Source organism: Macaca thibetana, chromosome 14 (genome assembly GCF_024542745.1).
Source record: "Macaca thibetana thibetana isolate TM-01 chromosome 14, ASM2454274v1, whole genome shotgun sequence".
Classification (NCBI taxonomy): Eukaryota; Metazoa; Chordata; class Mammalia; order Primates; family Cercopithecidae; genus Macaca; species Macaca thibetana.
Window position 1 is genome coordinate 105099885 of NC_065591.1, and position 143095 is coordinate 105242979.

General features: G+C 46.4%; 4 protein-coding genes across 11 annotated transcripts in view; 3 read left to right on the forward strand and 1 right to left on the reverse strand.

The window, feature by feature from the left end:
- The first annotated feature begins 23426 nt into the window (after positions 1–23426).
- Positions 23427–92937, forward strand: TTC12 (tetratricopeptide repeat domain 12). 8 transcript variants are annotated; one of them, XM_050755509.1, is made up of 23 exons: positions 23475–23517; positions 23972–24080; positions 25126–25198; positions 32203–32366; positions 32918–32939; positions 33537–33614; positions 34455–34576; positions 38832–38891; positions 43844–43915; positions 47703–47763; positions 48217–48405; positions 49586–49655; positions 50755–50843; positions 53188–53356; positions 58940–59032; positions 60116–60176; positions 60947–61084; positions 68265–68363; positions 68838–68906; positions 71274–71375; positions 72917–73016; positions 73924–74149; positions 75317–75484. In XM_050755509.1, the coding sequence occupies exons 3-23, from the start codon at positions 25141–25143 to the stop codon at positions 75390–75392; spliced, it is 2118 nt and encodes a 705-aa protein (XP_050611466.1). In that variant the 5' UTR covers positions 23475–23517; positions 23972–24080; positions 25126–25140; the 3' UTR covers positions 75393–75484. The 8 variants fall into 8 exon arrangements, with proteins under 8 accessions (XP_050611465.1, XP_050611468.1, XP_050611466.1 ...); XM_050755508.1 differs by lacking the exon at positions 23972–24080 and having other exon boundaries at positions 23427–23517; XM_050755510.1 differs by lacking the exons at positions 23475–23517; positions 73924–74149; positions 75317–75484 and adding exons at positions 77516–77668; positions 92717–92937 and having other exon boundaries at positions 23528–24080.
- Positions 92938–102246: 9309 nt separating this feature from the next.
- On the forward strand, positions 102247–110003 carry ANKK1 (ankyrin repeat and kinase domain containing 1). Its single transcript, XM_050757452.1, is given in 10 exon segments — positions 102247–103126; positions 104293–104323; positions 104326–104379; positions 104382–104442; positions 104877–104926; positions 105578–105733; positions 106767–106885; positions 107522–107558; positions 108485–108952; positions 108955–110003. Coding segments are annotated over 10 exon segments (2145 nt in total). The 5' UTR covers positions 102247–102790; the 3' UTR covers positions 109788–110003.
- Positions 110004–118920: 8917 nt separating this feature from the next.
- DRD2 (dopamine receptor D2) overlaps positions 118921–143095 on the reverse strand; it is a 67273-nt gene continuing 43098 nt past the window's right edge. The window contains exons 2-8 of the mRNA XM_050758088.1: positions 134050–134365; positions 127347–127456; positions 126190–126326; positions 124750–124940; positions 123705–123791; positions 121885–122212; positions 118921–120250 (exon numbers count right to left, since the gene is read on the reverse strand). Of these exons, the coding sequence (XP_050614045.1) occupies positions 120057–120250; positions 121885–122212; positions 123705–123791; positions 124750–124940; positions 126190–126326; positions 127347–127456; positions 134050–134334 (1332 nt within the window). The 5' untranslated portion in view covers positions 134335–134365 and the 3' untranslated portion in view covers positions 118921–120056. The remainder of the gene's footprint in view (positions 120251–121884; positions 122213–123704; positions 123792–124749; positions 124941–126189; positions 126327–127346; positions 127457–134049; positions 134366–143095) is intronic.
- REXO2 (RNA exonuclease 2) overlaps positions 139452–143095 on the forward strand; it is a 1032599-nt gene continuing 1028955 nt past the window's right edge. Inside the window, exon 1 of the mRNA XM_050758095.1 lies at positions 139452–139455. The gene's annotated coding sequence lies outside the window, so the exon portion shown is untranslated. The remainder of the gene's footprint in view (positions 139456–143095) is intronic.

Consider the following 143095-nt stretch of genomic DNA (forward strand, 5'->3'; position numbering starts at 1 on the left):
AATGCACAGGCAGCTCCATCTCAAGGAGAATTGTCAGAAATTCCTACTACACCACTCACAGCCTCACCTTGGAGGACAAGGTCAGGAGAGGCAGTGACTCGATGTCTCCTTTCCAGGTGGCCCGCTCTTCCCAGTCCCTTAAGAGAACTTGCATCTACCTGTCCTGTTGCCTGGAAAGCATGGGTATACTCTGGAGTTTAGAAAATAAATTTATCTTGTAGCTAGAAAAAGATTTCCTGGGATCCTTGTTGCCCTGGGTGTTTCCATGATCACCACGACACTGGCTAGTGTCCCCCATTGCTTTCCAGACCCTCATACCCCCTTCACCTGATTTAACCCTGATGCTACTGGGGCAGGCAGAGTAGGGCCTCTGAATGTTGGGGTGGAGAGTCACCCTAACATTACCAGTGAAAGCAAGGCACCTATGCATCCCTCCAGGTGAAGGTCTCATATAAGCTGAGCTTGGATGGTAGAATTAGACGAAGGGAGGCTGCATTAGCTTGCACCTGGTGGCCTCCAATCCACTGTCCTCACTCTGGACAGAATGACTTGTGCAGAATGGGCATCTCATCCCATCTCTGGCTGCCCCCAACAAGATCTTCAATGGCTCCTAACGACCCTCAGGAGAGAATGCAAGCTTTTTAACAAGACTAACACAACCCATCTTGGTCAGGTCTTGCTTACTGCTCCAGCCCCAGTTCTAGCACTCCTAAAACTTGTACCTATGCTCCAGCCCTGCTGAACTACTTGTGGGTCCTAAAATGATCCACATTCTCTCCCACCCCCCTGAGCTTACACAAATTATGTTTCATTTTGCTTCAATGCCTGGAATTGTTAAACACGTTTGACTATATTTTAAAGATGAACACCGTTTACGGTAGCTTTAATGGCATTTCCTAAGCACAGCTCGGTTGCCTGGGTCCAGGCTAGATTGTGGTAAAGGAAGCACAGGCATTTCCTCTGACCAGAGACCCAGGGAGGGATGGGGCCTCTCATGTTCCTGAGCCATTTCTGTGGAGCTAGATGTGCTGTCATCTCAGAGGGTAAGTCAGGGGTTGCTGGCTGAGCACTGGAACTCTTGGGAATGGGGTCACTTGGTCTTGAGAGGAGCAGGATGATGGTCGTGGATGTGGGACCAGTAGTCGTGGCAGCAGAGATTCTTAGGGAGACCAGGCTAGAGCTTGGCCTGCTATTCAGGAAAATATTCTCCCAGGCAGGGCAACACGTGTCCAGTACTTTGCATGATGCTCTTGATTCACTGCATATTCCTGGAAGCTTGTAGAAGCTCTGTGGAGTGTGGCAGCATGCACCTCTGTGCTAGGGCAATCACCGTGGAGTAGCTTGTATGCAGAACTAAGTATTAGGGTTTGTTTATTTTTGCCATTTCCCTGCCTATCTGACTTGTTCTCAAATAATGCTAAGGAAAGAAAGGTAGGGTGATAACATGGCTGCTTTCCCTATTAGATGTGGTCATGTAATAAAAGATTCTGAAGGATGGAAAACTGGTAGAGGTACATCCGGGCAGAGAAAACTCAGTTCCATTCCTCTCCTCCCTCCTAAATTATTCTGCCAGGTTCTGGGATTCCCATAAGACAATCAACAAACTTCCCTATGCTTTCACCTTCCCTGTCAATGTGTTTGCATCACCTTTCCTTACTTGTTTCTCCTCTTCTCCAGACACTGATTCCTGGATGCTGCTACTTATTCTGCACCCTGAGTGCCCCAGGATCTGAGCACAGGGGCTGTGTCTTACTCGCCCCTTATCGTGACCTCCAGACTATCATTCCCTCACTTTGTTTTCAGGCTGATGTTCCACCAAGGCTCAGGCCACTGAGTCCTCCAGGCTGCCACTCTCAAGTGCAGAATCCTGAACATGCAGTTACTTGTGAAGATTTTAATCTTTAACTCATGATCTTCCTCTCTCCTGAAGGTCCACCATCATCCTCAGTGACTTCAATACATTATATGGGCAATTCCTCCAATACACAGGCCCCTCAGTTTGATCTCCTCATCTCCAATGACTTTCCTCTTCATTCCACTTAAGCCACTTTTTCTCTTGGCCAAACTCTGGGCTGATCATGCCATTCACCTGAGTCAGAGTCCAGAGTCCCCACTCTCCCACACTCCCTTGGATCCATCTAGCTGACTCACCCAACTAGTCTCATACATCAGTTCTTTGTCCTTGCTCAGACTCCTAGTCATTGACTCCTAGGTTTTCCTCTATTAGCCACATCCTCCCTTCACCTCCGTCCATATTCAGCCTCAATTCTCTGGTTTAGCACAGCAGCCACACAGTCAATGATATCAGAAACTTCCTTGCGTCGATGCTCTCATGTTGCATCTGTCTTGTAGAACTCTAGCCCTGGCAAATATCCTGGCTGCCACCTCTTTACTTACACCTGGACAGCTGGGTGCTATTTGAAAAAAACCACATGACTAGGCTCATTAGTAGCAATATTGAAGGTCACTCTCAACAAGGTCCTCAGCACTGCCTGGCAGTTCTATTGACATTTGTCAGCAACTCATTCAGTTCTCCTCTACAAAAATGTCTTCACTTTCCCAAACCAGTTTGTCCCTCAGCCACCTCTTTCACCTCAGCTACCAGTCTTGCTTCCTTCCCGTAAAAGGAAAGAGAAGCCATCAGAAAGAAACGGCCTCCATTCCCGACACCAAATCTACACACCTACCTGCATTCCAGTCGCCCCTTCCTCGTCTGCCCCTGTTATAACAGAAGCAGCATCTCCCCCTTTCTAAAGCCAATCCCTTTCCCTCGGCCCTGGCCTTTGTGTTCTACTTCAGTGGGGTCTTTCTCATCCATTCAATATCCTTTCCAAGGTTTATTGAGCACCTGCCAAGACCAGGAGCTGTTCTAGGTGCTGAGGAAACAAAGCCTACGTTCTAAATAACTATATACAATAAGCCAATTATGACAAGTGCTGCAAAGAGACAGATACATATGAGGCAAAGAGGTAACTCATGAGGAGGAGCTGCCATTTTACATGGAACAATTAGGGAAGACTTCTCTGAGGAGGTGGCATTTAAGCAAAGACCTAAAATCAGGAGGGAGCTTGTGTTCCAAGTGTTCTTAGAGATCTTCTCTGCTGGCTCCTTCAAACATGTGTGGTAGGTAAGACTCTCAATGAATATGAAGTGCATGCTTTTTCTACTATTGAACTTAACTTCTCCTTCAATCTGCCATTATATGCAGTGGTAGAAATTTAATCTCCATCAAATTAGGGTCTGTCTCATCCTCAACCCTCTTAATGTTGCAGATGAGATGCCTCAATGACCTCTCCAAGCCCATCTCACACAATTCTCCCTTCACACTCTACATGCCATAAAAAGTGAAATGATGGTATTTCCTGGGTTATGCCATGCACTTTCTCATCTCTGTGTTTACACAGGTGCAAACACTTCTTGTTTTCTCTGGAAGTCTCTCCAGCACCCGCCAATGCCTGCACCAATCCTTGACTCCATCGTTAGGTCTTAGTTCAGATATCTGAGTTCAAAGGCTCAGGTAAGCCTTTCCCGACACCTGATCCAGCTTGCATTCTGCTGTTTTATGCTCTGTTGAGGGCCAATATACAGCTGGCCTGTGCCAGTTTGGTCGTATCAGGTTATTAAAATATTGAAATGCTTCTTTGCTGTTATAAGTAGCTGCTGTCACCCCAGCCCCTCGTGAAAGAATTTCCAGGTGGCTCTACCTGGCCCAGAGAGGATCTCCAGGGCTTTGCTCCAACACTCCGGCTGGTGTTCACAGAATACAGTCTGTAAATATTTTTAACATACCCTAAGACCTCATGCTTTGTTTAATCTCTGATTTGTTTCTCTTTCTTACTGATCTCTGAACTCCTCTAGGGCAAGTTCCGTGTCTGTCTTCATTACTACTTTATCCCGACACCACATCCAGCACCTACCACAAAGCCAGGACTTGATATTTGTCAGTCTTATGAATGACAAAGTGAATGAGTACATGAGTGAAATGATTACACATGCATACCAGCCATGGTTACCTGCCCATGTTCATCTGTGTGTGTGCAAATAGGGCCTACAGCTGGCCAAGAAGATGCCTTTGACAGCCACACAGCAGTGTCTACTGCCCAGTACCCTGGAGGAAGTCCACACCTCCACCCAAAAGGCTCACATGTGCCTAGAGAGGTTCTCTGCTCTGCCTGCCCAGCCCCTGGCCATGGGTCACCACCTCCTCCTTCCTCCAGGCTGGTGGCAATGTCCAGTCAGTGAGCAGCACCTTCACGATGGGGAAGAGCTGGAAAGACTTGAGTTAGAGGACCCTGAAAGGCAGGAGCATTACTATTGGGTCTACCTGTGTCTGTCGCAAAGCTGTGTTATCTGAGCCCCAAGGCTGACCATGCAAAGACTTGGAGCCTGCTTGCTTGGAGTCTCCTCTCTAAGGGGGCAAACCTCTGGGTTGAGAGACCGAGAAAGAGCAAAGAGGAGGCCAAGTGTGATCTGGGAAGGGTCTACTCATCCCCAGGTCTAGGTGCCGGTGACCAGGGAGAGCACTGTGCTGTTTCTCCTTCCTGAAACTGAGCTTCCAACCCCAGCTGAGAACATGATAACCCACAGGGGTCTGTTTAGAGTGCTTCCCATGGGGATGGTCATCCACAGGCTGTTGGAAAGCTGGCTGTGAGCGTGAGGAACCAGGCTTGGAAGATCGCTCCCAACAACAGGTGAGGAATCTTCCCCAGGGAGCCTCAGTTTGGAGTGTAGGAATCTAGCCCAGAAGCCATGCTGTAGTCCATGTCCTGATGCTGAAGGAGGAAAGAAAGCCCATCCTCTGACACATGGAGAGGGTCTGTCATGGGCAGGCCCAGGCTGGGACACAGCAGCAGCTCTCCTCCCCACCACACTTGGCCAAGCTCCTCCATCATCCCCTACATCACCCTTCTGAGTCTCCCGAGGGACTGTTTAAACTGCACATTCATGGACTCCAGCCTCAGAGATCTGCACCTTGGCTATGGCATGGGACCTGGAAGCCATACTACAAGTGTGATGACTTGGGTCTGGGACAGGAAGATTCCATTGCATGTGGTCCTTAGACCGCACATGGAGAAACACTGGCAGGTGTGCGGCTGGGGAACGTCTCCACCATGAAACGCCTGGTCTGAGGTCCTAGCACCATCCAAGTGCTAGGGGAAGGCTGGGGAAAGTCTTTCCGGAGACTTTCGTTCCATGTAGACAGACAGGAAATGCTGGAGACACAGCCGTGTGTCTGGATGTCAGCAAGACACTTCCCAAAACTCAGTACACTTCACCACACACAGGCTGGACGGCAGTTAGCACCCCAAAGGAGCTCGGCTGAGCTGTGTGGGGAAACAGCAGCTGAGATGATGTAATGCCACAGAGACAGATGGAAACTCTTGCACGCTCTCAAAAAATCCAACCACGAAAGTGCACGCTGACAGCAGTGGGGCTCAGCAGCAGAGAATATTTGAAATAGAAAAATAAAAGGCTCTGGGGTCTAACTGGACTATAAACTCAATATGAGAGATGATGCATTGCAGATGGTCAAAAATACTTGTGATATTGAAACTGACAGTTTGATTTATTTATGTTTAATGCTTCTATAACACTATATCTGGCCATGCTGTGAGCCCTCTACAAATATTTATTCATTTAGCACTTAGGACAATTCTGAGGTAGGTACTATTATTAACCCCATCTTATAGATAAAGAAACCGTGGCAATGTTTGATCATTTGCTGAGAGTCACACAGCTAGGAAGAAGCAGAGACAGGATTTGAACCCAGTCATGAAGTCTCCATAGGAAACAATGTGTAAGCCAGCACTCTGCCCTGCTGTGGTGTAGTCTCCCAGTCCCATGCTATACCCAAGGAGAAGTGCTGGCCAGGGATCCCATCCAGGGCAGAAGCACTGGAGGCTGAAGGAACTCACAGCCATGTCTGACGAGGAGCATGTGGAGGAGTTGAGTATGTTGAGCTTGGGGAAGAAACCGTGAAAGCAGGTGGGAGGGTGGGAGGAAAAACGTATACTTCGAACAGCTGTCTTCACGTATGGAGAAGCTGTTGTTTAGAAAAGAGGGTGGACTTAATATTTAATACTCCTGAGAGCTCAAGTAGAACAAACATTGTAGGGAAGTCTGTTTTATACACAAGAAAAACAGACCATTCTGTCTCTTGGAGTGACCCTAAAAGTGGACAGTCAGTGCCCTTAAGCAGAGACCAGGCAGCCACTCTTCAGGCCTGGGGAGAGGAGACTGACGCATGGATGCACAGACGACCCTGTTCAGATTCCAGATGCCTTTGATAGCAACAGCCCTGATCTCCCACCAAGGCCTGGAGCACTGAAGGCAGAGGAAGCAAACGGTCAACACAATCACAGCCATTGTTCCAGGTCACCTTCCAAGCACAGGCAGTGAGCTGAGTTGGCAAAGGTCAGAATGCACAGAGGGACTGGAGCATGCAGGACATGGTGTGCCGAGGAGCAGTCGGGGCCTAAAGAGGGAAAGGGGACTTTCCAGTGGCAAATTCTACCTGCCCTTTACCCCCATTTTGCCCCCAGGGAAGACCCAAGTCCAAACACACTCCAAGATAAGAGAATGTGACATTTCAATTACTCATTAGTTCAGCATCTATTAAGGTGAAATGTTTACTGAGCACCTACTATGTCAGCACATATGTGTTGAGTAACGGGGGTGCAGCGATGAATACGATAGACAATGTCCTTGTCCTGATGGAACTCAAGGTCCAGCACATTGGAAAGATTATAGGCTCCAAAAAGCAACATATCTTGCATTGGAATCTAAGCTCTGGTGCTTCCAAGTTGTGTGACCATGGGCAAAGTGCTTAAACTTTCTGAGTATGCTTACTTCAGCTCGGAAACGAGAATTCCTACCTCACAGAAGTGTTTGAATTTTAAAGAGGCCCTGTCCTTGGCATGTGAAACATCAGCATTAGTATTCATGTTAGCCCGGGTTTCTTAGCTGCAAGCATCCCAAGCGATTCTGGCTGATTAAACAAAACACGGAGTAAATTGAAAGGATATTGAGTGATTCACACTGTTGTGGGAGGCCGGGAGAACAAGCGTTCAGACCAAGCTTTCAAAAGTCATGTCCGTTACAGTGCTGAGCAATCAGTCTTATTGGAACACCACTGCCATCCATGGCTTCAATACCACCTCTGGATCGAGAGCTTGACCTTCCAACTGCTACAACCCACTTCCCCTCCCCACCCCTACCCCACTAGAGAAAGCCACACGCCTCCGCAACCATCTTTGCCAGCAAAATGGGTACAGGAAAGAGCTTCTCTCCTCCTTCGGTCTCACCTCCAGACGAAGACTCACATCGGTAAGTCTGCTGCAGAGCCTGGGTCTCACCGATGCCGGTGATGTAAAGAAGCCTGGGGAATGGAGGTCTCAGCATCAACTATGGGGAGGTGGGAACCCAAAAGCCAGAACATCCTCCAGTACAGCAACGATGTTGGACAAGTGCTAGGCAACATGACAAATGTTTACTGGAGTCCCTGGCTTCGTCTGCTCACCAAATACACACCCAACCTCTTGCCAGTCCTGCAAACTCTTGGAGGAGATGCCTAGACTGGCCAAAAGCTTCCCTTCCTCCTCCTTGTGACCCTGGCACAGCACTGAAATCCTTTATACGCATCTACCCACACGTGAGTGCCCCCGTCCCTAACATAAAGGACAAAACTGAGGTGGGCAGAGGGCTAGGGTCCCTGAGGCTCTCAGGGGAAACCCAGATGAGCGGCTGGGCCTGGCTGGGAAGGGCACAGTGGGCTAAGGCTGCCACCAAGTGGCCGTGCTGAGAACCGCAAGAATCCAGGTTTTTCCCCCAACCTGGCCACCCAAACAGAAAGCCGCTGCCTGCCCCTGGGGCCTGAAAATGAAGGCTGCTCCTCCTCTCTGCTCCTGAATTGAGCTGTCCACATCTGCTGAACTCCAAAGGAGATAATGAAATCTAGCATTGATTTGCTGTCCTACAGCTTATAAAATGCTTCATAGGGTAAGAATAATTACATGATAATATTAAGTATTGTTGCAGCAACTTGCATTAATTGTGGGCTTGCTACATGCCAGAAACTTTAAAACATCATCTCTTAATCCTTACAACAAATCTGTAGCAAACAAATGCATGTATCCAGCGGACATCCATTTTCCTTCCTTCTCTTAACAGCACTTTGATTTTTCTTCGAGAATGTTCCTTCCACTCCTAGGACTTTTGTGGAAATGACTAGCAAGAAAGAAGCTCTGTTGGAACTCATAGGAAGAGAAGTGCTTCCAGGTGCCACCCCGAGGGAAAGGCTGCCCGAGACTGAAACCAACACACAGGAAGCAGAACAGATCTCAGCGGCACTGGAGTCCCATGGACCAGCCGTGACTGAAAAATGCCTGGGCTTTTCAATTCCCTGAACCAATGTATCTCCCTTTACTGAAGTCAATTTGCTTTTGATTTTTTTTTAACTTAAAATAAAAAAATACTATTAATTGCTATGTAATTTTAAAAATTAGCATGTGGAAGTAAGCTGTTGTAAGTAGTAGATCTAAAAATAGAGAACTGTATGTCAAGGTCGGGGGCATTTATTCATTACCATGTGCCACTCCCTGTTTTCTATAACTGAATGTTGTTATTTACAATTCATTTGTCAAACTCCTAATCGCCAATCTTAACCCCTAAGGGACTTTGGGAGGTGATTAGGTCGTGAGGGTGGAGCCCTTGTTTAATGCCCTTATGAAAGAGAGCCCAGAGGGCTCCCTCGCCCATTCCACCATGTGAGGACACGGTGAGAGGAAGGTTTATGACCCAGGAAGTGGGCCCTCACCAGACACCATTCACTAGTGCCTTGATCTTGGACTTCCAGCCTTCCCAACTGTAAGAAATACATTTCTGTTGTTTATAAGCCATCCAGTCTATGGATTTTAGGCTGAATGGACTAAGGCACTGCTCTAGTGCTAGAGATTCAGTGGGCACCAAAATGGATGTGATCCATGCTCCCAAGCCACCTTCCTGATGGAGAATGCCACCATAAACCACTGAGAACGCAGCAGCTCTGCAGAGTACTGAGCAGAGTGATGGGATGGAGTGAGGCCACATGGCTTCTTGAGGCTGCATGGGCAGAGGTTGATGCAATATGAATGTGCTCGTCGACATGTTTGCTGTCAGTCACGTTTCCTAGACGCCCTTGTTTGTATGATTCCAGTTAGAATTAGACAAAGAAAGGACTCATGGGTGATTTGAAGGCAGAAGGATGTGGTGTCCATCATGCTCTTAAGGACTTACCATAGTCTCCTGCAATGACAGAGAAATGTGGAGGTTCTCATAAGTCCTGCACACCTTTGCTCTCCTCCACTCAAGTTCAGCTGACCGTCAGTGTCCTTCTGACCAAGCTCAACCTAGGTCCACTGCCAGACATGTGGCCACGGAACACACAGAGATCACAGCCTCCTGTGGACCTCTTCATGAAATTCCCCTTCACACACACATGGGGTGGCTCATGTGAGGGAGGAAGCAGCAGCCATGGAAAGAGAACAAGTTCAAGATCTGTGTTGGAAGTAGGTTTGGCAGGACTTGCTGGTAGGTTGGATGGAAGACGTGGCTTAAAAGAGGGTCAGGATGTCTCCTAGGCTTTGTCTTAAGCAAGAAAGTGAATGTTTGAGGCCATTTATTGAGATAAGAAGGAGCCTATCTAGGATTGGAAACAAGAGTTCTTCTTTGGCCATTGTGGTAGGTTGAAAAAAAAGACCATATTGTGGTAGATTGGGGAAAAACTGGTCACACACACACATACACAAATGTCTTCAGCAACTCCCAATCATAATCATAAACTTACATAAAAAATGCAAATGCAATGCAAAGATGTTTCTTTTTCCTGAACATTTGAAAGTAAATTTCTGACCAGATGCTCCAGCACCTGTGAATATTGTACTACTTCTTATAAGCAAGGACCTTCTCTCCCCTACATAATCAAGATCAAAATCAATGTCAAGAAATTAACATGGGGCCAGGTGCGGTGGCTCATGCCTGTAATCCCAGCACTTTGGGAGGCCGAGGCGGGCCAATCATGAGGTCAGGAGATCGAGACCATCCTGGCTAATGGTGAAACCCCATCTCTACTAAAAATACAAAAAAGTAGCCAGGCGTGGTGGTGGGCGCCTGTAGTCCCAGCTACTTGGAAGGCTGAGGCAGGAGAATGGCGTGAACCCGGAAGGTGGAGCTTGCAGTGAGCTGAGATTGCGCCACTGGACTCCAGCCTGGGCCACAGAGCAAGACTCCATCTCAAAAAAAATAATAATAATTAACATGGATACAATACTATTATTTAACCTGTAGCCCTTATTCCAATTTCTCCAGTTGTTCCTCTGATGATCCTTAAAGCAAAACAAAAATAATCTTTGTGTGTTCAACATTCACCCCAGGAACACACCTTTTGTTTTTTTAAGTTTCTTGCCTCTCTAGTCTCCATCGATCTGGAAGATGAGTTCAGTTTTGTTTGTCATGATCTTGACATTTTCGACGAGTGCAAGCCATTTGTTTTGTAGAATGACCCTCAATTTTAGCTTGTCCGAAATTTTCTCACAATGAAATTCAGATGCTGCTCTTTCACAGGAATGCCATGGAGCTGGTACTCTTACTCTGGCCGCATCTTACAAAGTGGCACGTGATTTCCATCCTTCTGTGTCTGACAAGGCCCTCTTGGATCATTTGATTAAGGTGGTGTCTGCCAGGCTTTTTTGCTGTGAAGTCACTCTTTTCTCCTCTTTGTAGTTAAAAAGCATTTATTCATTGTTGTAGTATTAACATTAATTGAGGACATGCTACGTGTGGAGGGACTTTAAAACTTTGTAGATATCCTGTGCCCCATCAAACTTTCAATCGATTGTTTATCTGTATCAGTATAGACTAGACTAGTGGTTTACTAGTTTTCAGTGAATTCTGTTAGCTTCATTATTTATTTTTATGTTTAGATTGTCCCTGATCCGGTCACTCAGCGGAAGCCCATTCAATCTGGTTTCTGTATCTTTTTTACATGACCTTATCATTCTTTGAGCTCTTCATTCTTCCTGACACAACAGGATGTTACATTCTCATCTTGTCCTTTCTCTACTTCAGCCCTGGAAGCAGCCATTTCCTCATGAAACCTAAGTTTCAAGAGGCGCTGGTGTAGTGTACTCATTGCTCCCAGGACTCCTCCATGGACACACACACACACATTTGCTTTGGTGCATGCACAAGAACATGCATGTACCTTCCTCTTCCTCTCTTTTCTCCATTGCCAACTATCCTTTCCAGTCCACCTCACCATATGGACACCCTCCTCACCCTGCTTGGAGTTTAATGCCCCATGCCAGGCCAGGCCACTCCTCTATGGGAACACCCTTCTCCCGAAGTGGGGCTACTTCCCGCCATACCCTCGTCACTCTGCAGAAGCTCTGATATCCTGCACAGGGCCATCTTTCTACCTAGATATCTTTCGCCTCGCTTAGGCTCTGGTGGCCCACACCAACCCTTCCCCCAACCCCATGCTGCATGGGTACTCTTCAGCCTCCTTCTGCCCTGGCACTCTGTGCCAGGCCACCCCACGCCTTGAATGGGTGCTCTTGCATGCCACTTGTGCTGCGATTTCTATGGACAGGTTTTCCTCCTCCATCTCACCCCCATCCTCCACCCACACTTTCCTCCCTGGGGCACTGATTCACTCTTCCCAGCTGCCTCTCTCTGGGAATGCCTTCTCACCCTATTTGGCCTCAGACACCCTGCTTTGGCTGCAGCAGTCTGCCTACCTCTAATGGCTTTAGCACTGAATTATTCAGGAAGAGAGGTGATGGGTAAAAGTCATTTTGAAGTTTTAAGAAAGCTGTTTTACTAGAGAAACTTCAAGTCTAAAAAATAAAAATAAAAATGGCTTGTGATTGCTGAAGCCCTAGGCCAGTGTAGATTCCCTCATTCCAGCGCCATGGTTGCCCCACCCATACCAATAGGAAATGAGCTGCTAATGCGGGGCACAGACCCCAGGAGGGAGAAGTCCCCCAATGCCTTTCTCAGAAGAGGGCAAGGAGCAGAAGTGACAAGGGCTGGCATTCCAGAGAGTGTGACAGGGCATCTGAATATCTGGAACTTTGTTGCATAGAAAGAACATCCATGAGAATGAAGTCAGCAGACAATAGCAGGGCTCAGCAGTGGTGGCATAAGCTCAGCCCTGATGACACCGTTCAACACCAAGAATCTGACCACAACCAAAGCCAGATATAATTCCAGGATTTTCATTTCATCAACAAGCCAATAAGTTCCTTTCTTGTCTGTTTTTTTAAGAGATAAGGTATTGCTATGTTCCCTAGGCTGGACTCCAACTCCTGGGCTCAAGCAATCCTCCTGCTTCAGCCTCCCAAGTAGCTGGGATTACAAGTGTGTGTCACCATGCCCAGCTAATTCCTTTTTTAGGTTTAAGTGAGTTTGCAATGGATCTGTTACTTTCATTAAAAGAGATCTAATACTAATTCCTTCGTGAGCAAATTTTCACCATTTTACAGATGAGGAAACTAAGACTCAAAGAGGTTGAGTGACTTGCCTAACATCACATGAATGTTGCGATGGTTAGTTTTATGGGTCAATTTGGCTAGGCTCTAGTATCCAGTTATTTAATCAAACACTAACCTAGGCGTTTCTGTGAAGGTATTTTGTAGATAGGGTTAACATCTGTCACCAATTGGCTGTAGGTAAAGGAGATTATCCTCATCCAATCAGTTGAAAGGCATTAAGAACAAAAACTAAGGTTTCCTGAAGAAGAAAAAAATTCAGCCTAAAGACTGCCTCAACCTCTACCTGAGTTTCCAGCCTGCTGACCTGCCCTGTGGATTTTGGACTTGCCAGCACCCACAACTGTGTGAGCTAGTTCCATAAAACACACCTTTTATAGATAGATAGATAGATACATGGTATATTACTAGTCTGTTTTTACATTGCTGACAAAGACTGGGTAATTTATAAAGAAAAAGAGGTTTAATGGACTCACAGTTCCACGTGGCTGGGGAGGCCTCACAATCCTGGCAAAAGGCAAAAGGCATGTCTTACATGGCGGCAGGCAAGAGAGAATGAGAACCAAGTGAAAGGGGAAACCCCTGATAAAACCATGAGATCTTGTGAGACTTATTCACTACCATGAGAACAGCATGATGAAAACCACCCCCTGATTCAATTATCTCCCACCAGGGCCCTCCCACAACACATGGGAATTATGGGAGCTACAATTCAAGATGAGATTTGGGTGGGGACACAGACATACCATATCACATAGATAGATAGAGAGAGAAAGAGAGATAGAGGGAGAGAGAGAGAGATGATAGATGATTGATAGATAGATAGATAGATAGACAGATAGATAGATAGATAGATTCTCTTCTATTGGTTTTCTCTGGAGAGCCCTGACACAAATGGGACATGGCAGAACTAGAACTTGAATCCAGACTTATCTTACTCTATACCCAGAACTCTTTATTTTTCTCAGTGAAAACTGGCTTAAGAGGAAGATACACATATGTGTACAGATACATATGTGTATCTTATTGTCACAGGATTCTAGAAATATGCTGATAATTTCACATCTTTATCCTCATCCTAAATGGTTCTTTCAAAGTCTGGATAGACAGCTTTCCCCAGCACAGTGAATTCAACCCACCAAAGCTCCTCATTATCCCTTTCTTCATCCCTCCTCCTCCTCCAACTCCTCCCCCTCCTCTTCCTCCGTTGTCTATCATAAAGAAGGGCAGAGCCATCCACTTGCTTCAGTAAGCTCAATAGCCAGCATCATCATCAGAATCCTTCCTTTCTCTCTCCCAATTTCCAATTTGTCAATGTTTTCTATTGATATTCTCTACTGAACATCTCTTGTATTCATCTCCTCCTCTCCAACCCTGTAGCTGCTGACTTCGTCTCTCAGCACCTCCCATCTGTGCTTTGCAATTGTACACACTTCCTTGCCCATAGGCAAAGGCCTGGTGGCTGAGCACTGGCCACAACACTAAGAAGTCAGCAAGCGAGAGCTGAGTAAAGGACATGTGTGTATAGTCTGTGGAGCTGTCTCAACAAGGAACTGCACAATCCGAGGCTACATCGATGCTCTGAGGCAGGGAGGCAGAGAAAAAGGATGGGGGTGTGCAGGCAGTGAGGACTAGTGCTTTGCTTTGCTTTCCTTTCCTTTCCTTTCCTTTCCTTTCCTTTCCTTTCCTTTCCTTCCCCTTTTTCCTCCTTCCCTCCCTCCTTCCCTCCCTCCCTCCCTCCTTTCCTTCCTTCCTTCCTTCCTTCCTTCCTTCCTTCTGAGATGGGGTCTCAATCTGTCGTCCAGGCAGAAGTGCAGTAACATGATCTTGGCTCACTGAAGCCTCAAACTCCTGGGCACAAGTGATCCTCTTGATTAGCTGAAACTACAGGCACATGTCACCATGCCTGGCTATTTTTTTTTTCTTTTTTTACTCTTTCAGAGATGGAATCTTGCTATGTTGCCCAGGCTGGTCTTGACCTCCTGGCTTCAAGCGATCCTCCTGCCTCCGCCTCCCAAAATTCTGGGATTACAAGCATGATCCACTGCGCCTGGCTCTGTCTTTATAATTTCTGAGTGGTACGAATCACCCCTAAATGAATGACCAAGAACCCTAAATAAATGATGAATAAGTGTTAAACATTCTCTGGAGCCTAAATTGTTGACATCATTTAATTCACTATCCAGAGAAGCAATCACAGCAGCAGTAGCAGTCAGAGGCGGCTAGCCAAGTACGGGACACATAGTAGGTGCTCAGCAAACATTAAATAAATGCATGAACGGCTGACTGCTCATGGGTCCCAGCCTTTCTCTGCCACGATGGTTGTCCAGGAGCAGCCAGTGTGCCACACGGTGGCAGTGCTGTTCCACACTAGGCAGGGTTCGTGGCACTGGTTCCCCCTGGCACTAAATGCTCAATGCTTTTCCTTTTCAGGCAGAGAAGTCCTACGATCCCCAGAAAGGATCCAAGGACGACATTGGTGGAGACACACTGCCTTTCTTAATGGAGTGGGGGGCACGCCCCTCTGGCTGTAGTTAAGATGCATCCTTCACCTTTGCAGGGGTGGGCCAGCCTGTGAAGTGGAGGGAGCAGTCTGTAAGGAGGCTTCTACATTCACGAGGCCCAGCGAGGCCCAGAGGCTCCTGCAGTAGTCACTGATGTCAGGAGTCTAAAACAGGGCTCTCTCAAGAAAGTACATCTGAGGCAGTGTGGTGCGGTGGGGTAGCCTGAGCTCCGGTGGGACACAGACCAGAGCTCATATCTTGGCTCAGCCTCTGACAAGTCACTTCACCTCTCTCACTGCATTTTCTGGTCTTTGAAATAGGAATAAGACCTTGCACAGCTATCAAGAGCTTTAAAATAAATAATGCATATGAAGGACTGAGCACAATGCATGGAACATAGCAGCTCATTGAGGGCTAGTTACTATCATTACTGTTGTTGTTGTTTATAATTGTAGTGTCATTCATTAAGTATAGAAATCTCAAGGAAGACTCTTGGCCCCTGTGGTCACACGGACTAAGTCTAGCTGGATCCTGAAATTATTTCTACGTCTATGGTAGAATGCTGGTTTTTTGTTTGTTCGTTTTTGTTTTTGTTTTTCAAAAGGACATAGGTTTGGGAAAAAAAATCAAATGTGACTTTTGAATTCTCTTTAGGGAGGAAAGAGACAGTGTCAAATTCCTTCGGCTTCCTCCTTCTCTAAATCTTGAAGCCGAACTTATCAAATCAATTGCAGCTCCAGCATCCATGGTGAGGGGTCTTTGTCTGATGGGCCATGTTTGTAGTTTGGATCCTGGATTCAGGGACTTTGTCTACACCAACCACTCTCACCAGACAAAGGTGAGATCTCTTTATTCCTCATGTCCTCAGAAGAAAAAAATATTATTTTTCCTAAACTTTTTTTTTTTTTTTGGAGGTGGAGTCTTGCTCTGTTGCCCAGGCTAGAATGCTCACTGCAACCTCCGCCTCCTGGGTTCAAGCAATTCTCCTGCCTCAGCCTCCCAAGTAGCTGGGACTACAGGTGGACGCTGCCACGCCTGGCCAATTTTCTGTATTTTAGTAGAGACAGGGTTTCACTGTGTTGCCCAGGCTGGTCTCGAACTCCTGAGCTCAGGCAGTGCACCCGCCTTGGTCTCCCAAAGCGCTGGGATTACAGGCGTGAGCCACAGCACCCAGCCACACCTAAGTTTTTAAAGTATGGTTGATGAGAAAAGACAAAGAGAGACAAAGACAATTGTTTACACTAAAGAGAGAGCAGAGTAAAAGAGAGGGGAGACAGCTTATACAATCTCCAAGTCTCAGATTTACTGTACAACCTCCAAGTCTCAGACTCACTGTGAGCAAATGTTCTCCCACTTTTACTGAGGACATAAAGCAAAAGTAAAACTGAAGTACCACACAAGGGATTTAGATCAGTTGGAAGTAGTCATTGTGAAATATGATTCATAAAGGTTCTCTAGGAGAAATATATTTGAAATGCAAGTCAGCAACAATTTAAAAGTCTGTTTCTCTCTGTGTGTTTGAATATATATGAAAATGCATAGACATTGACACTTAAAATGTAAATCACAACCATTGTTATTTACACATACTCATATGCCGGGTCCCTAGACTTTGTCATTGTAACAAGTGAAGAACAAGTGGTCTGAGTGGCTGTATTAGACATGATGGGCTACGTTATGCTGCATTAACAAACAAGCCCCAAAGTTTTATGGATTATAACAAGAAAGATTTATTGCTTACTCATTCTACATACCCATCAAAGGTGGACAGATATCTGTCCTCCATGTCCTCACTCAGGGACACTATCTGGTTGCTGGGTTGGGGAAAAGGACATGTATGGGGAGTCAAACTGGCTGTTAAAGCCTTCTGCACATTTGACTTCTCCCAGCACTGCACTGACCAAAGCAAATCACCAGGCCATAGAGAAGTGAGATCCTATGATGCACCTGGAAGGGGGAAATTGGAATCTTCGTGGACAGCCCAGTGGCTATGCGGAGTTTACTAGGACTTCTGATATGTTAAAGTGATCAGTCTGTCAAGTGCTAGATTTATCCTGAAAAGTATTTTGTGACTGTAACAGTGCTTGTCCTCCAGGATGGACCTCTCTGGGAAGGCTGAGGCAGAGAAACTATAAACACCTTTATTCCTTTTCCATCTAGAATAACATATTTGAACCTTCCTCTAAGTAGAGCAAGAGATTAACTCACTTATTCAACAAATCTTTATTTAGCTCCAGCTAAGCACCAGGGACTGGGGATACAAAGATAAATAAAGCAAAATCCCTACTCCCAGGAAAGGCATTGTCTAGTTACCCTGTTGGATTTAGAGTGTTGAGACTTGGAGTAAAGTTTGGGTTCACAGAGATGTATGTGGGAGTCATCAAGATGGAAGTGACTTCTGAAGAAGCCACAAATGTCTGTGGCTTCCAGCTCAACCAGGAGCAAACACGCTGCCCCCATCTTTTGTATCCCTCCTGCCCAAGGAACTCTCATCATTCCATCCCTGGTCTCTTGCTGTGTCCCTGTTCCATACCCTTCCTATGGTTTCCCTCCTGGATATAGCTGCCCCTACCCACATCTCTGGGCTCATCTTGCACCACTCTTGCCTTTCACAATATTCCTTGCCTCTAAACTTTTACCAGTCCTGTGCCCTCTGCCTAGAGTCATCAACACACTCCCCGCCTGCACATTAACCAGGGAAATCCCTATTTTTGTCGGGACTTGCCTGACAGCATTTCCTCCTCCCTCACTCTTCCTTAGGCACTAGACCTTCACTGCCCTTATCATACTGTTCTATTAATATAATAATCTGTTGATGCATCTGTCTTCCTCATTGGACTATGGGATTCCTGAGGACAGAGGCTGTGCCCCTGGCTCATAGTATGATATTTGGTCACAGCAAACACTCCAACAACTTTTGTTGATATTTCTGTGGCAGAGAAGTATGATGAGATTAAAAGTAAAAGAGATGCAAGCATGAAAATATATCCCATAAGGTTGGGCACAGTGGCTCACATCTGTAATCCCAGCACTCTGGGAGGCTGAGGCAGGTGGATCACCTGAGGTCAGGAGTCCAAGACCAGCCTGGCCAACCATGACCAACATGATGAAACCCAGTCTCTACTAAAAATGCAAAAATTAGCTGGACGCAGTGGCAGATGTCTGTAATCCCAGCTACTTAGGAGGCTGAGGCAGGAGAATTGCTTGAACCCAGGAGGTGGAGGTTGCAGCAAGCCAAGACCATGCCACTGCACTTCGGCCTGGGTGACAGAATTAGACGCCATCTCAAAAAAAAAAAAAAAAATTCCATAGTAGGATAGTATTCCAAGTGTGTATGGGGAGATATAAAATGGAAAAATGACTTCAAGGAGAAAAAATAATAACATAACCTTCTTAATTTCATGATCTCAGTAACAAATTGCTCCAATGTTTAAAGTTTATTGGATGAGATGCATTTAAAAATTAACATGTGTTTCATTTTAAAATAGCAACATTTCTATTATGCTAGTATAACAATATTATTTGGACTTATGATGAAAAAATTAGATATAAACATTAACAGAGTGTTAGTTGAATGAATGAATGAATGAATGAATGAATGAATGAAGAGTGCTTTCCATATCAGTTAACATTAGGTTTGACTGGGAGTGACAGAAAACCCAAGATAGCAGAATCTTCAATAAAAGTCTTTATATTTCCAGCAACGGAAGTATCTCTTGTTGGTATTCAATGTCTCGCTCACATAGAAATAAGAAGTTGGGCAGTCCAAAGCTCGTGAGGCAGCTCCATGATCTCAGGATCCAGTCTCCTTCTAGATCCTCAACACAATGCTTCTGTATCATGGTCCAAAATGGCTGACCCAGCTCCAGCCATTGGGTCCCCATTCCAATCAGCAAGGAAAAGGAAAGGCAAGGAAAAGAACATCCTTCTGGGGACACTTCCCAGAAGCAGCACCACCACCTCTGCTTATATGTAATTGGTTAGAACTCGGTCGTGTATTACACAAGGAAAGCTGGGAAACACAGTCTATTCTATGTGTCTTGGGCCTTGCTAAAAATTGGTACATCTGAAGAACAGGAGAATAAATATTAAGGGACAATCATCAATTTACTCCACATCTACACTTGGATAACTCATGGGCATTTTGGACTGGATATCACAAATCTGAACTCATCTTTTCTCCAAATGTGATTCTCTAATATTCTCTGGCTCAGCCAATGGAGAACCTTAATCTGGATCAAGCTGGAAACCTAACGTCATTATTGATACTTTCCTGCTGTCAATCCTTCCTCCAAAATACATCTCAAATTCATCTCTATTCCTACTGCCAATACCCACTATCAACCTCCTAACTTGGCTCCCAGTGTCCCTCTCACCTCTTTTCAGATCATTCTCTGCATTGCAGCCAGAATAACTTTCTAAGAAAATATAAAAATCTGAGCATGTCACTCTTCTGCTAAAACCCCTGGAAGGCTGCCTATGGTGCTTAGGATAAAGACCAAAAACCTTTACATGGCTTTCAAAGGCCTAATGTGATCTGGCCCTTGCTTCATCTTGTACTGCTTACCTTTTGCTCTCCATGCAGCAGACAAACTTGGCGTTCTGCTGGTTCCTCCTCCATACCAGGCTCCTTCCTGACTGCCCATGCCATTTGCTGTTTCTCCACCTCCCTCTTTAACTGTCCAATGCCCACTGACTCCCCCAAGTCTCTTCTTGAACACCACATCATCAGGAAAGACTTCCAGTGTTTGAGACTAGACTTTCACGGCACCCTGTGCTACCTTTGCTTTTCACCCTTTACTTTTTATAGCATTTATCACAATGAGAATTTACATGATGATTTTGTTTATTGACCCTTATTCCCCCTGGGCGATAAGCAAGCTCCTTGAGTCTGGTGACCAGGTACCACTGGTGCTCTGCTGCATCCCAGCATTTAATGAAGTATCTGCACTTTGCTACTCAGTGTGGCCACAGTCCATAGAGGGGTGTCACTGCAGACCTCAGCCCCTATGCCTGTTTAAACAAGATCCGCAGGCAATTTCTACATACAATCAAGGTTCGGAGGAGCTGGTCTAACATATACTAATCATAGTTGTAGTAATAGTTAATAATACTTACCAGTTATTGATAATGCTCCAGGCATTGTTCTAAGCACATTGCCTGTATTAACTTATGTACCTCTCACAGAAACCCTATGGGATAGAGCATCATTTAACAACTCTGTTTTACAGATGAGGAAACTAAGGCCCACAGGGATTAAGTAACTTGCTTAAGGTCACACATCTAACAGTAGCAGTAGCAGATGCATATTGTACGCCCACTGTGTATAACAGACCAGTTACATTGAGACAACAGGATATGCAGCACAGAAAGAATCAGATCACAGGGCACCAAGTGAGGGCGCGGAGAGCTGGAGTGAGGAGGAGCCCCTCAGATCTATCTCCCGGTGGAGTGATGGGCTGGGGTTTTTAAGGAGATCATGGAGGTCGAGGGGCTAGAAAACTGGGGTTGTCCATTGGTGGGATACGGGGGATGAAAGTATCAGAATTTGGAAACTGCATTCTTTGGTGAGTCAGCTTCCGATCAGCTACAGTAGGAGACCTGGACGGGGGCCAGCAGGACAGGGTCACAGTGGGGCCCTCAGACCTGTTGGTGTCAATGGGTCCTTCAGAACAGCTGACATTAGTAATTTCACTGGTTTGTGGGACCTGAAAGAATATTCCAAGTGGAAAACGTAATGTTTTATGTTCAAGTTGTTATCTATAGAGCAGTTAAGGGGAACTACAATCTTGTAACAGGTCTATGTGATGCTGAGATAACAGACACCAAACAATTGTGAAGAAGCAGGCCAGAGAACAAGCTGACCTCGTGGTTCATGCTGAATGTGCTGCAAGCTGGGCTTATTTTATTTCTCCCCTTCCCTGCTTCACTGATTAATTTTATAAAGTTTGTAAGGATGGTTTCAGTAGTGTTAGCAATAAAAGAGGAGGAATATGATCCCCAGTACCTAGCACAATAGTGCATGGTAGGTGCTTAAAGACATTTTAATGAATGCTAATAGGTGGAGATGTGAGATTTGAACCCAGCAAAATGGCTCCAGAGCCCCAGCTCTTAACCACTTAGCGTGTAATGAATATATGTCAAGTGCACACCAGGGGCCTTCCATTGCATCTAGCACACTATAGACCACTCACATTTGCTGAACGAATATGTGAGTGAATGGTTATGTGGTACAGTCAGTTGTGAGCAGATACCTCTGGAACATAGGAAAGGAGTTTAGTGAAGAGAGCAGTAGGATAGGAAGTAAGTGATTTGGAACAATTGGCCTCAAAGTGATAAGAAACATCCTGAGTTTGGGGACCATAGGCATATAGCCTTCATGTGTTCAAGGCCTCACAAGCAAGAGGGAAATGGGATGATACTAATGGTGATAACCAAAACATCACTGGTTCTTGTCTCCATCAATTCCCATAGGCTGGAAGGTCACTGTAAAATACCCTATATCTTTCTGAGGATCCCTGGCCTGTGCTCATCAACGTCCTTGCTCCTGCCAGGCACCTACACTCCCTGCTACTTCTCCTGAGGCACCTCAGTCCCTTGGGATAGCCACTGTGACCATGTCCTGCTGGGACCCCCAGGTCTCCTGTTGCAGCTGATGAGCGAAAAGGCTCACTCTGCTGATGCTGTACCTGTTCAGCTGCCAAGAGGAGCAGAACATCCCTGGCCCCTTTGTGTTATGCTGCATTGGGGGGTACCCAAGCAGGATGGCATGTGGACCAATACATCATAGAGACTTCAGTCAAACAGCTCTTCTGTTCTCTACAGGACACAAGCATGCATCCTATGGGGCCTAGGCCACAAGAGAGTCAACATGCTATACTTGGAATCAACATTAGAGCTAGCTGGCCATGCCTGGATCCCTCTCCCCTCTGACGAATTCCATGTCTAGGGGCCCCTTGTTCCCTACCAAACAGGTTTCCATAAAGCACTCATTTGCCAAGAAGTTCCAGGTGTTTCTGACCATGAACTTAAGCTCAAGTTTCCTCAAAACCTGCTTTTTTTCCATTGGTAACCCTGCACATAATACTCTGAGATTTTGTTTAGAAAAACAGACTGAAATTTCTTTAGGGCTGTGTGCACGTATTTGGGGCGTGAATGAATGTGCCCATTAGCTCATTCTGCTCTAAACCCTACTACGATTCTCTGGATGTTGTCTGCCACCCGTTCCTACTGACTAGGTACCAGGCACTGAAACCGCCATTGCAAAATTATAACTGAGATAGTGAAAGGGATCTGACCTAACTGACTCCATCTTGCTTCTCATCTCCAAGCTGTCTTTGTTCATTCCCAGGCATAGGCCAAACTAACTTTGGGAGAAACTTAGTTTACAGTTTAGCTTTGAAACAAAGACAATACCAGCTCTTTCCCAAGCAAACCCGCTTCTTGCCTGGGGATTAGACTGCCTTTTCGGGACTAACAAATGAGCCACAAAATTATAAATTATGGTTTAGGAGTTATGCAGCTAGAGGCTGCTAGATTCTAAACCTCCTCAAATTGCTCCTGGGGATAACATAAACTATTGTAAAACCTAAGATCATTGCTTAAGATATTTGACAGACACTGCACTCGATGGATCAGCTGGCACCACCCAGATGGATAAAATGGCTCATCTGGTCTTATGGCCCCCACCTAGGAACTGATTCAGCACAAGAGGACAGCTTTGACTCCCTGTGATTTCATCTCCTATCCTACCAGTCAGCACTCCTGACTCACTGACCCCTACCCACCAAATTATCCTTTAAAACTCTGATCCCTGAAAGCTGGAAAGACTGATTTGAGTAATAAGACTCCAGTATCCCTCACAGCCAGCCGTGTGTGAATTACTCTTTCTTTATTGCAATCCCTCTGTCTTGATAAATCAACTCTGTTTAGGCAGTGAGCAAGGTGAATCTGTTGGGCCATTACAGAACTTTAACCATGAACCGTATGAGAAAGTGCCATTTCTCCATTTCATAGATGAGAAAACTGAGGATTAAAAAGGTTACTCAAATAATTCTCCTAAGGATAAATGTGTAAATCTTCTAACTCACACATTTATCAATGAACAAAACCGGATTCACAACTACACTGGAGACTTTACATTTTGGGCAAGGATATTAAGCTAATGGGAGTGAGACACCCCCTCTTCAGGAGAAAAAAGGCGAGCAGCAGGCGCTGCTTTAGAGACCAGCACTTTGCTTCCTCCGTCTCCCCGCGCCAGGCATCGGGCATCCCAACCTCGACTTTGGCCTTGAACTTGGCGCGCTCCGGAGCTAGAGCTCTAGGGTGGTGATCGCGGGCCCACGCCCGTCCCCGGTTCCGCCCCCGGTCCCGCCCCCCGGCCTTTGACCCCGCCCTTGGTCCCGCCCCGGGGCCCCTGGCTCCTGGCCCCGCCCCGGCCTAAGCCAGTCGCTGCGCCATTTCCTGTCCAAAGCTGAGCGAGTCAGGTTGGTGCTGCGGGGTATCCCGAATACCCCGTGGGAGCTGGTCTGGACTGGCCTTCAGAGCCGAGCAGAGGACGCTGCTTTGGGCCCCAGAGCATGGGAAGGTCTCGGCTGCGGTCTGGGACCTGCTTGGAGGGCCCCGGGCCTGCGGACGCCGGGGAGCGGTTGCCGGGCAACAGTGCGGGCGGCCTGGCCTCTTTGCGCCCGGCGGGCAGCGCGCGTCTGGGGCGGGCTCGGCGCGGGGCTCGGGCACAGGCCTCCGCTGCCGCAGCCCTACCCAGTGAAACACCGAGGGCGGTGTCGCTTCGCCGTCACCTGGCTCTGGCCCTCTCACTCTAGCGTGGGGGTGACACTGGCCAGGCAGTGAGGACCCTGAGATCCATGCCCTGGGAGACAGGGGTTGTCTCCTGTCCCTGCACCCGCGTGCCTGCCTTCTAACCCTCATACCATTGGGCAGGTTAATTCACTGGACTGGGCCTCTGTTCCTTGGGAGTTGAAAAGATTTGACCTGGAAGAAACCCTACCGATCATTCAGTTAAGCCGCAACCCCACCCCGTTTTATATAGGTAAGGGTGCTTCACAGTGAGCGCTCGTCGCGTGCCTGGTGCTTTACATCAGTCCCCAAAGTGTCCTCGTGGTTTCTCTCTAACCTTCCCATAGTATGGGTGAGGACTCTGAGGGTCGGAGAGGTTGTGACTTTAGCCAGAATCACACAGCTTGTAACTGGTGGAGATAAGGACACCCAGACTCAGATTAAATCACTCGCAGTTTGTTCGTGGCAGATTACGTGTTAGAATCATGTTACACTACTATGAAACCTGGCCGTAAATCAGAATCACCTGGAACGGGTTTAAAATCTACATTCGTGGCTGGGCACTGTCCCGGGTTTACTGACTCGAAATCTCGGGCTACGGCTGAGGAAGCTGTGTATTTAACAAGCTTTCTGATAATTTTTATGATCTGTGTATGAAGCACTAAGTACCGCTGGGTAGACCACGGAGCCTTCTCACACAAAAGAACTATAAAATAATGTCTAAGGTACCTAGAGCAGAAGAGACGCTGGTGAGCATGGTAACATCATGTTCTAATCCCTTCAGCCAATTTGTACCCTTTCTTCACTCTTCAGAAACAAGCCAAAGGCGTATTTTAAACAGGTATGGACATTTGGATGCAAATTGCCCCAAGTTTGTTACCTGTCACACATCCACATTTAAGTTTCTGACTAGACCGGCCTGTCATGATCAAAGTCAGGAGTTAGTGTATTTCTCTATCCTTGGCAACCTGTCATCTGCTCTCTCCTCATCTCCATGCCGGGTCCCTAAATCGCCGGGATTGATGTTAGCTTTGGAAGAACTATTTGCAGAGCGTTTTCTGCACTGAAAGGAAGGCTGGAAGCTTTGTGGAAGCATTGCCGCACATAAATGAGTGCCTCTTGGCCTTAAATAGCAGTTGGAATGAAACGGATCACCCTACTGTTATTCATTGACATTTATAAACAAAACTGTCATAAAAATAATCACTTGGCTCTTAGTTTTAGAATGCTAATAAGCCTGACCATTCTGTTTAGTGCTTTATTATTATTAATTTCATCATTTATGCTGCATCCCTTAGGGATTCCGGTTCACAATGGATGCTGATCAAGAGAAAGATCTGCAGAAATTTCTTAAAAATGTGGATGAAATCAGTAAGTACTAGTAAATCATAAATTAATTTTTGCTTGAGAGAGGTGGAGTAGATAAAGGGAAGTGATTACTCTAAGTTCCTGGGTGGCTTGACAGGTTTGTAACTCTCAGGGAAAGAATGTAATTGAAATTAAACAGAAGGGTATTGAGAGGCAAGTTACAGCCTCGGGGCCATATTTTCTGGCTGTTAATTGGTATCAGAGAAACTGTTAACATTCTGATAGGAATTCAGACTGATGGTTTTCCTCCATATTTTGTATCCTTCTTTGTGGAATCTGGTCAAAACGAGCTGCTGTTTCCTCACTGACAATGAACCTAGCTGTTCCCTTCAAGGGTCTAGAGCCTCATTGATCAGTGTGAGATTCCTCCCGTTTTAGAGTAGAGCCATTTCTGTTTTAGAGCTGCAGAGGCAAAATCAAATGGCTTTCCTTTAGAATCCATCATATTACATGGATGGCTTATGATCGTCATTCCCTTCTCTCCCTCAAGATGAGAAAGTCCTTTCCCAAGCTCAGACAGGTTGGATCTCAAAGAATATGTACTGTGATCCCACAGGTCACTTTCAGGAATTTCCAAACCTGTCAGTCCCTGTTCAGGGAGCTCGTTTGAGTCTAGAAACAAACCAACCAACAGGCAAACAGACCTTCCATAGTAAATACAAGAAATATGTTGAAATTGCTGCTTCTAGCAGATTGTCTGGGTTTATAGAATCAACTGGTCTTAAAGCTAGTTTGGGTGGCATCATAAATGATACATGTATAATGCCTTGTGTGCCTCATGGGCCTGCTCATCCCTGAGTGCTGTTCCGTGGAGCTCTGGCCTTGGCCCACTGCTGCCTTTCTCTTCAGCTGGTCTAAACATGTAGCTTTACCTGCCACCAGTATGCTCATGACCCCCACATCTACGTGGACACTTAGCCTTCTTTTCTGAGCCTCTGCCTCTATGATCACTGTCGTACCTACTGTATCCCACAAATAACTCAAACTTAAATGTGTCCAAAATTGAGGCATCATCTCTTTCCCTCCCCTTTGCTCTCCCCCTCCCAAATAAAACCTGCTTCTCGTACCCTCCCCTTCATCCTGGTCTCAGTTGGTGACACCACCATCTAGAAATTTACAAGTATCTGGGACTCCTCCCACCTCATAACCCTGCATCCAATTAGCCATCTAGTTTGGTTGGAGAGCCATCCTCTCCAACCCTCCCTTTGTTCTGGTTCCTCTCACCCAGACTATTTCAACAACCCCCTGATTGTTTTTCCTATCTCCAGGTTTATACTCCCCACAGAGTAATGTATCTAAAATGCAAATCTGACCCAGACACTTCTCTGCTTGGATTCCTTTTGTAGTCACAATAAATCCCAAGCTCTCATCAGGACTTACGTCCTCCCATGACCTTGTCCTTACCTCTCTCATATCTCCCTACCTCACGCTTGAGCAGCAATAAACTGCTGATAGTTTCCCCCACACATACTCTGTGTTTCACACTCTGCACTGGGTCTTTGCCATTCCCACTGCCTCTTCATCTTTTTTTTTTTTAACCTGGCTAACTTTTATGGATACTCACAGTTCATTCAGCTATCATTTATACCAGTGCTGTACAATAGAGCTTTCTGTGATGATGAAAATTTGCCATAATCCTCACTGTCCACTATGGTAGCCACTAGCCACATGATTATTGAGTATTTGAAATGTGGCTTATAGCTCCACTCTGTGTGGTTAGGATTCTGTGTGTTTATGGCTGCAGCCCAGGTTTGAAATGTGGCTTGTTTCAATTAATTTAAATTTATGTAGCCACATGTATATAGATTCTGTACATTTACTTCTTGGGCTCTTGCTATGTGTTGAGTGTTGGTAGGCCCTAGAGAATATAGTCAAAGAATTACCTCTTTTCATGGTTTCAATAGTCTGGTGAAGAAAACAGATATTAAACAGTAATTTCAAGTGTGCAATATGAGACACAGAGAGAATTATAAAGTGTAGGGATCTAACCCAGCTTTGGAAGGTTGTATTAGTCTGCTAGGGCTGCTGTAACAAAATAGGCTGGCTGGCTTAAATGACAAAACTTTATTTTCTTAGAGTTCTGGAGTTTAGAAATCTAAGACCAGGGTGTGAGCAAGTTTGGTTTCTTCTGAGGCCTCTCTCCTTAGCTTGCGGATGGGCACCTTCCCGCTGCGCCCTCACGTGGTCATCTCTCTGTGCGTGGATGTATTTGGTGTTTCTCTTCTTATAAGGACACTAGTCATATTGGATTAGGGCAATAATTAATTACTTCTTTAAAGGCCCTGTCTACAAATACAGTCATACCAGGAGTTATAGCTTCAACATGTGAATTTGGCAGGGGGGATGCAATTTAGTCTATAACAGAAATCAAATTAAGTTTTCCTGAAGAAGTGAGATTTAGGCAAAATGTGAAGAGTGAGTAGGAGTTGGTCACTGAGGAGATGACAGGGGACTATTCTGGGTGGGAAGTAAGGAGGCAGGAAAGCGAAGAGTGAAGAAAGAGTGTGGTGCTTTTGAGGAAGTGAAAGAATAAAAAGCCCCATATAGCTGGAAAGAAGAGATCAAGGAGAGAAGAGTCCAATCTGAATATGGAGGGGCCATATTAGGAAAGACCTTGGAAACCATGGTAAGGAATTTGTGTTTACCCTGAAAGCAGTAAATCCATTCCAACTAATTTATGTAGTGACTCTTCCCTCAAGGAGATGGAGCATCTCTACCCCTTAAATGTGAGATACATTTAGTGACTTGCTTCCGAAGAGTACAGTATGGAAAGAGAGGGAAGAAAGTAACTTTACAGTGGAAAAGGTTGACAAACACAATTTCAGACAGATGATCAAGGTTAACCTCCTGATAAATCACGCTGATTGCATGCATCCTTGATATGCCATAATGTGCCATGGTCTTTTTCCCCAAATCCTGTAACCCAGTCTAACCATGAGAAAAATACCAGATAAACCCAAATTGCAACGTATTCTATGAAATACCTGATCAGTACTACTCAAAACTATCATGGTCATCAAAATAAGGAAAGGGTGAGAAATGGTCACAGCCTAGAGAAGCCTAAGGAGACATGACTAAATGTCATATAGTGTTCTGGAGGGGATCCTGGAATAGAAAAAGGACATTAGGGAGAAAAACAATGAAATTAGAATAACGTGTGGAGTTGAGTCAATAAAAAAAGTTAATTAAAAGACATGAAAGAAGAGCTAAATAAATGGAGACATATTTAATCATAGGACGACTTATTTGTTAAAGATGTCGATTTTTAAAATATTCTATACAGTAAATGCAATTTAAATCAAAACCCCCAAAGTAGTATATACTAAAATTCAGCAAGCTGATTCCAAAGTTTACATGGAAGAGCAAAGGACCAGCAAGAGCCAAGAAAACTCTGCAGGAAAAACAAAAACAAAAACAAAACAAAAACAGGACAACTCTCCCTAGCTGATGTTGAAGATTTATTATAAAGCCATAGTAATCGATGCATGGAGGTTTTGGTGCTGGAAAAGACAATCGGGAAAGGAATGCAGAGCCTGGAGCAGACATATTACAGGGCTGATGAGACACATTGCTGGCAGGGACTTCTCAACAAATAATGCTCCTGCCCTACATGAAAGTCAACTCCAGGTGAATTACATACCTTAATGAGAAAAAAACTTTAAAACTTTTATAAAATACCATAAAATAGTATATTTATAACCTTACTGACACAAAAGACCTAAATTGTAAAGGAAACGATTGGTATATTTAACACATTAAGATTAAAAAGAAAATCTCTTCAACAAAATATTCCATAAAAACAAATGAAAAGACAAAGCATACCCAAGGGGAAGATGCTTGGAAATACATGTAACCAGTCCAGAATATACAACTGATAAGGATAGGAGACGGGAATAGTGGGTAGGAGAGGGTGGTTCCCTGGCAAAGACCCCACCTTCAGGCCTGGAGTTCTGCAGCCCTAAGTGGGAACAGGCATTTCTGTTTTTGTGCCTAAAAAGTTGCCTTTTGGCCTGCCATGCTCCCCTATCCTGTGCCCATATAAACCCTGAACTGCAGGCTCCAGAAGCAGGCAAGCAGGTGAGGAGATGAGGACACAAGCAGACAAATGGCAGAATGACACAGCAGAGCAGAGAGGAGGAATGTCTGAATGCTGAGAGGAGTTTGGCTGGGAGCAGTCAGAGGGCAGTTTGGCCCCTGGATGGCCAAGCTCCAGGGGAAGATCATCTTTCCATTCCATTCCCCCTTCCAGTTCCCCATCCATCCCACTGAAAGCCACCTCCACCACTCAATAAAACCCCACATTCATCCTTTAAGCCTGTGTGTGACCCGGTTCTTCCGGATACACAAAGAACCTCAGGATACAAAAAACCTTGTGAAAAGGCAGAGGATCCATCGAGCTGGTTAACACTCAAGTCGTCCACAGATGGCAGGGCTAAAAGGACACACTGTAACATGCTCCCAGTTGGGCTCCTGCACTTGTCTCCCCCTCCCCTCAGGGGTTTGAGTAGTGGTGGTGACTGAACAGGCAAGCCACACCTCTGTCGCATGTCCTGCGAGGGGGATCAGAGAACTCCCCTGTTTCACAATCAAATCAACCAGGCATGGTGGTGTGTACCTGTAGTCTTAGCTACTCAGGAAGCTGAAGCAGGAGTATCACTTGAGCCCAGGAGTTCAAATCCGGCCTGGACAACATAGCCAGACTGTCTCTTAAAAAAAATTTTTTTTTTGAAAAGAAATTATGTTAACTAGTAAGAAAGAGACAATGACCCAATAGGAAATTGGCCAAGGATAGGAGTAGGCTCTTCATAGAAATCCAAATGGGTGCAAATCAGTAAGAGGATGCTCAATTCCAATCACATTCAGCAAAATACATATTAAAACATTAATGAAATACCATTCCCATTCATTACATTGACAGCAATTAAAAAGTTTAACCTAGCAAGTGATGACAAGAATGTAGAAGAATGGGAACTCCCTCTTGTACACTTTTGTAGGAGTAAAAATTGGTGCAGCCACATCCTGAAGGATTTGTAACATAAGTGCACAGGGAAATATGTAAATAAAGGTATTCAATTCAGCATTTATTTACTTTAGAAAAAACTAAAATTAAAAACCACCTGGCTATCAATAAGAGAATGGATTAACTATGGTATATATAATGGTTTAAATGAATCAACTGAACCATATGTATCAAGAACAAATGTCTAAAGCATCTTAAGAGAAAAAAGTAAGTTGCAAATGAATGCACATTTTATACAACTATTTTTAAAAATTGTTTAAATATTGCATACACAAATATTCTGATAGATTGCAAGAATGGTTACAAATTCCTTTCTTCCTATCAAGGGTGGAGCCTATTTCTCTACCCCTTAAATCTGGGTTGGTTGGCCATGTGCCTCACTTTGACCAAAAGGATGTTTGCAAACATGACACACACAGGCTTGAAAAGTGCATGTGAATTGGGGCTTGCACTCATGCCACTCATGAGAAGGTAAGACACACTTCCCCTCGTTGCTCGCATTTCTCAAGCCAACAGCCAGCGGACTTTCTAAAGCAGAGCCACTTAGATGACTGACAGTTGACCATGGATATATGTGTGAGTCCAGCTGAAACTGGAAGAACTGGCCAGCTGAATCCAGCTCAGATTGTTGACTTAGAGAATTGTAAACTAAGCCACAAAAATGGTGGTTTGTTTCATACCACTAAGTTTTGACGTGGTGTGTGATGCAGTAAAATCTAAATGATACAAATACTAAGCATTAAAACATGCTGGAGAAAAGATACCATTAACTTATAAATGGCATAGAAACAAAAATGTTATATTACTTTCTGTATGCTTGAAATATTGTACAATTAAAAAATTTCAAACTTCCTTGAAGAGTCAGTGGGAAATGAAGAAATTGGAACAAGAAAATGTCTTTAAGAAGTTTCATTGTGAAGGGGAGGAGACAGAGCATTAGGAGAGATTTAAAGTACATAAATACATTTAGGAAGAAGCTGGTCGAATGGAATGGGTTGAAAATATTGTGCAATAGGATTATTAATTGGTGATGCAGGGTTCCTGATTATGCAAAACATGACGATGGACTCCTGGGCCCAGGATGAGGGACTAACCTCACTGAAGAATGGGCACTTTTTCCTGGTAGGAAGGAAGGATGGATGTAGGTATAGGCAGTTTCGTAGTTTTAGTGGCAGGAAGTTGATGGCATCTCTCTCCTCTGAATTAATAAGTAAGGTCATCTTTTTGAGATGGTCAGGTTCAGATTACAAACTGTTAAAAGTCATTGGGGGAATGATAGGATATCTTGCCTAGGATAACAAGGATTGCTAGGCATCACTGAAGGTCCAGTTGAGTTTGGACCAGTCCCCCAGGCATCTATCTGTCTCCTTCAGTACTTAGCATTCCTAATACAGACTGAGAGAATTGGGTAATTGAAATCATGTAGAGCTGGAATTTTGTCTGTTAGGTGGGATAGTGGGGCAAGGGAGTTGAGTATGTGGGCAGGATGACTGCCAAGTGATTGGCCATGGAATCTAAGCTGGACAGGCAGTACAGTGAAGACAGGTGAGGATAGGGTTAAGGGCTGTTGTTTTGTGATTTCGGAGCTGCCTATACTTACATGTTTGTCTCCCACACAAGTTCATAAACTCTTCAAAAATGGATCTTTTTTTATTCATCATTGTTATCTATAACATCAACATAATATCTAATAATGAGTTCTCCATAAATTATTGTTGAATTGAATAATGGCTTAACACTCTGTTCCTTAAAGCTAATAGCTACACTCACCTGCAACTTTTTTCTAGGCAAAAAAAAAAAAAAAATATATATATATATGTATGTATGTTAATTTTTTCTCATTGGTTCTGCTTGCTCTATTTTGCTTTTGATTGCGCTATTTTTTTTCTTTAAGATCTTTCCCATACATTTTATGCACCATCCTTTCTAGTGAATAGAGTCTTTTGAATATCTTGTTTGATTAAGTCACATCTGATTTCTTCTCTAGCCAATTTAATTCAGGAGATGAATTCTGATGACCCAGTTGTGCAACAGAACGCTGTCCTGGAGACAGAAAAGAGACTACTGCTTATGGAGGAAGACCAGGAGGAGGATGAATGCAGGACCACCTTGAATAAGACTGTGATCAGTCCTCCACAAACTGCTGTGAAGGTTTCTTTTTCTATTGAGAAGTTATATAAGTACAGACAGTGAGAAGACCTACACCAAGGCAGTAGTTTCATCTCAAACTGTCCGGCGAGGCTGAAATGGTCTTTTGTTTCTTAGATTCATTAGATTTATTTTTTATAAGAAAGTATAAAATTCGATTTTTTTTCCTTTGATCTTTCTGGGTTATCTTTGAACAACCCTTTGAATCTATTTTAATGAAAACTTCGCCTCTCCACCCCCTGAGCTTGTGTGATATATTTAAGCTGTACTTTTAAGGTAATATATTCTAACTCATTTCCAACTCATAAGCCACAGCTGAGGTCTCTTGACCTGGGCAGCCTTATTTTGCAGACTCAGTCCCATAGCAATTGTGCCCATAATCAGGTCTCCTGATTTAAAGCAAGCCCCCTGAATTCTGATCTCTTCAGTTTTGATGGTTAAAGGAAATGACCTCTTGTTTGTAATTGATTTGCCTTCTTGGTTTATATGCATATAAATTAGAGAGTGGTTTTTGAAATTTGTTTCTTTGTTTTTATGATAACCTACATCTACAGAGTGCCGAAGAAGTAAACTCAGGTAAGGATAGCATCTCTCTTCCCAATTTTTATTCTTTATATAGGACCAATTTTGATTGAGTGTAGCTCCCAGACCTTTAAATTATTGCCTCTGGGCTTACAAACAACCTGTGAACAAAAACCTACTGATATCACATCCCATTCTGTTACTAGTGGTCAGCGCGAACGTCCCTGAGAGGTTTTTCTCTATTTTCTGTTGGTCAACCTTTTGTAAACTCAATTCATTTATTCTGTATCATCCAATTTACCCTGTTCAAGGGATCCAGATAGTTTCTCTGTTGCTCAGCTCAGAAGCTCATTATGCTAAACAGAACAAAAAAATCTGTCTTCAAAGAAAAACTCTTTTAAAAAGACATAATTCAAATTTGAAGCACAGTCATAGCCATCATGTATAATAATAAAGCACACAGATTACCATTTAATGTCAAATTAAGAAAATGTCATTTTAGTTGCCTCAGAATTGTGTGTGTGCGTGTGTGTGTGCCTGTGTGCATATGCATACGTGTGACTCTAAAGTAACTCTTCTGAATTTGAGCTAAATAACTGATTATAGTATTTGGATTTTCCTTTTTAATATCTGAAATTACCCTGCTGTCAGAGGCCTTCTTGGCATCTGTGGAGAAGGATGCAAAGGAACGAGCCAAGAGAAGAAGGGAAAACAAAGTCTTAGCAGATGGTAATTGTCAGTCCTTACATTTCAATGGTGGGATGATTTGTGCTAGAAAGAGCACACGAAAGCCTGAATGCTGATATTTGAGGACATCTAGATTCCCAGTGGTGAGGTTTGTGATGGGCTCGAGGCAATGGAACTTGGCCAGAAGGAAATCGTTGGTGGTCTCTTCTCTGTTCCTGCTGCAACAAGCAGGGGGTAGGATGTACCTACCTCCAGTGAAACCTCTTTCTAAAGCATCCCTGTGCACTTAGCAGAGCAAAGTGAATCGTACTAAACAGTGCTCAGGAAGTAGTGGGGGGTGAGAGTGAGCTGCCACTGGCTAGCCTAAGGCATAGATGAAGAAGTGGAAAAGAAGAATAAAACAGCTGTGAGGAAAGAGAGGAGAAATCAAGGAAAAGGAAGGGATGGGATTGTGTATGTTGTGGGGAGATATATACGATAGAAGAATGTTTTCAATTTATTTTATACCACCCAGGGCTGTGTGTGCTGCAGGTCTGAATGATTCCATCTTTGTTGGGAAAATTAATTATTTGACCCTCTTTATGAGACACCGAATGCACAGATTTGGTCTCTGTGGCAAACTTAGTATGGTTCTGAGCCTCAGTGCAGAAACGTTTACTTTTTCTGAGAATCTACTTAGAAGACATGGGTGGATTTGGAGAAAAAAAATATACTTGAAGAAGCTGGTCCTGAAATATCTGCAGAGAAAAACAAATGTTGAGTCCCTTTAGGATCAATAGAAGTGAAGACCTTCAAAGTAGAATTGGAAAATCGGGGGAATAAAGTCTGAGAGATTTTCTGATGTGTGGTGAGAGCTCACCTGTGTGACTTATATTCCCATAGCCCTAAAAGACAAAGGGAATGAAGCATTTGCTGAAGGCAATTATGAAACAGCTATCCTGCACTATAGTGAGGGTTTGGAGAAGCTGAAGGACGTGAAAGTGCTGTACACCAACCGAGCCCAGGTCAGTGAGGCAAGCATGTGTCCATGGGGCTTTCTCAGGGAATAGTTACCACTAAACCTGGGAAAACAAAGTTGAGACTAGATGTTGGACTGGGAAATGTTTATAAGAACTGGCTCTTGTTTTGGGTTTGGGAGGAGCTGACTTATACGTAGCATTTACCAGTTTCCATGATGCAAATATTCTCACCATGATCTAATTTGAAATCACTGCAGGAGGACTTGGGAAGAACTGCCCATTATCAGCTGTCTCCATAGTATAAGTCAGTTCTGTCATATCACTGATGGTGACCATGCACTTGTCCCTGTGGATAAAGGAGAAAACTAGTGGAATGAAATGACCTATAGGACCTTAGAATTCTGCTACCAACAGATTTCTTCAGCCTCCTTTTTTGGTACTAGTCTTAACTCCTAGGGGATGCCCTCCTATTAGTTTCTCATTCGTTGTATCAGTCTCTCTTTAAGATTCTGCGACGGGGGTAAAGTGGATAACAAGTGGTCCTAGAACCAATGTCTTGGAAATTTTGGGTTTCTTAAAGTTTTTATGCCTTAGTATGTGTCACAAATGAGCTCAGTTTCTTGGAACACCAGGTAAAAACCACCCAGATGTTTATTTACCACTTAATGAAGGGATGGGCTGATAGCTCTCAACTGAAACAAAACCATCACCTGTGACCTTGTGTTTGAAAAGTAGTTTAGTTTCTGTGTGGTAGAGTTCTCTGCCGGACAGGCCTGAAAATTTGGCAGATTCGTGGACGTAATTACCCCATGGTCAGAATATGTCAGCAGGACCTGTGTGAGGTGGACTTGGCGATGCCTTGTCATTTGCAAGAGGGAGAGGCTGCAGCAGAGTCCTCATCAGCTCCAATTTCCCTAACTCGAGATTAAGAATGTCTGGCTCTGGGATGTTGAGAAAGAGGATTGGAAGCAAGAAACAGGACATTCAGAGGCCAGAATGTCTGGGGAGTGATAGTGACTTAATGATAAATAAATCCAAGCAGTATAATCTCACTAGTTTAGCAATTTGGATAAGTTAGACTAGAATTGAAGTGTCACTTAAACTATCCCAATTTTGGAGAAAACTAGTTATAAGGAAGTGAATCGGTAAAAAAGATGGCCAGAGGTTGATTTAACAATACATTGCATTACCCGAACAAGATTATAAACTTTTTGAGGGCAAAAACTACCATATACTTTTTCCCTTAATGCTTTATTTATAGCAGATGTTCAATAAATCCTTTTTTAGTTACATAACATTGGAGGCACAATAAGTCCAATTAAGGGAGTTAAGGTTCTGTTGACAATTCAGAAGCATCGCTTAAATGCAAGCAATTAATAGAATAATTATAGTTCCTTCTTATTTATTACCAAATTTGGTCTCTAAAAACATCTGCCTACTGATGCTTGTTCAGTTGTGTTACTCTGAAGTTATTTGAAAGCAATAAAATTGAATTGCTTTAAAAAAGTTATGTAATTCAGACATATCTAATTCAGACTGTCTATACTCTGATTCATCTGAATTAGTTATATTTTCACTGCACTCATTTTTAAGCAGCACTTTGATTAGTTCTGAAGAATCACATTAAGAATGAATGTGGATAAATATAAGGAAATGTAATGAAAAGGTTTGAGGGAGTGATTCCTCCCAGCTTTCCCAAGGAGAAAACTTACACAGAGACCAAAAAATGGAAAATGTACTCCCTGGTGTTACAAACCGTTTGAACCACTGAACTATTTTTAAAATGCTTCCCCTGTATGCATGCAGTGTTAGAAAACACTTAATAAGGACCCTGTAAAGTTTCTCTTGCTAGAGAGAAAACCTAACCTTTCATTGCTTTGTTTTTCCCCTGGAGTTAATGTTATGATCAATAGATTGCCGGTATAATTTAGATAAATCTGGAGTTTAATTGCTATTTGGAAAAAGTAGTTCTTTTTTAAAATGTGCAAAAGCGAAAGAGATTGAGGAAGTTATAGGGTGTTTAATCTAAGCCTTAAGAGAGAAAGAAAAAGAAAAAGTAAAAGGCCGTGTAGAGAAATTGTTGCAAACCATAAAGACTTCTTCAGAGTCTGCACGATTCCTGAATAATAGTGCCATGAAATCATGGCCACAGCTGTCTAGAATGATGCCAGCTTCCTTCTCACATCCCCTAATTTTCAAATGAAACCTGAGACCCTGGAGAAAAGGATGATGCTTTACAGAACGGATAGCTCAAAGAGTCATCTTCTCTAATTACTACAGAATGTGAGTTAATGAAAGCACCACTTGCAGCTTCCTTGCTATGGGAGCCAAAAGCGGCATGATTTCAATGCATTTGCTGGCTGTTGCCTGCTCTCTTCTCACTTGGGTTGGATACTTGGATTACCTGTGAGTTGCAACATTAACCCCACAATTGGCTTGTCCATGCAAATATCTCATCAGGTTTGTTGTTAAGAGTGTTGCAGTACCCTGGTACAGTTTTGATCATGGACAATCCTACGTGTAGTACTGGCTTTATTATTGGTGACTGATGGAACCCTGGAAAAGCCACTGCTCCTGGTGCTTGGCTATCCTTTTGTACAAATGGGATGATCGGTGCTGCCTCTTAGGGAGCTTTCCAGAAGAAGAGTGCTTCAAGGCTACTTAGTGCAATTTGATAAGACTTTATTGACCACTTACTGTGTCCAGTAATTAATAGAGAGGTTATAGTAGCCATTGTGCTTGTTTATAAATAGTCGTTCATTTGTTTATATTCCTCTAGTTCTCAATCTAAGTTCTTAATCAGTTAAGTTTGAATGGATCACGGAATTCTGAGTCAATTCTTGATTTTCAAGATTTTCCCCAATTCTAAGGGATTCTAAAAGAGTGCCCCAGGCATTTGATACTAAGGGTTCATGGTGATGCTCTTGACTCTCATATGTCACTCTACTTCTTTCATTTTTTTTCTGCTGTGCTCAGGAGGACAGAAGCAGAGCTTTTTTATTATATTTTGATAACAGCGTTATTGAGATGTAATTCACATACCATACAGTTCACCCTTTTATAGTACACAATTTAATGGGATTTTAGTATAATCACAGAGTTGTGCGACCATCACAATTTTTGAACATTTCATCATCATCCCCCAAAAAACTTCATCTTTACCTGTCAACTCCCCAATCCTCCCATTGCTACTCTCAGCCCGAGATAATCACCAATCTACTTTTTGTCTCTATACCTTTGTCCATTCTGGACATTTTATATAAATGAAATCATACATTTGTCCTTCTGTGACTGGCTTCTTTCATTTATCATAATGTTTTTAAGATTCATCCATGTTATGGTATGTATCAACTCTTCATTTCTTTTTGTTGCTGAATAATTTTCCATTGTATGAATATACCATATTTTATGTATCCCTTCATCACTGATGGACATTTGGATTGTTGCCTTTTGACTATCATGAATAATTCTGCTATGAACATTCATGTATAAGCATTTGTATGGATGTATGTTTATATTCTTCTTGGGATATACCTAGGAGTAAAATTACTGGGTCATATGGTAACATAACCTTCTGAAGAACTTCCGGACTATCTTCCAGAGGGCCTGTGCCATTTTAATTCCCACCAGCAGTGTATGAGGGCTCTAATTATCTGTCTTTTTTATTCCCTTTATCATTTGGTGTTTTTCTGGAACATTCACAGCAGGGTAGACTCCAGAATTCAGCTCTTCCTTCTTGGATGTAGCTAGTGAGCTGGGTATTTTCTGTGTCCCTCTAGATCCTTCCCTGCACTGTGCCCTGGAGGGCTGACCTGTGTGGAGTGGCTCCTTGGCTTCCCAGCCTTCTAGCCTCCATTTGCATTCAGCCAATAAAATAAGAAGGAAGGAGGAAAAGTGAGATTGGGTATTATTCTCCTGGCCTTTGGCTCTAGTGAAGGCCTCAGCTCATATCAGGCAGTTCTTTTCGCAGAGCTATCCTCTCCCATTGTGTTCATTGCTCCCTCCTTCTGTCCCTTCTATTACAGCAGTGGTAATGGCTGTCCACTGTTGCTAGCTCTGAGATTCTGTAGCATCCCTTGTCAGGTTCCCTAAGCCCTGCCTTCACCGTGGAAGAGGTCCCTGGATTCAACTCTCAGTTGCCCAGTGTAAGTGTGCCATCTGTTTCCTGGCAGGACCATGACTGATCTAGGTAGGGGATAGTTCTCGCTGACATTCTACTGTTCGAATGTTCTTTCTGCATGAACTGAAAACTGCCTGATGCAGAGTTGTGTGTGAATATCAGCTGTTGGTTTCATTACAGGCTTATATGAAACTTAAGAACTATGAGAAGGCCCTGGTGGATTGTGAATGGGCTCTTAAGGTAAGAGAGTATTTCTTTTCCCCCGTGATGGTATTGGGCTGAAGTAGATAGAAGGCAGCTGCCAGTGTATCAAGATAGGAAAGGGTATAACCTCTGTAGCCAGAGCTTCAGTTTCCTCATCTGTAGAATGGGATAGAATAGAATTGTTAGGAGGGTCATGACAATGCACAGAAAGTGCCTGGTTCCTAGAAAGCAATCCAGGGAGCTGCTGCTATTGAATTTTCAGTGTCTTATATTACTACAGTTCCTTCTTTACTCTTGTGTTATCAGACACTTTGTTCTATGTGTTAGTGGAAATGCCTCCTTCTCTCTTCCGGGGCCAGCCATTGGAGCTGATTTCTGCAATGCTGCAATGCTGTTCTTCCTTGTCAGTTTGTGTTTTTTCCCTCCAGCCCTAATAATTTGAAAATATAGCATCCTCTATTTGTAGAGGAATAATCAGAAGAAAGAATTCCTATTTTTCAACTTTAGTCAGGCCTTGGGCAGATAAAATAATTCTACGCATGGCATTTCCTCTGAAATCTGCCAAAATAGATGGTGAAAGACGCATAGACGTAAAGACTGTTGATGGAAATGTTAAGAGTTACTAAAAGAGAAATAACACAATCACTTTTTAGGGACATGACCAAATATTTAAGTAACCCTTAATCCACATTCCCCTGAATTACTCTGTCACAGGGGTTTTAACTAAGTAACCAAAACTAGTGCTTCTCAGACTTCTGCACTTGCTGCTAACAGCAGAGGAGAATGGACATGAGCCCCTCGAGAGGGACTAGAAGCAGAAAGCATGAAATTTCTTTTAAGATGTGTGTTTTATCTTAAAAAACTTGTTAATTTTGCACAGCACTTCATGAAAGTTATCTGTTTGTTTTGATATAACAGCATTATTTTCAGTAACTTAGAATCAAGTAAAATTGAGGTGCCAGGAGAGTGTGCCAAGTTTATCCTGTGGCTTCAATTCTTGGGTACAGTGCAGCTACCCTAGCCTAATGAGTATGTCCGAAAACAAGAGGACACTTTCCTAGCAGCATACTGGCCATATCTGCTTTATTTCTTGTTGAGAGGGTAAGCAAAGGAAACCGGGATGAATGAGAAAGTCACCTCTGCTTATAATCATTCATAAAACACTAGGGATCCTCTTCACACTGACATCTGGAGTGTCCAATTTCTTTATCCCTTAGAAGATACAATGTGTGGCAAATTTTGTTCCATTGCATGAGTATAGTCTTTAAGTTATAAGGTTGGGGCCGAAGCTGATGACGTCAAGCTCTTCACAGCTCCATCATAGGTCCACTAACCTGCTTTGTTGCCTTGCCTGATAATGATTTCTTTTTCTACCATTATTCTGCAGGAGAAGAGAGAGACAAGGATGTTTTCCTTGGTTTTTCCAGTAATAACAGCAAACAACATCATTTGCTGCATGCTCACAAAATTCTATTCTGTTCTGTTCAGTGTCAGTATTTTCTCTATTTTTCTGACGAGGAAATCAAGCCTCAGTGATTAATTAAGTACTTTGTGCAGGATCATGAAGCTAGTGTCTGTCTAACTCTAAGCCCATGCTCTTAACCTCTATAAAGGGCCTCTCCACTGCAACTTTGAATCCCATAATCCCTGGGTGTGGATGTCTTTCCCATCTGTGGAAGAAACATGATCTCCTCACAGGTCCACCAAGAGTATCTTTTCTGATCTGAAAAAGGCCAAAGAGGCAGACATACCATCATGCTGATTCAGGATAACACACTGGCCTGTTCCCAAATGTTAATTGAAGTACAATGTAATTAACAGTGAAACCGAGGCCAAGCAGGCCCAATGGAGCTGACATTAAAAAACGCTGACACTCAGCAGCCAATCTTGTTAAATGCCCAGCGAGGCTCCCAGTTGAAGAGGTTTGGGTAAACACTTGGAGAAATGAGAAAAAAAAATGTACAAAGAGTTCTAAAAACTAATAATGATTTGTTTTATGTTACAGCTGTGAATTTAAAACTTTTGCTGTCTTTAAAATTAATGTATCAATAGCGAACGTCACTGGCACTCCGTTACTAATAGTATTAGTACTTTCATGCCAACTTAATCTTTTTTGACACTTTTAAATTGGTAGAGACAAGCTTATGTGATATTTCAAGACTGATGTTTCTTGTCAAGGAAGATAAGGCAGCAAAGCTGGTTTCAATTAGGACCAGAATCATTTCTTTCTCAGCAGAACACTTCTTGCACAATGAAATACATCTTCCTCTGAAGGCAGGATTCCTTTAAGGGGAAGCTGGGGTTCACCCAAGAACATTCTCGTGAGGGTTGATACATGGTCAAAGGAGAATGGGCCTATTAGTGAGAAAAATCCATTAGCAGCCTTTTGCGTCATTGTCTTAGGAAGGCAAATTCACAGCTATCCACACTTCACGGTGACACACGATAGGTCGGGGACAAGGCTTTAATGCTTGGGGCTTGGTTTCCCCCACCTGCCGTAACCCCGGTGCTCTGCCAGTGAATGTACTGTGAATATTTGGCTTTCATGAGCTGAAGTGCTAGAGTTTCCTCTTTTCTCTTTGACCATCCCTTTCCTGCTTCCTCAATTTTATCCTTTGTGAATTCGTGAGGGATCACCCCTCTGCTCCCTGTCTTTTGTCTCTGTACAGTTACTCCTTTACAGCTCTCTTCTCTCATGGGCTCAACTCTTATCTCTGCAAATGGCTCTCAGACCTACTTCCCCAGTCTCCCCTTCCCCAGCTCCAGGGCTGCATGTCAGCTGCCTCCTGCAGGTGCCTTTTGATAGTCTTGATGTCATCTGAAACTCGGTATGTCTAGAAGCCAACTCTTCATCTTCTCACTCAGCCTTTCTCACTCCCTGCCCTAGCTGACCTCTTTCTGTTAATGACACACCACGTCTTTCAGGTATCTAGGCCCCTGGTTTTGACTTCACATCCTCCATCACCCTTATCACTGATAGTTAGTTGATGCTGGTCAGATCTTTCTTTGACATAGCTCTGGCATCTGCACTTCCTTTCCCTTCCACTGCCACCAGGACTTCAGACATTAGCCCTTGTTCTAAGTGATTGTTCTGCTCTCCTTACTCATCTCTCATTGTTCAGCCCACCATACCTCTTGTTCAGCCTTTCCCTCCTCTGATCACATCTGCATGCCACCTTCCTACCAGCTTACCTCCACACTGCCATTGGTGACTCACCCTCCTCCAGTGTGGCTCAAGATGGGATCTTCTCTCCATCCAGTACCTGCCCCTCGATCCCAGCTGGACTGTCCCCAAAGCCCCTTGTACTCTCAAGTTCTTGCCCAGCCCACTCTCCCTCCATCCTCCTCTCTTCACCTCTACGTGTCACTAAGACTCAGCCCATATCCCTCCACCTTTGCATGCCCTTTTAAAGACTGCATTTTCAAGCATATTTTCTTCCACTGATTTTTTTCAGTAGCATTTTCTATAGCATTTATATGCTCTTTTCTGTAGCACCTTTCTGAAGGAGATTTGGTGTCATTTTTAAACCCTTGAGAGTTTAATGGCCAAATTTCAAATTCCAGCTCTTCCACTTGTTATCTGTGTGACCTTGGGCCTCTCCAACCCCTAGTTTTCACATCTGTAAAATAGGGATAATAACTGTATCTGCTTCGTAGAGTTGTTTTAAAGCTTCTGTGAGATCATCCATATGAACCATAAAGCTTAGTGCCTGGCACATGGTTTGGGCTGAACAATCATGCACATTTATTTTTATTATGACTTCCATTCACTTAGCAGTGAATTGGGAAATGATATACACAAGAATGTATCTCTAAAAGCTTCTCCAACAATTATTGTTCTCTCTTTTATTATTGTTGTTATTCTTCTCTCTTATTATTACTGCTCTCTTTTATTAAATTTAGATTTTTCTCTTTTGCTCTGAAATGAATTGCTGCTGATATAACTGCAGCAATAGCAGCTAATACTCTGTTACCCAGAGCCACACCAAGTGTTTTACATAATTTCTTTCTCACAACAACCTGAGAGAAATACTATTATTGTCTTCATTTTCCAGGTGAGGAAAATGAGTGTCAGAAAAGTTAGGCGGCCTGGCCAACAACATGCCACTTTTGCTGAGTAGCAGAACAAGGATCCACCCAGGACATTTTAGACTCCTGAGCTTGAACTCTTAACCTCTTCATATCTAAACCTTTGAAGGGCATCTGATTTGGCACAATGTCTTGCATATAAAAGAAGTTCAATAAATGTTCATTAACTGGATGTCTTAGATTTTAGTGTATGTCTCTGTCAAATCATTCCCTGTGGAGTTATAATGACTAGGGTCAGGCAGGTGCAGGGCCCCCTGTGTAAATGGTCTAGTTTCAGCCATAAGTTTCAATCCTGCCTTTTGAAGGGGGCATCCCTACTAATCTTAAGTAATATGAACAGAACGTCCCAGTACATATGTTGTGGTTTATTTGGGAGGAGGGACTTCCCAGGCCCACTAAGATGTAATGGTAACCTCAGCTATTTTCTTAGAGTAAGTTCTCTTCTAGTAAACCAGTGACTCTCAAACTTAGCTGCATGTTTACCTCAACTAGAGAGCTTAAAAACTTATGGATGCCTGGGTCTTATCCCAGAGTATAATGTAATTGATGTGGGGTACAGGGCCGGCAGGATTTTTACAAGCATCCTAGATGATTCTAATGTTCTGCCAGTGTTAAGAGCTCTTCTAAACTGAGGGTTTGCTTCCTGATTGCGTCTCATTAAATGGAAATGAAAAGTGGCAGGTATCATTAATTAATTTGGTGAAGAGCTTGCTGCTGCACCCAGGCTCCTTGCAGACATCAATTAGTTTGGTCACAAATGCACAAAAAAGTTTTGTCAATTCTGGTAGTTGCCCTGAGAATCAAAGCTTCGCCTTAACTCTTTTAGCTGTGTAGTGAGGGGAGTGGCAAATGACTTCACATCTTCTAAAACTTCTGATCAGTCATTCTCTTTTATGCAGTGTGATGAAAAATGCACAAAAGCATATTTTCACATGGGAAAAGCCAACCTGGCCCTGAAGAACTACAGTGTGGTAAGTTCTTAGAGGAATGTAATTGACATGTTTGATCACAGACTGATGCTCCCAGTTGTGCTAGAGGAGAACCATGATTCTCCAAGCTGATTAGATATCAATCCATCCTTCAGTATTTTCCAAGGTAAAGCTCAAGATCGTAAAGTTGGGAAGAATTTTGGGTGTCAGTTCAGCTCCACCAGTTGTAGGACTCTCTTCTGCAACATCCCCTACCAGTGTCTGTTCAGTCTCTGCAGAGAAAATACATAAGCAAAAAGAGAAAACAAAATTTGCTGTAACCTCATCACCCAAAAGTAACCATGCAGATCAGTCAACCTGTCTCTCTATCTATCTATCTATCCATCTATCCATACTAAGATATTTTATATCGTTAAAAGTAACTTTATTGAGATATAATTCACATACCACACAATTCATCTGTAGAATGTATAAAAACTATATGATTCAGTAGCTTTTAGTATATTCACAGAGTCAGGCAGCCATCACTACAATCAATTTTAAAAAATTTTCATCCCTTCCTGGACAAACACTGTACCCATTAGCAGTCAGTCCCCTTCCCCCAGCCCCATCTCAACCTTAGGCAACCACCAGTCTTTCTGTCTCTATACATTTGCCTGTTCGGTAGATTCCATATAGAGTCATACGATCTGTGGTCTTTTGTAACTGAGGTCATTCACTTAGTATAATGTTTGCCTGGTACATTTATGTTGTAGTGTGTATCAGTTCTTCGTTCCTTTTTTTTGCTGAATAATATTCCATTGTTTGATACCATGTTTTATTTATTCATCAGTTAATAGACATTTGGGTTGTTTCCACTTTTTGCCTGCTATGAATAACACTGCCATGAACATTCATGTGCAGGGTTTTCTTTTTTATGTTTACTGTCCTCTTGGGTATATATCTAGAAGTGGAATAGCAAGGCCGTATGGTAACTCTGTGTTTAACCTTTTGAGGAACTACCGAACTGTTTTTGAAAATGACTGCAGCATTTTACATTCCTACCAGGAGTGTATGAGGGCTCCAGTTTTTCCACATCCTCTTCAATACCTGTTATCTATTTTTTTGTTGTAGCTATTCTAGTGGGTGTGAAGTGATATGTCATTGTGGTATTGATCTGCATTTTTCTGGTGACTAATGATGTTGATGATCTTTTCATATGCTTATTGGCCATTTATATATTTTCTTTGGAGAAATTTCTTTTTTTTATAATGAGATGTAAATGTCATTTATATATTCTGAATACAAGTTTCTTATCAGATACATGATTGCCAAATATTTTCTTCCACTCCTTGTATTACCTTTTCATTTTCTTGATGATGTTCTTTGCAGCACAAAAATGTTTAAGTTTGATAAAGCCTCAATTACCTATTTTTTCTTTGGTTGCTTGTGATTTTGGTGTTATATCTAAGAAATGATCATCTAATCCAAGGTCAGGAAGATGTATACCTATATTTTCTTCTAAAAGTTTTATGGCTTAGCTCTTAAATTTAGCTATCTCTAATCCATTTTGAGTTCATTTTTTGTATGATGTGAGGCTGGGGTTCAACTTCACTCTTTTTCATGTAGATGTCTACTTGTCCCAGAACCATTTGTTAAAGAGACCATTCTTTCCCCCATTGAGTGATTTTGGCACCCTTGTCAAAAATCAATTGACCATAAATACATGGGTTTATTTTTGGTCTTCCAGTTTTATTCCATAGATCTACATGTCTGTCCTTGTGCCAGTACCACAGTGTCTTCATTTTTGTAGCTTTGTATTAAGTTGAGAAGTGAGAGTCCTTCAGCTTGGTTCCTCTACTTTTTCAAGATTGTTTTAGCTATTCTGGTGCTCTTGAATTTCTGTATGAACTTCAAGATTATTGTGTCGATTTTTGCAAAGAAACCGGATGGAATTTTGATGGGTATTACATGAATTCATAAGTCAATTTGGCAAGTACTGCTATCTAAACACTATTAAGTCTTCCTATCCATGAACATAGGATGTCTTTCCATTTATAAGATATGTCTTTAAAATAAATTGCTTCATATTATACATTTTTTAAAAGTTTGTTGGATTTTAATTGTAAATGTAATGCAGGCTTATTGTAATGAAGCTAAATAAAAGAAATATGAATAAAGGAAATGTTAATCTTTCCGTGTCCACCAATTTTTATTTACTCATTCAATTTATTCATTCAGCAGATATTTATTGCATGCTTTCTATGTGTCAGACACTGTTAATACAGGCAATAAAGAATACATCAGTGAAACTAGACAAAGCCCTTGGCTTCATGGAACTCATGTCCTTGGGGTAAGGGTGACCAGGAGACAAAAAACAATCAAATAGATGTGTAGTACATTACATGCACTATGTTAGATAGTGGTATGTAGTACTGAGAAAAATAAATCAGGAAGCAGTAAAGATGAGACTGGTTTTATATAGAGTGGTAAGAAAAGGCTTTCTAAAGGAATGGAGGGAGTGAAGTGAGCAAACCATGTGGATATATAAGGGAATAAATTCCTGGTGGAGGGATAGCTAGAATGCAGCCAGCAAGAGGAGAGCAACAGGAGATGAGGTCAAACAGGTGATAATGGTGGGGAAGGGGCTGATCCTATAGGGCCTTACAGGCTTTTCAAAGGACTTTGGCTTTTACTTTGAGTGATCTTCAAGCTTTATTGGAGGATTTTGAGTAAAGGAATTAAATGATCTGACTTATATTTTAAAGGATTACTCTGACTGCTAGACCGAGCATGTGTTTCGGCATGGTAAGATAAGAACAGAGAACGAGTGATAAGGCTATTGCAATAAACATCCAAGCAAGAGGTGATGATGGGGACCAGGTTGGTAGTGACGGAGGTGGTAAGAAGTGATGGGATTTTGGATACTTACTGACAGTGAAGCCAACAAAAATTGTTGCTAGGTTAGATCTAGGGTTGAAGAGAAGTTGGATACAGGGTCACTCTGATGTATAGACTTCTATTCCTGCGACACCATTCTCTACTTTAATGTGCTATTTTTTCCTTCAGTTTGTTTCTTAACTCTAGTCTTCTAGACGAACTTTGAACCTTCAAGATTATCTCAGAACTGTTTGTTTGTTTGTTTCTTTTGGGGTGTTTTTTTTTTCTGAGCTTTTTCTCTAGGTGACTGGTTAGATTATACTCTGGGCAGTTCTTATATTCCTGTGAGAAATACAGCACTAAGCCCAGGAATCCCATGAACTAGAATCTTCATTTTTCCAGTAACTTTCTATCTAGCAATTTCCTCAATGAGAAGCTGTCACTCTTGAGTTTTCCAGCTGACTCTTATGTGGCCAATAAATGGATCCCTTACTGGTTCTCTTCACAGCCTGTACATTTAACTAGGCAGTTCTGTTTTCCTATTCCCGAGTCTCTGTCAACATTGCCTCTAGTTTCATTTTTTTCCTAACTCCCTATGGACATATCTGACAGCCTTCTGTGCTCTCTCAGTGCAAATACCATATCTAAGTTTTGCATTTACTTTATGATTATTTCTATCCCAGACAGACATGATCCACAAGAATTTAAGACTGGATATTTTTCATCATGAGCATCTAACAACACTGTTTCTTTAAAACGAATTTTGAAATAATACCTGTTGCCCCCTAGAACTGGAGAAGCCTGAACAAAATGTCAAATGCACACTGTGTTCCTGTGCCTGCCTCCTGCACTGGGAGCAGGAGGAGGCGTGGAGAAAATAATGAAGCAGCCAAGCCCAATGACACCCATTGTCTTTCTCATAATCACGTTTACCCCAACCACTCTTCAAGGTCTTGTTTCTTTTTTCTAGTCTAGAGAGTGTTATAAGAAGATCTTAGAAATAAACCCCAAGCTGCAAACCCAGGTGAAAGGTGAGTATGTTCCTGCTGAGACCCCTTGTCTGAACTCCACCTCCCTCTGCCTCCTGCCTTAGAATGCCTTCCGTGCTTTCACTGCTCTTGGCCACAAGGCAGCAGCGGATCCTCTTTCCTGCACAGTTCAGTCTTCTGTGTTAACTGGCCCACTCTGCTCCTCTGCTTGCTGTAATCCCTTGCAAATATTAATATTTGCCTTCTTCATTTTCTACACCATCCTCCCTTAGACACTTTTAGACTCCCTTGAATCTCCAACAAGGTTTAAGATTCTGGTTGTAGATTTAGACTGTTTCTAAAATTTTCCTTGCTAAAGAAGAGTTTTAATTATTTTAATGCTTTATGCTTCTCAAACTCCCATTCTCAAAAGAAAGTAAAAAAAAAAGGTTGCTTCTTGTGTGGTATTGTTGATTGTTAGGGTTTTGTTTTGCTTTTCCTTTCTTGTTTTTCTAGATTACCTGAATCAAGTAGATCTTCAGGAAAAAGCAGACCTTCAAGAAAAGGAAGCCCATGAACTGCTGGATTCAGGAAAGAACACAGCTGTGAACACCAAGAACCTCCTGGAGACCCTTTCCAAGCCTGACCAGATCCCCTTGTTCTATGCAGGGGGGATTGAGATCCTGACTGAAATGATAAAGGAGTGTAAGCCAGAGATGTGTGTGATCTCACGAGTGCTGTCAGTGTGAAGGGACATGTTCAGAGGTCTGCCCTCAAGAATCCCTCCCTTTCTTCCGCAAATATTGATTGAGGATGTACTCGTAATGTAGCTGCTAAAAGGGGTGCACAAGAATGTCCTCCCGCCTCTGCTCCGTCCTCTTTACAGAGCGTGCGTACACTCAGCACACATGTAAGAAACATACACAACACAACACATACACATGGCACACCCTCCATATATACTTACATACGCCACACATGCGCTCAGCTTTCACTCACTTGAATATATCCTTATATTACGCACACACCACATACCGCACACAGCACACTCACACCATAAGTACTCATGTCAGTCCACATATCTTGCGCACACTCCACCCTCACATTTTCTCCACACACCCCATGCACATCCTGCATGTGCTCCACATATACCCCCACAGACACCTCAAGCATCCCATACCACCTCGCACACTTTCCCTCCACTGTGGAGGAATGGAAGACAGAATTTTATAGGTTAAACTGTAAGGTTCACCCAGTTACACTGATGGCTGCTTAGGATGTGAAAATGGTTTCAGAGCAAACATCAGCTCTCCTACTAATGAGGGTCATACTGTTTTCTTTTACTAGCTCTTGTAAACATTGTTACCAAGGCTTAAATAATCTCTATACTCAGTGACAGCATGTTGTTTGTACAAATAGATGGAGTGTCTGACTTCTCTTTAGTGTACAATGGAGGGCATACAAATACCCCCTTTAGCAGTTTCTTGGAGATTATAAATTCCTCTCTAGAGCCTGGAAATAGCTTTGAAATAAATATTTAAGAACAAATGGATATGCTGGTACTTCCCATAGGTTAAGCAGCTCTGGGAAGCTCTCTAAAGATTACAGAATGATGAGCTGTGCAGATAGCCCTTGTGGCTACCCCAGCTCTGTTCTCCTTCTCTAAACAGTCCCTCTACCTGAGAGGCACTGAGGCCTCTGACACTGAGAGGTTGCTGACAATTGTATTTTTCCAAATGTAAAGTTGATTTGTTCCTGCCAAACCATTCATGTGGGCATCGTGACATTCCATATTAGGTTTCTCATTAGCAGGTGGCTGTGTCGCAACTAGACACCAGCCAGCCAGTTTGGGAGTCTAAAGTGGTTTTCTCTGTATCTGTTTCAGGCACAGAACAAACTTTATTCAGAATGCACGATGGATTTAGTATCATCAGTGACAACGAGGTCATAAGAAGGTAGGAATGTTCATAAAGACAGCCCAGCATCAAAGCAAGGGAAGATAACCACTTCTTATGAAATCAGACACGAGGCATATAGACAGTCACATTTCTGAACATTACCACCCTTCAATCAGTAGTGGGGGGCTCTCCAGGAGTGCAAAGCTACTACACGAACATCTTTGAGTGCTGGCCTTAAAGTCGCTGGAGTTACACTGCAGTTAACAATTGAGGCTGGGCACGGTGGCTCATGCCAGTAATCCCAGCACTTTGGGAGGTCAAGGCGGGCGGATCACTTGAGGTCAGGAGTTTGAGACCAGCCTGGCCAACATGGTGAAACCCCGTCTCCACTGAAAATACAAAAATTAGCTGGGCATGGTGGCGGGCACCTGTAATCCCAGCTGCTCAGGAGGCTGAGGCATAAGATCACTTGTATCTGAGGGGTGGAGGTTGTAGTGAGCCGAGATCATGCTACTACACTCCAGCCTGGGTGATACAACCAGATTCAGTCTCAAAAAAAAAAACAATTTAAGAGAGAGGAACAGCAGCACTTCCCAGGGCTCCTCTAAGCTCTTCAAAGTCAGAGAAATTATCATTCTTGCTGCTTTCCCACCAGTTTTTGCAAGGTTGTCATTTGTTTATTTCTTCTTTTGGAATTTGCTGATCATATCAAGAGTGATATAAATGTAAATGGCCCAATCCCATTTATAATTTCATCTGAAGAAAGACCTGTATGGTAGGAGGCAGTTTGCTAAAGTGACTGTATTTTAATTTCAGTCGTTCTGGTGCTTCCTGAGGCTTAGGATACCAGTGTGGGTTGGAGTCACCAGTACATGTCTTGTGTTCTCAGCCACAGTTCATTGGTCCCAGTGCAGCCATCACCCATGGCACTGGCTCACTGCCTAGCCTCTGTACAGCCCAGGCTTCCTCAGTCCGCGTCCTTGGCCTGGGACTCATGGTTCCATGATTGATCCTGGTGACCCATGGCTCTGGATTATAAAACTATACTTTCTGAAACCTGCATTTGGCGAATCTCAGGATGAAATAAAACCAAATGGAAGAGAAAATCAAGGCTGATTTTCAGACTTTTAAGATAGCCCTCCTTTGTCCATTCTAGGTGTTTTTCCACAGCAGGAAAAGATGCAATTGAAGAGACGGTCTGTGTGTCTGTTCTCAAGCTCTGGCAAGCAGTGTGCTGCGGGAACGGTAAGCCTGGGTAATCACCACTGATCACCATTAATGCGCTGCGTGCAAGGGAGTCCGCTGTTGGGCTGACTGTCTTCCCCAAAGGCCAGGCCCTGGAGAGTTGATGTCTAGACTTCCCCACACACTCGCTCCCTCCAGGAAAGCTTATGGATCAAAAGCAAGGTAGACAGATGAGGGGTGAGGTCAATGAAGGGAGGAGGTTGTCAGCATAATGAGTGGTCTCCTCTCTCCTCTCCTCCTGCTCTTTGCAGACTCATGACTTCTGTTCGTGCACTGGCAATGAGGTAGATGGAGTTTTTCTTTTCTTGTCAGCCTAAAATATTGTTCCTTTTTGCTAACCACAGTACCTTTCCAGCATCCTGAGATTTATAGTCATCCCCGCCGGTATCTTCAGACACTAATTAGCGTCTAGTATTGAGATAGTAGAATGCCACGGGCATTTTATTTACTGGGCTAACACTTAGGCTTTTTGCATATTTGCATCTTCCAGGGTTCATTACGTTTTTGTATAATCTTAATCTCTTTTGTAACTTCAATGTAAATACAAATTTTAGTTACTTCTGTCATTTTTAAGAAGTGTGTTTCATAGGAAAAAGTTTGACACTGGACAGAAACACTGAAAATGGGGATAATAATAGCTATGTCTCCTTTTCACAGGGCGACTGTGGGGAGCCAGCGATAGAGCTTGTGAATGCAGTTTGTATACTCTGAGATGTTAAGTAGGAGATAATGCCTTTTTTTTTTCTTTTTTAGTAGAGTAGAGGAATCAAGAACTTAAGAAATTAAACTCTTGAAAATCTAGACAATTGGGGGGCCTATTTCCTGACAAGCATTAAGGGGAATTATGCCCAGACTACTATCATCATCAAGGTGCCTTGCTACTCTGTGTAAGACCCTGCACCAGCTTAGGGCAGTGTTTTTGCAAACTCCCCTACAGGAGGGTGAGGAAGGCAGGACTTGGCGATGGTATGTCTACTCAGTGTGAACCTGACATAACCATCTATTTACTCTATTTCTGTGAACCTATTTATTGTTTCTGTGAACCTTACAGTTACATTTTTTTATCATCTGAAAAATATTTTCAGATACCTGTGATGTAAATGCTGTGTCTCAGGTCAATAAAATCTTGATATATCTAACTCAATAAATGCAAAGCAGTTTTTCAAAAGGGCAAGGGAATGCTTAAAAGTAAGGAAGTGAAAATATGTCAGTGATCTATTGTGGAGTGGGGAAGAGAAGCCAATTACAGGGTAGGATGTATATTTTACACATTATTTATATGAGAGGTGAATAATACCTCCTTTGGGGAATGGGCTTACCTGGAGGGGTATCAACTAACTCTGTGTTGTTTGAATTATTTATATCAAGCTACTTTTCTAGTATAAGAAAAAAATATATAATCAACAAGGACCTTTTCATTTCAGAAATCAGTAGATCCTATCTTACATGGACAAGAGTAATTATAGGTGAAGTGTGGGACTGAGATGTAATGTTTGCAACGAAAACATGGTTTGATATGTGGGCTACACATAGGATCCTGCAGTCCTGTTACTCCGGCTCTTTCAGGGCAAGCAGAAACCTGGTGTGTGTCTTCTCCTGGATGCTGTGTGCTATGTGTAAATGGGCAATTAGCACAGGAGGGGAGAGAGCCTAGGGTAACGAGGTCCATGTGATGGGACCCACCCCTTTGAGAGCCAGTTTGCTCTGTTTCACAGCTTTGCCTCATACTGCAGTCTGTACCCTGCAGTTTCAAACAAATTCATGTACCTGGTCAGAAAATGAAGCAGATGAAAGGGGATAAATCTACTGCCACCACCGTGGAAGAGCTTATGTTCTAGGAAGGAGGGCACACTTTATTCTTTAATGCTCTTATGTGATATTTTAGTTTCCTGGATAACATTTCCTCAAATGACCACTCTAGCCATTGTGTGAATATTGATGGTCTAAAGACATTCCACAATTAAACTGATTTATTTCCCTTTGCTAGTGTTTCCAGATACCACACACCAAGGAGGCTTGACAATAATAATGACATAGATGATTTCTGGGTGCCAGTCCCTGTCTGGCACAGTCACGTACTGATTCATTTAATCCTCATGACGTCCCTGTAGGTAGGAACATAATCCTCGTTTTACTGATGAGGAGACCAAGGAGCACTGGTAAGGTCACTCCCCTGGGCATTCAGACCCAGCAGTCTGGTTCTAGAATCCACACTCTTACACTTCATTATCCTGCCTTCAAATGAGTGGGCACCAGTTGAGTTTCCCATTAGGAGACAGGGTGACAGAGCTAGTTTAATTGCCGTGATGGCACGCACAAGACACACAACGCCTGTGTTTTGCAGAGGAAAATCAGCGTGTGCTAGTGATGCACCCTGACAGGGCCAGGCTGTTGGCCACCCTCTTGTCCTCCAAGGTCCTGGCCATCAGGCAGCAGAGCCTTGCCCTGCTGCTACAGCTCGCCCAGACTGAGAGCGGACGGAGCCTGATCATCAGCCACCTTGACCTGACCAGGTAAGCCTCTGCTGGCAGGATCTTCCTGGGACATCTCGTGTCATCACTTGACAAGTTCAGGCGTGCCTGTCTCCCCCTTATATCTCTGATGTGTGACTTGAAGGATCAATAACAGAAAGAGCCTTTGACAAGAGTGCTCTGTCATGAGGACCTCTGAGACAGGTCTGAACTTGGTACTATGGACAGTTTCACTTCTGAGCAACTGGCTTGTCCCCATCCCATAAATGGTGCAAATGGCAGCCCTTCCATAGCCAGATGAGGAGCCCCACCTTAAAATAGGTTACTTGCTTCTGTGCCTTTGGCCTCGGTCCTATCTCTACCTTGTTCCTACCCTTCCTTTTCTTCTTTCATTCTTATTTGAGGTAATCCTATCTTATTCTATGTGTCCTTAAACCCTTTCTGGAACAAGATGCACTATGAATAAATAAAACATTTCGAATACTGTTAAATGGAGGTCTTTCCAAAGTGTAAGACTATGAGCATAGAATGTGTGTCCCCTAAGTAGACTTTCTAGAAAGATTACTGAACCACAGTGATTCCGCCCAGTTCTTTATAATTTATTACTTCATTTTAAAATTATTTATTTATTTGTTATTTTGCTTACTTGTTTTACTTATTCATTTATTTACTTTTATTAAGTTTTCAGTTTATCTTTACATGATTAGTTTGAACATATGAAATTGTCACTTGTTAGATCTAAAAGGTTGCATGCCCGCCATTTCATGTGGTTCAATCTAACAGAAACAGTGGCGATTATTGTAACTTGCTTTATAAATGTTTCTCACACAATCTAAAAACAGGAGATTACCCTTCTGAGTTTTTTTGTTCACTGCTATTTTGTTTTATCTCCCCTCATGCTGCGAGGTAGGCAAGGTAAGCTTTATTACCTCATGTCACTCATGGGGCAGGAAGAACTATAGCAAGGAACCACGGGAATCTCATCCAACTAGCCTAGCCCCCAGGTACTGTTCTGAGGACCCAGCTCCACTCTGTGTTCTCAGTAGGAAAAGGAGCCAAACCTGCTGCAGCTGGCTCCTGTTCCTTCCAGATCTTTTTAGGACCCTGCCGAGCCCTCCCACACGGTCCAATTTGGTGTGGAGGTCCATGTGTGCCGTGACAGGGTGGTTATTATGCCTTGCCTACGGCTCCCCTTCCAGGCCCAGTCGCAGCCGCAGTGGCTCCCGGGAAAGGCTTTGGCAAGCCACTGAAGCTGAGGTTGCGCGGCAGATGCAGATTGTTAGTGGACTTAAATTCCCCAAAAGCACATTTCGCATTTCAAATGACTGCAGTCATTTCCTCAATACCTTCATCGCATTTTTTTAATATTGTTTTTGTCTCTTTGAGTAAATGTAGCTATAGCTATCATGGGCTTTTCCCCTCAAGCTATCTTTGAATTGCTTGAGTTTCAATGTGCATTTTTCCAGTGTCTCGCAGAGTGGCGTTCACGATCACCTTGTGTGGTCCTGCCTACTCTCTTTAGACAGTCAGAGAAACCTCAGCTTTTTACTTTTATGCCCACTAGCCTCCTTAACGTGCATCTCCAGTTGAACCAGACAGAATGGGTTCTCAGTGATGAAATGAGGCAGTTTGAAGCAAGACAGGGCTGCGCATAGCCCCATGACCGTCACGGCAGCACACTTATCACATTCCTCCCACAATGCTTATCCTCAGAGAAGAGGTTGAAGGCATGAATGTGTGCTGGCCAAGGACCAGTGTCATTTTGTCAGAAGTGCTGGGTTTTAGTCTTAAGCAGTACTGAGCTTCAATTCCCTGCATGTCTCTGCTTGTGTGACCCAGGCACTGACGGGCCCTGGCATCTCATCTGCATCACTCACTTACGATGACACTTACAGGGGGTGATGCAGTTGAATTTTTTCTGCTGCATTATGCAGAATACTTGAGCGAAAGGAGCTTAAGCAAAATAAAGCCTGGCTTGTTTTTTCACCTAATAAAATGAGACTAAAGATAGCAGCTGTTGGTGCAGGGGCTTAAAGATGTCGAGGTCAAAGTCTGTGCCCTTCTCTTGACCTTCCTCACATGGTCATACCTTCCCTCTTGCTGCAACTCCAAGCTTCACATCCTTCTTTAAGACGGGTCAGCACCAGCTGGATCTGTCCCTTTTATCAAGAAAAGCTACTGCCTATTTCTCTTTGGACAGAATTTTGTCACATGCTACCCCTAGTGGAAAAAAAAATGATCCCAGCTTCTTCTGTAGTAGAGTTAGGAAGAATAGAAGGGAATGGAGAATATCTGTGGGGTTAGCCAGCAAACAGCATCTGCTATAGAAAAAAAACAACAACAACAACTAACATCAAGCAAGCCTGACACATGGTATGATAGGGGGTCAATATTTTTATAATCATTTTCTCTTAGGGAATATTGTTCAGGGTCCTAAACTGAAGTAACCATGCATTTATTGATTACATGAAAGCGTTTTCTGACCTGTGGTTCACTCACAGAGACAGTTGCTTATCAGCAGAGCAGAAAATCTGCCACCATAAAAGAGGGTATGTGAGGAAATAGAAAGGGATACACCGTCCTCTATAGGTGCTGAGTCCAGTTAGGATGTGTGCATTGTCACATAGAGAGGGGGGCTAGCTGTTTATGTCTCTCAGGACAAAGCCAAGATGGTCTTAGGCTATTGTCTCATCTGTGCTATTCAGGTTCATTAGCATTTATTTTCAAGACCGAAGAAAATAGGTTTAAATTGGTGAAGGAAGAATCTGAACTGACTGTAAAACAAATAAATTGTTTTTGACAGCAGGAACACTGGAATCCATTTCTGAAGATGTTAGGGATTTGCAGAAGCTCGGTGTCACCTGGGCTCTCAGAAACCATCCAGTCAAGCCCCACTCAGCATAGATGTCCTCTGCATACCCCCACACAGCCTGTGCATCATGCCCTCCAGGGGAGATGCCAACAGTTTTCATTATTTTTATCTCCATTTGATTCGGGATGGGCACTAACGCAGCTAATAGACTGGGTGGAGGAAGTCTGTCCCCAGTTAGTGAGAGGCTGTGGGTCTCACCTCCCAAGGTAGCCAACTGTCCATTTCAGGACAGTTCTGATTGATATAAATTATCTCCTTACACTGTGCGTAAGTTGCCTGCCCCATACTATTCTGGGGTTGATTCTGCCTCCATACATTGAGGCCCAGGCCCAGACTCCTTCCAGCTTTCCAGTACTTTAGGTATCTGAAAATACTGATATATTTCAGGTTAAGCATCCTTGTTACCTCCATCATTCCTTTGATGATTTGGCCTCCAGACCACTCCTAGAATAAGTGGCTAAATAGATCCAGCACCATAGATATGGGTGACTGGAGTTCATATTCCCAAAAGCCCAGTCTGGTAGCCTGTCATCTGTCTTTCTTAAAGATGTCAAGGTCAAAGTCTTCACCCTTCTCTGTCTTGTGGCATTTGGTCCTATTGATCACTACTCTTCTTGAAACTCTATCACAGTGATTGTCAGGACACCATCCTTCCTGGCCCCCCTCCTACCTCCTGGCTATTCCTTTGTGGTTTCCTTTGCAAGCCCCCCTATGCTATCACCCTTCCAAGTCAGGGACCCTGGGATCCTACCCTTGTCCCTCTTCCCATCCATGGCTTTCATCAAGAAGCAAAGGGTGTAAGTCTCACTCTGCTGAGTGTGAGATGAAAATACCCTTCTGCTATCACAACATCCACAAGTATCATTGACTTAATAAATCAAAACGTGGTCTCACACCAGTTCATCTACCTGAATTTCCTGTCTTCATAGAGGGTATCTCCGCCTATCCAGTCGCCTAAGCCAATGTCCTGGAAGTGACTTGGCTCTCCCTCACCACATCCATAAGATAGTATGCTGCCAGCTCTTTCTCCTTAGCATTTCCTGAATTCATTTTCTTCTAGTTCTCCTCTACTCTCTCCAGTCATTTCTTCCAGGTCTTCGTGAGCGTCTCTTTGTGTTTTTACAGTGCTTCTTACTCTGCTGCTACCTCAGCCTGGTCCCTTAGCCTTTATTGTCTGGACAATCACAGTTCTCCCCTGGTTGAATTCCTGCCTCCTGTACTACCTGCTCCAATCCAGCTTCCACCGTACACTGAAGGGATTTTTCTAAAATGCACATCTGTTCTGCTATTTTCCTACTTAACTCACTGAAATAACTTCCTTGTAAGGCTGGTTCTCCAATTACTGAGAAATATAATGGCTAGGAATCACATGAGAACTTCATGAAAAAGCAGCCTCCTGGAGCCTCCTCCCACTCAGACTGACTGAGGAATCTGTCCCGGAGACCCCCACCACCAACCACACATTGGAGAACAGGGGCCTACAGGGCAAAGTACAGACTTTCCAGCAGGCCCTAGAAGGCCCCCAGGATCTGGGCTCTGTCCAGCTCTCTACCGTCCCCTGTTTTCCCCTCACATCCTAAGTATTAACTGCATGCCAGCAGTCCCCAAATGTGCTCCTGCAATTCTATGCCCACGTAGTCTGTGACTGCAGGTGGCTTTGCCTGACATGCCTCTGTACCCGTCCCCGTGGGCCCGACACTGGCCTGCAAGCTGCCTGGAACCAGGACATTTTCTTGTTTCATCGTTAGGACCCCAGAACCGACCACAATGCCTGGCACACAGTCAGTGCTTGTTCATTGTGATTGGTCAAATGGATAAACGAATGAATAGCTAACACTATACTTCAAGAGACACCGAAGTGTCATCTATTGAAGGCTTCTTCACTTCCATCCCCACACCTCCCACCAGCGAGACTCTGGTCCCCTCAACACGTGTCTGTTTCTAACATATCACCTAAGACAGTTTATCTTATTTATTTACATATGTATCACTGTAGGAGACCAGGAGCTCAGTACTGAGCACAGTATACTTAGCACCTTGTAGATGCTTAATGCAAGTTTGCTGGATGAACAAATTCCTCTTACTTCCATTGTCGTGGTGCCAGTAAGTCCATTTGGGTAGCCTGAGATTGTATCAGGTGTTTTTGGCATCTGTGTTAGACTGTTTGCTCATTTTGTGTTTGTAAGTGGCTAAAAATCCTTAAATATTTCTCATATGAACCAGTTACAAACCAGGTCTCACAATTCTGTTACTTATGCAGAATTTCCAGCTCTAAGTGGAAGACTTTGAGCTTAACCCTATTAAATTTAATCTAATATATTCAGCAGCCTGTCACAATCTTGTTAAATCTTTATTCCATCACCCACCTTATTAGGGGGCCCTCCCACTTTAGTCATCAGCAGATTAGTAAGCATGCCATTTAGATGTCATCTAAGTTAATGAACTTGACTGAGCCAGAGTCACATGGCAGAGTCCCAGAAACTCCTTCTGAGCTGGCGTCCGATAATCAATAAACTTTGGTTAAAAGTATTCAGCATTCTGGGGATTCACATTAAGTGGTGGAGCCAACCACTTAAGAGTGTCTGTTTCCGGGTGGGCAAGGAGCTAGGCTTCCTAGGAGGGCATGGCAAGGCACCCTTTCTGCTTATTTCACCCAGATGCTGACTGCTTTTTGGTTTCCTTGCAAGGTTACCCTGTTGGGATGTTGTTAGTTGGAGGACAGCTACCTCTGAGGTTATTATGGTTTTTTGCAGATTATTGGAAGCCCTGGTGTCATTTCTTGATTTCTCGGATAAGGAGGCCAACACTGCTATGGGACTGTTCACAGACTTGGCTCTGGAAGAAAGGTAATTTTTTTTATTTATAGAAATTGACATTTCTTCTTCAGTCTTTGTTGAACTGTCTGATCTTTAAAAATGTGCCGTATTCAGAGAGGCTAGGCCAAATCTCCAAGTGAGTATTGCAAGATTCACTGAGAAGGAGGGCTGATGCCTCCCAGGGGGCTGCGGCCACCCACTCCCATTCTAGTCACTCTGCCTAGAGGCTGACCTGGGCCTCCATGGGTTTGGAAGCAGCAGCATACTTAAAGCAGTGCCTCTCACAGTAGGCAAGCCTCCAAAGTGTCGGGAACCTTCCTTCCTTCTAATCAGTGCCTGGTACGTAGGAGTTGCCCAGCAAATTCGGGTTGAATGAACCTGAGTGAGCCAGTGAGCCAGCAAGCAAGAATGAACAGTCAAATGCAGCCGCCTCTGGGGTTGCCAGTGACATCATGAGTAACGACCTCCTTCTGCCCCATGGCTTTGTGTTGTTTTGTCTTGTTTTGCCTGGCTGCTGGGGATGATAGTAAGGGTCTTAGTTTTCATAATTTTTCAAGAGCTTTTTTTTAAAGTGCATCTTGTGTTTTAAATTTCCTTACAAATTTTAGGACACCTTGCTTAAAGATGGTAATGGGATGAGAGAGCTGCTTGTGTTCACAGGCAGGCCAGCCAGCTGGCACGGGCCGGGGTATGGAACAGTGGCTGTAGCGTGTGGAGATGCACATGCATCCAGGCCCTCCCAGTGGCTCCGATGGGTAAACATGCTTGCACGGTATTTGCCTTCCGCACAGCACACACATGCTGTAGACTCAGAGCAGGGGTTGGGGGTAAGTCAGCTTGTTAGAAGCCTAGAGATTCCAGCAACCCCTGCTTAAGGGAGCTACCATCTGAGATCTGTTGTTTAACATCAAAGGCAATTCTCCAGACTCAGAAAAATTAAAGCCACATTACATACATAGTGACATGTTTTTTTCTGTTTTTGTTTCTGAATTCTCCATGCACAGTCTAAATCATATGGACCTAGAGTTTGCAACGTTAATTATCTGAGACACTGTATTTATGTTACAGTTTGTGCAATGTAAAAATAAATCCTGGCTGATGGTTTCTCGACAGATTCCAAGTCTGGTTCCAGGCCAACCTTCCAGGTGTTCTCCCTGCAGTCACAGGCGTTCTGGTGAGCAAACCCTCATTTTCACCCTCTGTGACAGACACTCTCAGCAGCGTGAATGGGGCTGTTTAAACACAGTTTACAATCCAGAACAACTATTGTCTCTCAGTTGAGTAATCATTTATTCACAGCTGGAATTTACACAATTGTCAGTTATTGAAACAGCTACAGTAGGGACAGGTGGAGGTGGCATATGGATGGCGCTGGTTACAGGGGAGGAAAAGCTGGATATGGGTGGCATCTTAAGTGAAGGTGGATAGAGTTCATCAGTCTCCATCAGTCCCCTGCTGACAATAAGTTCGATGTGCAACGCTGTTCCCAAATGGAAGTCATCCTGTCAGGAAGACTAGTATAGCAATTTGAGCTGATAAGGCAGTGAATAGTGTCGGGGGCAGGGCTTCTCCTTGGAGAGTGTGTTGCAACTGAAGCCTGTCCCTATTGAACCTTAGAAGTTTCAGGGGCCCTTAGAGAGCATAACCACACCCCAGCATGCCACAGCTGTGGAAATGAGCCTCTAAGAAGGGAAGGGATTTGCCCAGGTCCTCCCAGCTGGTTGATGGAGGAGCTGGGATTAAGCCCTAGGCGAAGACCCTTTTGGGTCTGCCCCTCTATGTGCCTCCATCCTGTTGCCAGTGTGACCCCAGGGATGCCCCTGTGTGACATGAAGCTATCTGGTTGGTTCGTGGGCCTTTCGGTGAGTGGGGAATTCACCAAGAGATCATGCGGCATCCTTTGCCTGCTCTCTGAGGCTCTGCCTTCTTTCGATTCTCATTTAGAAGACAGATCCCAAGGTAAGCAGCTCCTCAGCTCTGTGCCAGTGCATTGCCATCATGGGAAACCTCAGTGCTGAGCCTGCCACCCGAAGACACATGGCGGCCTGTGAGGAATTTGGGGATGGCTGCTTGAGCCTCCTGGTATGTTAGCTTTTCTATTCATAATTGGTCTTTATCCTCTTCGGGGGCATTAGCTGCTGCTTAGTTATCTGGCTTTTCCAGAAATTCTGTTTCTGTGAGTGCTGGATGGCGCCAGTGGCTTCTCCCTTCTGTAACCTCGGATTTTATGCGCTGCTGGCCTTAAAGAGCCCCCCAGATCAAGTCTCATTCGCCCTGGGGAGATTTGAAGGATTTTCTTTGTTAATTTTTAAAAATTATTTATTTATTTATTTGTTTATTTATTTATTATTTAACTTTTAAGTTCAGGAGTACATGTGCAGGTTTCTTATATAAGTAAACTTATGTCATGGGAGTTTGTTGTACAGATTATTTCGTTATCCAGGTATTAAGCCTAGTACCAATTATTTATTTTTCCTCATCCTCTCCCCCTTCCTCCCACCCTCCACCTTCTGGCAGGCCCCAGTGTGTATTGTTCCCCTATGTGTGTCCATGTGTTCTCATCTTTTAGCTCCCACTTACAGGGAAGAACATGTAGTACTTAGTTTTCTGTTCCTGCATTAATTCTTATCCTGCAAGGGATAATAGCCTCTAGCTCCACCCATGTTCCTGCTAAGGACATAATCTCATACTTTTTTATGACTTAATGGTATTCCATGGTGTATATGTACCACATTTTCTTTATCCAGTCTATCATTGATGGGCATTGAGGTTGATTCCATGTCTTTGCTATTGTAAATAGTGCTGCAGTGAACATATATGTGCATGTGTCTTTATAATAAAAATATTTCTATTCCTTTGGGTACATACCCATTAATGGGATTGCTGGGTCAAATGGTATCTCTGTTTTAGGTCTTTGAGGAATAGCCACACTGTCTTCCACAATGGTTGAACTACTTGATGCTCCCACCAACAGTGTATAAGTGTACCTTTTTCTCTGCAGCCTTGCCAGCATCTGTTATTTTTTGACTTTTTAATAATTGCCATTCTGACTGGTGTGAGATGGTATCTTATGGTTTTGATTTGCATTTTACTAATGATATCAGTGATACTGAACTTTTTTTCATGTGCTTGTTGGCCATCTGTATGTCTTCTTTTGAAAAGTATCTCTTCATGTCCTTTGCCCACTTTTTAGTGGGGTAGTTTATTTTTCTCTTGTACATTTGTTTAAATTCTTTATAGATGCTGGATATTAGACCCTTGTCAGATGCATAGTTTGCAAAAACTTTCTCCCATTCTATAGGTTGTCTGTTCACTCTGTTGATAATTTCGTTTGCGGTGCAGAAGCTCTTTAATTAGATCCCATTTGTCAGTTTTTGCTTTGGTTGAGATTGCTTTTGGTGTCTTTGTCATGAAATCTTTGCTCGTTCCTGTGTGTAGAATGGTATTACCTAGGTTATCTTCCAGGGTTTTTATAGTTTTGGATTTTATATTTAAGTCTTTATTCCATCTTGAGTTAATGTTTGTATATTGCATAAGGAAGGGGTCCAGTTTCAATCTTCTGCATATGACTAGCCAGTTATCCCAGCATCATTTATTAAATAGGGAATCCTTTCCCCATTGCTTGTTTTTATCAGGTTTATTGAAGATCAGATAGTTTTAGGTATGCGGTCTTATTTCTGGGTTCTTTATTCTGTTCCATTGGTCTATGTGTCTCTTTTTATACCAGTACCATGCTGTTTTGGTTACTGTCACCCTGTAAGTATAGTTTGAAGTCGGGTAACGTGATGCCTCCAGCTTTGTTCTTTTTGCTTAGGATTGCCTTGGCTATTCGGGTTTCTTTTTGGTTCCATATGAATTTTAAAATAGTTTTTTCTAGTTCTGTGAAGAATGTCAATGGTAGTTTAATAGGAATTGCATTGAATCTATATATTACTTTAGGCAGTATGGCCATTTTAACAATATTGATTCTTCCTGTGCATGAGCACAGAACGTTTTTCCATTTGTTTGTGTCATCTCTGATTTCTTTGAGCTGTGTTTTGTAGTTCTTCTTGTGGAGATCTTTCACTTCCCTGTTTAGCTTTATTCCTAGGTATTTTCTTTTGGTGGCAATTATAAATGGGATTGTATTTCTGATTTGGCTCTTGGTTTGACTGTTGTTGGTGTCTAAGAATGCTAGTGACTTTTGTATGTTGATTTTATATCCTGAGACATTGCTGAAGTTGTTAATTAGCTTCAGGAGCTTTTGGGCCAAGACTGTGGTTTTTTCTAGATACAGGATCATGCCGTCTATAAACAGAGGTAGTTTGACTTTTTTTTCTTCCTATATAGATGCCCTTTATTTTCTCTCTTGCCTGATTGCCATGGCCAGGACTTCTAATGCTATGTTGAATAGGAGTGGTGGGAGAGGGCATCCTTGTCTTATGCTGGTTTTCATGGGGAGTGCTTCCTGCTTTTGCCCGTACGTATGATGTTGGCCATGGGTCTGTCATAGATGGCTCTTATTACTTTGAAATATGTTCCTTTAGTACCTAGTTTATTGAGAGTTTTTAACATGAAGAGGTGTTGAATTTTATCAAAAGCCTCTTCTGCATCTATTGAGATAATCACATGGTTTTTGTTCTTAGTTCTGTTTATGTGATGAATCACATTTACCTATTTGCATGTGTTGAACCAACCTTGCATCCCAGAGATAAAGCCTACTTCACTGTGATGGATAAGCTTTTTGATGTGCTGCTAGATTTGGTTTGCCAGTATTTTGTTGAGGATTTTTGCGTCAGTGTTAATCAAGAATATTGGCCTGAAGTTTTCTCTTTTTTGTTGTGTCTCTGCCAGGTTTTTGAATCAGGACGATGCTGGTCTCATAGAATGAGTTAGGAAGGAGTCCCTCTTCCTTGATATTTTGGAATAGTTTTAGCAGGAGTAGTCCCACTTCTTCTTTGTACATCTAGTAGAATTCAGCTGTGAATCCAGCTGATCCTGGGCTTTTGTTAGTTGGTAGGCTATTTATTACTGACTCAATTTCAGAGCTCATTATTGGTTTGTTCAGGGATTCAATTTTTTCCTGGTTCAGCCTTTGGATGGTGTATGTGTCCAGAAATTTATTCATTTCTTCTCAATTTTCTGGTTTATGGGCAGAGAGGTGTTCATAGTATTCTCTGATGGTTGTTTGTATTTCTGTGGGGTCAGTGGTGATATCCCCCTTGTTGTTTCTGATTGTGTCTATTTGCATTTTCTGCCTTTCCATTTTTTTTAGTCTAACTAGTGGTCTACCTATTTTATTAATTTTTTCAAGAAACCAGCTTTAGAATTTATTGATCTTTGGAATGGGTTTTTGTGTCTCAGTCTCCTTCAGTTCATCTCTGATTTTGGTTATTTCTTGTCTTCTGCTAGCTTTGGGATTTGTTCACTCTTAGTTCTCTAGTTGTTTTAGTTGTCATGGTAGGTTGTTAACATGAGATATTTCTAACTTTTTAATTAGGAATATCTGTTAGGGCATTTAGTGTTATAAATTTCCCTCTTAACACTATCTTACCTGTGTCCCAGAGATTCTGGTATGTTGTGTCTTTGTTCACATTAGTTTCAAAGAACTTGTTGATTTCTGCCTTAATTGGTTTATTTGCCCAAAAGTCATTCTGGATCAAGTTATTCAATTTCCATGTTGTTATACAGTTTTGAGTTCATTTCTTAGTCTTAATTTCCAATTTGAGTGTTAAGGTTTCAGTTATTTTGCATTTGCTAAGGACTGTTTTACTTCCAAATATGATGGATTTTAGAGTATGCACTATGTGGCAATGAGAAAAATGTATTTTCTGTTGTTTTCATTTTGAGAAATCTGTGTATGTACATCAGGCCCATTTGATCCAGTGCTAAGTTCAGGTCCTGAATATCTTCATTGATTTTCTATGTCAATGATCTAATATTGCCAGTGGGGTGGTAAAGTCTTCTGCTATTATTGAGTGTCAGACTAAGTCTCTTTGAAGGTGTCTGAGAACTTGCTTTATGAATCTGGATGTTTCTGTGTTTGGTGCATAAATATTTAGGATAGTTAGATCTTCTTGTTCAATTGAACCCTTTACCAATATGTGTAATGCCCTTCTTTGTCTTTTTTGGTCTTTGTTGGTTTAAAGCCTGTTTCATCTAAAACTAATAAGATTGCAACCCCTGCTTTTTTGTTTTCCATTTGCTTGGTAGATTTTTCTCCAACCTGTTATTTTGCCTATGTGTGTCATTGCTTGTGAGATGGGTCTCTTGAAGACAGCATACCAGTGGATCTTGGTTCTTTATCCAACTTGCCACGCTGTGTCTTGGGACATTTGGCCTATTTACATTCAAGGTTAGTATTTCTATGTGTAGATTTGATCCTGTCATCATGATGTTAGATGGTTATTTTGCTGACTTATTTATGTGGTTGCTTTATAGTGACACTGGTCTGTGTACTTCAATGTGTGTTTGTAGAAGCTGGTAATGGTCTTTCCTTTCCATATTTAGTGCTTTCTTCAGGAGGTCTTGCACTACAGGTCTGGTGGTAATGAATTTCCTCACCATTTGCTTATTTTTCCTTTACTTATGAAGTTTAATTTGGCTAGAAATGAAATTCTGGGTTGGAATTTATTTTCTATAAGAATGTTGAATATTGGCCTCCAGTCTCTTCTGGGTTGTAGAGTTTCTGCTGAGAAGTCTGCTGTTAGTCTGATGGGCTTTCCTTTGTAAGTAACCTGACCTTTCTCTCTAGTTGCCTTTAATATTTTTTCTTTCATTTTGACCTTGGATAATTTGATGATTCTGTGTCTTGGAGGTGATCTTCTTAATGACGTATCTTACTGTGGTTCTCTGCATTTCCCAAATTTGAGTGTTGGCTTCTCTATCTAGGTTGGGGAAGTTCTCATGGATGATATCCTGAAATATGTTTTCCAAATTGGTTCCATTCTTCTCATCTCTTTCAGGGACACCAATTAAATGTAGATTGGGGCTCTTTACATAATTCTATATTTCTCAGAGGTTTTGCGCGTTCCTTTTTATTATTTTTTTATCTATTCTTGTCTGACTGTCTTATTTCAGAAAGCCTGTCTTCAGGCTCTGAGATTCTTTCCTCTGATTGGTCTATTCTGCTATTAACACTTGTGATTGCATTATGAAATTCTAGTAGTATGGTTTTTCAGCTCTACCAGGTTGGTTATGTTCTTTTCTGTATTGACCATTTTGTCTGTCAGCTCCTTCATTGTTTTATTATGATTTTTGGCTTTCTTGATGTGGGTTTCAATGCACTCCTGTAGCTCAATGAACTTCATTCCTATTCATATTCTGAATTCTATTTGTGTCATTTCAGCCATGTCAGCCTGGTTTAGACCCTTTCTGGAGGGGTGTTGTGGTTGTTTGAAGGAAAGAAGGCATCTGGGTTTTTGAATTATCAGGTTTATCATGTGGATTCTTTCTTATCTTTGTTGATTTCTCTACTGTCAATCATTGAGATTGCTGACCTTTGGATAAATTTGTTTCTTTTATCTTATTTGATGACCTTGAGGGTTTTATTGTGGTATAAGGTGGATTCAGCTGAGTGGCTTTATTTCTAGAAGATTTTAGGGGGTCAGTATTCAGCTCTCAATTTCTGGACTGGATGCTCTAACTCTCAGGGACTTGTATTGGGCCTTGACTTTGTTTTCTGGCTCCTCTAGGTTAAGAATACACTGCAATGGGGGAGCCAAGGTGATCCCAAACCTCTGGTCACTACACTCCAATGGATGGTGTTAGCCCAAGAATTTCATAATGTGGTGATAATGAGACCTTAACTTGTTCATGCATGCCAACAGCAGCGGAAGACCTGTGGCAGGGTGCTAGCAGGTGTCAGGGTGCCTGCCTCCTTGCAGGTGTTTGCCACAATGGCAGAGGCAACACAGCTGGGGGAGAGGGTCCCTGCTGATGACTGTGTGTGTGGTCATGCTGAAGATTGTGCCTTCTCTGTGCCTCGCAAGCAGAGGAGGTTGCTCCTAGAGGGACAAAGATCCACTGTACTCTATGCCATGCTAGCACAAGGGCAAGTTGCTGGTAGGGGTGGGGCTGGCTGGCTCTATGCCCATCAATACTCCATCTACAGTGGTGGTCAGTGGGAAGAGGAGGGGCAGGACTGCACTCCCATGCTCTGGCAGGGCAAGGAAAGCAAAACCTGCCTGATAGACACTCACCAGCAAAGTGATGTGGGGAGTTGCCTTGGGCCCAGGGGAAGCTGTGGTGTAGAGAGGGAGCATGTGGGCTGGTGCATGGTGATAGGGGTACCCTGCTGGTGCTCTCCACTGGTCAGGCATGGTCTGCCAGTGCAGAAGCTATGGTGTGGGCCCCCAGGGCCCCCGAGACTGCTCAGCAAGCAGGTGTGACCAGGCTGGGGCCCCAGGAGAGTCCAGCAGAGCAAGGGGTCCTCAAGTTGGACTGGCCCTGTTTGATGGGCAAGACCACCCTGCAGAGTTCAGGTCTGATGATTTCCCGAGGGCTAAAGTCTCCTATGGGACTTATTTGAGCCTAGGGAAATGGCTGTCCCTGGCCATGCTCCACTATAGATGCTTCCACACCCAACCCTCTGGGTTCCACATCAACTGGCTTGCCACCCCTACCACTTCTCTAAGCAGCTCTCCCTGACAACTCACTGAGTGTCTGTGGTGGTCAAGGGGATTTCTCCTGCCGGGGTTCCAGAGGACTATGATGAGATTAGGTTGCTCTTTGCCACTTCAATTCACCCATTCCTCCAGAGCCTTTGGGGGCCAAGAACAAGCCTTGGTACATAGGAGCCCCATGCAGGGTTCCCAGTTACTTCCCTCCGCCCCGTTTCTGCATCTTTCCTCCATCTACTCTCAGCGTCTTCCCTTTGAAGATCTGTTAGGAGCATGTCAGTCATCTCTCTTCCTCAGTGGGAGCTGTTCCACCTGGCTGCATCTAGTCGGCCATCTTGGCTGATCCTGATTTGAAGGATTTTTCTGATGGAGTTGAATGATCACCCGTCTCAGCAGCTCACTCTTCACTTTCAACCCAGGGCCAACTTGATCCATAGTCCCATGGCAGAGGCACCAGAGACTCCTTCCAAGTCTCCTGGACCAACACTAACTCATGGAACTGGTCTCTGATGCTCCAAAACCGTTTAGGTTCATGACATTGGCAATTTATGAGTTGGCAATTAGGGAGTATGGGAACTCTGAGACACTAGTCCAAGGGAAAAGATGACCATAAAAAGCTGTAAGGCAGAAAGGTCATTGGTTACCTTGTTTTGTTTTCCAAGGCCAGATGTGAGGAGAATGTGGACCTGTTCAGAGAGGTTATCTACACACTCCTGGGACTCATGATGAACCTGTGTCTTCAGGCTCCCTTTGTCTCTGAGGTATGGCGTTCTTGTCTCCCTGTCTGGAAGCCTGGGACGACCTGTACACATTCTGTGGCATAAAACCATTCTCGTGTTCACGAAGAGACAGAAGCATGTACACTCACACGCTGGCCGTGGAATGGGAAAAGGCTGGAGGGATGCACTCTCCCTTTGCTCTGCTGAGGGGTGGATGCATCACTCAGTCATGTATTCACTCAGAAAACAGACTGGGTATCCAAGGTGTGCTGAGCAGAGTATGAGGTGCTGTGTTTACAAAGTCAAGTGAAAGGTGGTTCCTGCTATCAGGGTAATACCTGGAGTTAGGGGAGACAGACATGGGGAGGAATAAGAGCAGTAAAAGATGGTGTTGTGAGGGAACCTGGGCACAGTGCCGTGGTGCTAAAAAGGAGAGGGTGCTCAGAAGAAGCTCCGCTGAGAATTCAGATTGTCAGAAAATTAAAATCTCCTGCTGGCCTCTCCCCATTGTTGTAGGTTTGGGCTGTGGAGGTGAGCAGAAGGTGCCTGTCTTTACTAAACAGCCAGGATGGAGGAATCCTGACAGTAAGTTTCTCCCAGGGAAATCCAGAAGCAACTTTCACTGTTCTTGTTTTGTTTTGTTTTGTTTTGTTACCAGTGTAATCTTTTTCAAGTTGCCACCTTTGAGAATCTGCTGAGTCTCTGAGATATGGTATGGATATACTATTCGAATAATGCACACAAGCACATAAACACCAAGTTTTGTCTGCAGTTTCAGGGATTTGGTGACCTCCTTGCCATGTCCATCATCTGTGGATCCCCTAGAGTCCAGGAACCCAACTTAAGAATCCCCCTTCCATTTGGTCTGAAATTTAAGCAGCTTAGAGGATATAATCTATCTGATTTGTCCTATTTCAAAATATCCTGTGCAAATTGGACAGATCAAGTGTCCAACTTATTTAGAATCCCTTTTTTCCATAGGAAAAAATAAAAAGCCAGGCCCGTATTTTAAGCCAGTGATCCTAGAGGTTGTTTGTGCATAATAGTTTTAGCCTCTTTTTAAAATATATGCTGAAATGGCTTTCTCAATTCTGTGTCTGACATTTGAATAAGAAAACTGAGAAAGCCCTATATGTCAGCACAGTGCATCAGGAAAAGAATATTAGTATGATTCAAGAGGCTGTTTGCCATCACCCTAGAAAGTGTTCTTCACTCACGTTAAGTGATCACCCCTGTTTTTCTTCCTGTCAGGGCAGGGCCCTAATGCCTAGAGAAGCAATCAGGGCCACATCTAGGGTGGATCTGGGAAACCAGCCTTTCAAGGGTTGCAGACTGAGGACTGGCTCCACAGTTTAAAAAAGGTTCTGAGTAGATCCAACATACCCTGTTTGGGGGTAGCACTCTCTAAACGTCCCCAAAGTCAATTCAGACAGGATAGGGTGAAGGTTTTGTGCGTGTGCATTTTCATGGATGGGGCATCATAGCTTTCATCAGATCCTCAAAAGAGGTCCCTGACCCCCAAAGTGGTAAGCACCACCGTTCTCAGATGGTCCAGACCTAAAGATAGGCCTACACTAATACCTGAGTGTAGGGATTTAGGAGAGCTCTTGGGCCAGATTTCTCCAGCATTCTGTGTGTGCCACATTGGGTGCTTCCCAGCTTGCTGGGCAGCAGCTTCACCATGGGCATCTGGTCCTAGTCTAGCACAGTCTCCACTGTCCTGGGCCTGAAAGGGGATCTGTGGTGTCAACTGTAGCAAAATTCTAGGATCTTTAGGAAGCAGATTAGGGAAGCAAGATTGATAATACACAAGTTTATCTTTTCTCCCTCTGGAGTCCTCATTAAAATGAGATTAAAGCCATTGCGGGGAACAAAAAAAGTAGAGACCTACATTGACGGTGAACAGGCAATGGTTACCAATAGATAAGTAATTTTAACAAGTTTCCTGAAGATGGAGAGCAGCTGCTAGGGTGGTAATTAATGAGGCAGGGCTGAGGACACCTTCGTATAGAGTACAGACGGAGGAACACATAGCTGGTCAGTAGCAGATTTGCCTTATAATGAAAGGATCAAGGTTTCAGAACTCCTGATACAACAGAGAGCAGAGGTACAGGCAGTGGAGCTGCGTTTGCTGGCAGGCATCTATCCTCCAGGCATAAAATCAGAACACTTTCATCTTTAAAGAACTGAAACTGGAGAAAACATTTTTCTTTCTGGTATATGAGAGTGCCACCTCTCTAGCTTTCCATACTTCCCATAAACATAGCATACCCAAACATATTTTATTGCTTTTTTCGTACATGTGATTGGGCAGGTAAGAGTCAACCAGACATTGCAGGAAAGCCACACACATAAATAGGAAAACCAAGATAAACATAAAAATTGATCCAAAAGAAATAGAGATGATACAGGAAACAGAAGAAAAAAATAGTAACTATCATTTGTATCCTGAGAAAGATTAAAGATAGTTATATCCATAAAAGAGTAACAGCTTGCCATTTATTTAAAAAAAAAAAAAGAGAGAGAGAGAAGAGCTGGGAAATAAAGTAAATGAACTATCCCAGAAACTAGAACAAAAGACAGAGGAAAAGATAAAGATAAATGACACAGAAGACCAATCCAGGAAATCAAACATCCCCTAATAAAGGGCCTGCTGATATCAGAGCTCTGGGAGGAATCACAAGGGAGAACTTCCTTTCTTAGAGTTGAACTGGTTGATCCTGTGTGAAGCTGAAATAATGTGGGCCTCTGGGTGGCAAGGGGCTATGGCTGCAGCTCCGTGACAGTTTTATTAAAAAGAACAGTGCTTGCTATTATTTGGCCATCCTATTTTTTATATTTTGCTTCCAATGTTAATGATTGATTTTGCCTCACCAAACTTCCTGTTAACTTTTAAAGGTTGTCAGCATTTCTGAAAAGGACATTTAATTATCTTCTTTCTGCTGTATTCAGAGAGCTGCTGGTGTTCTGAGCCGGACCCTTTCTTCCTCTCTGAAAATTGTTGAGGAGGCCTTGCAAGCAGGAGTGGTAAAGAAAATGATGAAATTCCTGAAGGTAAGATCACTTTATTGGTTACAACCCTGAAATGTACAGAAGTGTCCTATTTTATTCGGGGAACAGAATTAAGGCGGGTTTTATTTGGTTAATGTGCTGCCATTTCTTCCTTGCTAGATTTTAAACTTCTTGGATAGGGATTTGCTTCTGCCTGTCTACCCAGACCATACTCTGAACATCAATAACAGATCGTTCAATAAATAAGAAAATTGTTCATTAGATACATCTGTAACACTTTGGGAGGCTGAGGCAGGCGGATCATGAGGTCAGGAGATCAAGACCATCCTGGCTAACATGGTGAAACCCCGTCTCTACTAAAAATACAAAAAAATTAGCCAGGCGTGGTGGGAGGAACCTGTGGTCCCAACTACTTGGGAGGCTGAGGCAGGAGAATGGCATGAACCCGGGAGGCAGAGCTTGCAGTGAGCTGGGATTGTGCCACTGCACTCTGGGCGACAGAGCAAGACTCCATCTCAAAAAAAAAAAAAAAAAAAAAAAAAAAAGACTGCTTACCCCTCAAGCCTGACTTTAAATATATATATGGCCTCTGTTCTTGATAAAAATGATCTGAGTAGGTTTCAGGCACATTGTTTTGCTCAGGTTTTGCTACTCATCTATGAGACATGTAGCCTGCAGAATTACCATGTGACCAAAGGATATTGGGATTTCCCTGTGAAATGAGTGCGGTGAATCTAAGCAAGCCGGTAGAGCAGCTATCTGGATTCACCTGCAAGGGTGAAGGAGATTATTATATTAGGTTGCCATCTCAGAATCCCACCTATGATGTGTGTGCCCATGAGATCCACACACCCATGTTGGTGTGGTGACACATGGCCTTTATTCATAAAGCCTCAGGCTGAGTGGGGCAGGGAAGCATGCTCTGTGGGCTACTGCTGGGGCAGGGTTAACACCGAGGGGGCAGCACAGGGGGTCTTAAGTTTAGGCTGCCACTTGAACAATGACTGTCATTCATTATGACTTTTGCAAACCCACCAAAAGCTCCTGATGGCATGCATACCTATGCATCATGCATGCATACATGCACGCATGCCTTTTAAAGACCCCACATGGGAGATTGCAAGGGCGGTGTTTGACAGTTGTCACCTCTTAAAATGATCTAGGTTCCTGAGGTTCCTCATGCAGGACTGTCAGCCTAACAGCCTTGGCAAGTCAGTCCTCATTCTCAAATGGGAAAATGATATGGGAGGGCCTTTTCCTCCCTTTTTGGTAGGTCTGCCATTCATCAGCATCATTCTCTTCTCAGCCACTTGCTCATAAAGCCTTCTGGAGGCAATTACTCAGGTGTACATGACAGGCCTACATTCCTGTCAGGGGTGTGGGCTGGGTTAGAGAGGATGCGGGTGACACTCTGTTCCAGCAGGGACCATGCCTGCTCACCGGGAAGCATATGCTGTTCTCCATAGAATTCTCTTTTCAGAGTTTAGGAAGCCACTAGCACTATAATAACTGCTCGCTGTGGTTTGTGGCCAAGAGCAATCATAGCACTGATTATATTTTTCTGATTTCATTCTGAAATCTAGACAGGAGGCGAGACTGCATCACGTTATGCTGTAAAGATACTAGCTATCTGCACGAATAGTTACCACGAAGCTCGGGAAGAAGTAATAAGACTGGATAAAAGTAAGTGATGATTTCCTTAAGGGAGCCCTCATCCCAGAGGTTCATCCACCCTTGAAGCTGCAAAGGGAACTGTGGTCGAGGAGGAACTTAGCAGCAATGCTGTTAACCTCTCCCAGGCTTCAGCAATGTTTATGGAAGATGTTTCACGTCAGATCTGAAAGCATTTAATTAGCCTTTTGGTTGCACACAGGTAGGATACCCAGACTGGAGACCCAGCTGACAGACAGCTCAAAGATAACAGGGGCAAAGCTAGGAAACTCCCTCTTCTCAGCAAGTTCAGTTCTCTGCCTTCACAGAAGGAGGGGGGAAAACACCTTCAACATTTAGTGAACAAGGGAAATACCAGAGTCTGAGCCCAGCTTTAGTCCAGTAACTTAAACCGGCTGTAGTTATTCACAGCAGGCTTCCCAGGAGAGGCAGCCTGCTAATGTTCTTCTTACCAACTCCCTGGAGTGCGCAGAAGGTGAACTAAAGGAGGCTCCACCATGGAAGCTGGAGCCTTTCTCCTGGATCCTGTTTCATACCCTGCAGGTTTGGTTGCCAGCACATTGCCTCCCACCTGGGGGCTGTCAGATGGGACCTCTCACCCTGGTGCAGTGAGAGGTTAAGAACAGGGGCTTTCAGGAGGACAGACCTGTTTGACACATAGCATTCATTCATCTAACAACTGTGTTGTGCTGGACACTGTTCTGGGAAGCTGAGATACTTCAGAGATTCAGCAAGGAGTTGAGGAGGTTCATATGCATTCAGTGAATGTTTGCTGATGAGTGAGTGAACAAGTTCTGCTGCAGAGTTATTGGGGAAGCTCGGTGTCCACTGACACCTACCTGTGCCCCTCATGTCCTGTTGCCAGCCTCCTATTTGGGGATTAAAAAGAGCTGTTGCTTGTTCTCTTCCTTCCCTGCAGAGTTGAGCATTATGATGAAGCTGCTCAGCTCAGAGGATGAGGTTCTGGTGGGCAACGCTGCCCTCTGCCTTGGTAACTGCATGGAGGTGCCCAACGTTGCGTCTTCCCTGCTAAAGACAGACCTCCTGCAGGTCTTGTTAAGGCTCGCAGGCAGTGACACACAGAAGACGGCCGTGCAGGTGAACGCAGGCATTGCTCTGGGGAAGCTGTGCACAGCTGAGCCCAGGTATACTGTGGACACGGAGCCAGGCTGACCCAGCGTCGGTCCCATTGCAGAAAGCAGCTAAGCTGAGGCGCTGACTTTTGGCTGGGACTGCGTGCCTCACAGGATGCTGTGGGAAGCCCTCATGCTTTCTGTGCAGACCTAGGTTAAGCCCAATAGCTGCTTCTCTGAAGAAAGCCTTTCTAGAGGAAACGGGAGCTCTTGGGCTCCAACCAGAGAGGGAATCAGCTTGTCTGATGGGGACTTGCTGCTCACACTTGCTGCCGTTGCCTTCTCTCCATTCCATTTTCCGCTGTTCTGCATCCCTCTCCCTGTCTCTTTATCCTCCTTCTTCCCCACCCCACTCCACCTCCCCTTCTCTTCCCTCTTTTCTCTCTTCTCTACTTTTCCAGAAACAGACCCCCACTTCATGTTCTTTGTCTCAGCCTAAACATATGGAGGAATGGCCAGCGAGGGTCACATGTTCATGCAGGAGGAAACAGTGGAGAAGCAGAGACGCAGAACAGCATGTCGAGGCCCCCAGTGAGCGAGGGCAAGAGATGTGGGCTGTAACTGTGCCCATGGCTTCTCTGTTAAGCTCAGACCTCCACTCTGCTCTGCTCCTGTTCTGATGTGCAGATGCACCTCGTTGCACGTGCTTCTGGGGGGTGTCCACCTGTGGCTGAGCGAAGGAGCCCTGGCACAGAGCAGGGGTAACCCCAGGAACTGAGTGAGAGAGGCTCTTTCCCTTACATCCACATGCCTTTAATTCCTCCTCTGTAGATTGAGGGGGTTGGCCTCGATAATATCTAAGGTCCTTTCAAGTTCTGTCTGGTTGTTCAAATGGAAGGAATAGTTAAAATCTTTCTTCTATAGAAAGCAAGCACATTAGCTAGGATGACTTCAAAGTGGCAACCTGTGGGGGAGTTCTTGAGAGCAAGGTCCCGTCTGATCAGCCTGACACACCTGCCACCTGCAGCAAGTGTTTTCAGTGCTTTGTGGGCCTCCCTGAGGGTCTGTCTTACCCCTGTGATCTTTAGGGTACCCCAGTGCCACAGCCACTTCCTGTTTCCACCCAGTGATAGGACTGACGTTCTCAGCCAGCTTCCATCTGAGAGGGTGTTGGCTCTGGGCTCCAGAAGCCTGAACTGTGGCACTTATGTCCTGGGTTGTTTGTTTTGATTGTGACAGGTTTGCTGCTCAACTGAGAAAGCTTCATGGCCTAGAAATTCTCAACTCTACAATGAAATACATCAGTGATTCTTGAGAGATACGGTGTCTGTGTGCATTTAGGGAACACACAAATGCACACTATGGGTTGTTCCTATGCTAATAAAGACCTTTGATATATCCACTTCAGAATCAAATATTCATTGTCAGAGTGTTTGCATGTCGGGTTTTCATGGATAACAAGAGAGTGGGCCTTAGGCTGGCTGCTATGGTGGACTCTGTGTACTGGCTTACTCAACTTCCATTGTACCCTCCTTTGAATGTTCCTTCCTGTTCTGTAGAAGATAGAAACCATCTCACAAAAAGCCACATTGCCCAGACTCCCGTGTAGCAACAATTCTAGATGGGAACTTGTGGCTAATCTAATGCCGCTTCCTACCCCTTTTGCTATTTTCTGCTGGCAATATGCTGGAAACATCAGATTTGTTGGTAGCAGGATTTCAGCATCCATTTTCCAGCTGTGGAGTGCTGAGAGAGAGTTGCATTGGTGTCATTGGTGGCCTGCAGCAGACTCCTGGCCTGCAGCCACTGCGTGTGCTCTTAAATTCAGTGGGGTGAGTGGTAGGTGGTGTCTCCCCTGTTAGGAAAGCTCTGCGTGAATCCTTCTGGCAATCATTCCTGGGGGTCCTTCCTGGCACCCTCCTCCAGCCCATCTGGTGGTGCTATAGGCACCCTGTTCCATGGGTTAGATTGTTCTCTGCTTAAGGTGCCAAAGCACAGGCTTCTCTTTCTGCAGTGAACCCTGACTGATGCGAATGTGTTCATTTCCCTAACCCACCTTGTACTCTCACCCCATCCCCAGAGGCAATGCTCCCTTCCAGTTGCCCCCGGGTCGCTGTAAACCAGGGTCACCTGTGGACTGCAAGTCCCTAAGTGAGAAGTCCAATAAGTGGCACTACTCTCTGGCTCCTCCTTACAATCACATAATCATTTTAGAATAGGAGGCAGGTACAGTGAATGTCAGGAGTCCCAGACCAAAGTTCCAAAGACTTTTGGTCCTACCCTGCTACCTGCCAGCCGTGTGACTTTGGGCAAGTTGCTTAACCTCTCTGAGCTGTGGCTACTGCTTCTGGAAACACTAATACCTGCCCAACCTACCTCCTCCATTGTTGTAAAGGTTAAATGAAGTTTTGGAGGTGAAGGCACTTTGGGAATTATAAAGCGCTACGCAAATATAAGAGATTACCAGACTCTATCTTGAGATTGAAGGTATCAACTATGACGTCAGTTGGGTTAAGTTTGAAGGGTCTGGGAAAGGGAGAAGCTCATGTCCTTTAAGGAATCAAAGTTGGCCATTCTCTGAAACATGTAGGAAAGGAAATCTTCTTCCTCCAGGGAGATTTTATTCAACACACCCAAAGAAAGTGTTCTTCACAGGTAAGGCAGCTGTTGGCTTAAATTAAGAACTTTGTTTCTGAAACCAATATAAATAATTGGCATTTGGTGGCAGGGGGGCGGGCAGTGGAAGAGAATCAATGGCCTGAGCCCCTCACTTAGATTGATGTACTGCATATGGCTGGAGGGAGCTCACTGGGGCACTCTGTGGTGACACCCTGGGTGGCAAGCAAGTGACAGGCCACTGTAGAGAAGCCAGGACCTGCCCATCAGTCCTATCATGCAAACAAACACCCTTCAAGAGGCTACTGAATTGCAAAGGGAGAACAGCTTGATGCTAATCAGAGCACAAAGAAGAAAATTGGAGGTTGCAGAAGTTGCTGTTTTCACAGAGAATTCCGTGGAGCTTTGAAAACTGAAAGGCTGTTTGTGTTCATAACCACCAGGCCTGTCTCCTTTGAAGTTCAGGCCCCTCCTTCCCCTGCTCTGGCTGCACTCCTTGGCTCTTGAAAATGGCTATTATAGGTGTATTCTCTTCCCCAAAGAGTGGGGAATGTCAAATTATGTTATTATGATTATTGCTCCAGAGTGCCTGCCAAGAGCAGTCATCTCCAATTTGGAGGAGAGTCTGCTGCACCTGAAGCTGCCTCTCCTCACAGGTGGGAAGAGATGTTTCACATGCTAGTGTTCTCCCTCCCCCGTGTGGATCCACCCCTGCCACTGCCCCAACCTTGTTACCCGCAACACATGCTGCCATGCAAACCTTCCAGGCAGCATGGAAAATACCAACGCCATCTTTAAGAAGGCCTCATCTCTACTTGCCAGGAGCCCCGATACCACCCTTGGAGACACAGCTTGTTCCGGATAATCAGAGTCTTCTGGTTCAACAAGCAGAGGAGCTGGGATTTTTCCATCCTAAAGAGGATGTGGCTGGGATGGAACTCCATCACCATCCTGAAGCCACAGCAGAGGTGACAGGTAACAGACAGTCCAGAGCTGCTCACTGTCTTCATAGATGACGTGAGGATGGCGGTTCCAGTGCACCGCAAGGTGGGACTGAGGTTCAGAGTTGAGGGGAAACAATAGGAAGGGGCTGCTATTGTAAGCACTTTCTTGAGGATTTGTTCAAATAAGAGTTTCTTGGCTTGGATAACTGAGGGAAAGAGTACAACTAAGAAGTATCAGGTTGTGCAAAGCTAATTGTAGTTTTTGCCATTAAAAGCAATAACAAAAACCACAATTTCTTTTGCGCTAACCTAATATTCTGAGGACAGAAGACATTTAATCCCACATGGCTTTTTTTTTTTTTAAGTAAGAGGTCTCATTTTCTAAATAACTTGAAAATAGAGGCTCTCCAAGGGTTCCATTAAAGGAGAGAATAATCAGAGGTGAAGAAAACCCATTTAGAACTGACTCCTTTTCCCATGGAATGAGCTTTTGGTCCTCACAGACTGGCATCCTGCAGACACGCAGAGAGAATAAATCCTGCCTGTGCATTGTTTGTTTGTTTGTTTGTTTGTTTGTTTGTTTGTTTTGAAACAGTCTCACTCTGTGGGCCAGGCTGGAGTGCAGTGGTGGGATCTCGGCTGACTATAACCTCTGCCTCCCAGGTTCAAGCGATTCTTCTGTCTCAGCTTCCTGTAGCTGGGATTACAGGCATGTGCCTGTATCCCAGATTTTCATATTTTTAGTAGATACGGGGTTTCACCATGTTGGCCAGGCTGGTCTCGAACTCCTGACCTCAAGCGATCCACCTGCCTCAGCCTCCCAAAGTGCTGGGTTTATAGGAGTGAGCCACCACGCCCAGCTCCCCCGTGCATTGTGCCTTTGCTCTGCACTAGGCACCCTATCAAAACTTGAAGATCCTGCCCCAACATAAGCCTCATAACGACTGTGAGGCAGGTATTATCTCCACTCTACAGGTAAATAAACTAAGATATAAAGAGAATAGTACTTTCCCACCCAGGATCACATAGCCAGTAAGCAGGGGAGTCAGAATTTGACCCCAAGCTGTGTTCTTAACTCTTCCTGCATGTAAAGCGTTCCTCTCCGTACTAAGTGTGACCTGCAGAAAAGTCACCACATTTCTCTGAGCCTCAGTTTCCTCTCTATAAAATGGAACATCAACACCTACCTCTTCTGTGGTTTGGATATAATATACATGAAGTACCTAGCATAGGTGACTGACAGATAGAAAATGTTTACTTAATGGCGACTCTTTTTGAGACTGGAAATGACCATGAACCCATTATCTGCCCCCTCCCACCCTCATGGATCTGCTCATCTTCCTTGGTCCTCCGTCTCACTGAAGGCAAGCATGTATTTGGCTCTGTTTACCCCAAGAGTCAGCTGCCAGCCAGCAGCCTGCCTTCTTACATGATCCCATGGCAGCAGGGCCTGAGAGCACTGGTCTTGGGTGGGATGGGGTTATGAGCACACTCAGGGCTCAGGGATAGGGTAGCAGCGCTCCTTGTCAGGGCCTGGGGCCGGGGGTGCATGGGCATCAACAGGACCCAGTGTGAAGTGGAAGGTGCTAGGATCAATGCTCTGAAGTCCTCTTTGCAAACAGATACTACTCTGTTACTTGCAGTTTGTCCTCAGTTTATAATCAGGAAAACCTGTTGATTGCAACGACTATAGCTCCAATCATATATTCATCAGGATGTCATTAGCTCTTTTCTCCTAAAGCCCCAGAGCTGCGTGCCCCTACCCTCCCTGATGCCCTAGAAAGAGGAGTGCTAGCCCAGCGGGACATCCAGTTGCCCACCACCTCCTCCAGCAGCTCCCGGCCCTGTGGGTGGCCACATGCCAGCCAAGCACTGGGCTTCTGTGACCTGAAGCTGCTGGATGACTTCTTTCCTTTTAACAAGACTTCTAATTTGATCTCTATTTCAAAAAGGCAAAATGATGAATGAGTTCTCCCTGGAGACATTCTGCCCTGTGATCTGATTTTGCCCAGGGGCTGGATCAGGCTTTCCTGGCTGCTCTGAGGCTCAGCCCTGGCTTAGGTGGGAGGGAGCCTTAGGGTGCTGGCAAAGCAGGGAACAGTGGGCTGCCAATCACCTCTGCCAGCCACCCCAGCCTCAGATCCCCCCAGTTCTGGAGCAGGGCTCCTGTCACCAGGGAGGCTGGAAGGAGCTGCTTTAAATGAGGGTGGCTGCCTGCCAGATGTGCCAATTCAGCTCAGCCTGAGCATCACTCCATTATCACAGCTGTCCCCAACTTTACATTTGGGCTTCTTCAGTAGCTCTGGATGCTCATTTAGATCCCTCAACTCCCCTCGGCCGACAAGCACACACATACACAGCCCCACACACACAAGGAGTTCATCTCGCTGCTGCTGAGAGATGAATTTGCACATTAAAATAGATGAGTTAGTGTGCAAGGTGATTTAGACTAGATCAAAGGCACAGCAAGATAGTGAGAATTATTGGAACAAGAGGCTGAAGAAAAGGCTCCTAGAATGTCCAAGCTGAAAATTATTCAGGGATCCTCTAATCCTCTGCAGTCATCCCTTTGTATCCAGCAGGGATTGATACCACAGATACCAAAACCCTGAGATGCTCAGGTCCCTTATATGAAATGCATCGTATTTGCATATAACCTACGTACATCCTCTCATACACTTTAAATCATCTCTAGATTGCTTATAATACCTAATACAATGTAAATGCTATGTAAATAGTGGATATACTGTATTTCTTAAAATTTGTATTTTTTTTTTATTGTTGGAGTGTTATTTTTATTTTTTTTCCCCAAATATTTTCGCCCTGCAGTTGGTTGAATCTGCAAATTTGGAACCTGAGGGTAAAGAGGGCCGACTGTATCTGCTTTGTTGGAGTTCATCTGATTCATTGTCCAAATACAATTAATTGCTCCAAAATAGCTAGTCCATGTCCCCTTATTTTATAAATAAGGAATCTGAGACTCAGAAAGGCCAGGTGAAGTATCTTCAGTGTCCTTACCTTTGTTCAAGAATCCTCTGAACTAACGGTCCAGAGTGAGGCAGGGACTCCAGTGAGACCCAGGGAGGCAGGAAGCTCAGTGGTGGGAGTGCAGGCTCAAAGCTCTCCTCCACCTCACTTTAAATTCCATAATCTCACTTTAAGTTTCATAACCTTAGTGAGTGGCTTAGCCCCTCACTAAGATTGCCTTGTCCGTAAAAGGCAATAGGGGAGATATGATACCCACTTCTTGGGTTTGTTGTGGAGATTAAATGAGATGATTTCTATAAAGCTCTCATCACCGTGCTTGGTACATGGAAGCCCTGAGGAGACGGGCACTCCTGTTGTGGTCGTGTTAGTTGAGCATACCTCCGCAGATGCCCCCGCCCGGCCATCCCTATATGCTCTTTTGTGGAGTTCTTAAAGATGAGGATTTTTATCAGGGTTGGAAGGGTTTCTATGTGACTCTACCCTAAAGGTGGGGGATAGAGCAGTAGGCCTCCAAATGGCAGGCTGGGCTGGCAAGGAGGGCCGAGAGAATCTAGGTGGAACACACGGCAGGCACAGGGAGAGCATGAAGGATTGAAATGTACATTCAGTGGTATTAGGCGTTGCTGAATTCTGCGCTGTATCAACATCAGGGGAAAATAAGAAAAAGACGCTGGATTTGGTTAACTTGACTTATTGCCATAGCCTCCTTGCTGATCTCCCCATCTCACTCCGCCTTCTAAGCCATCGTGCACACTGCAGCCGGGAGAATCCTCTGAAACATCACTTTCATTATGCTGTACCCCTTCCCAGGCACCTTCTCACAATTGTCTACAAGATAAAGGGCAAACTCATTTGCTTGGTGTATCTGCACACGTGCATGCGTGTCTGCAGGGGGAGTAAGACCACAGAGCTTTTTAAATTCTCTGAAGTTTTACTGATAAAGCGCTCACATTATTGTACTTTAACTCTTGTAGGCTATAGATGCATTCTGTACACTGCATATGAGTAAGAGCTATGATTCATAAGTTGTAGGTATAATTTAAAATAAGCAAATCTTTTATTATCCCTCAAATTATTTTTCTTTATAAATAATAGTGACAAAATTCTACACGGCCTTTGCACATAAACCATCCAACGTAATCTCAACAAGCCTTAAAGTAGGCTTGCTTTTAGGGTCATGTTCTTGTTCCCAGTTAGGCCAGCCAATGTTGGGCATCAACCCTGGGTGTCATTGCTCACTGTGGTGTTCCAGCATCTCAGGGAAGCCTGAGCAATGTTTGTTGAAGGGCAGCTTCCCACCATACCATCTCTCCTCTTAGGCCAGCTTCCCAATGGGTGTCTGCAGGCATTCCACTCACTCCTCTCTCCTCTGTTTCAAAGACCTTCTCCTTTCCTCTCTTTAAATCTTACACATCCACAAAGCCCCAACATAATAAAAATTATAGGTATCGCCTGTTAAATACTTGACTGGTTCCAGATCTGTCTAATGAAATGGGCACTATCATTATTCTCCCTTTACAGATGAGGAAACTGAGGCGCAAAGCAGTTAAGCAACTGGTCCAAGATCTAGACCAGGTACTCAATCACTCCACTCCACATGCAACTGTACCCAACCCATGCGATTCATCCTCTCCCTGAATGCTTGTGTTGCGCTGCCTTTTAAATTCGTACATAATGACTTCATTGTTATGAAATTCTTTTCTGTGTCTTTATTTTTTCTCTCCCACTAGAATTTAAATTCATTAAGGATTTGGAAGATTTCTTCTCCTATGAGAAGTCTTATGGACAAGAAAAAAAGAATTAGGCATAGACAGAAGGGGTGTGATCACCCTACTCTGAGCATGTGTCATTCTGGAGGATAGGACCTTGAATTTGGGCTTGGCTCTGTCTTCAAGAGTATGTGGGTGAGTCACCAGTAGTGAGTGTGGCTTCCCGTTCTGTCATGGCATTATCTCCAAACTCATGGCCAGACACCACTGGCTCTCCCATTCCTCAGGGAAGTATGTGGGTGCCACCACAATTCTCCCTATCCACATGGGCAAATGTAGGCCCAAAGACCATCCTTCAAAGGTCTCAGAGAATCCTGGTGTTTTAGGCCAAGCCTCAGCCCTGCAGTGTGTCTCTTGTCCATGATAATAATAGCCTCACACGGGGAAGTGCTTTTATCTTCTTCAAAGGCCTTTCATGTCAGATTTCATTTCATCTGCACAACATCCCTGTGAGGTAGGTATTATTATTTCCCATTTGAAGCTAAGGGAAGACAGGCCCGGAGATCCAATATCTTGTCCAGAATTTCCTAAGGCTGAGCCAGCGCCAAAATCCAGCCTTTACCTTGAACCTCACTGCCCGCTACCTGGCCCTGTCTCTCCTTTCATTAATTTTCTGGTCCAAACTGCAACACAGTCAACCAGCTGGTTCTTTTCACCTGCACCCTGAGCACGAAGGGGAAAATGAAACTCTAACGCCTTTAAGGTTTTATCAGAAAGCCTCATTAATCCACCCGCAGTCTGTTAGATAACAGCTTAAATCTCTCCACTGCAAAGGATTACCTTCCCATCTGATCAGGCACAACACATTAGAGGAGGCGTGGGGTGGGCATGAGCGTGTGGAGGCCACGACGCTTTCTCTGCAAAACTGGAGATATTCAAATTTCCAGATCTGCTGTCCTCCCCCAGATGGGCTAGGAGCCCAGCATCTGCCTGTACGTCAAGCAGCTCCTCCGTGAGGTTACTTGAATGACAGCATGTTCCTGAAAAGCTCCTCACTCATTCATTCATTCAATATATATTTGTCAGGTACCTACTATGTGCCAAGTATTGTGCTAGATAGTACAAAATGACATTGGGAAAAATGAGTCCTATTTTCTCATCCACATCTATTATTATTCTAGCAGGGCATTATCAAGGTGAAAATAACTCAGACACATACAAAAACTCCCCTTGGTGCTGTCAGGGCCTTGGAACCTGAACTATGCACCCCATGGCAGGTATCACAGAAATAGCCACTGAGAATTGAGGGAAGGGTCTGGCTGGCCTGGAAGAATCTCCAAGTCCTAACCCTTGGATTACAGGAGTTATCACTCCAATGTTCAGAGGTTCAAAGTTCAGACTTCTGTCCATCTGCTCTCAGTCATTTATAAATGAAGGGATCTGGGCTGATTAAAGCAAATTCGCTCCTATGCGGTCTTTCTTTCCACTAGACCCAGCTGCCACTTGCTCTCCAGGGGCAGGTTGGAAGTACATCAGGAGAAATTCGGTCTGCCCTATTTACCCCATCAGGAGGCAGAGTGAACCCTCTGAGCACCAGTAAACAACCTCTGACAACTAGGGATAGATGGACCTGGCCTTATCTTTCCCTTAGATGTTCTCTGTGGCCACCCTTCTCCACGAAACCACAATCCATTCGGGATCCCTAGTTCTGGCTGAACCACACCTCTGAGGCTCTGGATCACTAAAAGAGCAACAAAGAAATACGTGCTTTTTGTTTGTTTATTCATTAAAACTAGTGAAATCATACAAAATTCAGGTCAAGAATTAAAGTAGGAGTGCTGTTTTTGAAATGAGGACATTCCAAATAGTGGAGCTGTTTGCTGCTGTAACCAAAGTCATTGAAAAGAGAAAATCACAAGTGGAGGGCTAGAAAAGATGGCCCCCAGCAGGTTTTTTCTGAGGGCACTCGGAAGCAGTGTGAACTAACAGTGGGGCTGCCAGCTTTGGCCTTGCCAGGGCTGTGACCTCAGACAATCAGCTCACTTCTTTGGGTCTGGGCCTTTGACTTGTTCTTTCCTTGTAGATAAGACAATGGGTATTTGCTTGCTCATTGCCCACTCTCCCGATTTTTCTTGAGGAACCACCCCACCCAGGGCTTAGACCACATGATTTAGGTGGACCGGATGCTAGCTAGCCCTGCTTCCAGGGGTGCACATGGATTCGGGCTCAGCCAGTCACACCATTGCACATCCCTCTCATTACACTGATTGGGTCAGAGATGGTCATGTGACCAGAAGAGTGCCAATCAGAAGTCAGCTCAGAGTTTTGCTGGATTAAAGGAGAAAGGAACTTTCTCACTGAGTCTGCTCAGAAGATAGGATGGGCATTTGGAGCTGCAGTGATGATTTACCATCCTCAAGAGGCTCTTCACTGAGAATGGAGTACACACAAGAGGAAGGCAGGACCAAGAGATGCAGTTGAGGAGAGCCCTGACATCACTGCTGGGGCCCTCAGATCCCACTATGCCTGGGCTGTCACTGGGCTTTTTAGTTATGTGAGATAGTAAATTCCCTCCTTGCTTAAGCTCCTTTGAGTTGTCACCATTACCAAAAGATCCCTTATCAATACCCCTTCTACATGATTCCCCTTGTCCCTTTTATCTTGCCTAAGTTCTATTCACCCTTTGTGAAAGTTGCAGATACCAGGACAAAATCACTTTTGTCAGACCCAAATTGGAGGTGGGAAAGCAGGAAGAAGAAGGACCCACGCTTGCTTGAGATAAGACTGTTTCAAGGACTTTCTAAAATAAGCCCCTAAGAAATTCCTTCACGTCCTTCACACGTCTCATACTTTTCATGATCTATGTTTTATACATAGGCACATATTTCTAGGACCAGGTTTGTCACTAGACATTCGTTAGGACTACAGCAATTCAGAAAAGATACTCTCAAAAGAGCACTTGCCTAGTAACAGCATCTCCACCAATGAACTGACGCCAACTCTGGCTTTAAGCCTCCAGAGCCAATGAACTCTGTTTCCAAGCAGCTTATGTGAACTTATCCTTTTGCCAATAAAAGCTTCCCCTCACCCTCCCCTCTTCGGGTGCATCTGTTGCTTGCTATAGCTGTGCATCCTGGATTATAATCCTTTTGCTTACTCCCAAATAGACTAATTAAATTAGGACATATATTTCTCTGATGTCTTTTTTTTTAGGCTGACACCTTAAGGTATCAGTTAAAATGTTAAGTGCTCCTGCCCTATTTTCCCCATCTCCTTTCTTTCTCCAACATAATACCTTAATAGATACATATTATCCCGACATACTGTTTAACTCGCTTCTCGTGATATATAATTTATTGTTTGCATTCTGCTCCCTTTTCCCACTAGAATATGAACTTCATAATTTTTGTTGGTTCTGATCCCTGATGTGTCCAAATACCTAGAAAAGTGCTGATACATAATAGGTGCTCAATAAATATTTGTTGCTTGAATGATGAAATTTAGCAAGAGAAGGCATTAGGGGACTTTCACTAGGGCCAGCCTGGGGTGAAGCCTGATTACTCTAACTTCAGACTCTCCACAGCTCCCCAGCCCCTACTGGTGATAATGGTTTAAGCTAAAATACTACAGTAAACACTAGCTTCTGTTTATTAGTTTCCACTATGTACCAGGCATTGGGATAAGTGCTGGGCACACACAGAGGGATAGGACCTTCTCTTCTCTCAAGGAGGTCCCAGTCGAAAGAGAGCCAATGGACAACACACTAAAGGATCACATACCCTTGGACTTAGTGAATGTTTGTGATACAAAGCTAGGGCATCTGGCCCAGCATGAGGCACTGGGGTAGAAATCTTCCTGGAAGAGATGATGTCTGAGCTGTCCCTTTCCATTGGAAGAAGGACATGGCAAATATGAGTGTGGGTTGTGGGTAGGGAGAGAAGATGAAGAGAAATGAATGAAACTGAGACTACACCAAAGGCTGGGGCAGGAAAATGTGCTGTGATTCCCACCCTCACTTTTCTTATCTGAGCTGACCGAAGACATCTCCACAAGTTCCCTTATCCACTCTCTGCCACCAAAACACATTCTCATTCACCTTCCCAAGTAGATAAGGTCCTCTGCTCCTTTGAATTTCATGGCAAAAATACTCTTAGCAGGCCTTCTTTGGTTACCTGTTCTCACATCGCTGGATGCCATCATCTGGAAATACCTGTAAGCTTGTGTCTAGACCAGTCTTTGTTTCTATGAAAAGCCAGCCCTTGCACCTTGCACCTGTGCCTAGCACCTGGTACCTGCCACCACTGTATACCTGGAAAGGGGCAGTGCTTCAGCTCTCATCTTCAGTCACTCGCCTTCTCCACTCCCAATTGCTCCTGATTCGTGCTCCCAGGGGCCCTCCCGGGGCCAACTATGAGTTCCTTTCTCTTCTAGATCATCCTAATTCCCCCAGGAGAGAGAGGATAGCTCAGAGCTGGATGGAATCTGAAAGGCATTCTTTTCCCAGTCTGAAACTCCATCTGCTTGACACTCTATGTGCCAAGTTTCCATATTCAATGCAAATTTACCAGCACATACATAGTTTTCCTCTTACTGGTTAAAAAGGGTTTTGACAGTCCCAGGGACACATTGCTTTCTTTCCAACCAAAACTGGAGCGACAAAGAGACATTTCCACTGCAACTAAGTAATCCTGAAGTTTCTCCATAAGCCAAAAAATTTGACTGAGCTAATACTGACCTTTCCACAGGCACAGCTTCCAAAGATATCTTTTTGCTGCAGGCAAAGTCCTGATGAGCATATTAGTCAAAGCTCCACCTCTTCAGTACCAGCACACCCACCCTCTCTTTTCTCTTCCTTTCAGGTTGAAGGAGAATGGGGAGTGTCTCTAAATTTCCACAGCTGATTTTTCCCCCAGGAGGTCCTATTGTTCAGGCCTGACCTGGGGAGCACGTGACACCCCACCCCACCCCCAACAATGAATAAGCCTCAGTCTGAGAGTCCTATATTTGGTTTGATCAAGGCTATTCTGACCATATGTCAAGAGCAATGTACCTTGGCTGGAAGCAAGCCAGATTTAAGTCGTGGGCCATTGAATTGCCAACTGCATGACCCAAGGCTCCACTAAACCTGCAAAAATGGAAATAATAATAGTACCAAACTCAGAGGGTTGTCAAGAATATTAAATGAGATAATGCAAGTTAAGCACTTGGGATGGAGGGTCTGGCATGAAGCAAAGGCTGGCAAAATGACTGTCTGATTATTGCTTTGACCCCTGAAGCCTCACCATCAATTTGTTCTCTCATTCATCAGAAAAGCCCTTTGCTTGGAAAACCATACTTATAAAAATATGAAGCATCGTAAATGATCATAAGGAAACTGATCGGTGGAAGGTAGCAGTGATGGGAATCTCTGAGGATCTCTCCCAGGAGAATCTGCCTAGGGGTTTTAGTGGCCTGACCCTGGGGAGGCAGGTTGGAGAAAACTGTAAAGGAAAAGTCGGATCTGCTACAAAATGACTCAGCACCTACTCAGACTAGAGAGGTCTCTGAAAAGAGGCCAGAAATCAGCCTTCACCCCGGGAGATTCACCTTCCTTTTCATTCATTCATTCACTCATTCATTCATTCATTCATTCATTCATTCATTTATCAAATGTTAAATGAGCTCCCTCCTACATGGCCAAGTACTGACGACAGATCAGAGAACAAGATTCCTGTCCAGCAGCCCATATTTTACTAGTCTATTTGAGTTTCTTTGACTTTTAAGAATTGTATTCTTCACAACCACCTATATCACATAGTGATAAAAACAAACAAAATATTTTCTTTTTTTTTCCAACTTGTATTTTAGATTCAGTGGGTGCATGTGCAGGTTTGTTGCATGGTTGTATTGTGTGATGCTGAGGTTTGGGGTATGAATGGTCCTAACACCCAGGGAGCCAGCAAGCAAGCAGAGCACCCAGTAGGTAGCTTTTCAACCCTCACGCCCTCCCTTCTCCACCCCCAGTAGTTTGCAGTGTCTGTTATTCCCATTTTTCTGTCTATGTATTCCCAAGGTCTGGCTTCCACTTCTAGTGAGAACATGTGGTATTTTGTTTTCTGTTCTTGTTTTAATTCGCTTAAGATAATGGCCTCCAGCTGCATCTGTGTTGTTGCAAAGGACATGATTTTATTCTTTTTTATGGCTGCATAGTAGTCCATGGTATATATGTACCACATTTTCTTTATCTAGTCCACCATTGATGGGTTCCTAGGTTGATTCCATGTCTTTGCCATTGTGAACAGTGCTGTGATGAACATATGAATGCATGTGTCTTTTGGGTAGAAAGATTTATTTTATACCCAGTAATAGGATTGCTGGGTTGAATGGTAATTCTAAGTTTTTGGAGAAATATTCAGCTTGCTTTCACAGTGACTGAACTAATTTGCACAACCACAAACAGGGTATAAGTGTATAAGTGTTCCCTTTTCTCCACAGCCTCGCTGGCATTTGTTATTATTTTTTTTTTTAAATAATAGCCATTATTTAAAAAGGTTGGTGCGAAACAGTAACTCATTGTGGTTTTGATTTGCATTTCTCTAATGATTGCTGATGTTGAGCACTTTTTCATATATGCGTTAGCCGCAGGTATTTTTTTGAGATGTTCTGTTCATGTCTTTTGCCCACTTTTTATTTTTTATTTTATGTTTCCATAGGTTTTTGGGGCACAGGTAGCATTTGGTTACATAAGTAAGTTCTTTGGTGGTGATCTGTGAGATTTTGGTGCACCCATCACCCGAGCAGTATACACTGCACCCTATTTGTAGTCTCTTATCCCTCGTCCTCCTCCCACCCTTCCCACCAAGTCCCCAAAGTCCATTGTATGGTTCTTATGCCTTTGTGTCCTCATAGCTTAGTTCCTGCATATCAGCAATAACATACAATGTTTGGTTTTCCATCACTGAGTTACTTCACTTAGAATAATAGTCTCCAGTCTCATCCAGGTCGCTGAAAATGCCGTTAATTCATTCCTTTTTATGGCTGAGTAGTATTCCATCGTATATATATACCACAGTTTCTTTCTCCACTAGTTGATTGATGGGCATTTCGGTTGGCTCCACAATTTTGCAATTGCAAATTGTGCTGCTGTAAACGTGTGTGCAAGTATCTTTTTCATATAATGACTTATTTTCTTCTGGGTAGATACCTAGTAGTGGGATTGCTGGATCAAATGGTAGTTCTACTTTTAATTCTTTAAGGAATCTCCACACTGTTTTCCATAGTGTCTGTACTAGTTTACAATCTCACCAGCAGTGTAGAAGTGTTGCCTGATCACTGCATCCATGCCAACATCTACTGTTTTTTGGTTTTTTTTTATTATGGCCATTCTTGTAGGAGTAAGCTGGTGTGGTTTTGATTTGCATTTCCCTGAGTGATGTTGAGCATTTTTTCATACGTTTGTTGACCTTTGCCCACTTTTTTTTTGAGACGTAATCTCGCTCTGTCACCCAAGCTGGAGTGTAGTGGTGCAATCTTGGCTCACTGCAACCTCCGTCTCCCAGGTTCAAGTGATTCTCCTGCCTCAGCCTCCCAAGTAGCTGGGACTGCAAGTGCACACCACCATGCACAGCTAATTTTTGTATTTTTAGTAGAGACAGGGTTTCACTATGTTGGCCAGGCTGGTCTTGAACTCCTGACCTTGTGATCCACCCACCTCAGCCTCCCAAAGTGCTGGAATTACAGGCGTGAGCCACCACGCCAGCCTCCTTTGCCCACTTTTTACTGGGGTTATTTGAAGGCATTGTACTACCTGACTTCAAACTATACTACAAGCCTACAGTAACCAAAACAGCATGGTACTGGCACAACAACAGTCACATAGACCAATGGAAAAGGATAGTAAACCTGAAATAAAGCTGCACACCTACAACCATCTGATCTTTGACAGTCAACAATCACAAGCAATGGGGAAAGGACTCCCTATTCAATAAATGGGATAACTGGCTATCCCTATGTAGAATGAAACTGGACCCCTACCTATCACAATATATAAAAATTAACTTAAAATGGATTAAATATTTAAATGTAAGACCTAAAACTATAAATATCCTAGAAAACCTAGGAAAATACCATGTTGGACATTGGCTTTGGCAAAGACTTTATGACTAAGTCCCCCAACAAAACAAAAACAATTGCAAAAAAATAAAAATTGACAAGTAGGCCCCAGTCAAACTGAAGAGCTTTTGCACAGCAAAAGAAACTGTCAACAGAGTAAACAGACAACCTATGGAATAAGAGAAAATATTTGCAAACTAGGCATCCAGCAAAGGTCTAATATCCAGAATCCACAAGGAACTTAAATAATTCACCATGCAAAATCTTTTCTTGGTTTCTTTTTTTTTTTTTTTTTTTTTTTTTTTTGTGGTCTGGCTAACTCCACCCCTAAAAGAGAAAGGGAGGGAGGGAGGGAGGGAGGGAGGGAGGAAAGAAAGAAGGAAGGAAGGAAGGAAGGAAGGGAGGGAGGGAGGGAGGGAGGGAGGGGGGGAGGGAGGGAGGAAGGAAAGGAACTTACTCTGCTTAACAGTAAGGAAAATAGAAAAAAAAAGAAGTTATAAGAAGCATGACACTAGTCACATTTTAGAAGTCCCTTTCTTTACCTGCAGAGCCAGCAAGCTTTCAGAGTTCCCAAGAAAACCACCTTTTAGTATTTAAGTCCTTCCCTAGTCCTAGCTTTCCCTTGCTCCTGCCTATCCAGGAAGGGCCCAGAGGAGAGCAGAAGGATAGATTTACGACCAGATCACCAAGGTTGACATAAGGAGGGCATTTTCCCTTTAGAGTCCTGCTAATAGGAGGGTCAAGGTGATTTCCTCAATCTCCTTGGCCTCTTTGTTAAATTAAAAAGGGTTAAATTTAGCATTCCTAGTCTCTTGGATACTCCCAGAGAAGGTATTGACCATGACCTCTTGGGCATGTTCTGAGGCTGCTCAGGCCCCATGTTGGAATGATGCTTCTCTGAAGCCCTGGCCACAGCCAAGCATTTCTTCTAAACTGCTTGAGGTGGCAAGATGCTTGGGACATCTGTTTCTTAATTTTATATGGACCCAGCCCAGAACCACAATCACCCAAGAGCATAGGAAACCTGTGGCCATGATTTTGACAATGAAAACCGTGGTTCATGAAACTCAGGGCTTCCATTTTTGGCTTCTTGACACTCAAAGTAGTTTTTCATCAAAAAGCCCTTCAAAAGGGAGACTGGTTTCCATATTAGGAAGGAAAATCTATACTCTGCCAACTCCAGAAATGTTCTTACAACATTGTTGGTTTACTCCATCTCACTGCCTCTTTCATACACACCCCATAGCAGGAGGCCCCAGCTTTGGAGCCCAGCCTGTGTCTGCATCCCTGCACGTCTCAGCCGCAGGCACGTGATGCCTTGAGCCTCAGTAAGCATGCTGGATAGAAAGAGTCCCTGACATGATTTGGACAATGGCATGTTGGCTTTTTATTTTGGCTTTCTCTGAATGACTCTCATATTTTGTGAATTGGGTAGAATCCTGGCCCTGTCAGTGGGTCTTAGCTTATCTGACCATCACCTTGGTCAAAGTATTGAGTCTTGGAACAAGTTCGCTCCCTCTCACCATTGTCTCCAACCTCAGACATTTAACACAGTGGCCTTTCTCTTTCTCCTTGAGGTTTCTACGTGTCCACAGGGGGACACGTAGCTGTGTTCCTTAAGGTGCTCCGTGGTAAATGTCAGATTACTGCCTTTCTCCTATTGTGGGAATATTTTCCTTCCCAGAATATAACATTACCTAGTAATAAGGACAAGAACGAGAAATAGAAGGGCGAAGGAGAAGTAGGAGGAGGAAAAGGAGGAGGAGGAAGAAGAGAAAGGGACTTTATATGTATTTTTTTAAATGTTCCGTTTGGAGATAATTATAGATAAGCACACAATTTTAAGAACTTATGCAGAGATCCCTGATACCCTCATCCAGTTTCCCCCAAAGGTAACATCTTATGTCACTATGGCACAACATTACAACCAGGAAATCAACAGTGATACAATCCATAGTTCTCACTCCGGTGCCGTCAGTTTTACATGCACTCATTTGTGTGTGTTTGTGTATGTGTGTCTGTGCATCTGTGCATGCATTTAATTTGATGGAATTTTGTCACATGCATTGATTCATGTGACCACCATCACGGTTAAGATACAGAACAATTTCATCACAAGGATCCTTTGCACCAACCTTTTATAGCTACACCCACCTGCCTCTCCCCCAGTCTCACCTCTTGACAACCACTAATCTGTTCTCCATCTCTATAATTTTGTCATTTTAAGAATGCAATATAAATGGAGTCATACAGTACGTAACCTGTTATGATTGGCTTTGTTCACTCAACAGAATTCACCGGAGCCTCGTCCAAATGGCTGTGTATATCAGTAGTTGCTGAGTCTTGTTCGGTAATACAGCACCATTGTGTGTTTAGCCATCATTAGTTGAAGGACATCTGAGCTGTTTCCAGATTTTAGCTATTGCAAATAAAGCTGCAATGAGCATTCGTATACAGATTTTTGTGTGAACACTGTTTTCATTTTTCTGGGATAGATTCCCAAGAGTGCAATTGCTGGGTTGTATGGCAATCGTATGTTTAGTCTTATAAGAAATTGCCAAATACTTTAGAGTGGCCGTACCATTTTACATTTCCACCAGCATATGAGTGACCCCATTACTCTACATCCTCATCAGCATTTGGTGTTGCCACTATCTTTTCGGTTTTATTTTTAGCCATTCTGATAGGTAGGTAGTGGTATCTTACTTGCATTGCTTAGTGGCTCATGATGTTAAACATTTTTTCATGCACTTGTTTGTCATCTGTACATTCTCTTCAGAGAAATGTCTTTTCCCCATTTTCTAATTTGATAATTTTTTTAGCATTGAGTTTGAAGACCTCTTTATATACTATAGGAACTAGCACTTTATCAAATATGTGCTTTACAAACATTTTCTCCCCATCTGCACTCTTCTCTTCCCCTTCACCAGGTCTTTCAATGAGTGAGAGTTTTTCATTTTGATGAGTTCGGTTTATCAATTTTCCCTTTTATGGATTGTGCTTGTGAGGTTCAGCCTAAGATCTTTTCATCTAATCCTAGGTCCAGAATATTTTCTCTAACAATTTTTATAGTTTTACATTTTATATTTAAGTCCATGATTCATTTTTAGTTAATTTTTCAGGTGTGAAGTATCAGTTGGTTCATTCTTTTGCCTAGGAGTATTCCTAGTATATACCTAAGGAAAGTAACCTTTAAAAATATACCTAGTATTTAGGTGTATTTTATGGATGATAATCCTAATAACTGTTCCAAAAGGTTGTTGTAAGAATTATAACCTTTAAAAATATACTAGGTATATTAAACTAATATTATATTATATTATCATGTTATATTAGTATAATATACAGCAATGTTTTGGAATGGTTATTATGATTATCATCCATTTTACAGATGGAGAAACCCAGAAAGATTTGATAATGTGACCAAGGTTAAACAAACGCTAAGTGATAGAAAGAAGTCAGGGTTTAAATGCGAGTCTGACTGACTCACTCACTCCAGCATTTAAACCTGTTCCTATTGCCTCGTTCAATCCCTTTCGCTCTGGGAGTCCTGCTTCCTGAACAGATGTTCCAATTTCCTGCATACATTCCTTTATCCTGACCAACCTCAGTACACAAGCTACCAGAGGCTGGGGCCTGCCAGAACCTGTCCAGGGTTCTCTGTGACACGTTTGCAGGGTGGAGAACAGGGGCAGACTGGGAAACTTCCCTATATGCAAATAGCTTGTCATTCCGGTTTGGGGAAAGGCTCACATAGGATTTCAGCATCTTCTAAAGTATTGCAGAGCTACTGTACCAGCTCACTTGCCTGGGAGGGGCAGGCTAAACATTTTAGGTTCCCCGAAGACAATCGCACATACACACAAAATTCATTTAATAACTCCAAGTCCAGAACACTTCCATCTTCATCTGCCCAAACAAAATACACTAATAGAAGTCAGTCAGAAGGACTCAGAGCATTTTGGGGTAAAACGTCTATGGCTAGAACCTGTTCCTTGCCCCTTCTGGTGGGTGGGGGTCATAGTTGGACTATAACCACCTCATTATCCATTCCCATTTGTAGGTAGATATGGGTAAAGGTCAAGTTTCCCTCCCAACCCCCCAGCTCTCTCCCCTCCACACACTGGCTGCTGACTTCCCAACCAGCCAGGACCAAGGGACTTGTGCACTCAGACCACTGGAAAGAAACCGCAGCCTCTGAGTTGACTTTGCTCTTTTGCAAATCCCTAAACCTCACCCTACTTTTAATGAGAGATCCAGGAGTTCTTTGCCTCTGTGACCTTATACTCAGAAAGGGTCCTTCCACTTACAACTTCTCCCAGAGCTTATCCTACTAGGCCTTTGCCCTGGCCCATGTTAGACAGCTATAAGGAGCAGCACAAGCCCAGTCAAATGATCCAGTCCCTCTGGGTCAATGAATGTGTCTATTTTGCCTGACACCTCAGAAGCCTTGGGGGTGCTTGAACCCACGCAGAGAGTTTCAACAGGTGGGTCAGCAGTAATACGCCCTGCCCCTGCAGTTCCTCCACCTTCAGCCCTGTGAGAAATTCAGTGGTGTTTTGTTCGGGATCTTGGCAACCTGCCTTGAGCCCTGGGTGTCCCCTCCTCTAGGAATGATGCTTTCTTCAGCATTCCTGTGACAGTCTCTGCAGGCAGACAATGGCAGCTTCTGGTAACTTCCTCTCCCTGGAGAGCCGCTTCAGGTATAAGTGGATCAAGGGGAATTGCTGAAATGACTCAGGCCATTCACCCCTGGTATTTCCTCCAGGAGCTGAGATAGGTCTCCTGAATGTCAAAGATCTGGGTCTCAGTCAAACTTCTGCAGGGCTAGGTGGCTGGTCACCTTCCCAGTCTCCATTTTCACCCTCCCAGTAGAGGGTATGAAACATCCTCTTGACCTCCTGGTCTCCCTGACAGTAATGTCCTTTATCACCTTCCAGACTTCTCTGGCAGAGGCTTTAAACTCGGGCAGGCAGGGCTACTCCAGAAGCAGTGGGTTCTGTCATGCCCTGCCTTGCTCCAGCCAAAGCAAGCCGGGGGCCTCCCTCTGACATACGTCTGGGGGATATGTCCTGCTCCGGATGCAGTTTCCATCATCTCCACCCTCTTCCAGGGAGCATGACTCTCTCTCCCCCTTCTTTGTATTCATAAAAGGCTACTCCCTGATCCTCCCTTGGCCAACCCATTTCCATAGAAACTAAGAGACCTGAGTTTGAATATCAACGACCACTTACTAGCTATGCGTCCATTCATTACTTATTGTCGTAAGGCCAATTTCCACATCTATAAATAGGAGATGTTGACCTCATAACATTGTTGCAAGATAAACAAGATAATATCTGTAAAGCAATGCAGTAACTGAAATAGTCGCTGATCCTGGAACAAAGTGAATGTTCAATTAATAGTGGCTATCACTAGTTTCTATGACAACTGTCTCCAGGCCCAATCTTTGGTCCTTAATCTGCTTGCCAGAATTCATCCTGGAAGTTGCAGGTAAGTTGTTATGGAGGGAGCAAGTTCTCCAGCTTCCACAGGGAGTTTCTGTTTGCCTATCACGCCTACACTGTTCCCTGGGAGTCTGGTGGGCTTGTGGCATGGATGAGGGGCTCTACAGGTTTGGGCTGAAGGCAAGGCACTTCCTCCTCTTGTAGGTGGGCTCCTCAAACCTGACAGTGGTCACTTTGAGGGTTCCTTGTGGACTTACCCAGCTGTAGGCGAGAAGTGGCTGACTCTGCCTTGTGTGGACACAGGTCCTGCAGGTATACCTGTCTCTGGGCAATGGCCCACTTGGTCAGTGCCCCTGGGGAGACCCGTCTGTTCAAGCACTTGTCATTTTCCCTGCTCTAGGGTCTCCTAGGTGAGAGGGCAATCCCATGGACCCAGAACCCAGGGGAACCTCCAGGCTCAGCACTGGTCATGCTCCAGCTACAGCCTCCTCTTATCCCTGGCAACAAACTGCCCCTAGTAACTGGGCCAACCCCGAGGCTGGGGTCCATCCCTCTGAGGTTAGGTAGAGCGCAGCCCCAGGAAGGGAGTCCCCTGCAGACAGGAGCTCAGCCTCCCCCGCCACTCTGTCCCTGCTGACCCCTCCTTGGTAACCTATAGCATACCAAGGCTGGCTGGCTAACAAACAAACAAAACCCCAACAAGAATAAAGGAAACATGAAACCAGTCAGACCAACAGATTCAGACCAGAAAATCCCCATTAAAATTGTTTGAGTCCCAAACGTGCCGGACAGGGACAGGGGTCCAGGCCTGAATCCTTCATAAACCCTCTTGAATGCACTGCAGGAATGCATTAACTGATGTCACTTAGCGTTGGGCCTAAATAAACTGGATCCAGCTTCTCAGGCTGGACTTCTTCCAGCTTCGGTTCACCTCCCAGCATCCCTCCCTACAGAGAACTGGGGAAAATCCAAGGCTGAGACGGGGGAAATGCGAGGGCTTCGGAGGGAAATACCCTCTCCCCAGGCCCAGGTCGCTCCATCCCTGCTGGGGTCTCAGAGCTCACGTCTGGGATTTCCCCACCTTTGCGGGGCAGGAGCGGCCCCTCTTGGGCGCGGAAGGAGGCAGTGCCGGCTCGTCTCCCCTTTCCCCTCTCCCGGACCGGAGGAGCAGGAAGCGGCTGCTCCTTGGGCCACCCAGGCAGCAGCCCCAGCGGGGAGTGCGCGGCGCGGAGACAGCAAGAGAAGGGCCAGGCGGCCGCACCGACCCCATGGCCGCCGACCCCACGGAGCAGCGGCTGGGCAGCCTCCCCGTCTTCACTCGCGACGACTTCGAGAGCGACTGGCGCCTAGTGGCCAGCGGCGGCTTCAGCCTGGTGTTCCAGGCGCGGCACAGGCGCTGGCCGACAGAGTGCGCCATCAAGTGCCTCCCTGCCTCCCACCCGACGCCACCAGGTACTGCCAGCCACGCCCTCCCCTTTCTGGGAGGAGAAACTGAAGCCCGGCAAGCTTTGGACCCAGGGAGCTTGCGAGGAAGGAGTGGGCTGAGTTTGGGGCTGAGGACTGTACCCCGCAGTGTCTCTGAATTCCACCCAGTAGCCTGAGCCTCCCAGGCACAGTCATACCTGTCTCCCTAACCAAAATAGAGCTGGCACAATACCTGTTTGTAGACTCAACAGAGGTCAAAGGCAAGCGGGAACTACCTACCAAAGACTCCTTTATCCTATCTAACCTTCTGAACTTGTCCTGCCTCCTTCCATCCTTCTCTACAGCGCCTTCTTCCCCGGGTGTCCTGTGGCAATGACTGCTCTTGACTACTCTCTGCCCCCCTCCTACTCACCCCAACTCTCAGGGCAGGGCTGAGCTTCCTGGGAGGCTGTGGCACTTTGCTCAGTGATCTGCAGGGAATCATGTTCTCTCTTCCCATGGTGGGTAGAGGGAGGAGGCCCCTCCCAACCAGTGCAGGCTGAGGAGGTCGGGGCATGGAGACTGCCCGACCTGATGGCCTGTACAGGCCCCTGGAAGGTCAAGTCTGGAGTTCTCTGATGTCTGTTTTTGTTTTTGTCCCTTGCTGTCGTCACGTGCACTATAGCCACGCCTTGACATGCCCCCATTTTTCTCTTCCTACCTCTTTCCCGCTGTTTCCATTGTTCTCTGTCTTCCCACTGATTTGGAATCCAGTCTCATTCCCACTGGAGTTGCATATACTAGCTGTGTGCTTGCACTTTGCAGCCATGAAGAAGACACTCGGGATGTTAAATCTGAGCATGATAATCATGTCCTCCAAGGCTCTGGGACATCAATTAGAGAGTTTGGGGCGGGAGCCTCTCCGACTGGCATCTGGCTTGGATGCTATCTGTGGTTCTCTAGGATTACCATGCAAACCCTTAAGACACAGCCTCAGGTGCCACACACTCAATTCCCAGGTCTTCCCCCACCTTATGAGGAGAGGAAAAATGAAATCGCCCAAGGCCCACTCACCTTCCTCCCTCAACATCTGCCTGTTGGTTTTGGAGGAGGGTCAGATTATGCTAGGATTTGTCTAAATCATTTATAGCCTTTGGAATATAGAACGAAATGAAACAGATGGCAGTGACATGATTACACTGTGAGACATTGATGCTAACTCCTGCCGCTTTCCCTTCCCAAGTTCTGGGAATTCCCTGGGTGGAGGGGTAAGATAATTAATGGTAATTAAGGCTTAGTATGTATGGATTACTATACTAGGAGCTTTACATGCATTACTTTACTAGATCTTCTTTCCAGCTATTCATTCATTCATCCACTTGACAAACGCTTATTGCTCTTCTACTATGTGTCAGGCACTGTTCTACACCCTGGGATTAATGATAAATGCAACAGATGTGTCCTTTCTCTCCAGGAGCTTGCAGCCTAGGGGGAGGAAGACGTTAACTAGATAATCCCACATGTAAATGTAAATGTGCAACTGTGAGAAGCTTAAGAAGGGGAGATTTGTGGTTCTAAGAGAGCTCATTAATAGAAAGTTTGAGATCAGAAAAGGCTTCCTTGAAGAAGTTGCGCTACAGCTGAAATGTGAAGAATGAGTGAGTTAAGTAGGTGAGGAGGAGAAAGTTTTCCAAGAACAGACAACAGAGTGTGCAAAGAATCTGTGGCAAGAGGGGCATGGTAAGTACAAAGATGGGAAAAGGCCATGATGGCTGGAGCTGGGAGAGTAAAAGAGCAGTGGAAAACCACCGAGCATTTACAGCCAGGTAGCAGTGGTGATAATGGGAGGGATTAACCAGAATTGCAGTATGGAGAATGCATTGGGAGGGGTACAGTGGATGCTGGTCCAGTTAGGAGATTGTTATCTTCATTCTGATAAGAGATGGGTAATCGGGGCTAGACTGGAGTGTTGGTAGTGGAGATAGGAAAGGAATGGGTTAAGCCATATTTAGAAGCTAAAAATCCACCTGACTTGGTGCTGGATTAGTCATGGGGAGGGTCATGATGAGGAAGAGGGGTATCAAAGCTAACTTGATGTCTGGCTTGCCCAAAGGAATGGAGGGTCCACTAAAATGTCCACTCCATGAGAGTGTCTGTTTTGGTCACAGCTCTGTCTCCTGTGCCTGGCACATAGTTGGTGTTCAATAAATATTGAATGGCAGTGTTGACAATTAATGAAGAGAATATGAAAAGAGGCCTAGGTTTGGAGAGGAAGATCATGAGTTCAGCTTTGTACCTGTTGAGTTTCAGATGCCTTTAAATAGTCAAGAAGTGTTGTCAAGCGGACGTCAGAGTAAAGATTGGTGTTAAGAATATTAAAACTTGGGAGTCATTTGTTATAAGTGGTCGTTAAAACTAGGGCATCAGGCCGGTCCTGGTGGCTCATGCCTGAAATCCCAGCACTTTGGGAGGCCAAGGTTGGTGGATCACCTGAGTTCAGGAGTTCAAGACCAGACTGACCAATATGGTGAAACCCCGTTTCTACTAAAAATACAAAAATTAGCTGGGCGTGGTGGCAAGTGCCTGTAGTCCCAGCTACTCGGGAGGCTGAGACAGGAGAATTGCTTGAACCCAGGAGGCAGAGGTTGCAGTGAGCCAAGATCACGCCATTGCACTCCAGCCTGGGCGACAAAAGTGAGACTCAGTCTCAAAAAAACAAAACAAAACAAAACAAAAGCATGGATGAGATGCATTCATTCCAAGCACTAAGTGAAAAAAACAAAGTCCCTGACCTCATGAAGCTTATAACCTAAAGGAGGAAGACAAAATAAATAGCAAATGAATAATAAACTTTTTAGCTATAGCACTCATGACCACCTGACAGTTCTTGATTAAAATATCTAAGGAGAGTTGAGAAGTCTGATTTTCTAAGAAATGGTTTGGTCTAAAAATATTAATGCCAGGGCCCTCTGTGTATAGGGGAGATAAGAGTTGGGATGAGGTTGCTTTTTTTATATAGACTCCTCTGTGAAATACACACTAATTAGGTACCATTTGAGTAGAGATTTGAAGCAAGTGAAGGGGTAATCCATGTGGCTCTGTTAGGGAGGAGTGTTCTAGGCAGAGAGAACAACAGGTGCAAAGGTCCTGAGGTGGGACCACACTGGGCACGGTGGAGGAACAGTGGGATGTCCGTGTGCCAGGAGCACAGTGAAAGGGGAGTGATTAGGAGAGGAAGTCAGCAAGCTGTGCCTGGGGTTGGGGACAAATCTTGTAGGACTTTGTCAGCCATGAAGGAACTTTGGCTTTTACCGTGATGAGGAGAGCCATTGGAGAAGGGCGGTGACATGCTGTGACTTAGATTTTAAAATATGACTTTGGCTGCTGGTTTGAGAATGATTGTGGAGAGGAAGTGAGAGAAAGAGAGAGTCCAATTAGGAGGCTTGGGGCAAGATGCACCTTGCGGGAGAGGTGGTGAGAAGTGGTCAGCTTGTTGCTCGACAGTACTTTGAAGCTGGAGCTGGCAGGATTTGCAAAGACTTGACTGTAGGAAGTGAGAGGGAGAAAGGAGTCAAAGATGACACGAGGGTTCTATTCTGAGGACTAGAAGGACAGAGGCCCCATTCACTGAAATGATGAAAACTGGAGGAAGAGCAGGTTTCAGGGGAAAATCAGGAGGTTAGCTTTAAACGCATTTGGTATTGAATATCCAACTGGAGATGTCGAGATTGACTAGAGAAAGATTATAGAGGGAGAGGAGCAAAGAAGAGGTGCTTGGACCAAGCCCCGTGGTCAAGTAACATGATATGAGCTTGCAAAGGAAACAGAGAGGAAGTGACCAGAAAGGTAGGAGAAACGCAGGAGAATGTTGACACATGGCTCAAGTAATGAAGTTTCAAGAAAAAGAGTGAGAGATCTGAACTATACACTGACAACTGAAAACTGTTGGTTAGATATAGCAATATAGAGGCTGTTGGTGACTTTAGCCACAGGTGTTCAGGGAAGTGCAGGTACCAAAAACTAGACGAAAGTGGGTGCAGCAAGATGAGGAAGAGGAGAGACAGCAGTCAATGTTCTCAAGACTTCTGGGTATGAAGCTATGAAAGAACTGTGCAAGGCAGGTACAATAATTCCCAGTTTTTAGTTTAGAAACTGAGGCCCAGAGGATCCACTTGCCCAGGGTCATGCAGGTAATAAGGGGTGAAACTGGGATTTGAAATCAGGGTAGTGTGATCCCCACATCCCATGCTTTTTTCCACGTCATGGCAGATGTCATTGGTTCCTGTGAACCCAAGAGGATGAGAGAAGACAGATTAAAAATATCACAGAGGTGGAGAAGAGATCTCTGGCACAAGTAAACAAGAATGGGAGAAACCTACACTAGCCAACCTGTCCAGATGCCAGCAAGAGCATGTGGTTTTTCCTGAAGGTTGGGGCTCTCCAGTTGGCTTCCCAGGGAGGCCCCGGAAGCACATTGCCAGCAGGCTCTGACTGCAGCAGCATCACAGTTTTGCAAATACTGTGCTCTCAAATCTGTCATTTCTCCTTAATCCCCATCCCCGCAATCCCAAAACAATCCATATTTACTGTTCTGTGGGCACATACAGTGAAATGAGCAACAGGGTTTGCAAATGCTTATTTTGTAAGGCCTTCCCTTAAGTTGTGACTTCTGTTCGAATTCAACAAAGATGTATTGTGCAGTGCATGGCAATGTGCTGTGGGAATTATAAAGATGAATAATTACAGTTCATCCATAAAATGGAATAGTGTGCAGCTTTGGGAGATCATGCTTTGGAAGAACGCTGCAAAGGGAGGCTCAGGCTATGTGGGTGTTGAGAGATACGGCTGGAGGGGAGCAGGGGAGGAAGGCAGGGGCTCTGAGTATCCCGACGGCATGCACGCAGTGGGGCTCCACAAATGCGGGGAATGCGGGGAAGTGCTTGTGCTCCACATACTATGTGATCCAAAAGGAAAGAGAAGAAAGAAGGAGTGAAAGGGTGGGAGAAAGGGAAAGAGATACCTTGAAGGTGGATAGTAAAAGGATTTACCAAAATATCAACAGAGGCTAGCTCTGGAAGGTTGCATACCTGATTATTTATTTTTCTTTTATATAGCTCTCTATATTCCCTATGTTTCCTACAAGGTATACGTATTACTTCCATAATTTAAATGGTAACAAATGATGTTTTGAAGCAGAAGCATGAGGCATCATGTTGGTCCTCCAGGGGCTCAAAATCTACTAGGGGAGATAAACATAGAAACAAGCAACCAGAATAAACGATAAACTGTGATACGCACTTTTTGGTGGCCACCTTTGCAGAATAGACTGGCTCCTAGCTGCAAACTCCTTAACCTCCTGCCTTGTTGCTGCTGGACTGTAATCTATGCTGCCTGCTAAATGGTGCTTCATGTCTGTCCTCCTCCACTACCTTGCAAGTTCCCGAGGCTTCTCTGGGTCCCCACAGCCTGGCATGATGGCTAGTTTTTGTGTTCTTCTGGTTGCTGTAGTAATGAATGGGTCACCCCCTTCCATATCTTGCTTCCCCTCTCCATAGCTCTGATGTGAATTACCTCATTGAAGAAGCTGCCAAAATGGAGAAGATCAAGTTTCAGCACATTGTGTCCATCTACGGGGTGTGCAAGCAGCCCCTGGGTATTGTGATGGAGTTCATGGCCAATGGCTCCCTGGAGAAGATGCTGCCCATCCACAGCCTCTGCTGGAAGCTCAGGTTCCACATCATCCACGAGACCAGCTTGGCCATGAACTTCCTGCACAGCATTAAGCCGCCTCTGCTCCACCTGGACCTCAGGCCAGGCAACATCCTTCTGGACAGCAACATGCATGTCAAAGTAAGGGCTCTGGCCAATCCTCTGCTCCCTTTCACTTGAGGGTTTCCTCCAGGTAAGCAGAATTATCCACCTGCCTGACCGGCCTGACAAGGGTTTTAAGCAGTTGCCTTCATGGACAAATTCTAAAGGCAGGGATCACACTGCAGCAGAGATGGCTAAGCAGTGAAATTTGGGGCATGAGGCTGGGTATCAGGATGCCTATTATAACCCTCTTTGGACTCAGTTTCCCATTTCTAAATTGGATAGAATAATCCCTATCCCCCCACACTTTCTTTTATTTGGATGGAGATGTGTGTAAATGAGACAATCCCTAAGAAAGGTTGTAATGGACATTCTTTCACTTCCTAAAACTCTTTTCTGCCCCAGGACCTTTGCACCTTCTGTTCCCCCACACCCCCCCGATTTATCTAGCAAAGGTCTACTCATTATTCAGCTCTCAGCTTAAACATCACCTCCTCAGGGAGCTCTTCCCTGATCTACTCCAGTAGGTCCCCATTATATACCTTCACCGTACCTCTGATTCTCCGTATTACTAACCCCAACATAGGTATATAATCATAAGTGAAACACTTTCCTTATTGGCTGGACCCCCCATTTGAATAAGTATTTACGAGGATATGGAGTGTGTGTGTTGACAGGGCGTGTCTCATTTTTCTCATCTGCTGCCCAGTCCTTGGTCCACAGCCTTCCTGGCCCTCAATGCGTGGCCAACTTGGCAAGTGAATGACTCAATGGATGGGAGCAAAGGGAAGATAAATGTCCATGGTATAAGTGTTTCAGGGCCCCGGAGGTGAAACGAACAGCTCACCGAAGGTGGCAACTTCATTCATAGTCTCTGGATAATGGTAACACCTACCATCTCCTAACTACATGCCAGGCACTGTTTAAGTGCTTTTTGCATGGTACTTCATTTAGTGCTCACAATAGCACTATGAGTTAAATACTCATATTCCTTCTACTTTACAGATGAAGAAACTGAGGCTCTGAGAAGATAAGTAATTTGGCCAAGATCATCCAGATAGTCAGTGGTAGTGCTGGGGGGAGTGCCGTAGAAAACCACTGCTCTACCCTGGAACAGGCAGGTGGCAGGAGGGGTGAGAAGCCATAGCCGTTTTCTGTTCATGTGACTCTATCGCGTCCTTATCCCTGCCCCTGCTTTCTCCCAGATTCCAGACTTCGGCCTGTCCAAGTGGATGGAAAGTCCACCCGGATGCAGCACATCGAGAGGTCGGCTCTGCGGGACATGCTCAGCTACATCCCCCCGAGATACTCCTGGAGAGTAACAAGGCCCCGGGGCCCAAACATGATGTGTACAGGTGAGAAGGAGGCCAGGCACAATGCCACACACGCAGCAGGCAGCTTGCTGCCACCACCCTGCCTGGCCACTATGGCCCAAAGGGCAGGACAGTGCGGGGATGAGGTCTGGCCGGAGGCGGAGGGCTGGGGAGGACTCTGGCTGGAGAGGCGGAGGGCTGGGGAGGACTCTGGCTGGAGAGGCGGAGGGCTGGGGAGGACTCTGGCTGGAGAGGCGGAGGGCTGGGGAGGACTCTGGCTGGAGAGGCGGAGGGCTGGGGAGGACTCTGGCTGGAGAGGCGGAGGGCTGGGGAGGACTCTGGCTGGAGAGGCGGAGGGCTGGGGAGGACTCTGGTGGAGAGGCTTGCCTGGGACTGTGTGAACTGTAGGCGCCCCAGGCTGGGGTGATCTTGAATGTTCAACTAAGTCATTCAGAAAGCGTTTTCTGCATCCACAGCTTTACGATTGTCATCTGGGGGCTCCTCACTCAGAAGAAACCATACTCAGGTAAGCAGGCAGCTATGGCTCTGTGTCGGGGGCAAGAGGGCCCCTGGGAGGGGTTCCTGGAAGGGGCTGTGGGAGGACTGAGGGTTGAGAAGGAGTGCAAGTCCAGGTGTGTGTGGAACTGTATTCTCTTCAGGGATTCCTCTCCTCACCCTCCTTCCTTCCTGCCTCTACTTCTAGGGCTCATGTCACAGCTGAAGGAAAGGGAAAGTCAGCCCAGCCCCCAGCCCATGTTTTATGGCTCTAACTTCCTTGCTTCTAAAGTGCCCTTTCTGCCTTCTCATACCCCTGCTCCCTGCCACCTATATGCCAGGTAAAGAGACTGCAGGAAACTTGGAAAACCTCGCAACGTTGAGAGTCAGAGCCTTTACCTAGGCCTGTCTGTCAGCCCTGCTACTTTTGGACAGCACAGACCTGCAATGTGGGTCATGTCTAGTCTTGACCTGAGAGGTGGCTGGAGCCAGACCAGAGAGACTTGGCTACTCAACACAGAACCTCAAGTCGGTTGAAAGTCTAGCTGTTTACTCACCAAGCATTTGTGGAGCCCCCACTGCATGCGTGCCCTGTCGGGATCCTCAGAGTCCCCGCCTTCCTCCCCTGCTCCCCTCCAGCCCTACCTCTCAGCACCCACATAGCCTGAGCCTCCCTTTGCAGGGTTCAACATGATGATGATTATTATCCAAGTGATGGCAGGCATGTGGCCCTCCCTACAGCCTGTCTCTGACCAATGGCCAAGCGAGGCCCAGCAGATGGTGGACCTGATGCAATGCTGCTGGGACCAGGACCCCAAGAAGAGGCCATGCTTTCTAGGTGCTCATCTGGTGCCCCTTGCCCAGGGACTGGGAGCTGGGCGCGGCCGGGAGGGGAGATGACTGGGCACTCCTGGGAGCTATGCAGAGAGACACTTTTGACCCTATGGCCTAGAAGGACTTTTTGTGTGTGTGTGTGTTTTGTTTGTTTGTTTTCAGAAATACGGTCTCTGTGGTCCAGGCTGGAGTGTGGTGGTCATTCCTCACCATAAGCTCGAACTCTTGGGCTCAAGAGATCCTCCCGCCTCGGCCTCCTGAGTAGCCAGAACAACAAGCACACCACTATGCCTGGCTAATTTGTAGATTTTTTAAAAAAAAGATGGGGTCTCACTGTGTTATTCAGGCTGTTCTCAAACTCCTGGCCTCAAGTGATCTCCTGCCTCATCCTCCCAAAGTGCTGGGATTACGGGTGTGAGCCACTGTACCTGGCCTAGAAGGACTTTTTGAGGCAGAATCTGCATCATGGGGCTGGGAGGGCAGCATTGGGAGCCAGGAGTAGCTGAGGATGGGTTCTGGGCTCTGTGTGTGTTAATGCATGTCCCTGTGGGAGGCAGAGTAGAAAATCCTTGGCACCAAAAGGCAGAAGCCACAGCATCTGGGCCTGGCCCTGTCGCCAAACTCTCCAGCCAGCCTTGGGTCCTTTCAGAGCTACTGTTCCCTCATTTGTAAAATGTTTCCAGGCCATGAGATCACAGGCCGGGGATGGCCCATGAGGTCATCCAGTCCTTTGGGGACTGTGAAAATGTACCTGTGTGTAAGTGTGAGCATCTTAGAGATCGCCTAACCTTGCCCCCTCAATCTGTGGGAAAGGACCCTGATAACTCAGAGGGTCAGTGACTTGCTGAAGGTGCCCCACCATGACCCAGTTTCCTGCCTTCTCGAGCATGTATATGAACATACGTTCATATGCTCCTATGTTCAATCCAGGAATGGATTTTGGGAGGAGACAGGAATGCTAGGGCATCTAAAACAGGGAGGGTACTGTGGGCCAGCCTGTTGCTTCCTTTCCTGTCTTTCTCCCATTCATGGAGCAGACATTACCATTAAGACAGACATACTGCCGTCACCGCTGCAGAGTCCTGTGGTCGTCCCAGAGAGCGAGGCCCTGGCCAGGAAGGTGTCTTGCAAGCTGTTGCTGCGCCAGCCCCGGGAGGTGAGTGTGTGCGTTGGGCAGTCCTTACGGTCGTGCTAAGCTGGAGCCCGCTGTGTGGACTGTTGTGATCTCTGGCCAGACACTGAGCACTCACGCACAGCTCAGCTCGGGGCCACCTCCATCCAGAGGGAACACCTTTCCCTAATTTGCACGAAGGTGCGCCAAGGGATAGTGGTGCCTGGAGCACAGAGCCCCTGGGAAGGATATACCTTCTCTCACATGCTTGGGACCAAGCTGACTCCCATCCTGCAAAGGAAGGCCTGGCTCTCCCAAGCTTTCATGCTGTTGGTGTCAACATCATCCCTCTGCTCTCCTGTCCCTACTCTAACACGGGAACCAGCCATGGGTTAACATGGGACTCCCCTAGCTGAACTCACAGATCCACCCTGAAGTTCACATGGCCCAAGAGGAAGGCAAGGCCCTGAGCTGCCTCTTTCTGGAGGGTTTTTCCAGCTCAGTGTTTTCCTCTGGAGAGCTGGCGATAGTCATAGCAAAGGAGAAGGGTCTCCCAAGATAGAGTGGGCTGTGAGTCCTGACAGTGACCCGGAGTGCTGGAGAGAGGGAAGGAGGGGAGGAGGGCACAGGCTAGAACTGCACCTCTGATCTCCACCTTGCCTGCTGGTTATGCCTCCCCAGGTGAATGAGAACATCAGCCAGGAACTGATGGACAGCGGTGAGTCTGGGTGCCACGGGTGGGACCAGAGAACTCACAGCAGAGAAAGTGGAGTCAAACCACACCCTTTCCCCATCTGCCTGGCCTCCCCCTCCTCCCCAGGCCTGTCACACATCCAGGGTTTGGATGCCCTTTTCCAGCACCCAGCTGCGTGTTCAGAAAGGCACATGCCCTCAGGGAACCTGGCCGCCTCCCCTTCAGGTCTGTGTCCTTGCAAGACCGGATTTCCCCTTTCCTGACCTGAGAGGTGGAGCATTGGTTCTCAAGGCTAGCTGCATGTTAGAATTGCTTGGGAAATTTAAAAAAAAAAAATGCTTTGCCTTGGGCACACCCTAGACTAATTAAACCAGAATCTGTGAGGGTCAGGCCTGGGTAGTAATCATTTATTCTAATACTCCACTGGGTAGAGCAAAAGGATGTTGATCCTTAAGACCTCAGAGGGGAGTTTAGATCATAGAGCTCCAATCACAAGTTTATTTACAACTTACAACTACTTACTTCCCCTCAGGCCCTCCCCTGAAAGCTCTTACCTATGTAATTTGTCCTTCAATGGTAGAAGGAGCTGGTCATTGTCTGTCCTCTCTTTGCTGATCCAGATATGGAAGCTCAAAGAGGCAGTGAATTGGCTAAGGTCAGGGGATGCTGAGGGGTGAAACCAGGATTTGCACTCAGGCCTCCTGAGCCCACTGCTCTTTCTGCCTCATCTGTGGGGAAAGGACTGCAGGACTCAGTTCTCCAGGACGACAGAACCTGAACTTGAATAGTAACAGTTATGGCTGTGTAGAGAGCCATGCTTAGGAAAGGCATTGCCCTTACTGCTCTAGCCTCTGTTCCTGGATGGTACTTCCAGGAGGCAGGGGGATGGCCATGATGACCTCTGGACAGGTCACAGGTCTTTTATTTCAACCCCATCTTTCTCCCAGCAGACTCAGGAAACTACCTGAAGTGGACCTTTCAGCTCTCCGACCGTGAGAATTTGGTCCCAAGAGATGAGGAACTGTGCATCTATGAGAACAAGGTCACCCCCCTCCACTTCCTGGTGGCCCAGGGCAGTGTGGAGCAGGTGAGGTTGCTGCTGGCCCGTGAGGTAGACGTGGACTGCCAGACGGCCTCTGGATACACGCCCCTCCTGATCGCCATCCAGGACCAGCGACCCGACCTCTGTGCCCTGCTTTTGGCACACGGTGCCGATGCCAACCTAGTGGATGAGGATGGTTGGGCCCCACTGCACTTTGCAGCCCAGGATGGGGATGACCGCACTGCGCGCCTGCTCCTGGACCACGGGGCCTGTGTGGATGCCCAGGAACATAAGGGATGGACCCCTCTTCACCTGTCTGCACAGAATAACTTTGAGAATGTGGCACAGCTTCTGGTCTCCCGTCAGGCTAACCCCAACTGCATGAGGCTGAGGGCAAGACCCCTCTCCACGTGGCCGCCTACTTTGGCCATGTTAGCCTCGTCAAGCTGCTGACCAGCCAGGGGGCTGAGTTGGATGCTCAGCAGAGAAACCTGAGAACACCACTGCACCTGGCAGTAGAGCGGGGCACAGTGAGGGCCATCCAACACCTCCTGAAGAGTGGAGCGGCCCCTGATGCCCTTGACCAGAGCGGCTACAGCCCACTGCACACTGCGGCTACCGGGGGCAAACACCCGATCTGCAAGATGCTGCTCAGGTATGGAGCCAGCCTTGAGCTGCCCACCCACCAGGGCTGGACACCCCTGCATCTAGCGGCCTACAAGGGCCACCTGGAGATCATCCATCTGCTGGCAGAGAGCCACACAAACATGGGTGCTCTCGGAGCTGTGAACTGGACGCCCCTGCACCTAGCTGCACGCCACAGGGAGGAGGCGGCGGTGTCGGCACTGCTGCAGTGCGGGGCTGGCCCCAATGCTGCAGGGCAGTCAGGCTGGACACCCCTCCACCTGGTGGTCCAGAGGCGCACCTTCCTGAGGGTCATCAACCTCCTGGAACATCACGCGAATGTCCACACCCGCAACAAGGTGGGCTGGACACCTGCCCACCTGGCCGCCCTCAAGGGCAACACAGTCATCCTCAAAGTGCTGGTCAAGGCAGGCGCCCAGCTGGACGTCCAGGATGGAGTAGGCTGCACACCCCTGCAACTGGCCCTCCACAGCTGAAAGCGGGGCATCATGTCCTTCCTAGAGGGCAAGGAGCTGTCAGTGGCCACTCTGGGTGGTTCTGAGCCAGGAGCCCAGACAGAAATTTAGACAACTTGGCCAGGCGTGGTGGCTCACGCCTATAATCCCAGCACTTTGGGAGGCTGAGGCAGGCAGATCACCTGAGGTCAAGAGTTTGAGGCCAGCCTGGCCAACATGGTGAAACCCTGTCTCTACTAAAAATACAAAATTTAGCTGGGTGTGGTGGCGCATGCCTGTAATCCCAGCTACTAGGGAGGCTGAGGCAGGAGAATTCCTTGAACCCAGGAGGCAGAGGTTGCAGTGAGCTGAGATCACACCACTGCACTCCAGCCTGGGCAACAGAGCGAGACTCCATACACACACACACACATATATATATAGGAAGGAAGGAAGGAAGGGAGGGAGGGAGGGAGGAAGGGAGGAAGGGAGGAAGGGAGGAAGGAATTTAGACAACCTGGGCCTCTCGCCTGGATGGAGTAGGAATTGCAGCTGGGCTTCTGACAGGGCGTCTTCCCCGTCTGCACTCTTCACCTGCCCCTTCAACCTCGAGAGGAGACAGGAACCTGGGTGACAGAGGCATGGGGAGAGGTACCACTGTGGCTGCAGCTGAGGAAGGGGCCCTGGCTTGGAAATCTGCCTTCAACACGTCCTCCAGTCACTTCCAACAGAACCCAGGCTTCCTCCCCCTCCTTTTTGGGGACGCAAGCCCCCCAGATGAATCCCCTCTCCAGTCCAAGACACCTACGACCTTTTGCCACTCGCCTCTGAGTTCACAGGGGCCCTTGCATCCTAGCAGACCCCCTCTGAAGATGGTGGGAGGTACAGCAGTGAGGGAAGCAGGATCCTCCCATCTCATGTCTTGTGTTCTTGGCTCCTTACCTCAGGCTGGGGTGGGAGAGCCAGACACATGTGCTTTGCTCAAGGGGCAGAAGCTAAAAGTTCAAAGGAGGTTTCTGCTTGCTGTTTAAAGTCCCAGCCAGCCACCTGTTGCTGCACTGACCACAGCTTTCCAGTGCCCCTGATCCCAGTGCGTGGGTCTCCCTCATGGCCTTTGGGGGGTATAGGAAGGGTGCACTCCAACTGTGGATAAGTCACCCTATGTGAGATGCGAGGTCTCTGGTCCCCAGCGCCACCCTTCACCCTTCATCGTGTCCAGTTTTAAGGCCAGATTTCAAACTCTGAAGTCAAGAAAGCTGAGGCTCTGAGTCTCCTGTTTAGAGATGGAGTGGCCTGTGGAACCAAGTTGCATATAGAGGCCAGTAGCATTAGTATGGTGTGCTTGTATGCGATTTGTCTAATGTAGGGTATATGTGTGTGCATATGTGTGTGTTCACAGTAACTTTATGTGACCAGAGCCCTAGTTCAGCTTCCAGCAGAGCAGCCAACAATTTGGAGGGAGTGGGGACAGGATGAGTGTCCTGGGGCTCTATCCTGCTCCTTCTGTCTCCCTACACTACTGGACAGCCCAGTAGAAGCAGCCCCTCCCACTCAAGGACGTTTTGCAATTGTCAGAGAAAAGGAATCATCTGTCCCACATATTGGCCAGCTCTGAGCCAAGCTGATTAGCAGGCCCACCTCTGCATGTCATTCTCCTGGGCTGGGCACTCCAGTCTGGGCATGGGGCCAGCAGCCTGGCATCAGCAGCCTGGCATCAGCATGGTGTGAGAGAGGTGGGGCAGAGGAAATGTGTTGCCCACGTGCAATCCTGTTGAATTAACAAGTCCCTTTCAGCACAGCTAGCAGCTTTGTGTCCTCCATCCTTTGGCCTCTGGACCACAGCTCCAGCCTGTTGGGCCCTGGGCCCTTTACCACCGCCTTGCCATAGCTTATGGCCACCATGGAAAGTCAGGTGTGAGCCCAGGAAGCTGGAGTGTGTCCTAGAGCCAGGGTCGTAAACTGAGCCTGCACATTAAAATCTCCTGAGCGAGGGGCTTTTAAAATATACCAACGCCCGGCCCTACCCTCAACCAATTAAACCAGAACCTCCAGGGTAGGAACCTGGTGTGAGCATCATTAACAATTCCCAGGTGATTCTGAAGAGCACCCAGGGCTGAGAAGCACTGGTGCGTCTCATGGTTTCTCTCTGTGCCCTTCCTTAGCATAACCCTGCAGACATCATGACCAGCAACTTGGGTATCAGAGGTCTTTTTCTCTCCCATTTGGACTCCTGAGGACTGGGGGCAGGGGACGCTCAGCTGACTGTTCCATCCTCCTACTCCCTGCTAGCTGCCCAGCTCAATCTCTTTAGTCTCACTGAGACTAAGCCTTAGGCAAAACTTGTAGTTAAAGATGTCCCTAGGAGTTCTATCTTTCCCAGAACATGGAGGGGCAGGAGGAGGGAAGTGGAGGAGGCACAGGGCTGTTTGCTTCTCCTTGCACTCTGAAGTCTCCCACCTGCCGGGATCCTATCTGCCCTTCCAGATCTAACTCCAAATCTAGGACTCTATGAGAGCCAGAGAAGGCTCTGGGGCTACATTCTTCCAGCCAGGGGAGCTCAGATCCATTGGTGTGAGTGATCAGGAAGGAACCAAAGGGGGAGAAGAGTAGCTGGCTGATCCTATTGGAAAGAACTGAGAACTGAGAAAAGGCCTTGAAGAAAAGATTTAGAAAAAGTAGGTGATCCTTTGCACCTAGAGTCCAGTGAATGGCAGGGATGCCATGTGGACAAGACTGTCCCCTGGAATCATTTCAGCTCTGGTGATCCTGAGTCTAGGCAGAGATTCTCACACTTCTGCTTCCTCCACTTCCTTCCTCTAAGAGATAACTCTTAGACGTGACTTCAGGCCAGCCCATGGCCCCTCATTATCTACCAGTGTCTCTTCTGCCCTATCAAGCCGCTCCTAGCCAGACACAGACACACGCACAAACACACACAGTATCCACCTTGAGTCCCATTTCAACACAGTTGCCTTCTAGAGCTTCCCTAAGGATGTTTAAAATTGGGTTTGAGTGAGGCCCTTGAAATTCCCAAGGAGAGGGTCTCCAGTGGAAGTTCAAGCCCTATTTAGGGGAGACTGGGGATCAGGGGGATAAGAGCTCCCTAATGTCTTGCTGGGCATCTCCTCTTGGAGGTCCTGTAGACCCCTTCAACTCAAAGTGTCCCAACCTAAGCATTCTCTTCTCCCTCCACAAGCCTGACTTCACCCTTTATACTCCATTTTAGTTGAAGGTATCCAAACTCCTAACTTAGGAGCCATTCTGGACCAGCACTGGGAGGATGGAAGCCTTCTATATCCACACTGCTCAGTGCGATAGCCGCCAGCCACAGGTGCTGCTGAGCACTTGAAATGTGGCTCGTGTGACCAAGGAATCAAGTTTTTTTATTTCAATAAATTAAATGTGGGTATCTAGCCACATGGGGACAGTGGACAGCACAGTCCAGTCTATACCTGTCTTGCCTCCTCCAGGCAGTTGCCGTGTTGCATGGGGTCGATCAGGAAGGGGTTTTCTAGAAGATGCGTATGTTGAATGAGGACAAGGACAGAGCAGAAGAGGAGCAAAGCCTGGACTGGATAGAAGGGGAGAGGATCAGCTGGGGAATGTGAAAGAGACACAGCTGCTATGGAGAGCAGATGGTGGCCAGCCGATGGAGGGACAGTGCTGTCCAGGTGTGGGTGGGGAGGTGCGTATTCGGTGGAGAGACCTTAATATCCATTCTGATTTGGGAGCTCCCACACAGGATGAGGGACAGTTGGGAGCTGCTGTCGGTTTCCCAGCAGAAGGAGGATGCAATCAGAACATGCCATGTATCCTAAAGACCTCTTCAGCTGTGTGCAGGATGAGGAAATGGGGGCCAGTGGTAGGAGATGGGGACCCTGCCCTATGGGGCTTCAGAGCCAGGCACACCTGGCTTGGCATCCCAATTCTGCCCTTTGCTATCTGTGGGCTTTACCCAGACTTTCCAGGCTTAGGCATCTGTATTTATAACAGATTTGCTATCTCAGGGATGCAATTAGATCACGCCTATCTCCAGCACACATTGGTACTCACCGTCACTTCTCTCCTCTTCCAACTTTCTGTTCCTGTCGTTTCTCACCAATGTTACTCCAATAACTCCCTCATTACCCTTTACCCATATGACAGCCTCCTTTCCCATCCTAAACTGTGCTTCAACCAATCCAGCCCACCTCAAGGAGGACATTCCTGGGTCCTGGGAGATGGCATCCTCTAGCCTAGCCATCCCCAGAGGTGTAGGTAGCCCAGATTGTTCCACCTGGATCCTTTCTTGTGCTGGGAGATGGAAGCTGTTGATGGAACCCTCCAGTTATGAGGCTGGGGATCCTAAAGGAGCAAGGAGGCTTGGCAAGCTGTCTCCACAGCAAAGTGTAGGGCAGAGGCCCAAACGGGCTGCCGCCACTGTCTAGAAGGGAGGCAGGACTGCGGGGATCAGCAGAAAACTCCTCAGGGGTGAAAAGGCCTATGGAAAATGAGGAGACGGGGGAGATGGTGTCCCTCTCCAAAGCCAACCTGAGGGGAGTGAGCCCCAGAGAGAGAATGACAAGGGGCAGGGCTGAGAAGGGGAGGAAACAAGGCTCCGGGCCTGTGACAGGGAGGAGAGGAAGGAGGGAGCCCCAGGACTTCCTGAACACACAGATGGCATCTCTGGGGTGATCTTGTGTTCAGGAACATTCCTTTCCTGATGCCCCCTGCGCTTACCTAGAGAACACATCTCACCAACATGTGAGGGCCTCCAGTGAGTCAGGGCTCCAGCCCACTCTGAAACCAGCCAGCCTTGCTGCCTTGCTGCAGCCCCCACCAGCCCCAGGCCCCTCTTCCTGCTAATGCTGAGTCCCCTTCTTCCACCGGTGCCTGCCGGGATCCGATCTGCCCTTCCAGATCCAACTTGCCTGTCCCTGCCCACGAACACTTCTCCGCTTGCCCCCTGGAGATGCTCACTCCTTCCTCAGGGGCATTCTGTCCCAATGCCCAGTGTGGTGAGGTTGACAGAGCTGCTCTCAGGTCCACCTTCCTTGCTCATTGCATGGCACGTCACCACGCCCCACTTGTTTCTGTGTTCCTTCCAGTCCCCTCTTAGTGCCCTGGTGTCTGGGGCTCAGAGGGTGCTTCCTCCCTGCTTGCTGAATCGTATCACCGGTAGCAGGGGTTTTTGCTGTAAGGTCATGTAAGGGACAGAGGACAGGAACCAGGCTATGCTGAGGTCGGGGAGGGAAACTGGGTGGCTGGGTCTAGTGGACCCGGGCAGGCAGACCTGGGTTCTTATCTTGGCTGAGCCATTTACTAGTTGCAGATCCCAGGTTGCTAAAACTATCTTAGCTTGATGGTATCATCCAGTGTCAGTAATGCTTATCTCTGGGTCATTGTAAGAATTAAACCTGATGCCCTGCCAGTCAGAGGGCAAGGCAGTTAATAAGCACTCAACACATTCATTTCTTGCAGTTCCTCCTAAATCAGAGGAATGTTTCTCTTGCAATAAGACATAGACAGTCCATCCTTTGGGAGCCTTTTGCAAGGATGCTCTTAGAAGCCTCTGCCCATTTCCCTTTGCCAATACACTCAGGAAAGGAAAGGGAGACTCTCCTTCAGTGCCTTGGTGTGGGCTGAGACACTGAAGCCCCCTGGAAAACACCTACGGATCAGGTCAGTTATAGAGCAAGGGCCAGCCCCACTAGCCGGTCACGCCTCCTCTACCCAGAGCCTGGGTGAGGTCTGTGCCGCCAGCTCTGGGAGAAAACCAACAAGGGACTTGTCTCCTCCAGGGCAGTGTCCTGCCTCTCTTGCCCCTCCCATGCTTTCCCCTGCCCTGGACACAGCACAGATCCTGGCCCCCCACATGACCCTCCCCACAACTTACACACTCCTGGGGGCAACAGGACAAAGTGTTGGGAGTTGGGCCTGATGAGGAAAATCCAGCAGGTGTAGACGGTCCAGCTTTGTCTCTGCACAGTCCATGGCCCCAGGCCCTGCCCTCCCATTCCTGGAATGGCACCACCTCCCCGCTTTCCGGATAGCCATCCTTCACTTCTTTCCTGTGCAGCTCTGACTCCCCCTGGCCCTGGGGTGCCAGAGAGGTGGCCCCCCTCCCTGGCCCCACGCGCAGCTCTGGGTGTCAGAAGCCAGGTGTGAATGTGGGAGAACGCCACACGCCAGTGGAGCGGTCATGCAGCACTTCCTATGAACCTGGGGCTGTCTCTGGCTCCGGTTGGGAGTCAGAGTTCTCTCCACATCCCTCCTTGCCATTCCCTCTCCTGCGCCTCTCTGGGCCTCTGCTCCAATGAGGCCTTATTTGCCAAGTAGCAGAACTGTGATGAGCGAGGAAGCAGGAAGCTGTTCCAACCAGGTACCCCCTTCCCACGTCCCCTCTAACCCCACAAAACCAGGGTAGGTCTCCCCACTCCAAAGATGGTCTGCTCTCCCTCCACCAGCCTCCTGCTTCCCCGTGCACCCCCAGAAACTAGTGTAGCAGAGCCAGGGCCACCTGGTTGGCAGGAGAGGACCCTCTAGCACACAGATGCCCAGACTGGCTTTCTCACTCCTAAAGCCCCACTAAGAACTGCTCTGTCCCCACCACCTACCCACTTGCTTCCTGGAGCAGCCCAGGTTCTGTTGACATGCACCCCAGGCTGTTACCCTACAGGTCTGGTCCAAAATAGGTATTCTTCCTCTTTTAAAAAAAATCTTCTGACCATCCTAGCGTCTTTCAGCTGCACTCAGCCTGGTCAGAAGCCTGGGCTGGAATGGACAATATAAGATGTAGACTCAGAAGATCTACCCTGAAAGGGAAACCACCCTTTCTGTATGAGAGGTTTCTGTTCTGTAAGTGGAGACGATAAGAATGCCCCTCACTCCAGGCTGTTAGGAGAAGAACATGCCATCAGGGAGGGCAAAGCCCGCAGACAGGGCCCTGTGCAGAGGTAGCACACTGAGCCCAGGTCCTGGGACCCAAGAGGACAGTGAGCCAGTGGGACCCAGAGAGGGTTGGGCCACCAGGTAAAAGGAGCTATGCAGTCCCTGGGGACAGGGATGTTTTGGGAAGGGATTCCAGATAGGAGGGGATGCTGGAAATGCCCCCAAAGCAGGCCAGGCCTCAGTGTTCCTAGTTGCAGGCAACTGGCTGTGCCTATGCTGAGACCACCTGGAAAGCAGGATCTGCAGCTGCTCCTTTCAGGGCCTCCTGCCCCAGCCACGCAGGAAGTAGTGGTCCATGCTGTGAGTCTTCCTGCCCCCACTGGTGCCCTACCTCATTGTTCAAGGCCAAGGCACACCAAGGCTGCTGTGTCACACGTCGTCTAGTAGAAGGGTGCCTTGGAAGTGCACAGCGTGTGCCTGTGCTTTGTCTGCCCTCCCTGGGCTCTGCCTTGGGGGAAACGGAGTCTTACATTGTTGTGATCCCACTAGACTGAACTCACGAAGGCAGGGCCGGTGACCATTCTTGACTGTTTTAATCCCAGCACCTCACCCAGGGCCTGAAGCACAAGAATTGCTCAATAAGTATTCCCTGAGGAAGACAGCAGATGGGTGGATGAAGCAATGCAATTTCTTAGCCTGCTGAACAACTCATCTTCTAATTCCCAGGACCCTTCCCCAGCCCAGGGCCATCTGAGAGTCCTTCAGGAGGAAGAATGAGGGCCTGAAGCCTTGAAGACTTGCAGTCACCTCTGGGTCTGCTCCTTTGTGACTGTGTGATTTCGGTTCCCATCTAAGATGACATGTGAAGTGCCCCACTGTGCCTGGCCCTTAGGTGGTGATCCTGGGCTGTGCTCTAGGAAAGGGCAGGGCAGGGGGCAAGGGTGCAGACTCTATCTGCTGTAAAGGCAAATGAATGATCCTTTGATTAAAAGGCACTCTACAGAGCGGCACAGGCACAGACAGAAACCTAGGGAAAGGCAAAGAGGAGTGAAAACCGGAGGCTTCCTTTCCACCCTGTCGTCAAGAGCAAGAGACCATCGTCAGGACCTCTCTGGAGAGAGTCAGAGCCTGGGCCACCCCCTTCCACCTTGTGTTCCCGTGTCGTGTCGGGTCCTACTCCTCCCATTTCTTTGCCCCTGAAGTGCTGAGAGGGGAGAGAGGGTGGAGCCCAGCCCTCCCCCTACCCACTCTAGCTGTCAATCTGCTGTCTGGCAGAAAGACATGAAGCCTCGTGACAACTGTGGGCAACTTTCCTCTGCCCCGCCTCCCGCCCCTGCCCTGCCCTCTTCCCCTCTGCTCCCTGTCAATGCTCTTCTCACTCTGCTCTGGGTCTCCCTTCCCTCCCTCCCTTTCTCTCTCCCTCCCTTCCTTCTTTCCTCTGCTTCTCTTTGTCATCTCTTCCAATCCTCACATCTGATAAGCTTGTATACCCTCATAAGATTCCTAATCGTGGGATGTACTTTTAAGCATCCATCTGGGTCAAGATCTTTCACAGAATTTGAGCATGGTATGTGTGCAATGGGGATGGGTTGGGTCCCTGGGGCTTCTAGCCCCCTTGGGGACCTGATGCTTTCCCCAGGAGATGGTCACTGAGTCATTGGTCTCCCTGAGTTAGACTAGGGACCTGTTTTGCTCACCTTCCAGAATCAGGGTGCTCCTGGGGACAGGAGCCTCACCCAGGGCTTAGCACTACCTTTAGGTTCAGGGAGAAGATCAAAGTCCATAATTAACTGTTCAGGGCAAGTTAAGTGCTCCAAACTTTGGTGCTAAAAATATTGTATTTAGCATGCAAATTACGCCCTGACAGCTCCCCAGAGCCTGAGCCCGTGGGTGCCAGCACCTTGTTTGTCATCACTGCAGTTATTCTCAAGGTGGTAAGAATATTCCTCCCTCACTGGGTTGATTTACACTTCATTTGTAGAAAGTCAAGTTTCTGTTGTCAGGGCAGTACCAAGTTGTGGCCCCAGAAGACTTGGAGCTAGGGACCCGCCTGGAGGCTGAGAGGAGGGAGAACTGTCCAGGCCGCAGTGGTCAGGGCCTTCCCTGCTTCTCCCAGCCTGCCCTAGAGGAAGGGGATCCTGACACGGGACAGAAGACAGGGCAAGGGACACAGGCAGACACAGGCAATGCCAGTACATCCGAGGCCACTTTTCCACAGAGCCTTCTCTTCCCTGGTGGGTGACAGGGCAAAGAATGGGTCCTTCAGAGGAAGCAGGAGCTGCAACAGGGGAGGTGGAGCAGTGGGGGCGACCTGGCTTCCCTTGATTTAGACCCTGCAGACACAGGGGTCTCGCTACACTTGAATGCCAAGCATGGAAATGGCGTTGCTCCCTTCTACCCAGGGGTCCTGGAAGGTGACTCGTCAAAGTTTTATTAGTTTGGTGCATGGATAGTGATGTTACAGAGTCTGGGGCCCAGGGGCTCTCCCAAGCTGCAGCTTCCCCTCCTTCCTCAGGGCAGGACCAGGCCAGGCCAAATGGTTTTCAGCAGCCTCTTAGCCATGGGCTCCTCTAAGGCAGAGGCAGTGGAAGGGAAGGGAAACAGGAGAGAGAAAAGGCCAGAAGGAATAGAAAAGGAAAGTGGTTTTGCGTCCGAGTGTGGCAGAGGCAGCCCCTCAAAGAACCTCTGACGTGCCCTAGCCCAGGCCCAGATAGAGTTCCAGGGCCTGACCTCCCCGCCAGGCCCCAGGCTGGCCAGTAAGTGCTGTGAGAAGGGATGCATTGCAGGGCCGTCAGAAGGCAGCAGGGCGGGCTAGGGCAAGGAGTTCCTCTCCCCATAGACCCTCCTGGGCCCTTCAAGATGAGGGTTCCTCTTCTCAGAGCATGTGGAAACCACTTGGGGAGCTGTAACGGGATGAGGCGGGTCTGGACTCGCCAGGAAAGTAGAGGTCCACATTGGGGTGTGGGAGGGAGCTATAAGGTTTTTGGCTTGGCAATCTCTGGGGTCCATCCTGCTGTCTGGTATTTACATGGGTCTCCCAGGACTGAAGTTGCCTGGCTCCTCGGCGAGAGAGCTTGCTTCCCTCCTGTGGGCCTTGCAGGGTGTGAACTGTTCATCTCCCCCTACCGCCTGCTCCACGCCAAGCCCCACAAACAGAGAAAACTGAGCCTCTGGGCCCTGACTCTGGCTCCAGCAACCCCAGAGCCCCAGAGGAAGGTCAAGGAAGGCGGCTGCATCTTTGGTGCCAAGGATAGGGGGCCTGGAGGTGGGAAGGGGGACTCTATGAGCTGCCCCTGAGCTGGGAGGCCCAGCCCCAGGGCTGGTACCATGCCCAGCTCACTAGCACTGCCCTGGCAGAGTGAGGGTGTGCGGGCAGTGAGGGGCACGGAGCCAAGCGAACACTGCAGGGCCTGCTGGGGTGAAGAGGAGACTGGTCCACCCGGGCCTTCCTGCCCACGGTTCGCAGGGGTGAGGCCGGCTGGCCTGGGCAGGGAGGCGGGAAGCAGGCTGCTGTGCGGGCGGGCAGCAGAGTCAGCAGTGGAGGATCTTCAGGAAGGCCTTGCGGAACTCAATGTTGAAGGTGGTGTAGATGATGGGGTTCACGGCGCTGTTGACATAGCCCAGCCACGTGAAGGCGCTGTACAGGACAGGCGGGATGTTGCAGTCACAGTGTATGTTCAGGATGTGTGTGATGAAGAAGGGCAGCCAGCAGATGATGAACACGCCTGGGGGAGAGGGCATGGTCAGGCTGGTCCCCAGGGCCAGGGAGGCACGGCTGGGAACAGCCGCACCCAGTGTGCGCGGGCACTTATGCCAAGACGGCGGGCTGTAGCCACAGCAGCACTGTAGGAGGAGTCCCGGTCTTGGATCCTAGACCTGCCTCTGACACCCATTTGCAGTGAAGGATCCCTTCAGCTCCTTCAGCCTCACTTTCCTCATTTGTCCCTTTCCCACCTCTTAGGAAAGGGTACATGGTTTAACAATAAATCCAAAAGGTTACCATCCTGACCCAGGTTAGCCAGTAGAAATGGAAATATCTGCTCTACTTCCAGGTCATCTTTGAGGGCTATAGACCAATGTCACTTAGTTCTTATAGCATCCTCATGAGGTACGTAAGAAAAACGCTCCCAACAACTCTGCAATATACCCAAGGTCGCTCACTCTTGAGCAGCGAAGCTGAGAGCTGAACTCCGGTCTATCCAGGTCCCCAAGTGATCTTGCTCCAGCCTTCTCCCAATTTCCCTAGTCTTGGTGGGTACACACTTGCTCATCCCTGCCTCGAACCACGCCCTCTCACCCAGGGCGGCCGCCTACCTGCTCTGCTCACCTAACTCAGGTGCACTTTTTCCAGGACCTCCTGCGCAGGTGTGACATTCAGCCTGGAAGCAGTGTGTACATGGAATGCCCTACAGGCACAGAAGGCGTCCCTGAAGACTGAACGGTGTCTGGGAAGAGTAGGGCCACAGGGCCGAGCCCCTGTGGACTGCAGCAGAGGGTCTGGCTCCAATCCCAGCCTACCACATCCCAGTCCCATGATCATGAGTGGTCCCACGGAAACAAGTGCCATCATTCATAAAAGAAGGGAGGTAACAGCTGCCCCACTCATGCCCCAAGATCATCAGGCAGTCAAAGGGGATTCAGGTGCTTCCTGGAAGACAGAGTCACAGGGGTCCCTCCTTTTCCCAGCCACCCATATCAGTCCACCTTTTGGGTTTTGACCTTTACCACGTGGTTTTCTAGACTTCTGTTGAAAAATCCTGCTTTGTGGACAGGGCTGCTTTTCATTTAGATTGGGGGCCACTCCCCAACATCCCTTTTATTTTTCACAGCTCTGGTCCCATGGAATCTTGCTTGAGGGAAGTGAACTGAATTTCCCAATTCCTCAACAAGAGCAATAGTAATAAAAACCGTAATAATGACACTTACATATGGATAGTGCTTTGTAGCTTAGAAAATGCTTTCACCAACGGATTGTCACGACAACCCTGAGAAGTAACCTACTCTAGAGATGGGGAATCTAGAGAGAGAAAGTGACTTTCCTGGGCACACAGACACATGAAGTTCTGGTGCCAGCATAATAGACTGATCAAATTCCCAGACTCTGGAGTCAGACTGCCTGAGTTCAAACCGCCGGTCCTCTTGGTCAGGTTTTATAACCATTCTAAACCTCTGTTTGCCCATCTGTAAAGTGAGCACAAGTACAGAACATACCTAATAGGGCTGTCTGTATGTCAATGGGCTTGGCCTGTGCCTGAGGAAACGCTAGCCCCATGATCCTGCAGCCATGGTTAGGAAGGACATGGCAGGGAATGGGACCTTTCGCAGACGGGGCTGTGGCCAGCAGCCAGGGCCGACTCACCGAGAACAATGGCGAGCATCTGAGTGGCTTTCTTCTCCTTCTGCTGGGAGAGCTTCCTACGGCTCATGGTCTTGAGGGAGGTCCGGGTTTTGCCATTGGGCATGGTCTGGATCTCAAAGATCTTGGCAATCTTGGGGTGGTTTTTGGCATGCCCGTTCTTCTCTGGTTTGGCGGGGCTGTCAGGAGTGCTGTGGAGACCGTGGTGGGACGGGTCGGGGAGAGTCAGCTGGTGGTGGCTGGGCGGGATGGGGCTGTACCGGGTCCTCTCGGGTGGGCTGGTGCTGGAGAGCATCTCCATCTCCAGCTCCTGGGCTCGCCGGGCAGCCTCCTGCACCAGAGGCAGAGGGCTCTGGGTAAAGCCGGACCAGTTTCCAGGCATCAGCCTCCCATCTCACTGGCCCCTCCCTTTCCCCCTCTGAAGACTCCTGCAGACACCACAGGGTCACCCTGCCAGGGAAGCAAGGATGTCACTGAGTCATGGGACCCAGGACCCATGGCAGCCCTGGCAGGATTGACCCTGTCCTTTTTCCCATGGCAATCCTCAAGCAGCCATAATACCCAACCTCTGTTCTGCCGGGGCTGAGTACCAGGGACTTATCTCTTATGGCCTGAGCAACACTTACTGTTAGCAAAGTGCCAGGTGCTGCACTGGCTGCTGGGGCCAAGAGCTGATGATGTTTGACCCTGCCTCCAGAAACTCATGTTCCAACTGCAAAGAGGGCAGCCACCCCTGTTCTCCCTGTCAAACAAGGGGCCCAGTGCCCCCACTTCATGGGTATCTGCACCTGCACACACACATGGGCTCCATATTCTTCTGGATAGACTGATCCAGGTGCCAAAGGGCTGACCCCCGGGGCCTCACATCTTCCCTGCCGGGGTGACCTAGAGGGCCCTGGCATGGATCCACTCATGACCTCCTGGGTTCTTCTGTAGGTTCTCCTGTTTGAGGCCTTGGAGGTATTAGTCTGAACTTCTGAAGTGCAGCTTCACTATGTGCCCAGGTGGCATAACTGGGCTGCTGCCTTGGTCCTGACTCTGAGGCTCTGTTTTGGCATCTGCCTCATAAACAGCTTCTTAGAGTCCTGTCCTTGCAGTGCAGGTGAAGGCAGGACACCTGACCTGGATTTTGTATGCGGCCCTCTGTGGGTTCTCTGGCCCTGTTCTCCATCCCTCTGGAGGATGGAATGCCTGCTGCTTGCATCCTGGTACAGCTACCACCTGGCAGAGGCGGGGGTCTGCTGTGCTTCTGCACCTGAGGGCTCTATGTACACAGACTGCTGCACCACCAGTCCCTGCAGTTGCTCTATTCCGTCCTCCCCCAGAACCTGCCCATCCATAAGGCAGCTCATGTCAGTGGAAAGAACACAGGTGTGGATTTCAGAGTCACACAGGTCTGGGCTTAGTGTCACCAACTCTTGAGATGGGTGAGTTGCCTAATCTCTCTGAGCCTGTTTCCTCTTCTGTCAACTGAAGATCGGTTCGATCAAAGAGACTTACCTCCCGGGGTCGAGGTGAGGATTTGATGAGATAATAGGGATATGGTAGATGTTTGAGAAATGCGAATAGCCATTATTATCATTTTTATTATGTTGGTATGGCCAACTGTTTTCTTGTACACATCCATGCCTTGCAGAACCAAGGTGTCTCACTCCATGCCTGCTTGGAGGTGTGCACAGTGAGTCTGCCTTCAGCTGAAGCAAGGTGGGGGTTTCTGGGGGTGCTTCTCCCATTGGCCAGCTTCTGAGGTCTCAGAACCATGGCCAGTGGGCTTCCTTAGGGACAGAAAGACCTGGCTCTGGGTCCCTGGCCTGAGCACTTACCACTCTCCGCCTGTTCACTGGGAAACTCCCATTAGACTTCATGATAACGGTGCAGAGTTTCATGTCCTCGGGGTGAGTACAGTTGCCCTGTGGAGTGAGCCAGCACATGGGTCACACAAGGTGGTGGGGATGGCGGGGGAGAGAAACCCAAAGTGCAGCAGTCCATGGAACTCAGACTGGGCAGAAGGGCTCAGAGATCAGTAGGGTGGGGGCCAGAGGAGGCAGCTGGGGCAAGGGAGAAGGCTGGAATGAGACAAACAGTGGTAGGTAGGACGAGGGACACAAGGACCTTGTTTTTTACGGAGCACCTGCTAAGGGCCTGGCACTGTGCTAGGCACACTCACATCCCTTCTCACATGGAATCCTCAAGACCACCCTGTGGGGCTGGTATTTTGATTCCCATTTAACGGATGAGGAAACAGGCTCAGAGAAGTTAAGCAACTTGCCTAAGGTCACTCAGCAAAAAAAGTGGCAGTGACAGGATCTGAACCCGATGTGTCTAACCCAAGAGCTCTTGTTCCTTCTGTGCCCACACACTGTCTTCCTTGTGAAGGACTGAGTGAAGGGGAGAATTCACAAGACATCAGGGGGAAAATGAAAGAGCAGCAGAGGAGAGGCATAGTGGAGAGAAAGTCAGGAAAAGGGATGTGTGTTTGGAGGGGAGGACAGAGAGTACGGAAGGTAAAGGAAAGAGGATGGAGGAGTCAGAGGGCGCTAAAATGAGACAGAGAAACCAGAAAAGAGGAAGAGAGGAGCCCACGGGGGTACCAAGCAAGAGTTGCCACCTTCAGTCACAAAGATCTCCAACCAAAGACTTCTCCCTGTTGTTGAGTGTCATGGACCCTGCCTCCCTCTCCTGGAGACTCAGATTGCTCCGCTGAGGTCCATGCCTTCAAAATCTGCCCTTCCCCAGCTCCTGGGAGTTCCTTTAGCCTAGACCTAACCCTTGCTGAGGTGTCCCAAGCCCCCACCTGAGCATAGGATGAACCCTCTTGGTAATGGTTAGGTGGGGTCACTTGGAGTTGGTGGGGGGGTGTCTTGAGACCTTTAGTGGAGCCCTCAGGTGGGACCTGAAGGCTCGGCTGCTGCGCTTCGTGTTGACTCGCTTGCGGCGTCTGCGGAGGACAATGTAGATCTTGATGTAGACCAGCAGGGTGACGATGAAGGGCACGTAGAAGGAGACGATGGAGGAGTAGACCACGAAGGCCGGGTTGGCAATGATGCACTCGTTCTGGTCTGGGGGAGGGAGAGCCCAGGCGGGCAGGGAGTCAGCGGGCCCACTGGGTCATAATTCCACAAGAACCCATTCATGTCCTTCCAGAACTGAGGAGCGATTTTACAGAGAATATGAATGCGACTAGATGTTTAAGGTTGCCTGGTCATCTTAGATACATATAAATGCACAGCAGAAACCAGAGTATTAAAAACATGTTGTGAGCAAAAACCTAAGCTATGATGATGGACTGCTCCCAAGTCTTTCCATTACTATTCCCTCATTACTTGGTCATTAGTTTTGCCATGTCTGGGCATAAAAAGTGAAGCTGGAGTATCCAGAAGGAATGACACAAAAAAACTTAAAAGGGCAAACCATCATCTTAGTCTGACCTGTGTCTTGGGAGAGGTCAGCCACCTTTTAATGCTTGCAGCAAGATAACTTGGCTCTGTTTGTTGAACTCACTTGTGTTCCTGTGTTTCATATGTTTGTGTGCACTCCAGGTCTACCACAGGCCTGTCCTCTATCTCAGAGCCTTCCTGCATTAATCCAAGTATGTTTAGCGCTATTCCCACTTAGAATTCCTGTGATGCTTATAATAGATACTGAACCACACATTTTCAAGGCTTCACTGTATCCTATGTTGTTACGATCTCCAGAGGTGCACACCTGCCATCGCTCTTGCCTCCCTGATGAGAGGAAGTTCCACGCTGTCGGGGGCTTTTTGTTCTCTCTGTCTGAGACACTCCTAACTCTGCCTCCCACAGAAATGGGCACGCGGTCAGCTCACCTCCTATTCGCTTCTAGCTTTCCTGCTCCAGGGGACTCAGGCCTGGCCTGGGTTTAGCGGGCCCTGAGGGCTGCAACTTCATTACAAAAATACCATTGTCAGGGGCAGATGGAAGCCCAGCAAGCCTCCCCCATCCCGTGTGCGTGTGCACATACATACACATGCAGTTTGTGAAGCATGTCTTGCCTCTTCAACTTAATAACCAAAGTTGAAAATTCCCAGTCATCCCCCTGAACCATTATCCCCACACCTCATTGAACTCCGCTGTGGTCCTGGACCACAGTTTCCTCTCTGCCAACCTAGGACAATTCTTGAATTGGGCTTGGCCCAGGACACGTAGCCTGGACTCAGTCCAGGGTGGCAATAGGCCCCCATTGGTCCTCCACCCATATCTGTGCCAGGGACTCTGCTCCCTCAGGGCCCTTTGAGAGAGCAGGGGCCCAGGGCCAGCTGAGCCCCAGGCAAACAAAAGCAGAATGTACCTGCGTTGTTGAGTCCGAAGAGGAGTGGACAGGAGATGGTGAAGGACAGGACCCAGACGATGGCGATCATGACGGTGACCCGGCGCTTGGAGCTGTAGCGCGTATTATACAGCATGGGCATGGCCACAGCTGTGTACCTGCAAGGGTGGGGGACCCTGAATCTGAGGTGCAGGCCCAGGGACCCCTCACTCCACAACATGCACACACCAGAGGCACCCTCACTCCTTGGGGCTAAAAAGTTGACACACCTCTATGAAGCTTGCCTGAGATGCTAACTCAACCCTCCCTCCTGTCCCCAAACAAAGATGGCGAGGACAGTTGGCAAAGCCCAAACACTTAATTACTGGTGAGCTATTGTTTACTCTTGGCTCATATCTGTTATTCTAAATAGCCCCACTCGGATTTCAGGCTTTTCAAAGAACCATGGCGTGGATATTTGCACCTTTGAAACTGTACCCACTGCACTTGTGCTGAGCCCATGAAAGGTGGAAATGTTTGTTGATAAATTGTTAGCCAGGCCCCTCAGAGCAAGATTTAAGCCTTAGTAGGAATTAACAGTGTCATTTGTTTACAATCCTTCATCACATTTGTTTACCCAGCACTTCTCATTCATTAACTTATTTCATCTTCCAAGAATGCTGTGAGGGAGGTAGGGTCATATGTGTGCAAATTAGTGGAAGGCTCCAAGGATGCGGCTTAGCAAGGTGTGCATGGCCTGGGACTCTTGGCTATATGCCAAGGACATAAAATGCATAACCAGATACTGTAGCTCTGGGCCGCAGGTGTCATCAGTGTAGGTTTCTAGAAAATGGAACTGAGAGCTCCGAAAATGTCCATGATCTGCCCAAGGTCACATGAGTAAGATGTGATAGAGCTAGGGCTTCCATCAGAATCACAGTCTTTCCCTTTTATACCAGTCGCTGTCTGAGTATGCTTGGCAGCACCACTGCCCATAGATGGCTTCTCTTTAGGGAGCGTGTGCTCTCCTAGCCAAACATACACACATGCACACCCATACACACAAACACACGGACCCACATGCACACAGCCAGCTGCACAGCACCACAGACACCAGACACAGACTGGCTTTGAGAAAAGCTGGGGCAGAGGGAATGGTGAGTGGCCAGAGCAACCTCTTCCACCCTGGCTGGGCTCACCTGTCGATGCTGATGGCACACAAGTTCAGAATGCTTGCCGTGCACATCATGACGTCCAGAGTGACGAAGATGTCACAGTGAATCCTGCTGAATTTCCACTCACCTACCACCTGGGGATAAAGCAACATAATGGATGAACAGCAGGAGGGGGAGATTAGCTTAGGTCCTGTAGCCTGGTACTCCTGGAGCCGATGAGGCCACAGACTCAGGAGATAGCTGTGAGTCTTGTGGGCATCCAGCTGGGGTATGGGGCATGATGCCCCTGGGTGTCTGAGGCCCTTGCCCCTGGCTCATCTTTTCCCAGATACGTAAGACCACTTAATGCCAATTACTGTGCTAGAAGAAAGACAGCCAACTTATACGGAGGGCCTCAACTTTCAACCTTAATCTCTGCAACCTTTGTTAACCCTATGTGTTTTCTTAGATTCTGTATTTGTGTATTTGGCATCCATTCATCACAGAGACACCTATGTTGACTATATTTTTCTATTTTCTCCATTCATGATATGCTGGCACTTCGGAGCCTCGCAGACCCACAGAGAGACTTACCGTCCCAGAGCTAGTTAATTCCTGAAGACAGAAAGTGACTGACTTGGAAGGATGCCTCTCAAATGCAAGCCAGCCACCCTGTTTCTCCAACTCACACACACATCAAGCCAATATTTCCTTTGTCTCAAATTATCTCAGGTACCAGAGAGACAACTAGAGATCACCCCTGTGGCCTAAAGCCTGCCAGGATGATTGAGACTAGCCAACCAACCCTAGGTTGCTTTTTTCTTTTTTTTTTTTTTGAGATGGAGTCTCGCTCTGTCGCCTAGGCTGGAGTGCAGTGGCGCGATCTCCGCTCACTGCCATCTCCGCCTCCCAGGTTCACGCCATCCTCCTGCCTCAGCCTCCTGAGTAGCTGGGACTACAGCCGCCTGCCACCACGCCTGGCTAATTTTGTGTATTTTTAGTAGAGACAGGGTTTCACTGTGTTAGCCAGGTTGGTCTCGATCTCCTGACCTCATGATTGGCCCACCTCGGCCTCCCGAAGTGCTAGGATTACAGGCGAGAGCCACCGTGCCCGGCCCCCTAGGCTGTTTAATCTGCCCTGCCTTGAGTTTCCTGTGGGATCCCCAACAGGGCTGTGGCCTGGGCTTTCCCTCGCCCCTGATTCTGCCTCGTTACCCAAGCCTGCTGCTTCCCCCTGCATCCCACATGGCAGGCCGAGAATCTGGTTTCTAGGGATATTGTGCATCACGTTAAACTCTTCCCAATGGCACTGGCTTCCCTGTGCTGTCGCTCAGCCATACCTCTGTAAATTAGATTCCAGGTAAAATTTTAGAATGCCCATGAGGAAACTGAGAACCAATGAGGAAACCGAGCCTCCGAAAAGTGCAGTGATTTCCCCAAGGCCTGTGGGCCCAGTTCCTGGTCCTGCTCTGGCCCAGGCTCTGGCTGCGCCAGGCAGCCCTTCAGTGGTAGGCGCAGTACATGGCAGAGTCGGGGCCCCAAAATTATCTGTTAAGAATAATGGTGAAGATGAAGACTCTCCATGAAACAGAGAAGAAATTTCTGTTCCTTCTTATACCCAGAGAATGAAAGAAGGCAGATCTGGGCTAGTGCTCGAGGAACGCCCGAGTGGGCTGGGGTGGGCAGAGGGGTTGCTGTGATGAGCTGTGTCCTTGGTAGGATGGGAAATGGAGAGTCTAGCTCCTGGCAGCAGCACGTTTCTCATACACACATGCACACAGGCACACACACACACATGCACACACACCGCCCCCCCACCTCATACCACCCATTCACACACATGCACACATGGCAGACTGTCGCTAGCACTCGGGAAGCTTGGAGCAGCCCCAGTTCCCTGAGGATGGAGTCAGGACAGGGAGATGCACCTTTGGCTTCTATCAATAGGAGCAGAGGGGAGCGGGAAAGCCCCCTCCCGCAGCCTGGAGTAGGGCAGACTGCGTGTCACTGCGCAGCTCGGCAGCAGAGCTAATTATAACCTTGCTCATTCTGATCACTGCCCTCTCTTCTGCTCCTAGTCATCCAACCAAACGCTGGCATTTAAGCTCAATGATGGGCAATGCAGCTGCTGTCATCTTGTGTGGTAGAAACAGCAGCTTGCCCCAGAACACAGCCAGCCTCTCATGTGGCCCTGTCTTCCCAGGGGCTCACATGGGGGCCCCGTACCAGGGCCTCTCCTGGCTCCCTGTGCTGCTGTGCTGACCAGGTGGGCAGGAGCTGACAGCTGGATGTCTAGTTTGGGGGTGGAGGCAGGAGGGCACATAAAGGGCTCTCCTGGCATAAACAGAGTGTACCTTTAGGGTACCACTGGGCAGGGAATCAGCGCCACCTGGTTTACATCCCACTTTGAAGGCCCTCCTAGGACTGGTACTTGGGAGCCGCTTTCATGTCCCTGGGGATGTAGGTTGAGATATCAGGGCCTTCCTCCCTGTCTTCCTCCTCTCCTTCCCTCCTCTCTGCCATCCTTCTTTCCTACAAACACTTATTGAGCAACTTACTGTGTGCCAGGCTCTATCCTAGGCTTCTGGACACAGTCGTGAGCAATTCAGACACAGTCCTGCCTTCATGGGCATCTTAAATCTGTACTTGTACTGGCCTCTCCGGAGCCCAGAATAACAAAGAGATTTCCTCTGTGGTCCCAGGGGAAGCTGCCTTGGAGAGTAGTTAGGGCTGCTAATCTAAAGACTCAAGAAAATGCATTGGTGGCCACTGTCCATAAAACATCTACTGTGGGCATGGCACTTTATCTCATGTACAGTTCTTAAAACTTTTAGAAGAAGGGCTTGTTTATCCCATTCATAGGTGAGGGAGCTTACGCTCAGAGAGGCCATGTAACGTGGCCAAGTTCACCCAGCAGGTGTGCAGCAGAGCTGGAATCTGAAGCATCACATCCCATGCTCTCTACTAAGCTGTCCTGGAAGGAACCATCTAGCTTATCAAAATAGGAGATAATTATGTGACAAGTAGTTGGTAAGCATGAGGCGTGAAAAGGAAAGATGATTATTTCAAGGGTGCACAAAACTAGGGAGGGTCAGAGAAGAAAACAGAACAAGATCACTTGGTGATTTAGTAGCAGAGGAAGGAGTGGTCCCAGGTTTGCTAGTTGAACCCAAGGCTCTTTTCTTCATACCCCCAGGCACCCAGGCATCATTTCTTAATGCTCTTGCTCACATAAAGCTGAGACCTGCAGTATAGGCCCTGAGCTGGCTCAGCTAAGTCCTAATAACTATAATAATACTAAGGACTTATCATATGTCGGCACTGTTCCAACCACTTGATGCTCATGTCTTAGAATGCAGACAGTAAGCCTCAGAGGCAAATGACATGAGCACCTCTCCTCCAGACCTCCAGCCAGCTACTCCCTCTCCCTGCTGGGTGGCTTTGTTGAGAATGCAAGGGTCTCCCTCCCTCTCCTGGGTAATTTTTCCTAAAGCATCACTTCTCCCTGAAAGTCTTCCCTGACACCCCCATGCTGGGCCACATGCCCCACACCTCCTATGGGGACTGCTCCACTGTCACCTGCAGCAGACTGGGCTGTAGGAGCCCTGTCAACTTCTGCATCCCCCACAGGCCAGTGCCTTAGCCCATTGCACAAAGATTGGGGTAAGACCTCAGAGTGCTCAGTCAATGCTGACTGAGTGAATGAATAACTCTGAGATCTTTGTTCATCTTCTCAGTCTCCTGTTCTCATCTAGAAAATAAATGCGCACAGGAAGCCCGTCTTTAAAGGGTTGTGAGGCTGACATGGAATGGCACATGTGGACATCAGGAACTCTTCCCACAGCATCTAGATAAAAGGAGTAGAGCTGGGAGTTGAACCTGGTCCTCTTACTCCAAAACCAGTGTGCTTTTTGTACACTGAGCAAGATAAATAATGCACACCTAGTCCTAAGCCAGACAGGCGCTGGCATGGCATTGCTGGAAATGGAACAGGAGGAAAAAGTCTGGATGACAAGAACATGTCTTAAAGAGGGGACAGTGCATGGTTGTGAGGGTGCACTGACAGGACTACACGCTAATTTTTTCATGGGGTTTCACCATGGTCTCGATCTCCTGACCTTGTGATCCGCCCACCTCGGCCTCCCAAAGTGCTGGGTGAGAACATGCCACCTGGGACATTCTCTAGGGACAACAACTCTCTGAGATAATGTCCATTAAACAAGGCTCAGTGCCCAGCTCTAGCTTGATGAGATGCTGTGGGAGAGTCTGAGCCCTGCCCTGTGAAAACGGCTTCTGCACCCTCCTCCCCTGACACACTCAGCTTCACCTTTAAAATAAGGTGAACAAGCATGTTTAAAGGATCTGTTTGAAAGACTTACAGGTTCCTGAGAACTCCCTATAGCCCACGTACGGATTTGTCCCTACCCAAGTATCTGGGTAGGGACAGGGGGTCTGGAAGCCAACAGAAGCCATGCCCAGAGCCCCAGGCAGAACACACATTCCTTTGGGAAGAGGGTACCTACTTGCCTGGGGCGAACATAGGGAGTACTCTCTCCTTCCTCTTTATCCCATGGGGCAGTGAAGAGGAACGAGGAGTCCTCCCTATGTGGAGCAGTGCTGGATGTCTATCGTCATCTTCCTCTTAATCATCATCACCATGGCTGACATTTACGTAGTGCTCACTGTGAGCCATGTACATTCTAATCACTTTTCATACATCAATTCATTTGATCCTCAACAATGCTATGATGTACGATACTATTATCTGCATTTTCCAGATGAGAAAACTGAGGCACAGAGAAGTTGTTTGCTCTGCCATTTTTCCCTATGGTCTGAGATCTAGGACCTCCTTTGGAAGAGAGAAGAAGGAGGGGATCAAGTGTAAGAATTAAGAAGGCATAGACAGAGTCTAGGGGCCCCCATAAACATGGATCCAGGGGGAACTGGACTCCCGGCCTGTGTCAACTGAATATTTTTATGTGGTTTTGTATTTGTGTTTCCTTTTGGTTCTTCCTTAATATCCAATTAGGTCATTTTGGAAGTTGCAGCCTGTGTTGGCTGTAGTAAAGGAAGCCAAGGGGTGACGGATCAGAGCTCCCTTGGGGTCGGGGTGGTGGTGACAACAGTAAGCGCACGAGCCCCTTGGGGGCCTGGGGACAGGGAGGTGAGCCACTTTCCCCCAGTCTCGCCTCCTCACCTGAGCTTGCTCGTCTAGCTGTCTCCTCTGTTTAAACCTACAAAGTTTTGGCATTTTCTTTCAACAACCCCTTCCCTCTCAGGCGGGGATGGCCTCAGAGGCACTGGTCAATTCCTCTTCTGCTCGGGACAGGAAGGTAACGGTTCAGTGGGCAGAGCACCGGCACTTTCCTAAATGCCTGCTCCCATGCCTTCCCATGCACCCAGACTCCCAGGTTGCTTCAGCCTTGGACAGGCCACCCTAGAAAGCCGGGCAGAGAAAGCGGCAGGATCCAGCTTGTGCCCACTGATGATCCCTAAATGCTCCCACATCTGCTTGCTGGCCCTGAAGGTGTCTTCCTGGAGAAGAATATCTGCTTTGGGATTTCTCCAACAGCATTTCTCCCTGTGACCTGGGTGAAGAAAGGCAACTTCTTCTTCAAAACCTCTATTTCCTATTTTTTAAATTTTAATTTTAAAATTTTAATTTTATTTTTTTTTGAGACAGAGTCTCACTCTGTCGCCCAGGCTGGAGTGCGATGGTGCAATCTCAGCTCACTGCAACCTCCACCTCCCAGATTCAAGCAATTCTCCTGCCTCAGCCTCCCAAGTAGCTGGGATTACAGGCATGTGCCACCACACCTGGCTAATTTTTGTATTTTTAGTAGAGATGGGGTTTCACCATGTTGGCCAGGCTGGTCTTGAATTCCTGGCCTCATGATCTGCCTGCCTTGGCCTCCGAAAGTGCTAGGATTACAGGCGTGAGCCACTGTGCCCAGCCTATTTCCTGTTTTGTAAAGTGAGAAGAGTAACATGGACTCCCAGGGTTACCAAGAGTATTCACTGGGTCTGTGTCAGCAATGCATCAGGCACAGGGTCTAGACTGTGCTGCCTACTCCCCATTTTGAGGTGCAGAGCTGGGCCAAGAAACGAGTGACTATGCAATTCTTCCTAACAAAAGGGCTACAGCACAGTCCATGGCAGCCTCTACCTGGAGGTCCTGGACAGGGCCGCAGAATAAGCTGCGGGAAGGAGAGGTGATATGGGGAGCATAGAGCAGCAGCCCCGTTTCTGAAGTGGGGAGATGGGAATGAAGGTTTCAGGGGCCTGGGAGCATAAACACGCCCCTCCTTGGGGATCCTCGCCAGTTACTCCTATTTCCAATATGATGTAAGGAACTAACTCTGAGGCCAGTGTTCCAGCTTGGACTTGCCAGCGTGTGATGCTGCAGCAGTCACTTAACTTCTCTGACCACCTGGTTTATCAACTGCAAAATGGTGGCAATAATGCCAGCCTCTGAGCTGCTGTGAGGGTTATATAGGAAAACGCTATATTTAAAGTCCTTACATGAGGCCCAGCACTTAGCAAGCACTTTACAAATGGTAGTTGTGATTACTAAGGAAACAATCTACCCGTTTCAAAAGGAGAAAAAGTAAGCCCAGAGTGAAGGAAAAATCACCTGGGGAACCACCAGGAAACTCACTGGTAAAAGCCAGTGGGGAGCTAGAGTCCCCAGTGTCCAAGGCAGGGCCCTGCTGGAGAAAGTGCTGGAGCAAGCGGGGAGCCCACCTACCTCCAGGTAGACAACCCAGGGCATGACCAGTGTGGCCACGAGGAGGTCGGCCACCGCGAGGCTGACGATCAGGTAGTTGGTGGTGGTCTGCAGCGCCTTCTCGCGGGACACGGCCATGCAAACCAGCACGTTGCCGAAGACGATGACCGCGATGAGCAGGGTGAGCAGCGTGGCATAGTAGTTGTAGTGGGGTCTGTCCGCCTTCCCGTCCGACCCGTTGAAGGGCCGGGTCCAGTTCTGCCTCTCCAGATCATCATCGTACCAGGACAGATTCAGTGGATCCATCGGGGCGGCGGAGCCACTGGGTGGCCAGGCTCTGGCCAGGAAAAACGGACACAGGGTGTCAGTGGGTGGGCCTCTTGCAGAGGTCTCCAGGGAGAAGACCAACTCCTGGCATTTAATAATGAGAATTCTCCAACTCGGGATTTTAAGGTTTACGGCTAAGAATTTTCTTAAAATGTTGGGCCTTCTGCCACTCTTTTGCTAGCAAGTTTTTACAGCTAGTAGGACAAATGAGCAAGCACAAATTTTTTTAAACATATAATAAGATGAGCTTGAACAGAGCTGATCCATCATTTATTTATTCATTTAACAAACACTTCTTAAGCATGATCCATGCCCCACACACTTGAGTGAACCAGGCTTGCTACCTTCCAGTCATCGAAACAGAAATGGGTATTCATTCATTCTTGATTCTATAAATATTTATTAAGCATTGTTTTATATAGTTCTAGAAACATAAGCAGGAACAAAATATACATGGCTCTGCAGATCACATTCTAGGAGAAGCAACAGCCAATTAATCAAGCAATTACATCTATGGGTGATAGTTAATAGGAAATGGAACAGGGAGAGAGATACATAGCCTCAGGTATTCAGGGAATTCAGGGAAGTTCAGGTATTCAGGGAAGGCTTTCTAGAGGAAGTCATGTTCAACAGACAGACACCTGAAGGATGTGTAGGAATTAGCCAGGTAAAGAACTGGGAGTCAGTGGAAGGTCTAGACATTGGAAGCAGTATATGCAAAGCACAGAGGTAGAGAACAGGTAGAGGGCCTGAAAGAGATTCTGGATAGCGGATGCGGAGGGACCTGGCAAGGGTTGAGTCTGGGGAGGTTGCAATAGGCAAGATCATAGAGGGCCATAAAGGTCATGCTAGGAGTTTATACTTGATCCTAAGGGCAGCAGGAGCCACATGATCTGATTTGCCTTTCAAATAGGTGATGCTGACAGCATTGTGGAGAACGAAGAGGAGGGACCCAGAGTGGAAGCAGGACACCAGCTGGGAGGCTGTAGCAGGAATCCAGATAAGAGATGATGAGGTTTGGCAGGATGCAGGCAGTGAGAGCCCTGCAGAATGGGCATCTCATCCCATGGAGGGGAAAGGTGTCTTGAAGTAAGTATCATCTGGGATGAAGTAGAAGGAGAACTTAGCCTGCGAAATGAGAGGGGTTGAGGGGGGTGTGTTCCAGAGAGACAATATGACATGGTCCCAAATCATCAAACAGCAATTCTGCTTGGCCAAAAATGTAGGGTATGGCAGTAATGTTGAGGATAATTAAACTGCAGGGACATTTGTAGGCCAGATTGAGTCTTGTCAGCTGGAAAGTCACTGAGAGGTTGGGCCCAGAGACATGACCCTATTGGACTGGTGTTCTAGAAAGGTGTATGGTGTAGAACAGAGCTCAGAGGGGAGTGACGTTTTGGCTGTAAATTAGGTTAGAAATTGTGGTCATCTGAATGAAGATAGTGGGAATGAGGATGGAGAGACCTGTTCAGAATCAGGAGTTAAACTGGAAATCAATTTCATGGTCCTTGGTCCTTGGATAGATGTGAGGCAAAAGTGGGTATGGGACAAGTAGGGAGATAAGGAGTCGAGGGTAATGCTAGGATTTCTGCCTGGGGCTCTGGGAGGCTGGTGTGGCATATTCACAGAGAAAAGGGACCAGAGGGGCTCAGGAGCAGAGTTGGGAGGCATCAGGAGTTGATGAACTTGACAGCCTGAATTTTGGTTGTGACTGAAGCATAATGCACGGATAATATAGTTGGCTTTTCAGCTAACAAAAGTCTTCATATTTTACACAATAGAATTAAACTTATCAGCATTCCAAGGCATTCCATACAAAGCACATGACTTCCAGGTACTTTGCTACCCCAAACCGAAAACCGCCAATTGATGCCATTTGGGATGAACGTGATGCCATGTCCAATCAATGAACAGGGCACACCTCCTGCAGTAGGTCAGAAGAGATGGTGGAAGAGGGTCTGCCCAACCTCCACACTCTCATCCCTGTCTGACACACCCACTCTTCCAGCTTTGGTAGAGGAGTATGGATCATGTCTTACCCACCACCATCACTCTGGAGCCTTGGGGAAAAGCAAAGTGCCTAATTCCATGTGGGGTGACATGGAATGCCGCCATGCAGCAAATCTTCCAGTTCTAAGGTAATGAAGCATGTGTCATATTGATGCTGTATTCTGCAAAGCCAACTGGGCCCTCTTCCCATTTGGAGCCCACAGCGGGAGGCCTGCATGTATGTATTGATCAGGCGCCTTGGGCTGCTTCTGACATTCATTTACTCAATCAGCATCTATTGAACCTGCTGGGCATAAAGCACTGTGCAAAGCAGTGTCAGGGGCCTGAGGCATGTGAGGCACACTCACTGCCCCCATCCTGACCATCGCTCTCAGCTTCTCCCCCAACTCCCTGCTGCTGATGATAGCATCATATACTTGTAAAAGGTTTTATAGTTCGCTAAGTTTTTTGATATACTGTCTCATTTATCTTCAAAACAACCGTCAGAGGCTTTTAATTATTTTCCCTGTCTATGGCCGTACTACCTGGAACATGCCTGACCTTGTCTAATTATTATCCCTACTTTACAAATGAGAAAGGGATTTGGAAAACTCTTCCCTTCACTTTCCTTCCTTCTGCTTTTCCAGTCCCTATGCATCCTTCAAAGCGAGTCTTGCCCAGAATCCTCCTGCCCTAGAATCCACCCATGTCCTCCTGCCTGAGCCATCACCCATCCTCTGCAGGGTCCTGCAGCACTGAAACACACCCCAGTGCTGCACGAGACACCTATTTAGGAGTCTCCTTTTTTCACTGAGGTGTAGACGTCACAAGAGTTACAACCTGTCTTGCTCATTCCTCCTCTTGTTCTTGGAATGAACAACAACAAAAAAACATACCATCTTGTTCTTTTCCAACTCCTGACTGTGGTTTGCGGGCAGTATGTACTCAACAGACATTTGCTGAATTCAAAGGTTCTGTTAGTGCAGCTGGGAAGAAAACCCCTTCCCACTTGAAAGGTACCTGAGGGTGCCATAGGTGCTGTATGCTGGGTCCTGTTACAGTCTGCACTATGCTCTTCCCTCAACCCACAAAATGTATATGCTGAAGTCCTAACCTCCAGTGCCTCAGAATGTGACTGCATTAGGATACAGGGCCTTTAAAGAAGTGATTATGTTAAAATGAGACCCTTAGGGTGGGCCCTAACCTAATCTGACTGGAGTCCTCATAAGAGGAGCTTTGGACACAAAAAGAACATCAGGGATGCGCGCACAGAGGAGAGACCATGTGGGAATGCAGCAAGAAGGCAGCCATCTACTAGCCACAGAGAGAGGCCTTAAGCGAAATCAGTCCTGCTGATACTTTGATCCGGGATGTCCCAGCCTGCAGAACTGTGAGGAAATAGATTTCTGTTGTTTAATCTACCCAGTCTGTGGTATTTTTGTCACGGCAGCCAGAGTAGACTAATACAGGTCCCTAGAAGTAGACTCTGAAGAGGAAATGTACTGGGTAGTGCTCTCAGGATCAAGATGCGCAAAGGAGTGAGGAAGCAGGACAGGCCAGAGGGAGAAGTCACTACAAAGGCATCGGGTGACCCCACAGGGCACCCTACCAGTTGCCAAAATGAGGGCAACAGGGTAGGGCCTTTAATCCCCTCTCATAGATGTCATAGCTTGCGGCTGTCCCAGGGAAAGCAGTGTGGCCTTGAAAGAGGCATCTCTCCTCAGCAGTGGGCAGTTGCCCAGAACTGTCAGTTGCCAACACTCCCAGTAGTTGGAGATGAGGGCTGTGGTCCTGCAGGGGGATCTGGGCGGCACTCCACAGTGTCCACTACAGTTGATGTTCAGGAGCATATGTACATGTGTGTGGCTGGGGTGTTTGTGGAGAACTTCCTGGAGGAGGGAGGATGTAAACTGGGATTTAATTTTCTTTTAATAGAGACAGAATCTCACTTTGCCACCCAGGCTGGAGTGCAGTGGCACAATCATAGCTCACTGAAGCCTCAACTCCTGGCCTCAATTGATCCTGCCACCTCAGCCTCCTAAGTAGCTGGAACTACACGCATGTGCTACCATGCCTGGCTACTTTTTAAAAATGTTTTGTAGAGATGGGGGTCTCATCACTATGTTGCCCAGGCTGGTCTCACACTCGTGGCCTCAAGAGATACTCCTGCCTTGGCTTCCCAAAGTGCTGGGATTATAGGCATGAGCCATACCTAGTCTAGGATTTAAAATTATGAGCACAATGTAGATGGCAAATGTGAGCACTGCAGGTCAGGGTGGGTTGAGGGTGAGCATTCATTCTCTGGAGTGCTGGTTACTTCTGCAGGGTGAGGGACAGTCCCTGTACCCAAGTTCTGAGAAAGGCCTCACGCATTTAATTTTCTAATCTATTATTTATTATTGGTTGTTCTTGTTGTTTTTTGTTGCTAATACAAATGTAGTATATTTATATTATAGAAAAAAAGGAAAAACATAGCAAATGCCTAAATATCTGTAACCCCTATAAGTACCTTGGTACAGGGCTTTTTGTTTGTTTATTTGTTTTGGTTTTTTTGTTTTTGAGATGGAGTCTCGCTCTGTCGCCCAGACTGGAGTGCAATGGTGCAATCTGGGCTCACTGCAAGCTCCGTCTCCTTGGTTCATGCCATTCTCCTGCCTCAAACTCCCCAGTAGCTGGGACTACAGGTGCCCACCACCACATCCAGCTAATTTTTTTGTATTTTTAGTAGAGATGGGGTTTCCCCATGTTAGCCAGGATGGTCTCGATCTCCTAACCTCGTGATCTGCCCGCCTCAGCCTCCCAAAGTGCTGGGATTACAGGCGTGAGCCACCGAGCCCGGCCGGTACAGGGCTATCTTTAACACCTGGTGTCAGCCCTGGTTTCTATCGTGTCTTCAGCACCTTACATAATTGGGGCTGGCATCTCTCACAAGCAGGGGTTGCCTGGCTGGCTCTCACCATATAAATATCAAGCTGAGCAGGAATTCAGACATCAGCAAATCCACTGCCACAGAGGAGGTACTCTAGCCTGAGAGGTGCTAGTATAACATTCGAGCTGAGGACTAAAAACCTTGGGTTCAAGTCCCAACTCTACCACTTACTAACTTTGGGGCCTCAGCCAGATTATTTGGCTTTCCTGAGCCCAGTTTTCCCATACGCAAAATAGAGCTAACAACAATTGTGAGTATTAAGTAAGATGACTCATGGCCATGTGCCAGGCACAGGTAAGCCCTCAAGAATGTCGACTTTAAAAATCAAACCAAGCAAAAGAATGAAATGAAACAAGCAATCAGACCACAAGCCAATGGCTCAGTGAGATGAAGGGACTGGTGCTGTTCAAATGCAGCTCACGAGGGTCTGAGGTTCTCCTGGGCACACTGCCTCCTATGGCCCATCCTGAAAAGTAGGCGGCTGGATGAAGGGAGATGGATTTCAAGATGCAGCCACCAATTCCTTGGGAGGAAGTAAAGGAAGGAAAAGACAAAGCCTGTCCCTGGGCCCTGGCTGCAGGACAAACCCAAGTGACCCTTGGGATGAGGTAGCAGCTGGCCTGGAAGATCCAGCTCTCTCAGCCCAGCTGCTATAGCCAATGACTATCATACTAATCACCACATTTCATAGACTCTAAGACAAAATTGAATGAAAATGCACCACTATTTTATGTACCACTAGGAAAGAAAAAAAAAAATGCTATCCAACCAGTAGAGCTCCAAGATGTCGTCCATTGTAAAATGCATTCTGATTTCAAAGACATTAAAATGGTGGGGGTAGGGGAATGTGCATTGCAGAGTAGATAACAATACAGGGCCTTCCCAGCATTTCTCTGCTGGCATTTTCTCAAGAGGCCTGAGAAAACCTGCTGGTTCCCAGGCTTCCCTGCTGTAGCTCCAGCCCATCCCTTCCTTTTGTCCATCTGCCTCTGGGCTGCACAGGTTGTTGGGCTCCAAGGGGCATCCCATGAGAATACACAAGCGAGGAGCTTCTCCATCCTGGCTGGAGCTTGTGTTCGTGGTAGGGGAGTGAGGAAAGGTTCCCAGTGCTGCTCCAGGTATGCTGGGCTGGTTCCGGCTCCAGAGAAGCCAGGTGAGTTCTTCGTCCACTCTGGAGCTTGTGGAGGGAAAATGCAAAGCCACAGAACACATGGCACCTCGTATTTGCCATGACGGTCCCGCCATTTCTTGTTCTTTTTTTAAAATGGAGATTGGCTAAATACATAACCCGAGGTGCATTATTCTCACATGAAAATTTTTTTCAGACGAAGTGACACGTTATATTAAAAAATCTGCTGTTGTCAAAAACAAGCATTTGATTTGGGATTATGAAAATATGATCAGCTTGCTCACCACCCTCCAAATGTCATCTCCATCTTTCTCCCAGGTGGCCCCTGCAGCACGCATAAAAGCTGACAAAAGCTCCAAATCGCAGTCCCCAGTCAACAAGAACTTAATGAGCACCAAATACGTGCATGGACACTGTGATTTCCCAGCTCTTACAGGCTGAGCTACTTGACAGTGTCTCCTGGGTGGAGGATGAACGATCTAACCCTGTAGCTGCCAGGCCTCACTCCAGGGGTGGCTGCCTCTCCCCTAAGGCACCTTTCTGTGCAGGAAAGTGGGGGTAATTGCTGCTCCTCATTCTACCCTCACCAGGCAGATGCTTGCAGACAAGGTTCCATGGGTCTTCTGAGGCCTTCTAGGCTTTTCTTTCTCAGCTGCCCTGGTGGAAGCCAGGAGTAAGGGAAGACTGCATTTGTGTGGTGACCTACAAGCTACTAGTCATCAAAGAGCCAAAGATCATCTGCTCCTCATCTGTTTCTAGGACTCTTTGCTCTGCCTTAGCTCAGAAGGGCAAAGATCTACAGAAATATCTTTCAGAGTCATCCATTCTAGTGCTCAGGACCCCTGCCCGTCAAGTTCTCCCTAACATCTAACCTAACTCCAGCCTTCTGTAATAGTGGCTCTCTTCAGAAGCTTCAGAGCAGAACTTCCCCAACAAGATGTTTAGAATGCATCAAGGTGCATAGAAATATCAGGTCAACTGGGATGTACAGCCAGGCATTTCCAACCTCCGCAGCCTCTGCCGTTCACCCTATGTGCCTTACAAATGCTACTATTTTCTGTGTGTGCCCTAATTTGGAAATTAGCTAGCTCTCAAGTTGAGAAGTACTGGAAGAGCCCAGATACCCAGGGCTAAGCTAGGCCACCCAGGCTGCCCCAGGCAGGCCATCCTGCTCAGGCCACCCACTGCACTGCCCCCCAGGAGTAGAGGAGGGGACAGGGAGGGGGCGGGCCTTCTGGGATATAGATGAGGTATAGAAGAGGTTGCTTTCCCAGTCACACCCCGAAACTGGCAGGAGCCCCAACCTATAAACAGAAACGGCTTCTTTCAAGTGTATTGGAAGGTTAAAAAGCTCTTTTAAAGCTCAACAGTTTGAGGCTGACACCCAAACCTGACATTTTCTCTCATGAGAAACTTGGAAGGTGTGGCCACCCTTAGTCCCAAGGCTGATGGAGCAGGGTGAAAAGGGTCAATCTCTTGGGAGAGCCTGGAATCCAGGAAGAAAGCTGGCAAGTCCAGGGAAAACGAAGAGGATTTTCTCTGATCCTCTCTTTCTCTTTCTCTCTCTCTCCCTCCCTCTCTCTCCCGCCACCTCATTTCTATTTTGTCTGGGGCACAGAGCTGGAAAGGTGGGGGACAGAAGCCCTGGATGCAGCATAAACCCCAGCAACGTCTTTCCTGTGCTTCTGTCTCAGCTTAAGTCTTGGTGCTGCCTTCCCTGAAAGTTCGGCACTTGAAGGAATCAAATTGTCTAATTAAAATTTAACAATTCCTTATCAGGCTTGATGGCGGGTGAGACACTGCTGTCTTAAACACATCACTTTTTCCTCTTTTCTGAGATGTGAAGCATTTCAATGAAAAAGTAGAGGGGAAGAAGAAAGTATTTTTCATTTGCATCTCAAAAGCAGCCTATCGGCCAGGCGCGGTGGCTCAAGCCTGTAATCCCAGCACTTTGGGAGGCCGAGACGGGCGGATCACGAGGTCAGGAGATCGAGACCATCCTGGCTAACACAATGAAACCCCGTCTCCACTAAAAATACAAAAAAATTAGCCGGGCGTGGTGGCGGCGCCTGTAGTCCCAGCTACTCGGGAGGCTGAGGCAGGAGAATGGCGGGAACCCGGGAGGCGGAGCTTGCAGTGAGCCGAGATCGCGCCACTGCACTCCAGCCTGGGCGACAGAGCGAGACTCCGCCTCAAAAAAAAAAAAAAAAAAAAAAAAAAAAGCAGCCTATCGGAGTGACTCGAGTTGGATAGGAATTGGGACTGAGTGGGTAAGAGGGTCCTTTCTAGGACCCTGGTGATGTAGGCCACCTGCCCCTGCCCCTCCAGGCAAAGGCCAGGCTGTGACTTGGGGTTGAGCCTTCTTTTAGTATCTCTTGCAATTTCGAAAAGGCAGTGTGGAAATGGAAGGGGGAGGAAAGAAGGTGCACCTGTTCCTTCCTACATCCAAGGGGAAAGGAGAGAGTTACTGAATAACACGCTTATGTACTCTGGCTTAGGAGGCTACTCCAGCAGAGGACAGAGGAAACAGAGACCGCATTCCCAAAGCCCTAGGCCAGGCGGCTGCAGACCTTGGGCTGCAGAGGGCGGGAGTGGGTAGACAGACAGGCAGTCGCTGTCTGGAGGGCAAAACCTCCAAGCCCTGGGCCTGGGGTGTGGAGGGTCTGTGGAGAGGGAAAAAAGGAGGGGGAGGA

Excerpts from the sequence above, each read along its gene's own strand:
- TTC12 (XM_050755508.1), top strand. The coding sequence starts at position 25,141 with ATGGATGCTGATCAAGAGAAAGATCTGCAGAAATTTCTTAAAAATGTG. Across the intron at positions 47,764-48,216 it reads GCTGCAAACCCAGGTGAAAG|ATTACCTGAATCAAGTAGAT; the intron begins GTGAGTATGTTC and ends TTGTTTTTCTAG. Across the intron at positions 53,357-58,939 it reads AGCCACCTTGACCTGACCAG|ATTATTGGAAGCCCTGGTGT; the intron begins GTAAGCCTCTGC and ends GGTTTTTTGCAG.